The sequence below is a fragment of the Neoarius graeffei genome, chromosome 3, assembly GCF_027579695.1.
Source record: "Neoarius graeffei isolate fNeoGra1 chromosome 3, fNeoGra1.pri, whole genome shotgun sequence".
Classification (NCBI taxonomy): domain Eukaryota; kingdom Metazoa; phylum Chordata; class Actinopteri; order Siluriformes; family Ariidae; genus Neoarius; species Neoarius graeffei.
The window spans coordinates 74038919-74156132 of record NC_083571.1 but is presented as its reverse complement, the minus strand read 5'-3'; the positions used below and the strand labels follow the sequence as shown (position 1 = coordinate 74156132).

The 117214-nt window shown below is 43.2% G+C and overlaps 2 protein-coding genes across 2 annotated transcripts; both read left to right on the top strand.

The window, feature by feature from the left end:
* The first annotated feature begins 5848 nt into the window (after positions 1 to 5848).
* On the top strand, positions 5849 to 69963 carry gucy1b1 (guanylate cyclase 1 soluble subunit beta 1). Its single transcript, XM_060917291.1, has 13 exons — positions 5849 to 5940; positions 6265 to 6338; positions 8359 to 8459; positions 15153 to 15271; positions 15701 to 15898; positions 41710 to 41940; positions 42220 to 42336; positions 42479 to 42612; positions 42726 to 42923; positions 62165 to 62402; positions 64762 to 64902; positions 68219 to 68373; positions 69632 to 69963. The coding sequence occupies exons 1-13, from the start codon at positions 5938 to 5940 to the stop codon at positions 69750 to 69752; spliced, it is 1830 nt and encodes a 609-aa protein (XP_060773274.1). The 5' UTR covers positions 5849 to 5937; the 3' UTR covers positions 69753 to 69963.
* Positions 69964 to 107067: 37104 nt separating this feature from the next.
* On the top strand, positions 107068 to 112185 carry fabp2 (fatty acid binding protein 2, intestinal). Its single transcript, XM_060916017.1, has 4 exons — positions 107068 to 107248; positions 109783 to 109955; positions 111707 to 111814; positions 111972 to 112185. Exons 1-4 carry the CDS (start codon positions 107095 to 107097, stop codon positions 112020 to 112022), a joined length of 486 nt encoding a protein of 161 aa, XP_060772000.1. The 5' UTR covers positions 107068 to 107094; the 3' UTR covers positions 112023 to 112185.
* Positions 112186 to 117214: the final 5029 nt, after the last annotated feature.

Below are 117214 nucleotides of genomic sequence, written 5' to 3'. Positions count from 1 at the left end.
AACTGTTCAGTTTTCTGCCAGTTTAAATGAAATCTGCAGTTTGAACAGTTTTCATAAAGGTCACAGTTTATTTTAATGGCTTTATAAATAAAACTCATAACCTCTTAGTGCTTTAAATGCAACAGTGCAAACAGAAATGTTGTAAAGGAGTGCATAAACTACAGGAAAAAGTTAGACTCCATCTGTACCGCTTTAAACCCCAAGAGAATTCTGTCCCACGAAGTTAAAGAGTTAATAGAGTTAGTGAGGGTGGCACAGTGGTGTAGTGGTTAGCACTGTCGCCTCACAGCAAGAAGGCTCTGGGTTTGAGCCCAGTGGCCAACGGGGGCCTTTCTGTGTTTTCTTCATGGTGTCTGCGTGGGTTTCCTCCGGGTGCTCCGGTTTCCCCCACAGTCCAAAGACATGCAGGTTAGGTTAACTGGTGGCTCTAAATTGACCGTAGGTGTGAATGGTTGTCTGTGTCTATGTGCCAGCCCTATGATGACCTGGCGACTTGTCCAGGGTGTACCCCACCTCTCGCCCGTAGTCAGCTGCGATAGGCTCCAGCTTGCCCACGACCCTGCACAGGATAAGCAGCTACAGATAATGGATGGATGGAGTTGGTGATCGTTGCTTTAAACAAATCAGTGATTTGTTTATTGGTTTTATTTTAAAGAAAGGTGAAGCTTCTTTTTTCTAACCACAGTAAAAAAATAAAAATAAAATAAAGTTCACGGCACAGTGTTTGTAAACGTTATTTCAGAGTTTATTTTAAAACAGTGATCAGTAAGAGTCATTGGACAGTTCTGGTGTCAGTCCAGTGAAAGTGGGTGGGGCTTGGTCATGTTTAGTGATGTAACAGAAGCACAGATTGAGATTGAGTCGAATGATTTGGAGAAACTTCTGGAATAAAGGGTGGAGGATGTGTAATGTGTCTCCTGCAGTAGAACATCTGTGTGTAAAACTGATTCTGTCTGAATCAGAGGCTAAAAAACTAATAATAATAATAATAATAATAATAATAGTTGTTATTTTTATTATTGTGATTTTTTATTGTAATAGAGCTGTATTAAAAATAATAAAAATATTAACACCTCAGTATGTTTTTCTTTTTATGGGATTATTTTAAATACATTTGTTAGTTATTGTATCATCATCATATATTACTGAAGTTTTGTGTTTCTAATTTCATGCTTATCAAAGTGTTCTTTCTATCTATCTATCTATCTATCTATCTATCTATCTATCTATCTATCTATCTATCTATCTATCTATCTATCTATCTATCTATCTGTCTGTCTGTCTGTCTGTCTGTCTGTCTTACTTTTTAAAAATATGTAAACAACTAAATACAGCATTTTAGTGAATAAAAGTAGAGAGAGGGACTACTGGCTCACAGTAATCACTCTGTAGATTATTCTACACATCTGTAAAGCAGCTGTTCACAGTCATTATTCATGTCTGAGAAAGCATCAACATTCTGAGAAAATATATAAAAATATTGATCTGTGAGATGACAATGACATTGTGAGAGCTGTGAAGAAAAACCCAGAAGCAACAGTTTGAAGAAATCCACCATTAGAGGAAAACTTTGAGAGCAGAAATTTGTAGGCCATAAAGACACAAACGTCTCCTCAGCAGAAAGAAACAGAAGAGCAGATTTTACTTCACAAAGAAATAAGAGGAAGGTTTTTGACTGGACAAGTCAATCGACTTTCACCCAACGGTGCAGTGTTTCACCTTCTGAAGAGGAGACTGAAGGGAGGACACCCCCCCCCAAACTAACACTGACTAAAAGAAGCTGTGCTACATGACTGGAAAAGCACCACAGAAGAAGAATGGAACAGTGTGGTGAAGTCAGAGGATCACCAGCGTCATGCAGTAACTGCAAAGAAAATAGATGCAACCAAATATTATAACATGCTATTTATTTGAAGGCTATTGGTTCCGATACTTTTGCTCACCTAAAAATTGGGTGGTTGGCCATCAAAGGTGTCGTTTTCTAAATTGTTTGACACGTTGAGATGTAAATATCAGGACATAAAACTGAAATTCTGATCTAATGTCTCATTCATCTTTTGATCTCAACCCCAAATTTCTTCAGTGTATCAAAAATCAGTAGAGCTGGTCTTGTGTTCCAGTGTGTCAGGAGAGAACTGACTCTATTACACTCTTTTATGCTGTATTATATTCTAGCATACTCTATTATATTCAATTATATTCTAGTATACTCTACTATCCTCTATTATACTCTATTATCCTGCTGACTGTAAAACTTTTCACTCCACATTCTTGTCTTTGGTGTAAATGGTTTAATTTTTTTTTTTTTGTGTGTGTACTGACACTGATATTTATGTGAGTTTTAATTTTATATCTCATCTCATCTCTAGCCGCTTTATCCTGTTCTACAGGGTTGCAGGCAAGCTGGAGCCTATCCCAGCCAACCACGGGCGAAAGGCAGGGTACACCCTAGACAAGTCGCCAGGTCATCACAGGGCTGACACATAGACACAGACAACCATTCACACTCACACCTACGGTCAATTTAGAGTTGCCAGTTAACCTAACCTGCATGTCTTTGGATTGTAGGGGAAACCGGAGCACCCGGAGGAAACCCATACGGACACGGGGAGAACATGCAAACTCCGCACAGAAAGGCCTTTGCCAGCCACGAGGCTTGAACCCAGACGTTCTTGCTGTGAGGCAGCAGCGCTAACCACTACACCACTGTGCCGCCCCTTTAATTTTATATCATAAGAATATATGATAACACGACTACTACTGATAATAATAATAATAACAACTAATCAAAACAAGTCTCTTGATTTTGAGATATTTGACCTCACCAGGTTATAATGAAGATTTATAACATTAACAGTCCTAATATAAAGTCAGCTTCTTTGATGCTATAAACTCACCCACCGACGGAAACCCAAGCGCAAAACCGTTCACGACAACCGCAGTCCCAAAGTCAGCAAGTCAACTGCAGTCCTAAAGTCAACAAGTCAACTGCAGTCCTAAAGTCAGCAAGTCAACTGCAGTCTTAAAGTCAACAAGTCAACTGCAGTCCTAAAGTCAGCAAGTCAACTGCAGTCCTAAATTCAGCAAGTCAACTGCAGTCTTAAAGTCAGCAAGTCAACTGCAGTCCTAAATTCAGCAAGTCAACCGCAGTCTTAAAGTCAGCAAGTCAACTGCAGTCCTAAAGTCAGCAAGTCAACTGCAGTCTTAAAGTCAGCAAGTCAACTGCAGTCCTAAAGTCAGCAAGTCAACTGCAGTCTGAAAGTCAGCAAGTCAACTGCAGTCCTAAAGTCAGCAAGTCAACTGCAGTCCTAAAGTCAGCAAGTCAACCGCAGTCTTAAATTCAGCAAGTCAACCGCAGTCCTAAAGTCAGCAAGTCAACAGCAGTCTTAAAGTCAGCAAGTCAACCGCAGTCCTAAAGTCAGCAAGTCAACCGCAGTCCTAAAGTCAGCAAGTCGACCGCAGTCTTAAATTCAGCAAGTCAACCGCAGTCCTAAAGTCAGCAAGTCAACCGCAGTCTTAAGGTCAGCAAGTCAACTGCAGTCCTAAAGTCAGCAAGTCAACCGCAGTCCTAAAGTCAGCAAGTCAACCGCAGTCCTAAATTCAGCAAGTCAACCGCAGTCTTAAAGTCAGCAAGTCAACCGCAGTCCTAAAGTCAGCAAGTCAACCGCAGTCTTAAATTCAGCAAGTCAACCGCAGTCCTAAAGTCAGCAAGTCAACCACAGTCTTAAAGTCAGCAAGTCAACTGCAGTCCTAAAGTCAGCAAGTCAACAGCAGTCTTAAATTCAGCAAGTCAACCGCAGTCCTAAAGTCAGCAAGTCAACCGCAGTCTTAAAGTCAGCAAGTCAACCGCAGTCTTAAAGTCAGCAAGTCAACCGCAGTCTTAAATTCAGCAAGTCAACCGCAGTCCTAAAGTCAGCAAGTCAACCGCAGTCTTAAAGTCAGCAAGTCAACCGCAGTCCTAAAGTCAGCAAGTCAACCGCAGTCCTAAAGTCAGCAAGTCAACTGCAGTCCTAAAGTCAGCAAGTCAACCGCAGTCCTAAAGTCAGCAAGTCAACCGCAGTCCTAAAGTCAGCAAGTCAACTGCAGTCCTAAAGTCAGCAAGTCAACCGCAGTCTTAAAGTCAGCAAGTCAACCGCAGTCCTAAAGTCAGCAAGTCAACCGCAGTCTTAAAGTCAGCAAGTCAACCGCAGTCCTAAAGTCAGCAAGTCAACCGCAGTCTTAAAGTCAGCAGGTCAACCGCAGTCTTAAATTCAGCAGGTCAACCGCAGTCCTAAAGTCAGCAGGTCAACCGCAGTCTTAAAGTCAGCAAGTCAACCGCAGTCCTAAAGTCAGCAAGTCAACCGCAGTCCTAAAGTCAGCAAGTCAACCGCAGTCCTAAAGTCAGCAAGTCAACCGCAGTCTTAAAGTCAGCAAGTCAACCGCAGTCCTAAAGTCAGCAAGTCAACCGCAGTCTTAAATTCAGCAAGTCAACCGCAGTCCTAAAGTCAGCAAGTCAACCGCAGTCCTAAAGTCAGCAAGTCAACTGCAGTCTTAAAGTCAGCAAGTCAACTGCAGTCCTAAAGTCAGCAAGTCAACTGCAGTCTTAAAGTCAGCAAGTCAACCGCAGTCTTAAAGTCAGCAAGTCAACCGCAGTCTTAAAGTCAGCAAGTCAACCGCAGTCCTAAAGTCAGCAAGTCAACCGCAGTCTTAAAGTCAGCAAGTCAACCGCAGTCCTAAAGTCAGCAAGTCAACCGCAGTCTTAAAGTCAGCAGGTCAACCGCAGTCTTAAATTCAGCAGGTCAACCGCAGTCCTAAAGTCAGCAAGTCAACCGCAGTCTGAAAGTCAGCAAGTCAACAGCAGTCTTAAAGTCAGCAGGTCAACCGCAGTCTTAAAGTCAGCAAGTCAACCGCAGTCTTAAAGTCAGCAAGTCAACCGCAGTCCTAAAGTCAGCAAGTCAACCGCAGTCCTAAATTCAGTAAGTCAACCGCAGTCTTAAAGTCAGCAAGTCAACCGCAGTCCTAAAGTCAGCAAGTCAACCGCAGTCTTAAAGTCAGCAAGTCAACCGCAGTCTGAAAGTCAGCAAGTCAACCGCAGTCTTAAAGTCAGCAAGTCAACCGCAGTCTTAAAGTCAGCAGGTCAACCGCAGTCTTAAATTCAGCAGGTCAACTGCAGTCCTAAAGTCAGCAGGTCAACCGCAGTCTTAAAGTCAGCAGGTCAACCGCAGTCCTAAAGTCACCAAGTCAACCGCAGTCCTAAAGTCAGCAAGTCAACCGCAGTCCTAAAGTCAGCAAGTCAACAGCAGTCTTAAATTCAGCAAGTCAACCGCAGTCCTAAAGTCAGCAAGTCAACCGCAGTCTGAAAGTCAGCAAGTCAACAGCAGTCTTAAAGTCAGCAAGTCAACCGCAGTCTTAAAGTCAGCAAGTCAACCGCAGTCCTAAAGTCAGCAAGTCAACCGCAGTCTTAAAGTCAGCAAGTCAACCGCAGTCCTAAAGTCAGCAAGTCAACCGCAGTCTTAAAGTCAGTAAGTCAACCGCAGTCTTAAATTCAGCAAGTCAACCGCAGTCCTAAAGTCAGCAAGTCAACTGCAGTCCCCAGCCACAAAAGCACCACTGTTTTTGTTCTAACAGTAAATAAACTTCACCCTGCTGCACTGTTCAGAATAAAAATTATAAAAATATTATACTCCATAATAAATAAATAAATAAATTATAAACTTATTAAAATAAATAAATTATCTGCAGTTTTGCTTGTCACTGGCCACGCATGCGCACTGAAGTTCCCCAGCGCATCTCTCTGGTCCTTGTACGTCACTGCCGATCCTGAGCGCTGATTGGACGCGGGGCCTGTCACTCAAGTGGCTCTGCTGTGGCTGACGGAGGAGAAGCTGCAGATCTGCGGCTTTAATGATTTTATTCTGCTGCTGCGGAAAACAGAGGAATTAAACCTTCCATCCCATCATGGTGAGTAAAAGCTTCAGGAGCAGCGCAGTCTCTCTGTGTGACTCTGTATTTACTGCATTTCACAGATTTATTTCCAGCTCGTGCTCACATCACACACATAGTGCACATGTAGAACAATAATTAATGAAATACTGTAAAACAATTCTCATGTTTATCAGAATAAATCCTGCTGCTTCTCTTTTTATGCAGGTTTTATTCACATAGTGAGGGTTTAACCTCCACCTCAGGGTTTATAAACTATATTAAATCTAATGCACAGAAGCTTTTCACTCATCTGTGTTCATGCTGATGCTGATGTTGATGTTTTATTTTCCATTATTGCAGTATGGATTTGTGAATCACGCCTTGGAGCTTCTGGTGTTGAGAAATTATGGTCCAGATGTGTGGGAGGACATCAAGTAGGTACAAACAAACAAACAAGTCTGAATCACTCAACTAATATTATGAATTAATATTTCAGATCAAAAGAAATAAGTTTAAATGGTTTTGTTGAAATAAATGTCAAGCCCTAAAGCAGTAAAGTTTCTCTGATTTCTGGTGTAATTTAACAGAATGAGTTTAGATTAGATTGGAAGTAAAAAATGTAAAAGTTCTTATTCTGTGTTTTGTTTTGCTGAATATTTTCCACCATAAAGTATTTCATTATCTTTACCCATGAGTGCTGTAATTATTACAGATTTCTGTCCCATCATCTTCCTTTGTACTGAAATAATATCATCACATCAATAATAATAATAATAATAATAATAATAATAATAGGGCAGCATGGTGGTGTAGTGGTTAGCGTTGTCGCCTCACAGCAAGAAGGTTCTGGGTTCGAGCCCAGTGGCCAACGGAGGCCTTTCTGTGTGGAGTTTGCATGTTCTCCCTGTGTCTGTGTGGGTTTCCTCCAGGTGCTCCGGTTTCCCCCACAGTCCAAAGACATGCAGGTTAGGTTAACTGGTGGCTCTAAATTGACCGTAGGTGTGAATGGTTGTTTGTCTCTGTGCGTCAGCCCTGCAATAACCTGGTGACTTGTCCAGGGTGTACCTTGCCTCTCACCCATAGTCAGCTGGGATAGGTGCCAGCTTGCCTGCGACTCTGTAGAACAGGATAAGTGGCTACAGATAATGGATGGGTGAATAATAATAATAATAATAATAATAATAATGTGTTTCATCTTAACATGTGATTAATAATAAACTAAAAGTCTTTTTCCAAACCTCAAAGTACAAAACTAGAATATTCACATTTTATTTTTAATATTTTATTCTGATTTTTACAGAAAGTTTTTTGTGTTGTTGTTCTGAAAATATGGAGAAGTGCATAGTGGCATTAATCATTCTTATATTTGTTTATATATTTTACAAGTAGATTATTCTAAAGACATTTTTCAATAACTGAAAATGAGCATGAATGTTAACAGTAAAATTATTTCTGTATCATGTTTTAATCTGTCCCTGTGATTTAATAATTAAAACATAAAATTCACTGTTCAGTAAAAACTGATTTTCCCACCACATGAACATCATCAGCTTTTATTCTGGAGAAACCAGATGTTCAGTGTCATGAAGAGTCAAGTTCAACACACACTCACTCTCTCTCTCTCTCTCTCTCTCTCTCTCTCTCCTTGTTCTCTTCCTCCGGTGGGACTTTAAGGTTCTAGATTGAACCTTTTTTTAAGAGTGTATGTGAACTTTATGTCACTTCCTATTTCAGTTGTATTTACTTTACGACCCGTCAGTTCCTCTATAAACAGGGTTCTAAGACTGTGTAAATTTCTCCACTTGGCTCTTTGTGTTTGGAAACTCTCAGTACTCAGCGAGGCTCGGTATTTATCTCCGCCTCGTCTTATCTGGACCATGTGGATGGTTTTCAGTCTGATTAATGAGATCTGTGCTATTTCTGTGCTGAGGAGATTTTTTTTCCTCTCTGCAGCAGCTTTAGTGTGGCACTGTGTGTTTGTGTAAGACATCGTTCATCATTTCACTGTGACTCGGTTCTTATTTTACAGATCAGTACTGAACAGAATTAAACCCCACACGTGAAACATATTAAACACTTCACATCTTATCATTTTTAACACTGATGCAGATTCTAAACTAATATATTTTACAGTGTAGAGTGGGATACTGATGTACAGCAGATCCTCCACTAGTGCACATCTATCCTGTCTTACAGCTGTTTTATTTAAAGTTATTTATTTAGTGATTTATTTAAAGCTCTGCACCTGGAAGTAGTGCTGCTGTTGCTGAAAGTGAAATCTGTCTCAATTAAAACTGACAGTGGGTGAAAATGATATGTGAGTAAACGTTAAAAAGTGGCTACTCTTAAATATACTTAAAGAGTAAATAATTTAAGTGTAATTATAGTTCAGGCCATGTTTGAGCAGTGTGGAGTGTGTAGAGGTTACAGAGTCACACTGATGTTTTGTCTCAGGCGGGAGGCGCAGGTGGATGTAGAAGGACAGTTTCTGGTCAGAATCATCTATGAGGATGCCAAAACTTATGACCTGGTGGCTGCTGCAAGCAAAGTGCTGAGTGAGTAATACTTTATTAAAAAATAACCTGCTAATGGCTTAAAAACAACTCCATAACCATCAAACTCCAAACAGGGAAAGGGTGTAGAACAACGAAAAGAAAATAACTGTATTACAGAAATGTTACATAAGGTTACAGAATGTTCCAGTGTTACAAAAATTTATTTAAAAATACAGAACTTTACAAAAATGTTACATAAATTTACAGAATTGTAATTTAGATGCTTACAGTGGTGCTTGAAAGTTTGTGAACCCTTTAGAATTTTCTATATTTCTGCATAAATATGACCTAAAACATCATCAGATTTTCACACAAGTCCTAAAAGTAGATAAAGAGAACCCAGTTAAACAAATGAGACAAAAATATTATATTTGGTCATTTATTTATTAAGGAAAATGATCCAATATTACATATCTGTGAGTAGCAAAAGTATGTGAACCTTTGCTTTTAGTATCTGGTGTGACCCCCTTGTGCAGCAATAACTGCAACTAAACGTTTCCAGTAACTGTTGATCAGTCCTGCACACCGGCTTGGAGGAATTTTAGCCCAAGGTCCTTCCACAACATTTTGATTGAATTAAGGTCAGGACTTTGACTTGGCCATTCCAAAACATTAACTTTATTCTTCTTTAACCATTCTTTGTTAGAACGACTTGTGTGCTTAGGGTCGTTGTCTTGCTGCATGACCCACCTTCTTTCATGGACAGATGTCCTGACATTTTCCTTTAGAATTCATTGGTATAATTCAGAATTCATTGTTCCATCAGTGATTGCAAGCTGTCCTGGCCCAGATGCAGCAAAACAGGCCCAAACCATGATATTACCACCACCACGTTTCACAGATGGGATAAGGTTCTTATGCTGGAATGTAGTGTTTTCCTTTCTCCAAACATAACACTTCTCATTTAAACCAAAAAGTTCTATTTTGGTCTCATCCATCCACAAAACATTTTTCCAGTAGCCTTCTGGCTTGTCCAGGTGATCTTTAGCAAACTGCAGATGAGCAGCAATGTTCTTTTTGGAGAGCAGTGGCTTTCTCCTTGCAACCCTGCCATGCACACCATTGTTGTTCAGTGTTCTCCTGATGGTGGACTCATGAACATTAACATTAGTCAATATGAGATAGGCCTTCAGTTGCTAAAAAGTTACCCCTGGGGTCCTTTGTGACCTCGCCGACTATTACACGCCTTGCTCTTGGAGTGATCTTTGTTGGTCGACCACGCCTGGGGAGGGTAACAGTCGTCTTGAATTTCCTCCATTTGTACACAGTCTGTATGACTGTGGATTGGTGGAGTCCAAACTCTTTAGAGATGGTTATGTAACCTTTTCCAGCCTGCCACTCACAGATATGTAATATTGGATCATTTTCCTTAATAAATAAATGACCAAATATAATATTTTTGTCTCATTTGTTTAACTGGGTTCTATTTATCTACTTTTAGGACTTGTGTGAAAATCTGATGATGTTTTAAGTCATCTTTATGCAGAAATATAGAAAATTCTTAAGGGTTCACAAACTTTCAAGCACCACTGTATTTACTTTTGCAGTATTATTATTTTACACCATAAAAATCAGTAACATGTGACTGTGTATTAAAAAGAAATACAGAGCTGGGAGAATGGGATAATATTCAGAGAAACTCAAGATTAAAGCCGTAAATTTACGAGTTACATACTGTACATGTAAAAAGTAGTGTTTTTTAAAAATTAAATTATTTTTTGGAAAGGAACCAGATCACTTCACTTCGCAGATTGGATCAGCATCATACCACAGACACCACGACTGAGAGCTACAAGAGATTCAGTCTTTCCTCCTTGATCAGTAATACAGAAGAATAAAGAACCAAGAGATTTTCACTTACATTTCCCACAATGCACTGCAGCTGGGACGCATCTGATTGTTGTCTCAGAGAACATCTGAGTTCATTTCTCGTAAATTCATCACTTTTTTTATCTTAAAAATTTAATGAACTTTTTCTTGGATTATTGCTCCTCCCTTAGCTCTGTGTATATATTTTACTCGCTGTGTCCCAAGCACGCTGCCCAAGTCACCTTTACGAAACAAAATTAAACTAGAAGGCACTCGGTTGAGTTCGGATTCCATCAAGCCACGAATCAATATCAACATCAAATCAGCTGATCTGATGACAACACCAAAGCTGTAAACGCCAAAGCTGTAAACACTGAAGTTGTACATCAAATTCCCTCCAAATCCGTTCACTACTTTTTGAGTTACATTGGGAACAAACAAACAGAGGCGAAAACATAACCTCCTCCAGGACAGTTGGCAGAGGTAGTAAAAAGATTATGAAACTTTATACAGTGTCTTGCAAAAGTATTCATCCCCCTTGGTGTTTGTCCTGTTTTGTCGCATTACAAGCTGGAATTAAAATGGATTTTTGGAGGGTTAGCACCATTTGATTTACACAACATGCCTACCACTTTAAAGGTGCAATTTTTTTTTTTATATTGTGACACAAACAATAATTAAGATGAAAAAACAGAAATCTGGAGTGTGCATCGGTATTCACCCCCTTTTGTATGAAACCCCTAAATAAGAGCTGGTCCAACCAATTCACTTCATAAGTCACATAATGTGTGCAAGCTCCACCTGTGTGCAAGCAAAGTGTCACATGATCTATCACATGACGTCTGTATAAATCAACGTGTTCTGGAAGGACCCTGACTCTGCAACACTACTAAGCAAGCAACATGCGAATCAAGGAGCACTCCAAACAGGTCAAAGTTGTGAAGAAGTATAGATCAGGGTTGGGTTATAAAAAAAATATCCCAAGCTTTGAATATCCCACGGCACACCGTGAAATCCATTATAGCAAAATGGAAAGAATATGGCACCACTACAAACCTGACAAGAGAAGGCCACCCACCAAAACTCACAGACCGGGCAAGGAGGGCATTAATCAGAGATGCAACAAAGACACCAAAGATAACACTGAAAGAGCTGCAAAGATCCAAGAGTGGCCAGAAAAAAAGCCATTACTTGAGAATACATGTTTGAAGTTTGCTCAACAGCATGTGGCAGACTCCCCAAACACACGGAAGAAGATTCTGTGGTCAAATGAGACTAAAATTGAACTTTTTGGCCATCATGGGAAATGCTATGTGTGGCGTAAACCCAACACCCTGAGAACACCATTCCTACAGTGAAGCATGGTGGTGGCAGCATCATGCTGTGGGGCTGTTTTTCATCTGCAGGGACAAGAAAGCTGGTCAGGACTGAAGGAAAGATGGATGGCACTAAATACAGGGCAGTTCTGGAGTTCTGTTTGAGTCAGGCAGAGGTTTAAAGGGATAGTTCGGGATTTTTGACATGAATCTGTATGGCATCCCCATCAATAGTGTCGTGCAAACACACTGACTTACCCCTGACAGCATCCTGTGAGTCCAGTTCTTGTCCAGTTTTGGTCCAGACGAAAGTAGTCCGGCAAGTTTGTTGGGGTCACGAAAGTAAAACGTTTTTCGTCTCAAAACAGTGTGTTCAAAAGAGTGATATATTTGCATCACAAAACCGTTGTCAAATAAAAAGTCAGACCTCGAAATCGCTTGGCACTATTTTCTCTCCCTTCTTATCACTGCGCGCTGCCTCCAGGTGACAGCGAAACGCAGACCCACTAAGCTGGTGGGAGACCAAGGCTGCACTCTATCCACGGCTTACACACGTGATGGCACGGAGGATGTGTATAGTGGCAGCATCTGTCCCCCCAGAGAGGATCTTTTCAAAAGCAGGACAGATTATAACTGAGAGGAGAAATAGAATCAGAATTAACTAGTTAATTGCAGCAATTAAAGGAATAGGTAAGAAAAGGAAGGCGCAAAGACACCGCGCAGCGCCTGAAAACGGGTGTGCAGCACCTGAAAACCCGTTTTCAGGCGCTGCGCACCCGTTTTCAGGCGCTGCGCGGTGTCTTTGCGCCTACAGCGGTGCTTTGCCTGTGCTGTGGCTGAAAATAGTTCCAGATATAAATTGGTCTAGTAAATCCCTTCATGTTAATTTGCATTGATATGTGTACTCGATGTGAATGTACAAGTCATGAGAAATAATTATAAAAAATCTTCCGAAAGAGCCGGCTCCTTATAGTAAGAAGAGCCAAAAGAGCCGAAATTCCCATCACTAGTAAACAATGAATGAAACAGCCATGGCTGTCACCTGGCAGCAGCGCGCAGTGATAAGAAGGGAGAGAAAATAGTGCCAAGCGATTTCGAGGTCTGACTTTTTATTTGACAACGGTTTTGTGATGCAAATATATCACTCTTTTGAACACATACTGTTTTGAGACGAAAAACGTTTTACTTTCGTGACCCCAACAAACTTGCCGGACTACTTTCGTCTGGACCAAAACTGGACAAGAACTGGACTCACAGGATGCTGTCAGGGGTAAGTCAGTGTGTTTGCACGACACTATTGATGGGGATGCCATACAGATTCATGTCAAAAATCCCGAACTATCCCTTTAAGACTGGAACGAAGGTTCACATTCCAGCAGGACAATAACCCTAAACATACTGCTAAAACTACACTGGAGTGGTTTAAAGGGAAACATTTAAATGTTTTGGAATGGCCTAATCAGAGCTCAGACCTCAATCCAGTTGAGAATCTGTGGCATAATTTGAAGATTGCTGTACACCAAAGCAACGCATCTACTGTAACTTGAAAGAGTTGGAGCAGTTTTGCCTTGAGGAATGGGCAAAAATCCCAATGATTAGATGTGCTAAGCTAATAGAGACATAACCCAAGAGACTTGCAGCTGGAATTGCAGCAAAAGGTGGCTCTACAAAGTATTGACTTTCGGGGGGGGGATACCTACAGTGCCTTGAAAAAGTATTCATACCCCTTGAACTTTTTCACATTTTTCCACCTTACAACCACGAACTTAAGTTTTTTATTGAGATTTTATGTGATAGACCAACACAGAGTAGCACATAATTGTGAAGTGAAACGAAAATGATAAATGGTCTTCAAAATTTTAAACAAATAGAAATCTGAAAAATGTGGTGTGCATTAGTATTCAGCCCCCCTGCGTCAATACTTTGTAGAGCCACCTTTTGCTGCAATTACAGCTGCAAGTCTTTTGTGGTATGTCTCTACCAGCTTTGCACATCTAGACACTGAAACTTTTGCCCATTCTTCTTTGCAAAATACCTCAAGCTCAGCCAGATTGGATGGAGAGCGTCTGTGAACAGCAGTTTTCAAGTCTTGCCACAGATGCTCAATGGGATTTAGGTCTGGACTTTGACTGGGCCATTCTAACACATGAATATTCTTTGATCTAAACCATTCCATTGTAGCTCTGGCTGTATGTTTAGGGTCATTGTCTTGCTGGAAGGTGAATCTCCTTCCCAGTCTCAAGTCTTTTGCAGCTTCCAACAGGTTTTCTTCCAGGATTGCCCTGTATTTAGCTCCATCCATCTTCCCATCAACTCTGACCAGCTTCCCTGTCCCTGCTGAAGAAAAGCATCCCCATAGCATGATGCTGCTACCACCATGTTTCACAGTGGGGATGGTGTGTGCAGGGTGATGAGCAGTGTTAGTTTTCCACCACACGTAGCGCTTTGCATTTAGGCCAAAAAGTTCAACTTTGGTCTCATCTGACCAAAACACCTTCTTCCACATGTTTGCTGTGTCCCCTACATGGCTTCTGGCAAACTGCAAACGGGACTTCTTATGCCTATCTTTCAACAATGGCTTTCTTCTTGCCACTCTTCCAAAAAGGCCAGATTTGTGGAGTGTACGACTTTATAGTTGTCCTGTGCACAGATTTTCCCACCTGAGCTGTGGATTTCTGCAGCTCCTCCAGAGTGATCATGGGCCTCTTGGCTGCTTCTCTGACCAGTGCTCTCCTTGCTCGCTCCGTCAGTTTAGGTGGATGGCCATGTCTTGGTAGGTTTGCAGTTGTGCCATACTTTTTCCATTTTTGAATGATGGATTGAACAGTGCTTCTTGAGATGTTCAGAGCTTGGGATATTTTTTTTTATAACCTAACCCTGCTTTAAACTTCTCCAGAACTTTATCCCTGACCTGTCTGGTGAGTTCTTTGGTCTTCATGATGCTGTTTGTTGTTCAGTGTTCTCTAACAAACCACTGAGGCCTTCACAGAACAAGTGTATTTATGCTGAGAGTAAATTACACACAGTAGGACTCTATTAACTAATTCGATGACTTCTGAAGGCAATTGATTGCACGGTGTTGTATTTAGAGGTATCAGAGTACAGGGGGCTGAATACTAATGCACACCACATTTTTCAGATTTTTATTTGTTTAAAATTTTGAAGACCATTTATCATTTTCGTTTCACTTCACAATTATGTGCTACTCTGTGTTGGTCTATCACATAAAATCTCAATAAAAACTTTTAAGTTCGTGATTTTAAGGTGGAAAAATGTGAAAGTTCAAGGGGTATGAATACTTTTTCAAGGCACTGTATGCACACTCCAGATTTGTTTTTTTATTTTAATTATTGTTTGAGTCACAATAAAACAACAATTTGCACCTTTAAAGTTGTAGGCATGTTGTGTAAATCGAATGATGCTTACTCCCCAAAAATTCATTTTAATTCCAGCTTGTAATGCGACAAAACAGGACAAACACAAAGGGGGATGAATACTTTTGCAAGACACTGTAAACATAAGGATTTTCATGTGTAATAATATAAGATGTGTTTTTCATTTCATACAGAAATAAACGCAGGCGACATTCTGCAGATGTTTGGGAAGATGTTCTTTGAGTTCTGTCAGGAATCCGGCTACGATACGATCCTGCGTGTGCTTGGCTCCAACGTTCGGGAATTCCTGCAAGTAAGCAGCAGTTATTTGTTCAGGTTTATAAAGAATTGCGTCGGTGATGTGAGTAAAGTCTGTGGTTTGAGCTGAACTTCTCTGGTTTCATGCAGTTAGGAGTTTTGTGAGTAAATGAAGTTGCTTGAGGTTTTGTACACTGCGAGTTTGTTTTTGCTCACGTTCTGTAAAAAAACTCCAGTTTTGTGACGGACTGCAGAAATGAGCAAGTCCTCCATTTTGTTTTTGTATGAAGCTTTGTCCCTTTGGAGGTCATCATAATGCACACTGTTGGTCAATCAGTGAAGTCCAGGCCATCATTTTTATTCACACTGGATAATATTTGCTCTGTACAAAGCATTGGCACCCCTCAGTGATGGACAGGGTATGAAGGTGGAGTTTATAGATGGGCCAGTACCTTTATAACAGCAGGAATTCCTCTTGTTCCAGAACCTCGATGCTCTCCATGACCATCTTGGAACCATCTATCCCGGCATGCGTGCGCCGTCCTTCCGCTGTACAGACGCTGAGAAGGGAAACAGCCTCATCTTGCACTATTACTCCGAGAGAGAGGGACTGCAGGACATTGTCATCGGCATCATCAAGACCGTTGCCCAGCAGATCCATGGCACTGAGATCGACATGAAGGTTCTGCTCTGTTCTTTTTCCTCTCAGGGTTCCCTCTCCTACACTTTTTATTTTGTTCTCAGCCCAAACTCTCTTTTCACACTGAGGAAGATGAATTTTTTTATTTAACAAATCTTTATTTTAAAGTAAAAATGTCGCTCTGAATTTGCAGAAACACCTGAAACTGATGACTGCACAGAATTCCTGATATCATGAACACGCTTTATTGCAGGATGTATGCTGATTACCCAGAATGCACCACAGTGTTATCAAACAGCGATATCATGACATGAGGAAATATTTTAAACATGGACAACTAATATTATAATATTTAATATTTATCTAACATTTTTTTTAGTTTTGTTTTCCGATGCTTGTACGTTTCAAACTTTAAAAGTTCTTATTCTGTTAGCAGATCATTTTCGCTTCTGTCTCGAAATAAATGCTTAAAATATAAAAATAGAAAAATGAACCTTTAAAATTTAAAATTATCTGTTGATGGAAAGAGATTATTTCAAGCTTAAAATGACTATGTCTAGAAATAGGTTTAATAATTATAGAACCTTACAGTAGGAAATACTTATTGTTGTTTAATACTTCATTTTGATTTTATTTTTTACGATATATATATATATTTTTTTTTAGCCAATACAGTATAGAATTTATTGCATGACGATTACTAAGTTGACCGACATACTGTCAGGGCTGCCAGCTCTCAAAACTGGCATAAAACAAGATGTGAAACAAGCCCTGAACATCCTGCCTTTGGAACAGGAGAGGAATTTCTCATGGTTTTTTTGTTCCTTGGGAAATGAGGGTACTGTGGTGCGCACACATTTCTGATCTACAGCGTGTGCGATATGCCTTTAATCTTCACCTGGTATGAACATTATCCATGCCATAATCCTCTTTTATCTCTCACAGTCGTTTGCTTATTTAAACCATTTCCTGGTGATTTATCCAAAGAAATGTGTGGATCACTGTGTGAATAATTCTGTTTCAGGACATGACGTTTCGCTTTTTGCCATAAACAAGTCATTTTTGATCCAGTTTTCGTCATAATTCACTTGATAATTCACTTTATTGCAAAGACAGTAAAGCATTTACCACTTTATAATTTTGCCATTCCTTCTCACAACACTGAAAACATGTTTAGGGACTGAAGACACCAAGTGATGAAGTGTTTCAAGTGTTATTTCATCCCGTTCTACCTGCAAATAGGTTTTAAAGTGCATATCATGGGTAAATTCAGGAGCAAGATCAATGCAATTCTCCTATTTTATATTAAACCTTGGTCAAATATCTGTCACATTTTGCATTTTGTGCATTTTTTTTTTTACCTTGTGCAATACCAGAAAAATGCAGTTGAAATCAAGCCATTTGAGGCAAATTGGTCCACCTCTGAAAAAACTTGCCATTTGGATTTCCCGGCAAACACTGATTTTCATGACGTCACATGCGGGACGCCTCCCTCTGAATCCTACATCAGCGCTGGTTTGTTTATGAGAAAAACGACCTGGTGGTTTTCTGCAAATTTCTTCAACGTTATCACGTAATTATTAAAATGGTTAACAGATGTATCGTAGGAAGGTGTAGCAACACCAATCTTGATGGGATTAGTACTCATCGTTTCCCACCTTGCATTCAGGTGACAATTCCATATTTCAATGCAAAATCGCTAGCTGCTAAACTTGGTCTACACAGGCTGTGCACTAAAACCGTGCAAGCTCTTGCAGCCTGCTGGCGCTTCCACAGGTGACATCACGAATTTGGCTCCAGACTCCCTTGAGATTTTTCCAGATGCGTTTTTTTTTTTTTCCTGCTGTAGACAGATAGCCTTGTGCAAAATTACCCCTCTGGCTGAGTGTGTAAAGGGACATTCTTTTATATTAAAAAAAAAACGAATTTGGTCCAGGATATACACTTTAAGGTGTGCAACAGTATGGGGTCGTCATTGTCATATTTTTCATTTCAAAATTCTCCACACATCAGGGACAGAAGGGACACACCCTCTTCTTCCACAGCCATACCTTTATAATGTGTGCAGAATGTGGTTTTGTTGTTGTTGAAATCTCTCTGTAAAAGATGTCATCTTGAAGGCAGCATATGTTGCTCCAAAATCTCAGTGTACTTTTCTGCATTAATGCTCCATCACAGAAGTAAAAGTTACCTTTGCCAAGGGCACTGACACAACCCCATACCATGACCCACCCTGGCTTTTGGACTTGTTGCTAGTCTGGATGGTCCTTTTCCTCTTTGGTCTGAAGCACATGGCATCCATCTCTTCCAAAAAATACCTGGAATACTGATTCTTCTGACCACAATACATGTTTCCACTGTGTGATGGTCCATCCCAGATGCCTCCGAGCCCAGAGAAATTGATGGTGTTTCTGGACAGAGTAAACATAAGGCTTCCTTTTTGCACAGTAAAGTTTTATCTGGTGTTTGTGGATATAACGCCGTATTGTAGCTTGACAAAGGTTGCCAAAGTAATCCCAAGCCCATGTGATTATATCAGGTACAGATGAATGATGGTTTTTGATGCAGTGCTGTCTGAGGGCTTGGAGATCACGGGTGTTCAGCTTAGGCTTGAGCCCTTTACACACTGAAATTCCTCCAGATTGCTTGAATCATTTAATGATGTTATGCTCCGTAGAGGGTCAAATATCCAAATCCCTTCCTATCTTTCTTTGAGGAACATTGTTTTTAAACATTTCAATAATTTTCTAACGCATTTGTGGTTAAACTGGCTATTCAGCCTATCTGTACTCCTCAAAGATTTGGCCTTTCCTGGACACTGATTTTCTCCCAAATTATGATTGTCACCTGTTGACATCACCTGTTTCAAATCACATAATTATTTAATTATTTTACCTCATTACTAGCCCTAATCTGCCTGTCACAACTTTCTCTGATTTGGGTTTGTAATAAAAATGATCAATCTGACACAGCTAGTTGTATCGGTGATGGGGGCAGTGGTGTGTGTGTGTGTGTGTGTGTGTGTGTGTGCTGATAATAAATAAGAGGATGAGAAGATTCTCAGATGATGAGATCATTCTCCTGTCACATCATTTATTTTGTAAAGAAAGGAGACGAAACTGATCATGCCACAGACCCCATACTGTTCCCCCTCTCTCTCTCTCACTCACACACACACACACACACACACACACACACACACACACACACACATGCTAGTGTGAAAAGAACAAACAGAATCGACAGAACCTCCAAACCTAACACTCCTCTGGGTGATAAAACATTAGCCACAGTTGTCATGGCGACTGTAGGGAGACAACATGCCAGACTGACGTCAGAGAAAATGGTCTGGATATGAGCAACACACACACTTTATGTACTGCGTGTGTGTGTATGTATATATAATATATCAGGGCTCGAAATTCATATATTTTTTCACCAGCCAGCCGGACTAGTTACCTTCCAAAGTAACTAGCCAAACAGAAAATCAACTCGCCAAAATTTGTTCATGTATGAATTTTACTTCTGTCAAAAATAACACAAAAGAGAGTAGTTACCATTGTTCATGACTAATGTGCATTTATTTCAAGACCCGAGTATTTTGATACTGTTTTTTTTGCACACTTTACAAACTGGCATTTGCTGTTCCACGTCCTCCTCGCGATATCCAGAAAAATGCCGGATGACTTACCCCTTACTAGTTCTTTTAGGACAATTCGTCCGCTTCCATTTTTAATTTGTCGCTGAAATTGACTGAGCTTACACGGTAGCCTATGCAACACCAGCGATTGCACAAACTGAGTCAGCGCTGTAAACCGAAACTAGAAAATCTTCCCGCAAGTTCCTTTCGGCACCGAGATGTTGCCTGGGATTGGTTGGCGAGTGTGTGACGTTATTGTTTTTTTTTACACTGAGGCAGCCTCTCACGTTACTGCCTGAGGGACAGGGAGAAAACCACCGGAAAAGGTTTTAAACAAACACAACAAACACGAAACAAACGCAAGTCGGCAGATGACCATAAAATACTCGATAGTTATGACATAATAATTATATATATCTCACACAGAATTTTCGGAGATACCGTAAAATACCAAATAATAGCCGAGTTCCAATTAACCGCCGAGTTCCCTTTAACGGCCGGGTGTACGCGTGTGTTGTGACAAATAAAGGCCGGTTCCGAATACTCGCCGGGGTCTAAAAAAAAAAAGCGTCCGAACGTTCTATCTAGAATCTTGAGGCCCAGCACTTTTCTGGTTTTCTGGTGTTTAAACGATTTTGCATTGCATAGTTTTCTACCGAAACAATATGAATGAATGAATGAATGAATGAATGAATGCAAAATGAAATTATTTCTATAATACTGTTTACAACATTTTGTTACGTGATAATAAACATGCCATTTCAATGTTATAATCTTGGTCTACCGTAATATTTCTTGAGGAATGCAACTCCGTAACTTTTGACAGATGTCTTAGCCAATTACGTTTGACATGGGTGTGTGGGATATCACTTACGTCATCGAATGAGGAATACCCCTTTGGGGTATTCACCCAACGAAAGCCAGCGTGTGTGGTGACATTGAGGACTGCGGGTTTCCAAGGTTGGACTGCTGCTTCTGTTAAACGACCTAAATTGCCGAATGCATGCGTCAAAGCACACACTGAGTTTTATTAAAGACCTTATACCATTTCACTTGCCCTTACCCATTCGGATCTGGAAGACGCTTTACAAAAAAGGTGAGAGCGTTCTAACATGCATTTCAGTCTGCTCGCGGCCAATCTAATCCAAGGGGCCTTTTCAACAAGTAATCTGTCGTGCAAGTTGGGCAGAAGCACGCGTCAGGCAGGCAACATGTAGGCCTACAAGTCAGTAACCTATTCAACTAACTTTCATCCAAACTTTAAGTTTTCTATGGGGTCGAGCCACCGTACCAACTCACTCGGGGAATAGGCTCATATCGGCCAAATAGGGAGACGTCTTGGAGAGAAATGTGAGAATGCAAGATGACAGTATGTAGCCACTGCAGGTCACTTATTTTTCAGCATAAGAAAAAACCCTTTGGTTTGACACTTCGCACCCTAATTATGTTGCTTCAACGTCGCGCCCTCCATGCAATTTCAGATTGACAGACATCGCGAAGCGCAAAGGGTGGAGGCTGCATGGGTGAGGGTGATAGCAAGTGACCATAACTTTGCAGAGTAATTAAATCACAGTGCTGCGCACAGACAATGGTGTGGTTTCTTGATTATTTTGTAAAGCATGCACTTAACTAGTCATTAACAGGAAAAGATGTGTGATTTATCCTTTATCCACCCTGACTGTGCCATGCGAAGATGCATTCTGCGTCTTCAAAATTCCCCGAAGTCGGCACCGTGCTATCTGTAATCTAACTCTAAAGAAACTGTAAGTTATACTGGTTAAAAGTAGGCCTATCTGAGAATGATTTTTTCCCCGTTTTGAGGTAGATTTTGGGGAAGGTGTTTGTGAAGAAGGAATTAATCGCCTGTTCCAAATAGCCGCCTAGTCTCTAATACGCGCCGGGTCTCTTACGTGATTGAGACAAATAATAGCCCGGGCTATTATTTGGTATTTTACGGTATATCGAGTATATTCGATATATCACACAGCCCTAGTCTGAATCTTCGCTTCATATATATTTTTTATTTTCAACTAGCCAGCCGGGATATATATATATATATATATATATATATATATATATATATATATATATATATATATACACACACACACATAATAAGGCCATTATTAAAAAATGTTCTGTTTCCGGTCCACCGGTCGGGTGAGTGCCGTTTGTGCGGGTGAAATTTTTTTTTTAAGGCCGGGGGAGGGGGGGGGGGGGGGTAAACACAAAACTAGAGACGACAATCTCTATGAGGCTCCGATGCTCTGAGCCTGTGTGTGTGTGAGAGAGAGAGCAGCCCCTCCCCTCTCTGCTCCCTGAGTGGAGCTCGTCGCCTTGGTAACGGTGCTCAGGTTCAGGGAAGGGACACAATATGACAAGCAAAGAGCGCTTTTTCTCAGAGTTCCCTCTCCTCGAACAACGCTGATTTACACAGAAATAAAAGGAGCTATTCACAAAATTCTTGCACATTGAGTGCTACAAGGCTCCCATAAACACATTGATGTAAGTTTTTTGTCCCTAGTGTAAAAAATGTGGCCACTAGAGTGAGTTAAAAACAAGTGACATTTCTGATTTTGCAGTCAGAGCGCAGCCAGGTTTATAATGGGAGTGAATGGGGCAGCGCGCCTGTCCTCTCCTTACTTTCAGGCTTCTCATTCAAAAACTGTAAATCCTATCGCTCCGGTAGACACATTGTGTGAATCAAGACAAGTGTGACTACAACTTTTGAGAAAATTATGTCTGTAGAGTGAAATTTGTGGCTGAAAACACAGTTTAAATGAGAAAGTTAGAGCTACTTTTTCAAGCTCTCTACACTCTAACTTAACGAGCTCCACTGAAGTGTAACGCCATAGACACCCATTATAAAGTCTGAATTTCTCCAGATTTGCTCATGGTGTTTGATCTGTGACTGATCGAAAAGTATACAGCCTAGCAAAAAAGTTGAATGCCAGATCCACACAGGAGAATTTTGTCTACGTTTTAAAGTTTATATGTCTCTAGGTGAAAGCATGCCAGAGCAGCGGATGTTTGAAAAACATTGAAAATGTGCGATTTTTTTCAATTAATTCCATAGAAAATGAATGGGAAATTGTGTGATTTTTCGCGAAAAAAATCGTAGAATGCTGAACAAAGTAATAGCATAGTGAGTCTGATCGAGCCACACGTTTTGATGCATTGTTTGTCTGTGTGTGATGTACGGTGTAGGTTGAATTGGGATTAATTAAATTATAAATTATGTAATAATTGATAATTAAATTAATCAATTTATAAATAAAGATCAGTCTCATAAAATCTTAAATTATTAATCTTAACACTCACCGTGAATGGTTACATTCAAGATTAATGGTAGCTCTGTATTAGATGGGAAACCCAGTTGTATACAAAAGCTAAATTCTGAAGGAAAAAGGAGTTCTAAATAGTTGACCTTGTGAATAAACAACAGGAACAAGTAAAATGCAATTCAATTTTATTAGCTTTTATTTGTCTACTACTCACTAATAATAATAAACTCAAAATACATTCAATGTCAGCAAAGGTAATAACAAGACAAAACAATGGAACAATTACACCTGGACTATAAATTTGAGGGAAAGAGAGAGAGAAAGAGATAGAAGGAAAAAGAAAAGAATCCCTTGTGTGTGCGTGTGTGAGGCTAGGGCAAGCCGATGCGTGTGTGTGTGTGTGTGACCTAGCTTGTCGTTAGCTAAAACAAAGGAATGTTAGCTAAAACAAAGGAATGTTAGCTAAATAGAACAAAGGATTAGCTCTGTGGCTAATGTGTGCTTTGTGTAGGTATCTGTGGGCAGATGCTAATGACTAGCCACTCTGGCAATGCTTAAACAAAATGGCGGTCAGTGCCTAGGTGTCGTATCACAGGTAACTCAATGAGGAAGGTATCAAAATGGCGTCGGAAAAATGGCGCCTGCAGGCCTAGTCGAGAACACAAGCCTACCAGCTAGCGTATCACCCTGAGGTAGCTAGCAATAAGTTGCTAAGGAGAATCTGACCACGCTACAGCTGGATCCAAACACTGCACTTAACAACAATTTCCAACAGACTATCTAGGCAAAGAACTCAACGCGAGAGAGAGAGAGAGAGAGAGAGAGAAAGAGTGTGAGAGAGTGTGTATATGTGTTGGATGGAGAGAACTAGGCCTTGTAGCGGTCTAGCCTCGGAGCTTAAAATAACAAACTTGTCGCTGCGCTGCTAATCAGATAGGGAAGCTAGCAATGGAGTTAAGGAAAGATATCATGCAAGATACCCTGTCTAACAAGTTCAAAGAAAAAAAACAGAACCAAAACAAACAATAAAAACAAACAAACAAACAATAAAAACAAACAAACACCTTCCGTGTCTGAGCGGGTATGCTAAATAGCTCAAAGCTTAAACATGACCCTAACAACCATCTGAATAAGCTACAAATTAAAAATTTGCCCAAGTGCCTACTCAATGCGATGGAAGTTCTTTCTCCGATGTCCGCGCTGAGGGTCGCAGTCCGAGGAGAGGAGGTTAGCGGCGCGTTGCGTCCAACCGCGGCTAACGAAGCAGGGAGATGAAGGCCTAGCTGGCCCACGGTGCTTCAGGAGAAACCTCCGGTGATGCGTCGACGAGAAAAAGGCTGAGAGGAGCGAAGCTGTCCGCAAATGCCTCTTAGCGTGGAAAACTACTTAACTGTAGTTAAACTTTGCAAAGGTTTAGAATCGAAACCACTATATCGCTGAAACTTAGCGGGTCGTTCAAAAGTTCGGCCGAAACTAATTTGAACAGGCTGTTCTCAGACAATAGCGGTTAGTCTCAACACTGTAGCTTGCGTGCCTACAGTCCGTCCGACCACTCCAGTAGTCAGAACATGAGAGAGCGAATCGAGGCGCTCTCGATACAGTTAAAGCAGTTCCACTTCACGTCACATCCGGGTGGAGCGCGCAAGGAAATTGTGGGATCGTTATAGGGGGCGCTGGCGAGTTACCAACATTCCCCCCTTGGCCATAGGCGCTGAAAGGAGTGATACCCTATGGGCACATGGTGTTTAGTCTGCGACCCACGGTCCCTAGTAATCCACAATGAGGTAGTTCCACAATGAGGTAGTTCCACAATGAGGTAGTTCCAAGGGTCCTTTCTGTGAAAAGTCTTTCAGACACAGTTCAACAGTTCAATTCATTTCATACAGTCCATAAGATGCATAGGCACTTGGGCATGAAAGCATAGGCACTTGGACATGAAAACAATTACACTATGGCTACTTAACTACCTTCTACATACAATATTTCACACAGCAAACAAAAATAATCAAAACTCCATAAAGGAAAATGGAAAAGAGGGGTTAGTTAGCGTGTTAGCAAGCCTACTCTTCAAGAAAGTTAGTGGAGGCCTTAGGCCTGATGGAGAATCGGACAATGCCACGATCTAATTTCTCAGGTGCGTAGATCGTTTTGTCCAGTTTGCGGGGTAGTGTCAGTATGTACCTGTGTAGAGTGATGGCTATGAAGACTGTGATAACCCAACCGCTAGCTAGAAATCCCAGCGCAATTCGGCTTATTAAAGATCCTTGATCGGACGAAGGGTTTGCGCGGTTATTCAAGAAAGTGGTAGCGATGCCAGTGGGCTTAAGATCGAATTGCACGGTTTTGGTCCCTTCCAGCAGTAGTTGTGCTTGGAGGGTGGAGTTTATCTCAAGTTCGTGACCTGGGAAGGCATCGGGCATTTCTATCTCGGTCTCATACTGGTCAGCGCTAAGGTGATGGAGGGTGATGTCACCCACGTGAACAGTGGCTCCTAGTGGGACACTTAGGAGAGAGGTTTCGTTAGGGATCTTCATTCTAGTGGCAGTGTTATGTTGATCATATGATACCAGAATCTCAGTTTGGGGAGTGTTGATTAGCCACCGATTACCAGCTCTTTCTACTCTAGTTCCTATTCCTTCATCTTTAATAGACAATTTGCCTGCACACTTCTGCTCGGGGACTTTTGTCAATCCACAGAGACGGTCTGTGGTGTCTCGGATAAAGGGATTGCTGGGGCAGACCCAGTGGATATCTTTGGTAGAGGTGCACATGTCTAAATTAGGGACGAGGTAGATAGAGGGGTTGTCATCGTGATAGGCTATGGTGGAAGGTGTCTGCAAACGTACGTGTACGTCGTTGTTCCAGAAACCTACATTAAGGACAGATTTGATTCTGTATATGTTTTGCCGTTCAATAACGGGGAGATTGAGGATGAAGCCTATTTCTAGGTTTTGAGGGTTCACAAAAATGGGGATAGCACTGCCAAGACTATAAGCCAGATGAATCTGTGATGAGTAAACGTTAGTCGTGGTAGTAGATCGGAGTATGCTGTCAACCATGCTGAGGGGTATCAAATATGGTGGGATTTTACCTCCACTCAGGGTGCTGAGAGAGCTACTTACTTCTCTCATCAGGTCCTGCATTAGGTCTCGGATTACTCGGACGTACTTGACTTCGCTTCTCATGATTGCTGCTAGCCTGTCTACGGCATGTACTGTGTTCTTGATTAATGTAGAATGCATGTTAACGGTTAGTATGGTTCCCTGCAGGGTTTTGCCTAGGCCCTGCAGCTCCTCCTGTTGAGTTAGTAGTCTACCCTGGATTTCTGGCATTTCTTCCTTAAGAATGTTCATTTCTCGTTTGACCGCGGTTAGGCTAACGGTGTTAACGGCAGAGAGGCCCATTGAGAACAGAGAGCCAATGGCGGATGCAGCAGTAAGTAGTCCTCCGAGGAACCGTTTAGGGCGTGTTTTGCCGCTGAGTTCCTCCTCAGTGACTATGAACTTCTGTAACTGTTCGAGCATGTGAACTGTGGTACGCTTGGCGTGTTCGATGTTGGACCCAATCTCGGAGTCAGGCCCGGTTTCGAGGTTTGTTTGTGTGGGCGATCTAAAATGCTTACGGTACACGTCCCAAGGATCGAGGCGGGTGTACACGCGCTGGGTATGGACGCGGCAATTGGTGAGGAGCAGTCCTGGGGCATCTTGGAGAACAATGCCACTCGGCGGACCTGGTTCCACTATGTTACCGGCCAATGTGGTCTGCAGGACTAGGAAGATACCGAGGATCCAGAGAGGGGCCATTCTGCAACATACAGGAGTTTGTTATTCCGATTTGAGTGATAACGAGGGTGGTTACTTATAGATGCACGCTTATGGATTGAGAGGCATGCAACTAAGTTGGGCAGGCTATAACTTATTGTTTGTCCACCCCCCTATGGAGTGTGGACTGCTCAAAAAGCTTTATTTGGTTGCTATGGACCCATCTATACGAAGGCGCCTGGCTGGGCTTCGAAGTTTTGATGCGGTAGGCGACGGGGGACAGTTTACCGACGATTTCGAAAGGGCCGGACCAACGGGGTAAGAATTTTCTGGCTACTCCTACCGGTTTGGTGAAATTGAAGTATAGGACTCTGTCGCCTACTTCGTACTCACGGTGTGTCGCCTTTCTGTCGTAGTAAGCTTTCTGTCCTTTCGCACTCTTTTCGAGGTGTTCCTGGGCCCACGCAAATGTGGCCTGCAAGTGGCGTTGCAAGTCGGTGACGTACTGGTGTGCGGTGTACGCAGTGGCGACGCTTAGGTCCTCTGGTCGGTAGAGGAGGTGTAAGGGAAGAACCATTTCACGGCCAGTCATCATTTCGAACGGGGTGACTCCGGTGGTGCGGTGAGGAGTGGACCGAATGGCCATCAGCACCAGAGGGAGTTTGATGTCCCAATCTTTGCCATGGTGGCTAACATACTTGCGAAGCATGCTCACGATGGTTTGGTTGGCGCGTTCGACCTGACCAGAAGACTGAGGATGATACGCGATATGGAATTTTGCCTCGACTCCGAGCATCTCCCACAACACTCTCATGACCTCTGCGGTGAAATGAGTACCTCGGTCGGAATCAATGGATAGGGGCAAGCCCCAACGGCTGAACACATGGTTCATAAGAAGGAGAGCGGTGGTCTCTGCGGTTTCGTTTGGGGCGGGCAAGCATTCCACCCACTTCGTGAACGCGCAAGTGACGGTCAGGAGGTACTTATTACCTCGAGCTGATTTCGGCACCGGTCCGACCCAGTCTATCTGGAGATTAGACCAGGGGAATGAGATGCCTTTGCTTTGCAGTGGGGCGCGGTTCAACGGTTGGGCTGGTCGGAATTGGCAGCAAATCAAGCACCCTTTAACATACTCGGTAACGTCCTGAATCATGAAGGGCCAATAGACAATCTGTTGGAGTGTCTGGTAGGTCGCCTGAGCGTTCCTATGGCCCCCGCACGGGCTGTCGTGAGCGTACTGCAACATGACCCCCCTATGATCTGTGGGCACGACCCACCGGGGAGGTCCCTGGTTGCGTGGTGTGTACACCAGGAGTCCTTTCTCGAGTTTTAAGCCGTTTTTGAGATTGTGAAGGTGGTTTAAGTCTCGGGACTGTTGCAACTCTTGTGGGGAAATTGGGGACGCCACGGGGTCCGCAAGGAACTTACGGATTTGGTGGATCACGGGATCCCTTTCCTGCATAGACACCAGGTCGGCGTCCTGGGGCAGTCGGCCGAGTTGCACGGTTCCTGCTTGGGGTACTGCGTCAGTTTGACCTGCTCTAGCCTGTCGGCGAGTAATCGCGGTTACGTTATGGCGTGGCGTCTCGGGAAGCCATGACGGCTGGAATTCCCAAAGGGGGCCGTCCACGGCTCCCGCTTTGGCGAGGCCATCTGCCTCATCGTTACCGACTTTGTCAGGTCCTGGGACTTGAGAATGTCCCTTCACCTTCTTCCAATAGACGCACATTCCCTGTTCGGTTACGAGTCGATCGCATGCTAGGAAGAGTTCGGAGTGTTTCACTTCCTTGCCCCTTGCGTTTTTCATGTCCCGCACCTTCCACGAGGGAAAGTGTGAGACGAAGCTATGCCTGGCATAATTTGAATCAGAGCAGAGGACTAACCGCTTGATGTTCTCACGGGCAGCTTGTTGCAGGACGATGAGCACGGCTGCTACCTCCGCATATTGGCTAGTCTTAGCCCCGAGTCGATGTTGGTATTTCCCTTGTATAGGGCCGTTCGCCCATACGATACCGACACCGGCTTGGACTTTGCGTTCATGATGGAATGAGCATCCATCTATGTAAGCGGTGGGGAGGTCTTTGCAGACGTTCTCGTCATAGTAGTGGTGGTCGGAGGGGAGAGCAGGTACGGTTGTTAGTTCGGTTTGATCCGGACTATTCTCGCAGTCGCAATGCTGGCATTCCGCCAGGCCTCGGCCAAGCGCCATCTTGTGGTTCTGGGCGTACTTCACCTCGACGTCGTAGCCCTGTAGTGCCATCATCCAAGCTGCGATGCGACTGTTCGAAACTCTTCCCTCTCTCAGCCTCTGGCTGTTCAAGAACGAGACCGGTTGATGATTGGTCTCTATCACTGCCTTCTGGCCACCAATGTAACTGCGAAAGTGTTCAACGGCCCAGACCGTGGCCAGCAGGGCTTTTTCGCAGTCTGAAAATTTAAACTCCACAGCACTGAGGGGCCGACTGGCGTATGCTACGACACGGCGATCTTTGTCATGCTGCTGTGACAGTGCAGCGCTCAGGCAGTGGGTGGAGAAACTAGCCTCCAAGAAGAACGGTTTGTCTTTGTTGGGATACGCGAGGCAGGGAGCGGAGCAGAGCTTCTGCTTCATGCTCTTGAACGCGAGTTCTTGAGGGTCACTCCACTGGAAGGGTTTATCCTTCCGGAGGAGCTCGGTGAGCGGTCGTGCTATGTCCGCGTAGTCCTCAATGAACTGTCGGGAGTAGTTGCAGACCCCTAAGAAGCTCCTGAGTTCGGGTACGTTGGATGGGGCTTTGATGTCTTGGATAGCCCGCACCCTCCCTGACTGGGGTTCAATGCCATCTGGCCCGACGCACAGTCCAACGTATTCAACTTTGGTGCGACACCACTGCCCTTTGGTGACAGAGAGCTTCGCTCCTGCTCTGGACAGCTGAGACAGAACATGGCGTATCTCTTCGAGGTGTGCATCAAAAGTCTGTGACCTAATGAGGATGTCATCGACATAGATCAAGTTGCCACGAGCTGCGGCATCGCTCATTGCCTTATGCAAGAAGATGTTGAATTCAGCGGGGGAGTTCGCGTAGCCGAACGGACATCGGTTGAAAGTTAGCTGGCGGTTCCCAAAGGAAAAGGCCAGCTTGTGCTGGTCAGCTGGATCCACGCGCATGGTCCAGAATCCACTCGCCACGTCGGCGGTGGAGAAGAACTTTGCACCCTTCACCTTGGCAAGTTCTTGATCCAGATGGATCATGGGCCATCTTGACAAGGGCACTTGCTTGTTCAGCTGCCTATAGTCAATGGTGAGACGCCACTTGCCGTTCGGTTTCAGCACTGGCCATAAGGGGGAGTTGTAAGTCGAGTTACACTCACGAATGATCTGCTTTTCCAGCAGAGTGTCCAGTGTTTCTTGTATTGAGTCGTATGCGGCTAACGGGATTTTGTATTGCCGCACGAACGTCGGTGGAGCGTTCGGATCTGTTGGGATTCGGACGGTGTGGATGTCCGTGACTCCGCAGTCATTAGAATCTCGCGCCCAGATCGCCTTGAAGTCGTAGAACAGTTCACGGAGCTGTCGTCTCTGGGTGTCCGTGGTCAGGCTGTCAGCTTTCACCAGCTGTTGTTGAACTTCTCGTTCGAAGCCTGGGTACGGTTCACCTAGAGCTGAATCGACGACCTCAGTTGCAGGGGTGTCGTTGCTCGATTGCGTGGCAAGAGCGTACACCAGCATGTGTTTCGGGGTGTCAGTTTTGGTCATGACTATGCGCTCGTCGCAAAGCATGTCGTGAGGTTCGACGCGGATCATGTGGAAAGGAAGAGTGATCCAGGGAGGTTCCACTGGATCGGAATGAGTGTCCGGCGTTGGCAGCTCACCAATGACTGGAATGGTGAGTTCAAAGTCATGGAATGCCTGGTCTATCAGAAGGCCTAAAGGCCGACGGGCGGGGATCGTGATGGCGTCCCGCGTGGAGTTTTGAACCAGGAGGTAAGCGGAACGATGACTCACTTCAAGCAGCGGAGTCCCACACACGGCTAAATCGAGCTCCATGAAGAATCTGAGAGGCTGGAAGAACGCCTGGGGGCTACGAAACTGTTGGTCTTTCATGATGACCAGCTTAAGAGGGGAACCAGCAGTCCTAGCGGGAATGACAATGTCAAATTCGCTAGTGACATGGCAGGCTTGGGGAATCGTTTGTCCTGACCGCATTTGTTCCGGGTCAGCTTGGAACGGGTGCTTAGCAGCGTCGGCTTGGGTCCAGATGACCCGGTTGACTAGGTCCAGTTGGGCTCCCAGTCTGACCAAGATGTCTGCCCCAATGACCAGTGGGTCAGGAAGTCCGGGGACGACACTCAAGAAATGAAGGAATTCTCTCTGACCGATGGCGAGCGACACGGCGCAGACGCCCGTGGCTTTGATGGGGCTCTGGGGTTGTTCGGCTGACAGTAGCCGGTGGCTCTTCTGCACAAAGACAGCGGAAGGAGTGCTCTGACGCACTATGTCGAACCACGTTTGGCTGATGGCTGACTTCTCTGACCAAAGCGCTAACCTGACGGCAGGTGCCGTGACGCCGTTGACAGCAATGTTGCCAGATATCCAGGGGTAGTACCTGGTTGGGGCAGATTCGCCAAGAAAGCAAAGGAAAGACGGGTGGCCATCAAGCGCGTTGCGGTTGAGAGGAGTGTCGGTTGAGTTTGGTGCGTCTTGACTCGGCTCAGGGTGGAGCGGAGTGGTCTCGAGGTTCTCGGGGACCTGCCCTGACTCAGCTATCGGTGGAGTAGCCTCCACGCTAACTTCATCGCAACAGGCTCGATCGTGACGACGAGGATCTGGGGTCTGTGGGGACGCGACCTGGGCCCACAGTTGCCCACGACGACAGTCAATGAGGGGCGCTAGCCTATCTAGTAGGTCTTGGCCAATGAGGAACGGTTCTACCCCAACAGAGCAGATGTAAGTGGGGTGAGTGATGGACATGCCCTGGAAGGTGAGTTCTAACCATGCAATGGTTGTTACTGGGGCTTGATTCTGGGTGAAGCTAACCAAGTTGACGTCACAACGTTCGGTTCTGATGGGTCTACCTTGCGCGCGCCGCGCATCAGAAACCTCTGCGAAGACTTTGGAACACATCAGGGTGATTTCTGACCCGGTATCTAAGAGAGCTTGGAGGGAAACGTTGCCTTCTACCACAACTGGGGTATAGATACGCTTGGCGTTGCCTTTCCTAACCAAATCTCCAAGAAACTGCGTCAGGGGTGCATCCTGCGGGTCAGGCTTCACTAACGGAGGGGGTGGTTTCAACTCATCGCTGCCTATTGGGCAGGGGTCCTTTCCCCACCCCACGAGGTAGACACGCGGTGGTGGTGGGGATGGGTCCCGGCCTAGTCATGCTGACGGTTCGTCCCTGTCCTTGCTCGGCTTACCCTTCCTGTTCTTATTGCTCAGCAGTTGTTTAACTCGTGCTAATTCGGTCCTCAGTTCTGCCATCCCAAGCGGCTCTTGGTTGGCTTGTTTAATCCGTGCTAATTCAGCCCTCAGTTCTGCCATCCCAAGTGGCTCTTGGTTGGCTTGTTTAGCGGTAGCTAGCTTAGGGCTCCGCTCCCTTCGAGAGGAGTTGCGATGGGGCCTTGACTGTCCGCTATTCTGAGATTTAGGGCCGTGACTGCCAGGTTTGCGGTTACCTTGTCCTTTGGCGTTGGAGCCCTGTTCCCCCTTGGCTCCAGCTTGTCGAACTTTCCAGTTACCTTTGGGTTGACTCGACGTCTGGTGGCCGGGGTTTGGGTTCGCCCAAGGGGGCCCGCGGTTTGGGGCTTCACCCCCTTCTAGGCCTAAGGACTGATCTTCCTGCTCATATAGGCTGAGGACTCTGGGATCGTCCTCGTGGCGGTCTGTGGGTCGGACGAACGTCTCCCACGTTAGTTGTGCGGTGCGACGCATTTCTCTCATAGTATGGGGGCGCTGGCGACACGCGAGTGTTACTTGGTTACGGATGCACGGGTGAAGGTTATGGAGGAAGAGAGACTTGAAGTTGCGATCTTCCTCTAGCCCGGGCTCGCTTCTGCCCTGAAAGTACGCTGCACGGAGCCGACGGTAGTACTCGCGAGGGTGTTCGCTTCGTTTCTGTCTGATCAGAATGGCACCCATCGTCGCAGCAGTCTCGTCCTCGTACAACGAGTATTCCTCTTTCAAGTACTTGCGTATCTTCTTGTAGTTGTCGAGGACTGACTGCGGTAAGGTCTCAACGAATGCTCGTACGCCACTACCTAAAGTTTTCCAGACTAGTCTGGCCTTTTCATGCGACGTAGCCTCTGGCAGGTCCAGGAGGCTACGCTCGATTTCCCGGAAATAATCATTAACGCTTCGGTGTCTATGATTTTCCGGCTCAAAACGCTCTATGTCTTTCGCAAGGACGTCGATTTGGCGGATCCTAGTTTTGCGTTCTGCGACGAGGCGTTTTGATTTTGACCCGTAGGGGTCCTCGCTGTCTTCGCTATTTGAGCTGCTCTCATATCGCCTATGTCTGCGTTTCGGCTTGGAGGCGGCCTCTCCGTCAGAGGAGTCTGAGGGTACGTAGCGCGGCGTTTTCTGCGGGCTAGAGGCTGCAGCGATATTGAAGCGCGAGGGGGTGTAGTGGGGAGTAAAGTAAAAACTCCCAGCGCCACGAGGTGGCGATCGCGCGACTTTCACGCGAGTTGAGCTTGAGTGCGGTGTCTGATCTACCGTTCTAAGCTCAGGTTCTTCCTCCTCCAGAGCGGAACTCTGTTCTTGGGAGGGTTTGGCCGATCCCTCATCTGAGCGACGTGCTTGCGTCACTTCTTCTCTGAGGTATTCTATTTCGCGCTTTAGTTCATCTTGTGTGGCTCTCAGGCCCACGAGGCTACTCTCCGCGCTTTCTGCTCTCCTTTGAGCTTCGGCCAGTTGTCGTTTTAGTGTTCTTTTCTCTTGTTCGAGGGTCATACACACATGTTCCATTTCCTTATAGTAGATCATGAACAATTTGGGTAGCCCTTCTGGGAGAGTCATAGTACGCTCCTTAAGTTCCCTAACGGCTATGTGTATTTCATCAAAGCGAGCCTTTTGGTCCAGATCACAGAAGTAATTTCTCCTATCCTCCGGGACTTGGCCTAAATCACCTACAACGTCGAAGAGAGAGAGGAGGGGCCCTTCTGACTCCCTTGATGGGGAACGCGACATTTTGTTCGAAATGTATTAATTAACTTAAAGGAAATTAATACTAGGTGTTGATTAGGTTAGAATTTAATTTAATCCAAGTTGCTAAATAATTGATGTGGTTTCTTAGCTACTTTGTTTTCACTAATGTTTCACTTGTATTAATTAGCTTAATTAATAATTAGTTAATAATAATGATTATTAATAATATTACTTAAGTACTTGGATTAGATATTACTCTAAGGTACTAATCAATTAAACCAGTTTATCAGCTAACTGTGGTTGGCAGCTGAATTTCAGTTCTGTGATTAACACACTTAATGATTCACCATTAAAGTCATCTGTGTTATACCTTGGCAGTTGATTTTGGGTATACAGCAGTTTACAAGTTATTGTTGAGAAATTCACAAGGTCATTAAACTATGCCTCACACGGGGCACCACTTTAATGTAGGTTGAATTGGGATTAATTAAATTATAAATTATGTAATAATTGATAATTAAATTAATCAATTTATAAATAAAGATCAGTCTCATAAAATCTTAAATTATTAATCTTAACACTCACCGTGAATGGTTACATTCAAGATTAATGGTAGCTCTGTATTAGATGGGAAACCCAGTTGTATACAAAAGCTAAATTCTGAAGGAAAAAGGAGTTCTAAATAGTTGACCTTGTGAATAAACAACAGGAACAAGTAAAATGCAATTCAATTTTATTAGCTTTTATTTGTCTACTACTCACTAATAATAATAAACTCAAAATACATTCAATGTCAGCAAAGGTAATAACAAGACAAAACAATGGAACAATTACACCTGGACTATAAATTTGAGGGAAAGAGAGAGAGAAAGAGATAGAAGGAAAAAGAAAAGAATCCCTTGTGTGTGCGTGTGTGAGGCTAGGGCAAGCCGATGCGTGTGTGTGTGTGTGTGACCTAGCTTGTCGTTAGCTAAAACAAAGGAATGTTAGCTAAAACAAAGGAATGTTAGCTAAATAGAACAAAGGATTAGCTCTGTGGCTAATGTGTGCTTTGTGTAGGTATCTGTGGGCAGATGCTAATGACTAGCCACTCTGGCAATGCTTAAACAAAATGGCGGTCAGTGCCTAGGTGTCGTATCACAGGTAACTCAATGAGGAAGGTATCAAAATGGCGTCGGAAAAATGGCGCCTGCAGGCCTAGTCGAGAACACAAGCCTACCAGCTAGCGTATCACCCTGAGGTAGCTAGCAATAAGTTGCTAAGGAGAATCTGACCACGCTACAGCTGGATCCAAACACTGCACTTAACAACAATTTCCAACAGACTATCTAGGCAAAGAACTCAACGCGAGAGAGAGAGAGAGAGAGAGAGAGAAAGAGTGTGAGAGAGTGTGTATATGTGTTGGATGGAGAGAACTAGGCCTTGTAGCGGTCTAGCCTCGGAGCTTAAAATAACAAACTTGTCGCTGCGCTGCTAATCAGATAGGGAAGCTAGCAATGGAGTTAAGGAAAGATATCATGCAAGATACCCTGTCTAACAAGTTCAAAGAAAAAAAACAGAACCAAAACAAACAATAAAAACAAACAAACAAACAATAAAAACAAACAAACACCTTCCGTGTCTGAGCGGGTATGCTAAATAGCTCAAAGCTTAAACATGACCCTAACAACCATCTGAATAAGCTACAAATTAAAAATTTGCCCAAGTGCCTACTCAATGCGATGGAAGTTCTTTCTCCGATGTCCGCGCTGAGGGTCGCAGTCCGAGGAGAGGAGGTTAGCGGCGCGTTGCGTCCAACCGCGGCTAACGAAGCAGGGAGATGAAGGCCTAGCTGGCCCACGGTGCTTCAGGAGAAACCTCCGGTGATGCGTCGACGAGAAAAAGGCTGAGAGGAGCGAAGCTGTCCGCAAATGCCTCTTAGCGTGGAAAACTACTTAACTGTAGTTAAACTTTGCAAAGGTTTAGAATCGAAACCACTATATCGCTGAAACTTAGCGGGTCGTTCAAAAGTTCGGCCGAAACTAATTTGAACAGGCTGTTCTCAGACAATAGCGGTTAGTCTCAACACTGTAGCTTGCGTGCCTACAGTCCGTCCGACCACTCCAGTAGTCAGAACATGAGAGAGCGAATCGAGGCGCTCTCGATACAGTTAAAGCAGTTCCACTTCACGTCACATCCGGGTGGAGCGCGCAAGGAAATTGTGGGATCGTTATAGGGGGCGCTGGCGAGTTACCAACAACGGTTATTGGGTTATTAGAAATCGAAATTTGTACAGAAGATGAAAAACGGAAGAACAAGAGTTTGCTGTGCTTTGCTCCCTATATGGGAGTCAATAGTTTGCAATGCATAGCACTGCATCACTAATAATAAACTCCTGTGCACGCAGTTCCCAGGATTAAATGTATTTTCCACAGACCATTTATTTATTCACTTTACTCAAATACAAAGTAAAATGGCAGTAAATCTTCTTTCTTTTCTTGCGTATTGCATCATGAGGCGTTCCTGGCTTGTAAATCTCTTATTTTCGGTACATGACACATTCACGCAACTGAGCATGCTATGAATTAACAACGACAACGGTCTGCAGTGGGGCTACACAAACACTCAGCGAACATGTCTCCATTTGTGTATGAAAATACACTCCAACGATTCAGTTTGGTTTCATTTACAACCAACGGTGTCTTTTGATGCCAGCACGTAATTGAACGAGAGAAGACTGGTTTACCGGAGACAAAATAAGCGTCATCTCTGCTTCTGTTCCCTCCGATGTCGCCTCCGACGGCCCCGACACACTACTGCCTCCACCGAGTGCGTGCGCACACCGCATGTCGGGGCCGCAGATGAGTTACTCTCCCTTGATCAACGAAGTCGGCGGGGAATTTGTGGTTATTATCGGTACAAACAGCACGAATCACAACTTAAATGAGTGCGGTTCAGTTTGACATTATTGTCAGTCCGTTAGATAAACATTTAATTTTATTAAAATCAAAAATTAATACTTAGAGCCTGTGGGCTACAAAAATAATAGTCATTAAAGTAGCCGGCTGGACTTAATTGTGTAGTCGGCTGTATGGCTGGCAGCCGGCACTTGTGGAAAGCCCTGTCGAATCAGCTCTGCGCATGCGCCATGCGGCACAAAAAAATGGCAGCCACCATGAAGGAAGGAGATCCGGAGTTTTCAAACATTTGCTTAAGTGTGAAATCGCAAAATGGTATTCTAGCGAACAACAAAATAGTAAAGATTCAGAAAAACAAATAATTCAGTGATCATTTTAATAGTGTAATTTCATCTGAACTAGGCCTAACGGTCGATTTAGAACTACAAAAAGTCCGTGTTTCGGACATTTTAAGTACCTTTGTAAAAGTTTTGCAAATGTTGCATTCAGCATTTAAAATGCTAACTTAAAGTTTTTGTACAAGTTTCAGTTGATTAAACTGTCATTTTATTAAATGTGTCTGCTTTCGTAATAAGTACTGAAAGAAAAAGCAAACACAGCATTGCGATTTCGTATCCATCCATTAAAAAAAAATGAAATAAAATAAATCCCTCCCTCCCTACTGAAAATTTTTTTGCTCACCCGGTGGACAGGAAACGGATTTTTTTTTAAGGATGGCCTAATGTATATATTATTATGCCCCTCCTAGAACTGCCACCTTATTGTGGTGGAGGGGTTTGTGTGCTTGAATGATCCTAGGAGCTATGTTGTCGGGGGCATTATGCCCCTGTTAGGGTTTCCCAAGGCAGACAGGTCCTAGGTGACAGGCCAGACCAAGAGCAGTTCACCAAAAAACCCCTATGGAGAAAAAATCCAGGACCGTGACGTCGCCCGGTAGGACGCAGCCGGGGCCCCACCCTGGAGCCAGGCCCGGGGTTGGGGCTCGTATGCGAGCGCTTGGTGGTCGGGCCTTTGCCCATGGGGCCCGGCCGGGCTCAGCCCGAAGAGGCGACGTGGGCCCGACCTCCTGTGGGTTCACCACCCACAGAGGTAGCAGTAGGGGTTTGGTGCAGTGTGGATTGGGTGGCAGTCGAAGGCAGGGGCCTCGACGACCTGACCCCCGGACACAGCGGCTGGCTGTTGGGACATGGAATGTCACTTCGCTGGGGGGGAAGGAGCCTGAGCTTGTGCGGGAGGTTGAGAGGTACCGGCTAGAGATAGTCGGGCTCACCTCCACGCACAGCTTGGGCTCTGGAACCCAGCTCCTCGAGAGGGGCTGGACTTTCCACTTCTCTGGAGTCGCCCATGGGGAGCGGCGGCGGGCTGGTGTGGGCTTCCTTATAGCTCCCCAGCTCAGCCGCCATGTGTTGGAGTTTACCCCAGTGAACGAGAGGGTCGCCTCTCTGCGCCTTCGGATTGGGGAGAGGGCTCTTGCTGTTGTTTGTGCCTACGGGCCAAATAGCAGTATAGAGTATCCGGCCTTCTTGGAGTCCCTGGGAGAGGTACTGAGGGGTGCTCAGACTGGGGACTCCATTGTGCTACTGGGGGACTTCAATGCTCACGTGGGCGATGACAGTGACACCTGGAGGGGCGTGGTTGGGAGGAACGGCCTCCCCGATCTGAACCCGAGTGGTGTTTTGTTATTGGACTTCTGTGCTAGTCACAGTTTGTCCATAACGAACACCATGTTCGAGCATAGGGGTGTCCATAAGTGCACGTGGCACCAGGACACCTTAGGTCGGAGGTCGATGATCGACTTTGTAGTCGTGTCATCTGATCTCCGACCCTATGTCTTGGACACTCGGGTGAAGAGAGGGGCTGAGTTGTCAACTGATCACCACCTGGTGGTGAGTTGGATCCGCTGGCGGAGGAGGAAGCTGGACAGACCTGGCAGGCCCAAACGTATGGTGAGGGTCTGCTGGGAACGTCTGGCCGAGCACTCTGTTGGGGAGGTCTTTAACTCCCACCTCCGGGAGAGCTTTTCCCAGCTTCCGAGGGAGGCGGGGGACATTGAGTCTGAGTGGACCATGTTCTCTACCTCCATTGTGGACGCAGCTGTTCGGAGCTGTGGCCGCAAGGTCTCCGGTGCCTGTCGTGGCGGCAATCCCCGAACCCGGTGGTGGACACCGGAAGTAAGGGATGCCGTCAAGCTGAAGAAGGAGTCCTATCGGGCCATGTTGACCTCCGGGACTCCTGAGGCAGCCGACGGGTATCGGCAGGCCAGGCGTGCTGCAGCTCGGGCAGTTGCGGAGGCAAAAACTCGGAACTGGGAGGAGTTCGGGGAGGCCATGGAGAAGGACTATCGGTCGGCCTCGAAGAAATTCTGGCAAACCGTCCGGCGCCTCAGGGGGGGGAAGCAGTACTCTGCCAACACTGTTTACAGTGCGGGTGGGGAGCTGTTGACCTCGACTGGGGACATTGTCGGGCGGTGGAAGGAATACTTTGAGGATCTCCTCAATCCCACCGTCATGTCTTCCACTGAGGAGACTGAGGCTGATGACTCAGAGGTGGACTCGTCCATTACCCAAGCCGAAGTCACTGAGGTGGTTTGCAAGCTCCTCGGTGGCAAGGCACCGGGGGTGGATGAGATCCGCCCTGAGTATCTCAAGTCTCTGGATGTTGTGGGGCTGTCTTGGTTGACACGCCTCTGCAACATCGCGTGGCGGTCGGGGACAGTGCCTCTGGAGTGGCAGACTGGGGTGGTGGTCCCTCTTTTTAAGAAAGGGGACCGGAGAGTGTGCTCCAATTATAGGGGAATCACACTTCTCAGCCTCCCAGGGAAAGTTTACTCCAGGGTACTGGAGAGGAGAATTCGACCGATAGTCGAACCTCGGATCCAGGAGGAACAATGCGGTTTTCGTCCTGGTCGCGGAACACTGGACCAGCTCTATACCCTTCATAGGGTGCTCGAGGGTTCATGGGAGTTTGCCCAACCAGTCCACATGTGCTTTGTGGATCTGGAGAAGGCATTCGACCGTGTCCCCCGTGGTATTCTGTGGGGGGTGCTTCGGGAGTATGGGGTTCGGGGCTCTTTGCTAAGGGCTGTCCGGTCCCTGTACGAACGGAGCAGGAGTCTGGTTCGCATTGCCGGCAGTAAGTCAGACCTGTTCCCAGTGCATGTTGGACTCCGTCAGGGCTGCCCTTTGTCACCGGTTCTGTTCATAATTTTTATGGACAGAATTTCTAGGCGCAGCCAGGGGCCGGAAGGAATCCTGTTTGGGAACCACAGGATTTCATCTCTGCTTTTTGCGGATGATGTTGTCCTGTTGGCTTCTTCAAACCAGGACCTTCAGCATGCACTGGGGCGGTTTGCAGTCGAGTGTGAAGCGGCTGGGATGAGAATCAGCACCTCCAAGTCCGAGGCCATGGTTCTCGACCGGAAAAGGGTGGCTTGCCCTCTCCAGGTTGGTGGAGAAGTCCTGCCTCAAGTGGAGGAGTTTAAGTATCTCGGGATCTTGTTCACGAGTGAGGGAAGGATGGAGCGTGAGATCGACAGGCGGATCGGTGCAGCCTCCGCAGTGATGCGGTCGCTTTACCGGTCCGTCGTGGTGAAGAAGGAGCTGAGCCAAAAGGCGAAGCTCTCAATTTACCGGTCGATCTACGTTCCGCCTCTCACCTATGGTCATGAGCTTTGGGTAATGACAGAAAGAACAAGATCGCGGATACAAGCGGCTGAAATGAGTTTCCTTCGCAGGGTGGCTGGGCGCTCCCTTAGAGATAGGGTGAGAAGCACAGTCACTCGGGAGGAGCTCGGAGTAGAGCCGCTGCTCCTCCACATCGAGAGGAACCAGCTGAGGTGGCTCGGGCATCTTTTTCGGATGCCTCCTGGACGCCTCCCTGGGGAGGTGTTCCAGGCATGTCCCCCCGGGAGGAGGCCCCGGGGAAGACCCAGGACACGCTGGAGGGACTATGTCTCTCGGCTGGCCTGGGAACGCCTCGGTGTTCTTCCCGAGGAGCTGGCCGAGGTGTCTGGGGAAAGGGAAGTTTGGGCTTCCATGCTTAGACTGCTGCCTCCGCGACCCGGTCCTGGATAAGCGGAAGAAGACGAGACGAGACGAGATATATATATATATATATATATATATATATTGACCTGAACCCCAGTGAAAACCTGTGAGGTAAGCTAAAGAGGAGAGTGTACAAGAGAGGGTCTCGGACCCTGGATGATCTGGAGAGAGTGTGTAAAGAGGAATGGTCTCCAATGCCCTGCTGTGTATTTCCAATCTTATAAAATGTTCTAGGAAAGACTCAGCACTGTTTTACTGGCAAAGGGGGTTGGACAGGGTAAGAATAATAGTGATGTGTTTTTGTTGAACAAAATTATTTCTTGATGAGGGATTTGTTTTTCTCTGAATAAACTTATTTCAGTTAAAGGTTGGATTTTTCTCATTTTTTTCAGCATGAGATGAAGCGACTTCACCAAAAGGTGGATTTTTCTAACTCTTTTTACTGATCTTTACAAGAGGGGCCAATAATTGTGGCCACTCTGTGTGTGTGTGTGTGTGTGTGTGTGTGTGTGTGTGTGTGTGTGTGTGTGTGTGTGAGAGAGAGAGACGCTGAACTGTAACAGCAGACGGAATAAAGCTGCTGCCAGAGAATCACAGGATCAGTAAAACACAAACTTAAATCATCTGTTCTCATCTGAGTCATTGCACCAACACTAATGAACTAATTAACTCATTAACTAATCCCATTAACTTTACTGGTGACTCACAGATTCATAATTCTAAAACTGGAGCTAAACCAGCTGAGATTTTCTCTCTTTAGATTAGATTAGATTAGATTAGATTAGATTAGATTAGATTAGATTAGATTAGATTACCCTGATCTTTGTACCGTAGAGTGTGTTGGGGTTGGATGAGTAAAATACTTGTAATCTTTTTAAATGTTTGGGTGGATTTTGGTCCTTTTTAGTGTCTTATTATTATTATTATTATTATTATTATTATTGAATTTCTCACATTGGTTCATGATGTAAAATATGATATTATTTTTCAACGAAACTTATCACACATTAAAATTGATGTAAATTATTTAAATGAATTTAAAGACTCTGATTATTAATGGTTTGTTCATGATGTGAAGGCTTTGTGGTTGCCCTGGTAGGTGATCCAGCCGAAGAGTGAGGAGTGTGACCACATCAAGTTCCTGATTGAGGAGAAGGACTCGGAGGAGGAGGCGTTTTATGAAGATCTGGACGGTTTTGAGGAAAACGGCACTCAGGAGACACGCATCAGTCCGTACACCTTCTGCAAGGCTTTCCCTTTCCACCTGATGTTCGATAAAGACCTCATCCTCACACAGTGTGGAAACGCCATCTTCAGAGTGCTGCCGCAGGTCAGGAGAGTGCTCAGAAGTGTTGGCACCCTTCAAGAGAATGGACAACCTTTAGTGTATAAACCATTTACCTTTAGTTCCACAGAACGCCGTTCTCATAAGAACTTTCTCCAAAAAGAGCATTTTTCTAAAACACACGTGTGTGCAAAATTACATTAGCTCATATTTTGAAGATGTGATACAACATTCCCTGTATAGTTATGATTTAGAGCTCACATGCTGCACATGATTTATTTTTTATTTATTATTTATGAAAGTGTGTGTGTGTGTGTGTGACAGCTCCAGCCAGGTGTGTGTAGTTTGCCCTCTGTGTTCTCTCTGGTGCGGCCGCACATTGACTTCAGTTTCCACGGCATCCTGTCACACATCAACACCGTGTTTGTGCTCCGGAGTAAGGTGGGTGTGGTTTAGACAGTGGAAGGGTGTGGCTCATACACCTGCGGAGGGCATGTACATTAAGTCAATACTGTATCCTAATAAGATGTGTGTAGTGTCAGTTAATTATTACACTTTGTGTGTGTGTGCGCGCGCGCTATAGGAGGGTCTGCTGAATGTGGAGAGTGCTGAGTGTGAGGACGAGCTGACAGGAACAGAGATTAGCTGCCTCAGGCTGAAAGGCCAGATGATTTCCCTCCCTGAGACGGAGAACATCCTGTTCCTCTGCTCCCCGAGGTTCCGCCTCATATTTATACTCATTATTCACGCTGTACTTAATGACCTTCATGATTAAGTAATAAACAGAATGTGAGAGTTAACTGAAGTGTGTTTTTATCCCGTCACGTCAGTGTGATGAACCTGGATGATCTGACTCGGAGAGGTCTGTACCTGAGCGACATCCCGCTCCATGATGCCACACGGGACCTGGTGCTGTTAGGAGAACAGTTCCGTGAGGAGTACAAACTCACGCAGGAGCTGGAGATCCTCACCGATCGCCTGCAGCACACACTCCGAGCACTGGAGGACGAGAAGAAGAAGACAGACAGGTAGGTCCTCAGGTTCCTTTGAGATTCTATAGACACAATCAGTAATCTGAAATTGAGCTTCTTGAAACTTTAAAAGAGGAGACATTTAGGAAGATAAAGATAAGATGTAATTATAAATGCTTTTTACATTTTACAGAAATATTTAAGTTCAAGTAAGTTGTATTTCTACAGCACTTTCAGCAGCAGACGTTATCACAGTGCAGCTTTACAGAAATCCAGATTTAGATCCAGAATGAACAATGTGAAGAAAACCTCCCTTAGACGACATGAGGAGGAAAACTTGAAAGGAATCAGATTCAAGAGGGAACCCATCCTCATCTGGGCAGCACCCAATGATAAATCAGTAGAGTGGGCAGGTGTAGAAGAGTAAAGTCACATAATACTGAGAGTTTACAGGAAGTTCAGTACGAGCTGATTGTGAATCCTGAGCTGAACACAGAGCAGTTTTATGATTACAGCAGCAGCTCTGAGATACAGAGCGACAGAATCCAGGTCAGAGTTGACCTGGATTCTGTCCAGAAACACTGAGAAAGGCAAATGAAGGTTCCTCTCTGTACACTACACACACACTCATTGTTCAGACCTCCACTGAATCAGGAGATCTTCTCCTTCAGAATGTGACAAATGGAGACCAGTGCAAAACAGCGAGACCTGCTGAAACACTGGACAGTGCTATGTCATGCTCACGTTTATATTCATGTGAACATCTGTGTGTTTATTGAGTCGTTTTCCTTCTAGAATAACTTGAGTTACACATTTGGATAATTTCTGATAAAATTAACACATTATGAACAGCTACACATTATTTACTGAACAACACAAACAACATGGCCGTCTTTCTTTTGTGTTTTGAAAATGAGCTTCTGGTTTTACTCTCTGCAGGAAAGCAGTTTGCATCAACGTGTGTGTGTGTGTGTGTGTGTGTGTGAGTGAGAGAGAGAGATACATGTTCAGATAGTAAACAGTGGTAGGTATGTAGAGGTTTAATTTTAAAAACGTCCGTAACCCAGCAGCGGTTTAAGGCGAGACTTTAAAGCTGTGGAATGAAAAGAGACGCTGAATGTTTGAAGAAGAAAAAGAGCAATTTTATTTATCTCACATACACTTGAGCGCAATGAAATTCCTCTCTGCATTTAATCCATATGAAGCAGTGAACACACACATGTGCACACACACAAGTGAGCAATGAGCACACCCTCATACCCAGAGCAGTGGGCAGCTATGCTACAGTGCCTGGGGAGCAGTTGGGTGTTAGGTGCCTTGCTCAAGGGCACCTCAGCCCAAGGCCACCCCATGCTAACCTAACTTTAAACTGTGGGGGAAACCAGAGCACCCAGAGGAAACCCACACAGACACGGGGGAGAACATGCAAACTCCACACAGAAAGGCCCCTGTCGGCCGCTGGGCTCGAACTCCGAGCCTTCTTGCTGTGAGGCAACAGTGCTAACCACCACACCACCATCCTTGATCACCTCAAAATGGAACCCAGCCACAGGAGCCATGTTTCCATTAACCTGCTTAATGTTTAATCTGAAATTATGAACTAAAAAATTAGTAATGGAAACACACAAGTTTAAAAAAAACCTCTCAAATATCACAAAAAAAGTTTTTACGCTCGCATGAGGTGGTTTTTCAGATGAGTCGATAAAACAATATTTTACAAAAGTGAAATGGAAACATTTGCTTGTTTAAGTCACACGACATGAAGAGCCAATGGAAATGCAACCTTTCTGAAAAGTGAGAGCACTCTGTAGGAGACATCATGAGAGGAGAACTGTGATTCTTTAATCACATCACAGTCTATTTTAATAACCAGAATTATCTGAGATTCACAACTCTGTTTTATGGAAAATTTTAAAATATCACTTTTATTTTGCACAAAACTGCAGTGAAACCCGGCGACTGAAACATCAATATTATTTCTTTAAAAACAGCCTGAAGTATTAAAGACATTAGAAATTTGTTCTGAGGGATTTGAGCTCTCAACCTTCTGATCACACTGATTTACAGCAAATACAAACACAACTATATCAAACTAATTTGCACCAAATTCATTGTTTCATTCCTCAAAGCTGTTTTATTGATCTCACTAAATATTCTTCTTTATAATCATCTGTTGTGAACAGCATCGACATATAATCATCTGATCACAGAAATAAAATACAAATAATAACAGTAATGACAGGGCGGCACGATGGTATAGTGGTTAGTGCTGTCGCCTCACAGCAAGAAGGTCCGGGTTCGAGCCCCGTGGCCGGTGAGGGCCTTTCTGTGCGGAGTTTGCATGCTCTCCCTGTGTCCGCATGGGTTTCCTCCGGGTGCTCCGGTTTCCCCCACAGTCCAAAGACATGCAGGCTAGGTTAACTGGTGACTCTAAATTGACTGTGAGTGGTTGTCTGTGTCTATGTGTCAGCCCTGTGATGACCTGGCGACTTGTCCAGGGTGTACCCTGCCTTTTGCCCGTAGTCAGCTGGGATAGGCTCCAGCTTGCCTGCGACCCTGTAGAAGAGGATAAAGCGGCTAGAGATGATGAGATGAGAACAGTAATGACCGGAATCTTGTTTGGTTCTGATCCGAATTATCAGCAGTCCTGTTGTTTCCTGCTCCAGGGTGAGGACGTCTGCAGTCCTGCTGAAGAGAAAATGATATGAATGTTTTTCTGTGGCTGGGTTTAGACGATGATGCACTGCTACTCAGTGATAGTGTTTTAATGATGCTGTGACAGAACCGGGTTCCTTATCACCACCAGCAGGTTTTCTGGACTGATGTTCAGATGGTGTCCTGCTGCAGTCTGTGAGCTGCTCATTGAGAGAATCTTAGTCTCTGAAAACACAAACAGAACAGTGAGAGTGAGATGTTTTACTGAAATTAATTAAAATTTTTCCACAAAATTAAATGTATTTAATTCTGTTAAATGTCACTTTAGTGGTGAAAAAACAAAAACTAATTCTGGTTATTAAATTACTGAAGGTTTAAAGAAAATTCATTATAAAATATTTAAAAGCAGCTTCCGAAATGAAATGATGGTTATGTATGTAACCGTGGTTTTATGAATTTTGGATGACTACCAGAGGTGGTGCTTTAAGCACCTGGATGTCCATCACGTGTACATGCAGGTATCTCTTTCAACAAAGTCACCTGTGACCTGGGTGACGTATTCCCCCTGCCCTGGCAGTAAAGACATGTTCACCCAGGAAGTGTCCTCTTGGCAATCTTCTTGCAAGTATTCCGAGTGACCGCTAAGCTCTGGTGGTCATCTGAAATTCATAGAACTGCAGTTACATATTAACCATTGTCCTATTTCATTTCTACTGACCACCAGAGGTGGTCCTTTAAGCATCTGGATGACTAATACCAACAAGGTCATGAGGAAGACCTACTTGCCCCTTTAAGAGAGCTGTGAAGGAGCTCGGCAAAGGAGCTGTTGCCACTGGGTTGTGAGAGACCACGTTAACCGTATAGAATCTTGCAAATGTGCCCATGATGTAGCTGCGCAGGTATCTGAAAAAGGAACCCCTCGTCGGGCTGTTCATGACACAGACACACTCCTCATTGAGTGATCCCTCACATGAGGGGTTGGGAGACCACTGCCCCTATAGGCATTGACAATAGCATCTACAATCCATTTCGACAGCTGCTGTTTGGACAAGGCATGACCTTGTCTATGCCCTGTATGACAGACAAACAATGAATCTGACTGACGGAAGTTAGCAGTGGCTTGAATATAAATCTTTAATGCTCACACTGGGCACACTAAGTATGCACTCTGCCCCTCCCTGCTCATCCTCTTGAGTTGGGGGCTCAAAAGCTGCCAGACTGAGGGGCTGGCTTGTGTAAGAAAATGAAAGGGTCTTTGGGAGGAAGGAAGGGTTAGGCCATAAAGTTACCCCTGTGTCACCAGGATTCAAATGTAGGCACTCTTGGCTCACTGATAAAGTGTGCAACTCACCTACTCATCTGGCCAAAGCCATGGCTAAGAGAAAGGCTGTCTTCATAAACAAATACCTCAATTCAAACCTCTCTAAAGGTTCAAATAGGGGTTGGCACAGTGCCTTTAATACAAAGAGCAAGTCCGAAGTGGGTACTGGGTTTCTCCGAGGTGGTCTTAACCTTTGTGCACCCTTAAGAAAGCATGTCACAAGAGTATGGGACCCAACAATCATTCCATCTACCCTGTTGTGCATGGCTGAGATGGCAGTTATATAAACCTTGATGGTGGAGGTTGCAAGGCCTTCATCAAGGTGGGACTGGAGAAAACTGAGAATTACTGGAATAGAATAGTGTGTCAGTTCCTGATCATGTGTGTGGCACCACTTAAGAAAAAAGCTTTCATCTGTTAGCGTAGAGCGCATTGGTGGAAGGTGCCCTGTTGATGGGTCTCACAACTGCTGGATTACAGGAGTTAATCCTTCAAAGGCCAGACCTAGAGTTGCAGCCAAGCTGGGTTTGGATGCCAAATTTGACCCTCCAGCTGTGAGAGGAGGTCCCGTCATACAGGGAGGCACCAGGGCTCCCTGTCCAGTAACCTGTGTGATATTGGGAACCACACTCTCCTGGGCCATCTGGGGGCTATTGGTAGCACCTTGTGATTCCCATTGAGGATCCTGTCTAGAGTGGGCAGTCTTAATGGTAGTGAAGGGAAAGTGTACAATAGCAAATCTGGCCACACATGAGCCAGCGCATCTTGGCCCAAGGGGCTTGTTGATTCCCCCAGACAATACCAGAGTGTTGTTGCCTGCGAGGCAAAAAGATCCACCTCTGCCTTGCCATATCTGTGCCAAATCTCTTGTGCCACTTCAGAATGCAACTTCCACTCCCCAGGATGGGAGCATTGCTGGGATAGGAGATCTGCTGCCCTATTCTGAGTGCCTGGTAAGTGTATTGCCCTCAGGCTCAATAGGTGAGTATCATCATCATAGGTATCCCTCATTAAGGGTAAGATTGTCCATTAGAGAAAAAAAGCTTCATTTGTGCACCCGTAGGTGACTGATCAGTCCGATGCGAGAGCCACAGCTTTTGCCACAAGAAGCCCATGTGTGGATGGTAACTGACAGCTGACCAGTAGCCCCGTCACGCTCCTTGCGGCGTTGGTGTTTATCATCTGCCTTGTGACGACGCTCTTGCTCAAATAGCGCCGCGCCATCCTGAATTGTTGTTCTCCATTCAGCCCTGTCACGAGCTAAGTCTTCCCAGCCAGCTAGGCCAATATTGCAGGCTTTTAGATTTGCCTTGATGTTATCCTTGTAATGTTTCCTCTGTCCACTCTGTGATCTATGTCCTTGGCCCAGCTCCCCATATAGGACTTGCTTTGGAAGGCATGAGTCCTCTAGCCTGATGACATGCCCAGTCCAACGGAGTTGATTTTTGATAACCATAGCTTCAATGCTTGTGCAGTCAGCTTCCTCGAGAATACTGTTTGACGATCCTGCCAACTCACGCCAAGAATGCGGCGGAGACCCCGCTGATGGTACTTTTCAAGGCATTTGAGGTGACGCCTGTAAGTTGTCCAGGATTCTGAACCATACAGGAGGGAAAGTAGCACGACAGCCTTGTACACCAACATTTTTGTATCAGTCCTTATCCCTTTCTTCTCAAACACTCTCTCACGCAGCCTGCCAAAGGCACAGCTTGCAGCCTTGAGACGATGTAAGATCTCAGCATCAATATCAGCCTTTGTGGAGAGAATACTGCCTAGGTAAGGGAAGCTCTGGACATTCTTCAGCAAAGTCCCACTAATCTTAAGAGAAGGGGATATGGGTTGCTGACCAGGAGCTGACTGGTAGAGGACTTCCGTTTTCTTGATGTTTACGGATAGGCCAAGACTTTCGTACCCATATGCAAATGCATCTAAAATGGCCTGTTGCTGACTCTCTGAGGTGGTGCAGACACAGTTATCGTCAGCATACTGAAGCTCGATCAGGGAAATAGTAGTGGTCTTGGTTCTTGCCTTCAGTCTTCGGAGGTTAAACAGCCCCCCATCCATTCTATAGACGACCACTACCCCATCGGGTAGTCTGTCTTGTATCAAGTGAAAGAAAGCCGATATGAAAATAGAGAAGAGGGTAGGTGCAATAACGCAGCCTTGTTTTACACCAGTCCGCACCTCAAAGGCTTTGCTGTCACCTGAGCTGGCAATAACTCTGGCGGATATGCCGTCATGAAGAAGTCTCAGGATGGAGATAAACTTTACAGGACATCCATATTTAGCCAGTAGTCGCCACAGTGCTTCTCGACTGAGTCAAAAGCCTTTGTAAGATCTATAAAGGCCATGTAAAGCAGTTGATGCTGCTCTCGACATTTCTCTTGTAACTGCTGGGCAGTGAATACCATGTCGGTTGTCCCTCTGTTAGCTTGGAAGCCACACTGAGATTCTGGTAGGAAGCTCTCGGCATATGGGTGAAGACGATTGGCAAGGATTAGAGCAATGATCTTGCCAGTAACAGCAAGAAGGGAGATACCACGATAGCTCCCACACTCTGATTTGTCCCCTTTTTTGAAAATCCTCACTATGTCTGCATCCTGCAGGTCTGATGCTATTTCCTCCATCTGCCAGATGATGGAAATAAGTTTGTGAACACATCTGACCAGATCTTCACCTCCGTGCTTGAAGATCTCTGCTGGTATTCCGTCAACACCAGAGGCTTTGCCACATTTCAATTGACTGACCGCCGATTTTGTTTCCCTGAGGCTCGGTTCTATCCCCAGCAGCTCATTGATCGGTAATTGTGGGATCTTATTTAGCAAGGATTCATCAACGAAAGAGTCTTGGTTCAGGAGATCTTGGAAATGTTCTTTCCATCGCTGGTTAATGCTTTCTGTATCCTTTAAGAGATTACCATCTTTTGTCTTTTATGGGCGTTTCACCTCATGCACCAGGTCCAAAGATAGTTTTGGTGGCTCTAAAAAAGCCACAACTATCTCCTTTGTCCGCAAGATCTTGAAGCTGCTTGGCCTTTGCAGCCCACCACTGGTCTTTCATGCGGTGTATCTGCCTTTGGACCTCTGCGCGTAAGTTGTGATAAGCAATCCTTTTAGCTTTGTTAGTTGGATCCCTCTGCCAGGCACAGAAAGATTTCCTCTTTCCAGATATCAGTTCCGAAATCACATGATCGTTTTTGTCGAACCAGTCTTGATGTTTCCGAGTGCTGTAGCCTATTGTGCTTTCGCTACACAACAGAATGCCTGCTTTCAAGTCTTCCCAGTACTCCTTAACGTTACTGCCATGGATGGATGGAAGAGACCGGTGGAGGGCACACTGCAGTTGTTCGTGCATCTCGGGGTCTTTCAATCTTTCGACATCCAGTCTTCTCTTTGGTTGTTTTGCTGCATGTCGCCTCTTGTAATGAAGCTTAAGAGCAAAGATGGAGCAGACAAGCCGGTGGTTGGTCCAGCAATCGTCTGCACTAGTGATTGCTTTTGTTATAAGGATATCTTTCAGGTCACGGGCACGGACTATGATATAATCAATCAAGTGCCAGTGCTTTGATCTTGGGTGTTGCCAGGTGGATTTGAATTTGTTTCTCTGGCAGAAAATGGTGTTGGTAATTGCAGGCTGGTGTTCTGCGCACAATGTGAGCAGTAGAACACCATTTGAGTTGCTCTTTCCGATCCCTTCCTTGCCAATTATTCCTTGCCAGAGATTATCATCACTACCAACTCTTGCGTTGAAGTCACCAAGGATGATGACTTTTATTGGCTTTGTGAATGTTTGCTATGATGGTATCAAGTGTTGAGTAGAAGGTTTCCTTTGCTTCCTCTTCAGCATCAAGTGTTGGTATGTATGCGCAGATAACAGTGGCATACTGATTTTTGTCAAGAGAAAGGCGTATCTTCATGATACGCTCATTTATACCATGAGGAAGAGATGTGAGACATTTAGCCAATTCACTTTTAATCGCAAAGCCAACACCATGAATTTGTGGCTGGCCTTCAGGTCTGCCTTGCCAGTAGAAGGTGTATCCACCCCCGCATTCAGTCAGCTGTCTGGCTCCAGCTCGTCGGGTTTCTTTTAGAGCAGCAATATCAATTTGGAAACGCTTCAACTCGCGGGAGACTAGGGCGGTTCTTCTTTCAGGATGATTGGTGTATCCAGGGTTATCCAGGAGCATATGCACATTCCAAGTAGCAAAATTCAGTTTACAGGATTTTTGACCGCTAGGATGGTGATCTTGCTGGATGCGGTATTCCAGCCAAGAGTAGGTGGAACAGGCTATTTTTGGGGCACCTTTTCTAGCCCCCCCCCCCCCCCCCCCCCCGTTACGGGGTGAGCAGAGTGGATCCTAAAAAGGGCTGCTCAGTCGCAGAGAAACGCTGCCGGGACACTCTTCTGTTCCAATTCCAAGAGTGAGATGACTGAATCATAGCTCTGCCACCTACCATGTTGGTTTGAAACTAGGGACTTCCAGATCTCACTATCCTGTCCCCGTCGCCTCTTGCTGATCGCCGAAGGACTTTGTGGAAGAGTTTTTCTTGATTGACGCCTTGTGCATGAAATCTTTTAACATGGGAGTACTGGTGCACAACAGTAAGCACACGGTGCTTGTGCAGGGCATGGTCTGAATCCAATGGCAGGGAAGTACCCCGATGACTGGGGATCCAGGTGCTGCAGCGCATTAACCACCAGCGTGGTGGGATTTTTTTTATCAGGGTTCTCTCCTCATCTGTTGATTTATCCTCGAGGTTTTCTCCTGAAGCCTTTCCTGGACAGGGTATAGCCGCAAGGCAGCGGAGGTTTGGAATCAGGGTTTTCCTTCCCCTAAGTGGACTGCCAGTTAAGGCTAACGAGCTCCACCTGCCCAGGGAGTATACCGTCCCTTACTCGGTCCCTGGTATAACTTTTTGTCTAAGACAGGTGCACCACGAGAAGGTAGTTACCCAGGAGTTATGTGACCAGAGCCATGGGGAATAGTCACCCTTAGCACCCATAAGTGAGTATGGGCCCACAGTAATAGCTGTTGCACTATCCTTAAGTACTGTTTGGACCTGGTGCTCCCCTGGTGGTTTATATGGTAGGCCACAGATGTGTTGTCTGTCCTTATAAGGACATGTTTCCCTACCAGCACTGGGAGGAAATGTTTGAGGGCAAACAGAACAGCCTGTAGCTCCAACACATTTGTGTGTTGTTCCTGCTGCTGAGGACTCCACTGGCCGTTCTGCATTGCCACACTGTTCACCACCCTGCTAGGGAGGTGTCCGAGGTGTCCGTGGCCACAACCTCTCTGCAAGAAGGAATGGACCCTAAAGGAACACCCTGGGTGAGATATGTTTTTCTTCTCCATGGGTGCAGGCATCTTAGGCAGCTGGCAGTGACTCTGTCCAGCTTGCATCTGTGTTGATTGGGGTGCAGACAATGATTGTTCAGCCAGGTATGGAGAGGCCTCAATGACAGAAGGCCTAAAGGGATCACAGATGAGTCTGCTGTGAGCATGCCTAGCAGTCTGAGAAATGATCTGAAGGCCAGGGCTCTGCCTCTCTTGAAGCAACTGATGAGCTGGAGGATGTTGTGACTCTGCTGTGCAGAGGGGGTGGCAGTCATCAGCTGTGAGTCCAACTGGATGCCAAGAAACACTGTGAGCTGACTGGGTATAAGGGAGCTCTTTTTGTGATATATTATCAGCCCTAGCTTGATGATATGTGAGATCAGTGAACTTGATTCCCTCAAAGCATCTACCTTTGACTGGGAACAAATCAGCTAGTCATCCAAGTAGGGGAAAATGCGCATCCCTCTGGCCTGTAGTGGGGACAGTGCTGCTGCTACACACCTTATAAAGACTCTTGGTGCTCGTGAGATTCCAAATGGGAGCACACACAACTGGTAAACCCTGCCCTCAAAGGCAAAACAGAGGAACTGCCTGTGCTGAGGTATGATGGGAATGTGAAAGGTCATCTTTCAGGTCAGTGGTTGTAAACCAGTTGTTCTGCCTGATGCTCTGCAGCACATCCACTGTCCTTAACATATGGACTTAGAAAACCTTGAGGTACTTGTTTTGGGATAATAAAATAAATGGAATAAAATCCACTGTTCTGTGAACAACCATCTAATGGCTCAATGGCACCCTTCTCCAGGAGAGTCAAGACTTCCTGGCGTAGGGCCAGAGCCTTGTTCGAGTCCTTGACAATGGTCGTTTTGACCCCATGGAATCTCGGCAGTCAACGTCTGAATTGATTGTTGTAACCCTGTGGCAGGGTTGACATAACCCAGGGGTCTGTCATAAGCGCTTCCCAGCACCTGAGCTGCTGCTTGGTGATGCACCTGACCACGGGAGAGATACAGTCATTGTCTGCCCCCTCACCCCCTCCTAGAGGAGCGATGGCCAGAAGACTGGCCACACTGTACCAAGCGAGGAAGCTGGGTGTAGGTTGACCAGCAAAACCTGTCTGAGCGTTGTGCCCTTGGCTGTGTTATCGGCTGTGGTATTGTCAGCCATATTTATTGCCACAGAGGACTTCTGCCTGGAGGGGGGTGTCATGGCACAGACTGGCAAACTGCTGTCTAGCCTGTGTAACCTCCAGACCTTGCTGGGCAGCAGGTCCAAACAGCTGTCCTGGAATGACAGGAAGAGAGTAGAGGGCTTTCTTGCAGGGTTCCTTAAGTGGAGACTGGGCCAGCTATACCTGATGCCGATGAAGGGTTAGTGAAGATGTTAGCCCACCCAACTCTCTAGTCATAGGCACATGTCTGCAAAGAGGAATCACTCAGGCTCTGGGCAGAAGGGTCAACCTCAGAGGTCTGCAATGTCTGGGATAGGGCAAATGTAAGGTGTGACATAGAATTCCCAATGCATCCAATATGAGCTGCTGTGTCATAGCTCCTTACAATCAGATCATCTGTCAAACGGCATTGTGGTCGGGGACAGTGCGCATCAGGCCTAAGTGCTTCATCAGGCAACAGCATCAGAACAGTGACAGCTGGCTGTATATTGGGCATGTGGAGTAGGCCATGATCCGCTGCATCCTGTATGCTAGCCAGTGCTCTGCAGTTACTGTGGAGATGAGAGAAGCGTCTGGGGTCAGCCCAGCATCTCTGCAGCTGACTGATGTCTGGCTAGTCTTGGAGCCCCTCAGTCAACTGTGGTTCGTCTCCTAGGAGTCGGGATGAGAGAAGTGAGAGCTCTCCTCTACCCCCTTCTCAGTCTCCCTACCACTGAGAACTAGGCTCTCTGAAGCCCTAATGGAGAGGACATCTTACTTCTGGATCTCAAAGGCTGGTGACAGTGCCGGAGGCAGTGCCTCAGAAGGAGACTCTTATGTGGCTGTAGCGGGTACGCAAGAAGGCTGCGCAGTAGGTTGTTGCAGATTAAGTAGGAGGGTCTTAATCTCTGCAAACTCTGAGGCCAAAGTATCAACCTTTTGGGCCAGGGGATCTACTTTCCTGTGTTTGCCCCTAGTGGGGGCCTCCCATGACTCAGATCTGCAGTGCTTATGTGCACTTAGAGACCCAGCACTGTTTGTCTATGCAGAGGGCAATTGAGAGCTTATTTTGCTCTCTAGTTGGGCTAGTCTGGCCAACCATATTGATAGACTCATGCTACTGCAATTTATGCACTCCAGTTCTGTCAGTCCTTGCCTTAAGTGTTCAACCCCAAAGCAAGAGGGACATTGAGCATGGCTAGCATCTGACACAAGAAGAGCTTGGCAATCAATGCACATCATAAACATCAACTACTGCTTCCACTAGACCTAGGTTGATGCAGTAGTTTAATTACGGAGGCTTTCTCTGAGGTAGCTACAGTATGTAAGTGAAATACTGTGCAGCAAGTGTATTTGGTGCAGTTAGGGGCAAACAACCTCCTTGCACTTAATTAATAATAAATGAACACAGACTAATTATGTAATTAGACTTCCCTACAAACAACATGCGTGGTGTGGTGAAGATAACGCCCATCCACCGGGTCCCCAGGTGGCAGATAGGGGAACGGCCTCCATGAGGTTAGCAGTGAATATGGAAATAAGCTGTCCCGGACCAAATTCCTGGGTTGCCCTTTGGCAAGGCATAGCACCCAGCCACCACTCATGCTAGGGATACAGTGAAGCTTTTCTTTCGCGAAACCTACACATGTCGTATACTGAACCTAGCCAGTGCCCCATGGTAGTACTTAGGGTGGTGATAAACATACCTATCATCCAGCCAACTGCTGCAGCATGCCGAAACTGCTAACAAGTCTCAATCAACTTTCCTGCCAGTTAGACCACAGTCAAGTCATGCCGAGAGAGTGGTTCTGGTAACGCAAAAGCCAGTCTCACTTAAAAACAAACTTGCATGCAGTTTATGGATATGGACATCGATATTATTTCTCATACCGGATCGAACATCGCCTGGGTCAAAAAGGTTTGCGCTGGTACATCCACTTTCCAGTGTCCAGCGAAAAGTAAGCTAGGAAGATGATCGCAGAATGGAATGTCAGGACACTTCTTGACAGCTCCAAAAGACCAGAACGACAAACAGCATTAGTTGCCAAAAAGTTAAAGAGCTACAACATCGACATAGCAGCACTAAGCGAAACAAGACTGGCCAGTCACGGCAGCCTTGTAGATCACGGATACGCATTTTTCTGGAGCGGAAGAAACTAAAACGTGAATCGGGAGTCGGCTTTGCAATGAGAAATGAAATTGCCTTGAAACTTGAGCAAGATCCAGTACTGATAGGTACCGATAAATGACAGACTCACGATAATGAGACTCCCTCTACAGAAAAATACCTTTGTAACCATCATCAGTGCATACGGCCCTACAATGACAAACCCTGAGGAGACAAAGGAGGAATTTTACAAGCTTAGAGAGACCATGACACACGTCCCAAAGAATGATAAACTGATCCTAGTAGATGACTTCAATGCCAGGGTCGGAAAAGACACTGAAAACTGGCCCGGAGTTCTTGGGCAACACAGAATAGGAAAGTACAATTCAAATGGCGAACTGCTATTAACCTTTTGCTCAGAACATTCCTTAGTTATTTACAACAGTCTTTAAGCACAAACCCCACCATAAAGTTACATGGATGCATCCATGATCAAAGTATTGGCACCTCCTAGATTACACAATCACAAAGCAAAAGGACTGCTCAGATATCCTCGATGCAAGAGTGATGAGGGGTGCTGACTGCTCAACTGACCATAACACAATAAGATCAAAGTTTGCCTTCTCCTTGAAAAAACAGCGCTCAAAAACTGGGGCCAGATCACCGACCAAACTCAACGTTCAAAAGCTGAAAGACAAGGCTTTTCAGGTGAGCTTCGCAGAACATATGGACAAGACAATGGACAAACTGAGTACCCTGGACACAAGTGTAGAAGGTGAATGGGAGTCACTTAAGACTGCTGTACTTGATACAGCCAAAGAACACCTCGGGAGACCAGAAAGGAAAAACCAAGACTGGTTTGACGATGATGACGAGGAGCTAAATAAACTGATCACAGAATGAAACACGGTGAAGATGAAATACCTACAAGTAAGTACAAGAAGGAACAGAGCTGGACTTGTCGAAACTCGAAGGAAGCTTCAAAAGCATACGAGAAAGCTTAAATTGCGGTGGTGGGAAAAGAAAGCTGAAGGACTACAACTAGCTGCTAACAAGAACGACATGAAGGCCTTTTACGTCGGCCTAAGAGAGGTGTACGGACCACGAAAGAAGAGTACGACACAGCTGTTGGACGTAGATGGGGAAACTATCTTAGATGACAAAAAGCAAATACTCAACAAATTTGCCCAACACTTCAGCCAGCTACTAAACATACCGAGTGACATAGACCATCAAGCACTTAACAGCATTACTCAGAGACCAAAGATACTTGAACTTGATGAGAAACCGAGCTTTGACGAAATGCTGAAAGCCATCGACGCAACAAAAGAAAATAAGGCCCCAGGCGTCTGTGGGATATTTACCGAAATATGGAAGTACGGCGGAACAAAGTTGAAAAAGAAACTTTACAAACTCGTTCTGAAAATCTGGGAAAATGAGGAAATCCCGCAAGACTGGAAGAATGCAAATATCGTCCCTATCTTCAAGAAAGGTAGCAGAAAGGACTGTGGAAACTATCGTGGAATATCGCTTCTGTCCAGGGCCGTAACTACCATTGAGGACACCGAGGTCATGTCCTCAGCATTTTTTTCCCACGGTATTTTTTTTTCACTCAGAAATGTGAAATTAATATATGATGAAAATCGTTCTGACTTTGATCGGTGGAAAATTCTAAATTCAGCCCTGTTCTCATTTGTTTGTCTAAAAATAAAGTCCACATAATCATTTTTAAACGAAGCTGAAATATCCGACATTGGAAACATTTCATATTAGGCAGCCTCGCGATAGTCAGCTAAGCACCACGGGATATACAAGAGTTGAGAAGTGTTCTCATCAAGGTCCGACTCCGCAGCCAGTCAGTTTGTCAATTAGTCGTGGAATCTGAAAATTGACATAAGATGAAGTCTACTACACTAAAACAAACCAAACTCAGCTTTGGAAAGTCAACAAGTGAGAGAAAAAGAAAGAGGGAAGAAGGTGAGTTAATTTTCCCAGTCACTGACAGTTATGTGCCGGAATGCTTATGATCATTAACAGTGCAATTTTAATTAGCATTTCAAGCAACAACAGTCAAAGCCACTTAGCTAGATAGGATTTTCGTTTTCCAGGCGGCACAAACTCTTTTATTCTGTCTCTCTCGTCTTGATTTGATTTGGTGCGTTTCAGATCAGAAAAGGCTGGACAGTCGTGACCTGTTGTTTATGAAGTTATTGGGTACTGACGAGACTTGAGCTATTTTGCTAACTTACCAGACTATAGGCTAACATGAACCCAAGACACTATTCTTTTGATCATTGGTTGCATTTTCGAACGGAAATGAAAACGGGTAGCAAACTTATGTTCACATTTTATTTACAACATGATGTACCACCTCTGACTGCTTTCTGTCAATCATGAACAGCCCAGCCGCGTTCACAGCTCCTCCTCCAATCACCAATAATAATAATAATAGTAGTAATAATGATGATAATAATAGATAATAATAATAATGTTTTAAAATCAAATAGAGGACACTGGAGAGGCTGAGGATCAGCGAGTTGAAGAGAGAGAGCCAGGAGAGGAAGAGAAGGGAAGAGCAGAGCCAGTAGAGGAAGAACAGGGAAGAACAGAGCCAGTAGAGGAAGAAAAGGGAAGAACTGAGTCATGAGAGGAAGAGATAACAGAATCAGGAGATAAAGATAGGGAAATAACAGGTGAAGATCAAGAAACTCCAAGTACAAGTTTGTCCATCCATGATCCGGCAAGCTATAAAAACAAAAGTTCCTACACAGATGAGGAGAAAAAGAACATTCTTCAGGGTAGATGGAGTAGGGACCAGTATAAATACCCCCAGCGTCAATTTGGGAAAAGGCTTCTGAGATGTAGTGCTGAGTGGGAAAAAAAAACACCCCGGCTATGGTACTCTCCATCTGAGGATGCTGCATATGGTTGTGATCGTGCAGTTTTGAAATTGTTAAAATAAACATGTTCACCTACATGTTCATCTCCTTGTTGGGCTTGTGATTTTGATTCGTTTCCAAAATGTATGAAAAGTCACCATATTAGGACGTTTTTTTTTTTGGCAAATAAGATATATCGCAATGTTTGACCTCAGTATTTGAAAAATCCTGGTTACGGCCCTGCTTCTGTCAATCGCCAGTAAAATTATGGCCCGGATACTACTCAACAGGTTAGATGCTTTGCTCGCCCCCAGCATACTACCAGAGACACAGTGCGGCTTCTGTAGTGGTAGAAGTACCATAGACATGATATTCAGCCTTCGCCAAGTACAAGAGAAATGCACGGAACAAAACATGCCAGTGTATGCTGTCTTCATCGACTTCACAAAGGCTTTTGACACCGTCTCCAGGGAAGCGCTTTGGACCGTCCTTCAGAAATACGGATGCACGGACAAAATCATCAATCTGCTAAAATCCTTCCACGACGGAATGCAGGCGCAAGTTGTACAGGAAAGAAACGCATCCGAAAAGTTCGACGTGACAAACGGGGTTAAACAGGGCTGCGTCCTAGTGCCCTTGCTTTTCTCATTGTACCTGGCGGCCATGCTCGAGGTAGCCTTTGATGGCGTCCAGGAAGGGATCTACATCCAGACAAGGCAAAATGTAGGCCTGTTCAAGGTATCCCAGTTCAAAGCACAAACCCTTACTACTAAAAACCTAATGAGAGAAATGCTCTTCGCTGATGACAGTGCAATCGTGACTCACAGCTCTGAGGGCATGCAATACCTGATTGACAAATTTGCCAGAGCTGCCATACAATTCAGTTTGAAGATCAACATTAAAAAGACAGAGTGCCTCTATCAGCCAGTGAAATTGATCAATCCACCACCTGAACCTGACACCATCACCGTCAACAACAAACTGCTTGCTTCATGTTCAGATTTCAAATACCTGGGAAGCACCGTCTCGAGCAACAACAAAATCGATAAAGAGATCCTAAATAGGATGGGGAACGCCAGCGCTGTTTTTGCAAAACTGCAGAATCGTTTATGGAACAACAAACGCGTCTCTATTAAAGCGAAATGCAAAGTGTACAGGGCCATTGTATCTCATCTCATCTCATCATCTCTAGCCGATTTATCCTGTTCTACAGGGTCACAGGCAAGCTGGAGCCTATCCCAGCTGACTACGGGCGAAAGGCGGGGTACACCCTGGACAAGTCGCCAGGTCATCACAGGGCTGACACACAGACAACCATTCACACTCACATTCACACCTACGATCAATTTAGAGTCACCAGTTAACCTAACCTGCATGTCTTTGGACTGTGGGGGAAACCGGAGCACCCGGAGGAAACCCACGCGGACATGGGGAGAACATGCTAACTCTGCACAGAAAGGCCCTCGCCGGCCACGGGGCTCGAACCCGGACCTTCTTGCTGTGAGGCGACAGCGCTAACACCACCGTGCCGCCCAGGGCCATTGTATTATCAACCTTACTCTACGGAGCAGAAACCTGGACCATCTATTGCCACCAAGTCAAAAAACTTCATGCCTTCATGATGTGACACCTGAGGGCAATCATGGGAGTCACATGGAAGGACAAGATCACCAATGTTGACATCCTAAATCGAGCAGGTCTACCGCCCATGGCAGATATCCTTATCGAAAAAGGACTGAGGTGGCTAGGCTATGTTCACAGGATGGGTAATGAGAGGCTACCAAGACAGTTGTTGTATTCCCAGCTTTGTGAGGGAACGAGAAATCGTGGTCGACCGAAACTGAGGTTCAAGGATGCTATGAAAAGGAACATGAAATGGCGAAACATTGACAGTCGCTCATGGCAGCAGGTAGCCGAAAACAAGCCGGTCTGGAGAAAGAACATCAAGCCACCGTAAACAGTCCTTGTCGAAACCGACCGACTGCAAATGATGACAAACAACACGTCAGTTCTACAATATAAACAAAAATTGCGGGGAATAACCCTCACTTAAATGTAGTTTCTTAATTAATCCAGGCAACTAGCCAGTCTTTGATAACAATTTATCATAAAAGTGGATAGTTACCATCCAACTCTCAAACAAAGGCCTGTTATGCTTACACAGTTTGCATTTTGTAACAGAGAGCTACAAGGGGAGATCCCAGCCCGATACTCAAATTAATTGCATTTGAGATCAGCGTTAAGGCGAGAGACACCACCTGATCATGAACTTAGTTATTCCTCATAGACTGCCAAATCAGAGTGAGTCCACCCATATACGGCTTAAATAAAAAAAAAATTACTTACCTGTTGTCGTATAACACCGTCCATGGCTTCGTAAAAGCCTACGGAACACACGTAACAGTAAATAAAAGGCTAATTGTAGTCTGTGGAGGGCAAACATTTGCAGCTGCAACTTGTTTTGAGTTACAAGACTTTCAGCGATGCCTATACACTCCTGAAACCTACTTACCAACGTGAGAAGATAGCAAGAGGTAATTTCCTGGGTGACCGTGCCTTTAGTGCCAGGGGAGGGGGCATACATCACCCAGGTCACAGGTGACTTTGTTGATACAAACATTCGACCTGCACGTACACATGATGAATGTCCAGGTGCTTAAAGCACCACCTCTAGTGGTCAGTAGAAATGAAATAGAACTGTCTCATACTTGTATTGAAAAATGCAATTTTATCAGAATATTTAATCTTTTTAGTGAATCTGAGCAACCTGCAGGATTCTCACAAATATTTGGAAAAGTCTGGAATTTACAGACACTAAGTTGTGAAGATATTTCTGATCGACTGAAAACTCTCAGCTTGTAAATATGTTGTTTCTGGGATTTTTCTTCTTTTCATCTCTTCATATTTCATGTTTTCTTTTTTCTCAGTTAATAAAGTTCATGATCTCATTTTATCAGTGAGACTAAGTGTAAAACTCAACCGAGAAATTCTCTTTTTTACTTGCTTGTTATTCACTTCATTCTTCTCTTGCCCTTCTTTCACTCAGATCCTATTTTTATGTGTTTGTATTTTACCTTGAGCCTGAAGGAGGATGTGTGGCTCTGTTTCTGTGATATTTATCACATAACAAAAAGGGGAAAAAAAGGCAGAGGATTGAAACTGAGGCTTGTTTCTCACCCAGAGCAGCTGATTTATATTCAGGAGAAGTGGATTGTTGAAATGTGCCTCGACTGCACTGCAGAACCAACTCATTATGTAATGCATTTTGGACATTTCAGACTAACAAGCTGACCTGCGACGGTTTCCATAGCAACCGGTCCCCCATTTTTTATCATAAAGCACCGATGTACATGACAGTGTGTAAGCACGACGCAGGTCTCACATCATGAAACACACACAATGAATTTGTGTACAAAGGATCACTTCAGGCTGCGTTTCCTCACTGTTACACAGTGGAATTCAGCAGAAGGCTCGAGGTTATTTTTGGAATGAACTCAATTTTTATCAGCTAATGTTCATGAAGCAGATGTGAAGAAAAGCCTAAACTAAGAACAAACAACAATGGCCAACAGGATAATTAAGCTAATGAGCTCTCATCATGGAGACTAATTAATTTCCATTGTTCACCTCCTGTAAACCTGAACGAGTTCACATCGCTGCTTTACTGTATGTCCTTATTAGGAAACATCACGAAAAGCTAGAACTGAGTGCACGAATTAAACATCTAAATCATTATTATGATGGCCACAAGAGACACCAGTGGAAGATGAAATTAAGACAGTTTCTCGATTTTATTGATCTTCAGATCACTTCAAGCGGCTTTTTGAGTCGTGTCTGTGTTTCAGGTTGCTTTACTCGGTTCTTCCGCCGTCAGTGGCGAATGAATTGAGACACAAGCGTCCGGTTCCAGCTAAACGCTACGACAACGTCACCATCCTGTTCAGCGGCATCGTGGGATTCAACACCTTCTGCAGCAAACACGCCTCGGCAGAGGGAGCCATCAAAATTGTTAACCTTCTCAATGACATCTACACCAAGTTCGACATTCTGACCGACTCGCGCAAGAATCCGTACGTCTACAAGGTGAGTGATGACGTTCAGGTTTACATCCAGTTTTAATACGAGCATTTCAACATCCACGGCAAATTTATCAACATTTACTAGAAATATTTTAAATATTACCACAGGTTTCTCAAAGTTTACAACAAATTTATGAAACTTAAATAGAAATTTATGAAAATTTTATGCAAATTTTTGAAAGTTTACTCTGAATTTATCAAAGATAAAACCCCTGAAATGTCACTTAAGTGTTCAAAACCTTTACTGTGAAATTGATCTCAGGTGCTTCCTGTTTCCATTCATGAGCCTTAAACTCTTCTACATGTGCTTAAAGTTCATCTGTAGTAAATTCAGTTGCTGGGATGCAACTTAGAAAGCTGCATCTCTGTGGATTTAAAGGTCCACAACAGACTCAATGCAGGTCTGAGCCAAAGACAAGCCATGAGGTCAAAGGAAGTGTATGTACACCTTTCAGACAGATTTATGGAAGGAAACTGAACAATTTTGACAAAATTGAAGGTCCTAAAAAGCAAAATGGCTTCTTTCAGTCTTAAATGGAATAAGTTCAGAAGCTCAGACACTCAAACTGAGTAAATGGCAGAGACGTGCTTTAGTCCAGGAGGAGAACAAGAACCTGAAGGTCACACCGATGGAACTCCAAAACTCCAAGTGGAGATGGAAAATCTGCAAGTCTAAGGCTTTTATGATGGTAAGATGGAAGCTGAAGCTGTTCCCTCAGAAAAATACACAACAACTCACTTGGAGTTTTGGTGAAAAGGAGTTTAAAAGGTTCTCCATCCAGAAGAAACATGATTCTATCATTTACTGGAACTGAGATTGAACTCTTAGACTTGAATGCTGAAAGATGCATTTGAAGAAAACCAGGCAACCCTAGGATTAGGGTGAACCCTAGCCCTCACCCTAACCCCAGAGATGTGTTGGAGGAAAAGCTGCTCGAACGTAGGCCCTGAAATTGTTTAACTTTCTCACACAACAGTGATGGAGTTTGTTTGTATGACTTTGTTTAGAAGGAAACAAAATGAGCATCTAGTCGTCTTGATTTTATTTATAGCACAGATTTTTATCTGGTTTGAGAAATGTGTTCATCTGCATTGTTATTAAAATAAAGTGGAGAGTGAACTTGTACACTTGATGCAGAATTGTTGATTGAGGGTAATGGTGAGGTCACTGCAGGTCTCAGTGTAACAGAGCAAAGAAGAAGAACAAAAGTTTGATAAAGAGCTTCATTAACAAAAGGAGCTTTAAATAAACCAAACAAGTCAGACATTTTCTGTCAAATGAGACAGAACGAGCCTTTAGCAGACATTTTATCTCAAAACAGTCATATTTAAAATATGCACAAACAACTTCTTTCCCGTTTCTCAGACTGTGTTCTGTTGAAAAGCTCATGTAGCCATCCACAGCAGCGAGGGCAAGCATAGCGTCTGTTTGTACAGAAAGATGGCCTCCTGATTTATGTGCCAACCTTTCAGACAGGAATGCACTTTAAACTAACCGACCTAAACAGGAGGTACGATTTCGAGGCTGGCTCACCAAAAAAAGTAATATTTACTTTAGACCCTGTGCATCTCGGTGGTCTGGTGGGTTTACGGTCTCTCTGACAGACTTGGTCACAAAAAAGACATGTGTGTTTAAAGTGTATGTCTGGAGGGTGTGGGGTTGTTTTAGTTCAAGCTGAAGATGAGTAGCACTGAAACATCATGACGTGTTGGCCTTTATTCCTGCCAAGGCAAATTTTACTGCCAATGTTCTACATGTCCAGCCGGTCAGAGAGCTGTGTGTTAAAATACAGTACGGCATTCCACACACACGACTGTACGAAGTGTAAATATGGCGAGGAGTTTATGTTAAAAGGAAAATACAAAACGGAGAATTGTAAACAAGCAAAATAAAACAAAGTCCAGTTTCAGCAGAAGGACAAATGTGGGGTTATGGTCAATTCAGAAACAAAATCAACATTAATTAATGTGCTTTTATATAAAAACTAAATATTTATAATGCAAAACTGTGTGTGTGTTTTTGTGAAGTTTGAGTCTGTAATGAGATCCATGCACAGTTTCACACCTTTCACAGATTGTGAGTGACCTGAACCTTAATCTTCCATATTCTTAACATTGTGTTTTTTATAATGTCATTAAATAACTGCATTACAGCAGCAATGAAGATAACGTGATGAGCTTCAGCAGAATTACAGCTTCAGTGTTTAACAGCTGGATCTAGAGGGGTTTTTTTTCCCCTCATTGTAATGATTTTGTTGTATAATTTACTTATACATTTTCATTTCTACTTTTTCTCATGTGAAAAAAGCAGGATTTTAATTCCAGTTGTCTATTCAGATTAGATGAAATATTTATTTATGCAGGTGGAGACAGTTGGTGATAAGTACATGACGGTGAGCGGACTTCCAGAACCCTGCACTCATCACGCCAAGTCCATCTGTCACCTGGCACTGGACATGATGGAGATCGCAGGACAGGTGAAGGTGGACGAGGAACCTGTGCAGGTAGCAGCTCCATATCCAGGACGACAGATGGAGATGTTTGAATGGTGTAAATGGATTACATTTCTGGGGGGAAAAAAAACATCTTCACAATCTCTGAAGATTATTTTTTAAGGTTTTATTCTTCTTAAAGCAGCAACTCATAAGTTGTAGTGTTGTAGAATATAAAATAGAATATATCTGGAAAAGAACTGGTGGTTTTTATGAGGTCCTGTGAAGGTTACAATGATAAATGATTTTTATGAAATCCCCCCAGAACACAGATCCTTTAAAGGAACATTTGCCTATTCTGAATCTCCAGTGTGCAGAATTTCAACACCAGTATTTTACAGCTGGATAACATTTTGATCTTGATACAGCAGCAAAATATATAACTGTATGTAACTAAAAATTGGGCTGCATGAGGCAAAAACATATCTGAACAAGATCATGGCACGTAATTCAGATAGACAGACACACCGTTCTAGAAACATCTTTCTAGGTCATGTTGGAAGTCAGTGTAGCTTTGATTTATGAAAATATCTGGGTGATATCAAAGAACAGCGGCACGGTGGTGTAGTGGTTAGCGCTGTTGCCTCACAGCAAGAAGGTCCTGGGTTTGAGCCCCGTGGCTGGCGAGGGCCTTTCTGTGCGGAGTTTGCATGTTCTCCCTGTGTCCGCGTGGGTTTCCTCCGGGTGCTCCGGTTTCCCCCCCAGTCCAAAGACATGCAGGTTAGGTTAACTGGTGACTCTAAATTGATCGTAGGTGTGAATGTGAGTGTGAATGGTTGTCTGTGTGTCAGCCCTGTGATGACCTGGCGACTTGTCCAGGGTGTACCCCGCTTTTCACCCGTAGTCAGCTAGGATAGGCTCCAGCTTGCCTGCGACCCTGTAGAACAGGATAAAGCGGCTAGAGATGAGATATCAAAGAACAGGTGAGCTGTTTGTCCTGTATACCTGTGGTTTTCTCTCTCTCCCTTTGTCTTTCTCTCTCTTGCTTTCTCTCTCTCTCTCTCTCTCTCTCAAATTCTCCACCTCTCCAGCTGATGCTTGATTGATTGATTGATTGATTGATTGATTAACTAAATGTATTTCTTACAGGGACCATGTACAAATTGCATTAATCACAAAAATGGAAAAGATGCTTTGTACTAGATTTAGCTATGACTCTATTTCCATCTGTAGTCCCTGGGCAAGTGATGAACAATGAGATACAATTGAAATCTGACATCACACACATACAAAGGGACAAATATAGGATAGCATAAATATGAAAATGTTCTATACCTGTGTGCAGAATTATATAAAGACAGAAAGCAGGTTATTGTAATGAGGTTAATGCTGACGGGGTGAGGGTTAACTCTGAGCGCTCAACTTCCATTTTTTCACATCATGGAGCTAAAATGACAAATGGAGCCAACACTCACTCCGTTTATGTTACCATTGCTAGCACAACATAACCAAATATCTCCATTATTCAGGTCCAACATGAGCCAAACATCACGGAACTCAGTAACTTCAGCAGCAATGGCTTTCACACACAGTTACAGCTGGTTTAGAGCAAAACTAACAGAGACCTGCTGTTAAACACTTTTTCTTGTTCAGAATTAATAATTCATTGAGATAATGAGCAAGAGAGGGTTTTAAAGATGAGTTTTGAGAGAGAGAGAGAGAGAGAGAGAGCAGTGTTGCAGCAGCAAATTCACATAAAGCACAAAACAGACATTGAGGTGGGTTAAAAAATATTTACAAATATATATCGATATGAACTACTCTATGACTAAATAAACAAGAGTCATCAGGAGATAACATATCCCCCGGCCCCCATATGAAACCCCACTCCAAATTTTCCTAAGTTGAATTGGTTGCCATGGAAATACAGAAAAAAATTAAAATCACAGAAATCCCAAAATATTAAAAGGCACAACTCCTCTAGTCACTTAATATAACTGTCAGGTTTCGTGAAAAAAATTCTTAATGGTTTCTGAGTTATGCTCCGGAAACTAAAATGTCTACAGACGGACAGACAGAGCGATAGCTATATCCCCCCGCATTATATCCCAGGGGGATAAAAAGATAATAATAATCGAATAAAACTGTGCAAATTAAATGTAGAATGTGACAATCCTCATCCAAAAATATCCTGGATTTGTGGGAAATTAAAGGAAAATTGTATTATGAAACTTTGTGCAACTGTCTCCTTCACATTGTTGTAAATAACAAAAACAAAATTAGAATAAATAAATAAAAGGCAGGTAACCGTTCCTCAGTGTTGAATGAAACGGGCCGTTTATTAGCCAGCGGTTGGCGTGAACACACACTTTCTCTCATGTGAACTGAGTCTCATCAGAACTCATCCCATATTTCATTTAAAAGCTAGACGGCCTTTCAATTTCATAAAGCCAGTGAAATTTAGTTCCCTCTGAAATTTGGTCATTGTGATATATGTTTATTTCTGTAACATCTTAAAAATAAGTAAATAAATAAATAACCAATCAACCCCAACCATTCTGTGGCGGGGAAGTTATTTAATTTGAGAGGATTCCCGAGCAAATAATGTGCATGAAATCGCTCGCTTCACGCAGTCAAGCAGACAGAGGAAGTCTAGTGTGCACATGAGCAGGTTTTCCTTTCGGTGTCTTCTTCTTTTGGGTTTTACAGTAGCTGGCATCCACAGTGTCGCATTACTGCCATCTACAGGTTTACCTTTGACCGTGCACTGACAGTTACATCATTCTGTCGCTAAACGAACAGCTGATCACACCAAGGTGCTCGCTGACCGCTGATATTTATTAGTTTGGTCCTGCGTTTTCTTTCCTTCGCAACATAACGTCTTTCCTTCTTGCTTTCCGTTACTGTAGTCAGTCTTTCACGTTTTATTCACACACTCACATCCTCCATTTTTCTCTCCTGTTTCAAATTTGTATCCCACAATGCCTTGTGTGAACAGGGAAAGCCAAGTAAATGATGCATGACGTAGTATCTTGAATTGGGTCATGGTGAAGCAGGAAAAAATAGCAGAGAATTTAGGGCCATGTGGCCCTAAATTAATTAATTGTTCTATTAAAAAAAAAACAACTAATAAAATTAGAAGTCTGTAATTCAAATTCGGTAGCATTCGGTCCAATAAACAAAAATAATTGGCTATCAGGGAAAATTCTTTTTATGGCCTAAACCTGAAAAATCTGAAAGTCAGTCTACCTTTAAACCAACAGTAAATTGATTCTGAATGAACACTGATGCAGTTTCATCTCCAAAGTAGGAAGTGAGAGTGAGCCTTTCTGGGGTCCCTCACTGTTAGCTTTACATTTCATGGTGTTAATTTTTTGTTTTCCTTTAGATCACCATCGGCATCCATACTGGAGAGGTCGTGACGGGGGTCATAGGTCAGAGGATGCCTCGCTACTGTCTGTTCGGCAACACAGTGAACCTGACGAGCCGCACGGAGACCACAGGAGAGAAGGGGAAGATAAACGTGTCCGAGTACACATACAGGTGAGCAGCTGTGGAAGCTTCACAATTGTTCCTCAGATTTTAGAGAAAGGAAGCCAGAAGAAAGGGTCTGAGTGTGAACTCCAGACCTCAATCTGTACATCTCTCAATACGAGACCGTGTTATCATGAAAAAACTCAGAAAAGATCCAGTCACAATCTGACATCTTGATTTTTATCTTTACTCATTTATTCTGCAGTTGGCTTTTTGTGTAATGTTGTAAAGGCATGGCATTGTGACTTTTATAAAATTGTGAAATGTGGTGAGAGAAGTTTTAGATCAGTAAGTTGATTTAAAAATCCACATTTTTTTTTAAATATTGAATTCTCTCCAGAGTTTTGGTGTGTTTTGAAAAATAACAAATTGCTGTGACGTGAAGAAGCAGAACTTGAACAGTTTCTTTAAAAGATTTTATAATGCAGGGATGAAGATGTTTATTTTACTCCAAGTGAAACAAAGTAAAATAAAGTTTTGTGAATTAATGTGTCTCTGTAATTTATTATTATCTTGCTGTTAATTGAGGTAAAGAAAAGCTGTGTATGATTTTGCAATTAATATTAAAATTATAAATCAGGACCTGGCGACTTGTCCAGGGTGTACCCCGCTTTTCGCCCGTAGTCAGCTGGGATAGGCTCCAGCTTGCCTGTGACCCTGTAGAACAGGATAAAGCGGCTAGAGATAATGAGATGAATGAGATTATAAATCAGACGACATGGTCTGGGTCCAGGGGTGAACACAGGATGTCTGAGGTGCGGGGCGATAAAATAAAATTTAGATGTTATTTAGATGCCTGTAGCGCCACCTAGAGGACTCATCTCTTCACACACAGGAGCAGCTTCCTGTAGAGAAACCTGCAGGGGATTTTTATCTCTAAATAGAAACCAGACATGAGGGTTGAAGTTGAGTCAGTTTATTTGTATTTTACTTTTAACAACAGACACTGCTGCAAAGCAGCTTTACAGAAAAATAAAGACATTAAACATATAAATGAATAAATCTACCCCTAATGAGCAAACTTGAGGTGATGGTGGTGAGGAAAAACACTCTCAAATGACATGAAGAAACCTTGAGAGGAACCAGACTCGAAAGGGAACCCATCCTCATCTGGGTGATCACAGATAGCATAATTATAAATAACTCACTTCTATAACTACAGTTTCTGTTCCTCAGACTGTGTCGATGCAGATGTGTTGAATTTGTAGTTCGTTGTTGTTTTTTAAAATTCTTTTATTTATTGCTTGTTTTGTTGTTTCCCTGTCAGATGTTTGCAGTCAGTGGAAAATGCTGATGCTCAGTTCCACCTTGAGTACAGGGGCCCCGTGAGCATGAAGGGCAAAAAAGAGCCGATGAAGGTGTGGTTTCTGTCGCGGAAAACGTTGTAGATCAACGCAGATCAACATTTAAACAAGTATTCTCATTAGTCTTTAATTTACAGTCAGACTGAAATCTGAGCATTTTGTGTTGTATTTGATCCAGAACATTAGGCCTACTGTACCTCTGTTTAACACAAGCCTTTACTCAGCAGCTGTTTGGGCTCTTTAGCAGATTATTACCAATTTACATTTTTTTAATGTAAAGGTCCAACGCTAACGATAAAGCAACATAATTTTCTCCATAGTTATATCTGTTTAACTAAATTATTTCTACTGTAAATGTTTTATAAGTTAAAACGTGTAGTACATCACTGATTTATTATTCATTTCTTCAGTTCATTTCAGATGTAGAGCAGGAAGAAGCACAAATCAGACCGCAGGTCAACTTTAAACTTCATCTTTTCTGTACTTTTACATTTATATTAAATATATAGAACACTACACAGCGTATAGTAGAGAGTCTGTGCGTATAGGCAGCCTTCATATAATACTTTCGCCCATCTGCATTTCTGTTTATCGTGTAATAAAACAACATGCACAGTGTTTTGTGTGTGAAGTCTGATCGCGCTGCTGACGCTCTGTTTATAATGAAATCATGAAATGTTTTGTCTGTATAATATTGAATATTTAACAATCTGTTTTGTATGCATCGTGGTATACATTTCTGTGTGTATATGTGTGTATGTATGTATGTGTGTGTGTGATATATAAAAATAAAATGTGCGTTATATATTTGTACCTCATGTACTATGGCAGATTTTGGGAAAATTATAGTAAGGAGTAAAAAAATCTCTCAAATCTAAATCCCAAAATAGTCAGTACAGCACCAGACAGATCGTTTACCACCCACATGTACTGGCATTTAAACCGAAAAAAAAAAAAAAACTAGATAAATATATTCAGCAGAAGAAGCAGCCTTTATTTGTCACATGCACACTTAAGCACAGTGAAATTCGTCCTCTGCATTTAACCCATCTGAAGCAGTGAACACATGCATACACACACACAAGTGAGCAATGAGCACACACACGTACCCAGAGCAGTGGGCAGCTATGCTACAGTGCCCAGGGAGCAGTTGGGGGTTATATCCAGTCCCATTTCTAAATAAAAACTGCTATTAATTTCTACACACTTATAAACTCATTGCACGACAGCGATTGAAAGTGTTAAACCAGCACACGGCCTCCACCTGGAGTTCCACGTCACATTCTCAGTGTTTGGGTTTCACCTTTTCCTCACACAGAAGATTTGAGGTCCTGATTTATTAAAAGTTTGTTTCTGGAGAAACATTTTTCATGTGAATAAAATAAAGTCCCGTTCATTTTGGGGCATTTCTGTTTCAGAGAACTGAATACTGAGCAGAGTCGATCCAAATAGAATAATTTATTACTTGCAATGTTATTGACTAAACCCCTCACTAATCCCACTGCAATTGACTGCATGTTATTGGGTATGAGGGCCAGATGTGCTCATCAGACTGCACTCATTCTCTGGAGGAAGTGGGTCTCATTCTGCAGAATGACACAGCAACATGCGATGTGCACTTCTCTTCCTCCTCCATATTTTAGTGAGGATCATGCAGCAGAAGTGGAACTTCACTTAACATCAGCAGGTGAGCATGACATTTCCAGATGTTTCTTCACTCAGTCGAACATCTTACTGACGTTCCTCCTAAACCACTGAACTTGCTTTGAACTCCGTGATTTCCACGGTTCATTAAGGAGCAGAGGATATTTATTGCTCACATCACTGTATTAGGAATAATTCAAAGAAATCATAACAATACAGTACCAGTCAAAAGTTTGCACACCCCTGCTCATTCACAGGTCTTTCTGTATTGTGACTATTCTCTACATTGTCAAACAATATTGAGGACATCAAAACTATGAAATAACATTTGGAACATATGTGGAATTATGTGGTAAACAAAAATCTGTGTGTGTGTGTGTAAAAAAAAATATATATATATATATATATATATATATATAAACTGAATATGAAGATTTGCAAATCATGGAAACCCTATATTTCATTGAAAATAGTACAAAGACAACATATCAAACATTGAAACTGAGACACATTATTGTTTTTTGAAAAATATATACTCATTTTGAATTTGATATCAGCAACACGTTTCAAAAATTTTAGGACAGGGGCGTGTTTACCACTGTATTGCATCACCTCTACTTTTATCAACACTGTAAACATTTGGAAACTGAGGAGACCTATTGCTGTAGTTTTGAAAGAGAAATGTCATCCCATTCTTGCCTGATTATAAAATTTCAGTTGCTCAATCGTTCGGGGTCTCCTTTGTCGTATTTTCCACTTCATAATGCACCAAATGTTTTAAATAGGAGACAGGTCTGGACTGCAGGCAGGCCAGTTTAGCACCTGGACTCTTACACTACGGAGCCATGCAGTTTTAATATGTGCAGAAAGTGGTTTGACATTGTCTTGCTGAAAGAAAGAAGGCCTTCCCTGAAAAAGATTTTGTCTGGATGGCAGCATATTGCTCTGAAATATGTAGATATCATTCAGCATTAATGACGCCTTCCCAGATGTACAAGCTACTCATATCGCATGCACTAATGCACCCTCATACCATCGCAGATGCTGGCTTTTGAACTGTGCACTGATAATAAGCCAGATGGTCCCTCTCCTCTTTAGCCTGGAGGATGTGGTGTCCATGATTTCTCAAAAGAATTTCTACTTTTGATTCATCAGACCTCGGGACAATTTTCCACTTTGCCTCAGACCATCTTAAAAGAACTCGGGCCCAGAGAAGGTGGCAGTGTTTCTGGATATTGTTTATATCTGGTTTTAACTTGCATTTGTGGATGCAGTAATGGACTGTTTTCACAGACAATGGTTTTCTGAAGTGTTCCTGAGCCCATACAGTGATTTTCACTACAGACACGTGTCTGCTTTTAATGCAGTGTCGCCTGAGGGTCTGAAGATCACAGGCATCCAATGTCAGTTTTCAGCCTTGTTTCTTGCATACAGAGATTTCTCCAGATTCTCTGAATCTTTTAATGATATTATGGACCATAGATGATGTGATCCCCAAATTCTTTTGCAATTTTACATTGAGGAACATTATTCTTAAATTGTTACCCTGTTTGTCTTTCATAAAGCGTTGAACCCATCCCCATCTTTACTTCTGAGAGACTCCACCTCTCTGGGATACTTTTTTATTTTTTTATATCCAGTCATGTTACTGACCGGGCGGCACGGTGGTGTAGTGGTTAGCGCTGTCGCCTCACAGCAAGAAGGTCCTGGGTTCGAGCCCCGGGGCCGGCGAGGGCCTTTCTGTGTGGAGTTTGCATGTTCTCCCCGTGTCCGCGTGGGTTTCCTCCGGGTGCTCCGGTTTCCCCCACAGTCCAAAGACATGCAGGTTAGGTTAACCGGTGACTCTAAATTGACCGTAGGTGTGAATGTGAGTATGAATGGTTGTCTGTCTGTGTCTATGTGTCAGCCCTGTGATGACCTGGCGACTTGTCCAGGGTGTACCCCGCCTTTCACCCGTAGTCAGCTGGGATAGGCTCCAGCTTGCCTGCGACCCTGTAGAAGGATAAAGCGGCTAGAGATAATGAGATGAGATGTTACTGACCTGTTGCCAATTAATCAAATTAGGTTTTTTTTAAGCATTACACAACTTTTTCAGTCTTTTGTTGCCCATGTCCCAACTTTTCTGAAACGTGTTGCTGACATCAAATTCAAAATGAGCATATATTTTTCAAAAAACAATAAAATTTCTCAGTTTCAACATTTGATATGTTGTCTTTGTACTATTTTCAATTAAATATACGGTAGGGCTTCCATGATTTGCAAATCTTTGCATTCTGTTTTTATTTGTTTTACACCGTGTCCCAACCTTTTTGGAATTGGGGTTTTAAAGAGGGTGGTAGTGTAGTGTAGTGGTTAGCGCTGTCACCTCACAGCAAGAAGGTCCGGGTTCGAGCCCCGTGGCCGGCGAGGGCCTTTCTGTGCGGAGTTTGCATGTTCTCCCCGTGTCCACGTGGGTTTCCTCCGGGTGCTCCGGTTTCCCCCACAGTCCATAGACATGCAGGTTAGGTTAACTGGTGACTCTAAATTGACCATAGGTGTGAATGTGAGTGTGAATGATTGTCTGTGTCTATGTGTTAGCCCTGTGATGACCTGGCGACTTGTCCAGGGTGTACCCTGCCTTTCGCCCGTAGTCAGTTGGGATAGGCTCCAGCTTGCCTGTGACCCTGTAGAAGGATAAAGTGGCTAGAGATAATGAGATGAGATATATAAAGACTTATCTTTTCCATGAACATTTCCTCTCTTATGCTTAGTCTTCTTTTTCCCCTCCTGTAAAGCAACTTTGGGACTGTGAAAGGCACAATAGAAATTTAACAATGATGATCCATCCATCCATTATCCATAACCGCTTATCCTGTGCAGGGTCGCGGGCAAGCTGGAGCCTATCCCAGCTGACTCTAAATTGACCATAGGTGTGAATGTGAGTGTGAATGGTTGTCTGTGTCTATGTGTTAGCCCTGTGATGACCTGGCGACTTGTCCAGGGTGTACCCTGCCTTTCGCCCGTAGTCAGTTGGGATAGGCTCCAGCTTGCCTGTGACCCTGTAGAAGGATAAAGTGGCTAGAGATAATGAGATGAGATATATAAAGACTTATCTTTTCCATGAACATTTCCTCTCTTATGCTTAGTCTTCTTTTTCCCCTCCTGTAAAGCAACTTTGGGACTGTGAAAGGCACAATAGAAATTTAACAATGATGATCCATCCATCCATTATCCATAACCGCTTATCCTGTGTAGGGTCGCGGGCAAGCTGGAGCCTATCCCAGCTGACTCTAAATTGACCATAGGTGTGAATGTGAGTGTGAATGATTGTCTGTGTCTATGTGTCAGCCCTGTGATGACCTGGCGACTTGTCCAGGGTGTACCCTGCCTTTCGCCCGTAGTCAGTTGGGACAGGCTCCAGCTTGCCTGTGACCCTGTAGAAGGATAAAGTGGCTATGGGCGAGAGGTGGAGTACACCCTGGACAAGTCACTAGATCATCAAAGGGCTGACAGAGACAAACAACCGTTCAAGTCAACTTTATTATCAATAATGCCATATGTGCAGGACATACAGAGAATTGAAATTACGTTTCCCTTTTATCCGCGGTGCAAACAGTAATAAACATGAAATATAAAATATAGGTAAAAGATATAAAGTTTTTTAAAAAAGGTGTATATATACACACACAAGCTAAAGCTATCTAAGAAAAGACAGTGGCAATCCAGAAAGTATAAATATGGCAAATGTGGCAGTGTGAACAGAATTAACGGTATAAATTTAAATGTGACGAATGACAATATAAACAGAATGAACAATGTAAACGGAAACAGCAGTCTGATAGTATAGTAGGGCAATATAGCACGATATAAACAGAATTATCAGTATAAATAAATATGGCAGTATGAGCAGAATTTACAGTGTAAGTATAAATATGGCAGATATGACAGTATAAACAGTATAGCAGTGAAGTCTGTCAAAGATAAAATATGTATAAAGTGTAAACAGTGTTGTAAACAGTTTTTATATAGTGTAATTAACTAAAAAAATAACATGTAAACAGTATTGTAAACAGTTTTTACATAATGCAATTGAATTTCATTAAAGTTCGTTAAAGTGGCTGGTGACATTTGGTTTGTGTATTAAGGGAAGGGGGTACTGGCTTGGGAGGGAGTTCAGCATCCTGACGGCTTGGTGGATGAAGCTGTCTCTCAGTCTGCTAGTTCTCGCCTGGAGGCTTCTCATTCTCCTCCCAGAAGGCAGGAGGCTGAAGAAGTGGTGGTTGGGATGGGTGGAGTCGCCCGTAATGCTGAGTGCTCTGCAGGCCAGGCGTGTGTTGTAAATATCCTGAAGGGAGAAGGGGACACCGATGATCATCTCAGCTGCTCTCACTATGCGCTTCAGGGTCTTCCGGCAGGATGTAGTACAGTCGCCGTACCACACAGTGATGCAGCTGGTCAGGATGCTCTTGGTGGTTCCATGGTAAAAGGTGTGCATGATGGGGACTGGTGCTCTAGCTCTTTTCAGTCTGCGGAGGAAGTAGAGGCGCTGCTGAGCTTTCCTGGCCAGCGATGTGGTGTTGCTGCTCCAGGAGAGATCCTCGGTGAGGTACACACCCAGGAACTTGGTGCTGCTCACTTTCTCCACAGCGGCACTGTTGATGGTCAATGGAGGATGCTGGGTGGAGGCTCTCCGGAAGTCGACAACCATCTCTTTCGTCTTCTCCACCCAGCTCACCCACACTCACATTCACACCTACGGTCAATTTAGAGCCACCAATTAACCTAACCTCCATGTCTTTGGACTGTGGGGAAACCGGAGGAAACCCATGCAGACACAGGGAGAACATGCAAACTCCACACAGAAAGGCCCCTGTCAGCCACTGTGCTCGAACCCAGAACCTTCTTGCTGTGAGGCAACAGTGCTAACCACTACACCACCATGATGATGATGATTATTGACATTTTAGATTCTTTAAAGTTATCAGCATTTACCTTGATGAGGCTTTGCATATTATTTTAACCAGCTTCATGAGGTAGTCACTTGGAATGCTTTTTAATTAACAGCTGTGCCTCATCAAAAGTTAATTAGTGGATGAGTTTCTTGCCTTCTTAATGTGTTTGAGATCAAACAGTAAATAATAAAAATACAGTAAATAGCTATTTTACAACTGTAGTAATCCATATGTCAAGAACTGAACAACTGAGTAAAGAGAAACAACATCCATCATTACTTTAAGACATGAAGTGACTTTAATTAATAAAAATAAAGAAAAAACACTGAATTAGAAGACCAAAGTTTTGACTGGTTCTGTTTACAAGGATCTATTCTTCTTGTGTTTTAGCATTATAGATATTCTGATATATCCGTATCTGAGACATCCTATTGTTCACACACACAAAACTAAAATAACAACTAATGTTAAAAAGGCTCCCTGGAGATGTTGCATGGAACCATTCGGATTAATTTACCATACTGGTTGTGTTCAAAATGGTATAATACATACACCGATCAGCCATAACACACCAACTGTATGTAATCCACTGGGTTCGTCAACAACATTAATATTATTGGTGTGTTAAAGACCCAGATGATTCTGAACAAATCTGTAACTCAGGTCTCTCTGATCGCTGTACATTTTGTAGACACTTGATACTGTGTGAGAAACAGAGATGCATTCAATACAAAAATAAAACAAAAAAAAAATGCACCATTCTGTATAATATTGAGTGACTTAAAATGGATCAGAAATGGTATGATTTTCAGTAGTTAACCAGTTATAAAGATCATAAATATCACATGCCACCAGGTTTGGAGCACAAATGCAGAGAGATGTTAGTTGCAACAAAAGATGTTTATTAGATAATAAACACAGGAAACTAAGGCCACAAGGGGAAAAAACACCAACAGAAAGAAACTAAAGTACACCATCAGTGATGAGTTAATAATTTCAACAAAATAGACTTCCTGTTAAAACTATAATGGATTTCCTAATTACACAGTGGCACATTTTGACCAAAAAAGAGACAGTTTCAGATGTCAGTTGTTTATAATCATAAAGTCCCGTGGATCTGTTTACAAGCAGATTTTGACTGTATATGGCAGACCTGCTCAGGTGACTGTAGATGCATCTCAAAACCTCAATCTCAGGATTAGCCGTTTAAAAAGCTGGAAACCTTGGAATTTCTTCGAATTTTATCTCAATGCTAAAATGACACGCACCCCATCTCAAATTATGAACTATATTCTCACACTGCATGGCTCTTATACAATACCGTAGACTATAGGGGATAGATTAGGGATAAAATTAGCTCATGTTTTAAGTCGTTCAAATTCTGTAACGCTGCTTTGCGACAATGTTTATTGTTAAAAGTGCTATACAAATAAACTTGACTATCAAAGTGTCCCATATACGTTTTTTCGTACGTATATTGGGGAGTGCCTGTTAGAGAGCACACTTGTCCTGGGCCATCAGCATGGTGAGGTAGGGTGGCCAGTTCCTTTCCTCGCCACCTTAACTTCCCCAGTGTTTCCACCAGGTCCCCATTCACTGCTGGGTGGACAGGAGGCGAGCCCCAGATCACCGTCCGAGACAAGGCTCGAACCAGGGACCGGTCACGCGCTCTAACCACTTGGCCACCTCACCATCAGACTTGACTATAGAGTATGCTTTGTAGGAGAGTAATGTCTCACATCTAACACATACTTTGTACTGTGTGATACCTGAACACCATCCACAGAAACAAAATTGAACAAAGATTTATTGCAGGAGAATTATTTAATTTAATCTTGTGAAATACCAGTCCATCTGGTGTCTCTCTCCAATGTCATGGTGATGTTCCTGTGACCACTGAGCTTCTGCTTAATCTGAAGAATAAAACATGAGGAACATTATTAATTAAATAATATTGGCTGGCTTTGAGAGGTCTATCAGATATATTACATTCAGCTAGCGTCGTGGCTCAGGTGGATAAGGCGCCATACCATAAATCCAGGGACCCAGGTTCGAGTCCGACCTGAGGTCATTTCCTGATCCTGTGTCTCTCTCCTGCTCATTTCCTGTCTCTACACTGTCCTATCTGGTGAAAAAAATCTTAAAAAAAAAGTGTCAGCTAGCAGGAAAGTTTGGAATTGGCAAAATGCAGGTAATCTATGCACCGAGGTGTGAAGTGAGCTTTAGTAGATTGATTTAAATAGAAAAAGTTCAAGTTGTTAAAAGTGTCATAAGGCCACACCAATTTAATTAGTTGGTTCTCGGATTTTTTCAGGAAAAATATGAAGCGGGCGAAATAAAATTTAAAAAATCCTCTGATGGTAAAATTAGCGGTGGAAATAAACCAAACAATACAGGCAAACCAGTAAACAGAATTTCAACATACCTGTCAAAGATTTTACGCTTCTGTTCGCTGAATATCCTAACAATCACAAACACAGGCTTTGTAGGATTCCCCTCCACAGGCATGTTTCTTCCACAAGTAGTCTTTATCTAAAGTGAAAGGGGCGATTTGATTGGTTTTCGGCGTCACGTGACCTTTTCTGTTGGCGGGAGTTTGATTTCTATTTTTTTTTTTCATTTTGCATTTTTTTCAAGCGGCGATTCCGAGAACCAACTAATTAAATTGGTGTGGCCTAATTATGAAAGAGTATTCAGAACGAGATTTCAATTTCTTGTTTCAATGACTTGTGTAAGTTTGCTGTATGGTTTACATTTAAAAATGGTATGGTTTTAATTATGATTAATTCTATTACAATTGTAGTCGTAAACCACAGAGAGCCAATCTCCTGTGTGGAGATCACTCAGCCCCACTGCTGACATTAAGCCCTCAGGTGCTCTGGATGGCTCCTTCTCCATTGCTTCTACCAACATCGCAAGAGGACTCTGAACAGCCCCATGTTCATCTGCATGCTGAGTGTGGTGGTGTGCAACTGGATTAAAACAGCGGCAGATTTGTGGCTCATTACAAAAGCATGAAATATGCCTACAGTAGATCATATTGCCCTGAGCTACAACTTGATGAACCTTTCTTGTTCCCGGGATGGATCGTAGGGACTGGGGGAGAACAGCATCATAAGTCAGGAAATCATCATTGCTGACATAGTGTAGGTGGACTCCACTTAGCTTGCTGGACACAAGCTGATGAAATGTATACATGTGTGTACTTGACTTACTTTCCTTATAATAGGCAGATTGAAATCAGCATAATAATAATTATACCATATTCGACAAATATGATTGTTCAAATAATACAAAAGCTCTTCGTTATTTAAGCACCTTAAATGGAAAACATAACGTGTATTGTATTGTAACTTACTTATTTCTCACATAATGAACACACACACACACACGCACGCACGTGCGCGCACACACACAGTATATACAGACTGAATTCAGTATTACAAAAGAAATAATTATCTTCTGTGTATTTCATATTGAATGAATGTATGTTATTAAAATATAAAATAATAAAACTACAATGTCAATGTATAAAATTTAATTAAATGGGTAAATAATACATTCAAGTCCCATTTGTCAACACCATAAGTTAAGTGGTCAACTCCATAAGACAAATTTTCTTATGGAGTTGACGTCTGATGGAGTCTTACGGAGTTGACGAAATCTTCAACTTTTCATCATAACGTGTTTTCTTTGCAGGAGCCATCTTGTTTTTCACCAGCTTCTTATGGCCTCCAAAATAAAGTTAGATTAAACTTTTATTTCTGAATAAAATCACATAAACCTTGAATTTTATCGACCATGGTGTTGACACTCTATGGTTGTGACATAGGTGGTTTTGTAAAAGAAGATAATTTAAGACAAATATGTGAAATATTAACTTACCAGAGCAGAGCCCTCATGGCATGTCCACCACACAGGGAGCAGAAAAGGGGTCCTTAGAATGTGAGTTGGCCACTATAATGCCTGATTTTTTGCGTTTTTAGAAAAATCTTATGGTGTTGACAGAAAGTCCGGACACGATTTCAATCCCGTAAAAAGTACATAAATATATTTTTTAAATGGTTGGTTCCTACGCAGGTTGAATATTCATTTAAAATACATGATCACAGTAGCAATTTTGTTTGTTTTAATGTACTTTAAACAATTATTTAAGTATTGTGAAGTCACGAAACGTGCTTTCGGACATGGGTATTTTTAGGTTCAGGCAGCACAATAGGCTATTTAAAATACAATATATGTGTAAAAAAACATTAATTAACATTTTGTAGTATATATATATGTTGTTGTTTTATTGTTTAATCAAGTTATTTGACATTTTCTAAACACATTTTAATCATTACAATGAGTTTTATCTCCCGGACAGGTTTTGTCCCTCATCTCAAGAATCCCTGAGTTATATTGTTTTTTACATGTTGTATTACATGTACATTTGTACTTGCTAGACACACAAACCACACACATGCTATACTTTTGTTTAAATTTAGCTTGTTGATTTAATCATTTATCAATGAAATACAATAAACTAGTTCATAAATTTTTTACATGTAATACAACAGTATTAAGAACATCATGCATGCACGTTGCTATGCAACAGCTCAGCAACTGTCAGTATATCTTGCCAACTCAATATTAAGACCACCTCAATATTAAGACCACTTCGACCTGGTCCCAATGGTGGTCTTAATATCGAGGTTTCACTGTAGTCCAAAAATGAGACTTTGACTCACCTTCATACCCGAAGAAAGGTTTTAGCTGTGAGCATGGCAAATCATAACTTACACCATTAGAAAACACGACACAGTTTTTTGCTCCAGTGACATTATTAGGTTCTCCAGGTGTCCAGGTAATGCTGGTGAAGTTTGTCTTATCTGACCATTTCCAGGAGTCTCTGAACAGACCAAACCAAGTTTCCCCAGACACCTTTGCCAGTATAATCGAGTTTTCACGCACCACTGTGGAACATTTGTGGCATATTACAGTGCACTGGAATTCAGCGTGCAGATAGACAGACATTTTTTATAGTTTCTCCTAAGGCAATCTTGTCTTCTGACAAAATGGCAAAGCAAAATAAACAAACAAACAAACAAACAAAAAACGTGTTCCTTACCATCAAAGCAGATAAAGGGAAGTGCTACTGAGCACACGTAATCAAACCACCCATTCAGATCTATCGCGCCACAATATTCTCATGAGTTCTCATTGTTAGGACTAGGTGAACTCCAAATTCTCAAACTTTCAAGTGGCTCATCTCCCAATGACCAGCGCCAGCTGTTGACATCATCATAAAGTCCAATCCAAATGCTGCAGAGTTTTGAGACTATGCTATATTTTGAAGTTGGTCCACCTCATATTGGTTTTTGATTGTAGCCAGATCAGTGTTTTTGTAAGTCGCTTTGGATAAAAGCGTCTGCTAAATGAATTAAAAAAAAAAATCAGTGTAAAAGGTCCTGCAGTAAGCCTGAGCATCACTCATCGTTTTCTTCTCTTGTCTGTAGAAACTTTCATGTCTGTAATGAAATTTCATGTCTACAGAAATGTCTGTAGAAACTTTCATTAAACTGGAAATAAGTGGTAGTCAGGCAGAGGTCAAGCAGGTTGCAAATCTGGTCCGTGGTGAGGTTCGTTCTATCCAGTAAGGTGTTGTCTTGAAGTAGTTGTTTTCTAACAGATTCGATGTTACAGATAATGAAAGTTTCTACAGACAGAAGCATGGATGCACCATGGGCTCACTGGTGTCCCCTATTGTGGCCAATCTTTACATGGAGGAAGTGGAACATAAAGCTTTGACCACTTTTTCAGGAGTTGCTCCCAGCCACTGGTTCAGATATGTGGATGACACCTGGGTTAAAATCAAAACCCATGAAGTGGAAGCCTTCTCTAAGGACATCAATGCAGTGGATATCAACATCAATTTCACTCGGGAGGACGTCAGTGGGAATAATCTAGCCTTCTTGGATTGTGATGTACACATTAGACAAGACAGAAGCCTTAGCATCGAGGTCCACCGGAAACCCACACACACAGACCAGTACCTACTCTTCGACTCTCACCACCCACTGGAACACAAATTGGGGGTCATTAGGACCTTGCAACACAGGGCTCAGAACACCCCTACAACGGTAGAGGGAAAAGAGAAGGAGCAGAATCACATCAAGAAAGCACTTCAGAACTGCAGGTATCCCAACTGGGCCTTCTTCAAGAGCAGAAAAAGGAACATAACGGACAAGGAGGATAACAGGAACAAACACAAGAACATTGTCATTCCCTACATTTCTGGTCTATCTGAGAAACTCAGGAGGATCTTCTACAAACACAACATTCCGGTACATTTCAGACCCAGTAACACCCTGAAGCAGAAACTGGTCCACCCTAAGGACAGAATAGCCAGACACAAACAGGACAACGTAGTGTATGCAATTCAGTGCAGTGAGGAATGCACGGACTCGTATATTGGGGAAACAAAACAACCGCTTCACAGGCATATGGCTCAACATAGGTGAGCCAGTTCCTCAGGCCAGGACTCTGCTGTCTACCTTCATCTTAACAACAAAGGACACTCATTTCAGGATTGCAACATACGCATTTTAGCCAGAGAGGATCGTTGGTATGAGTGAGGAGTTAAAGAAGCCATTTTTGTCAACCTGGAACGGCCATCACTGAACAGAGGTGGGGGCCTAAGACATCATTTATCAGCCACCTACAATGCAGTCCTTGGCACACTTCCCAGACAACTGAATGCACACCAAAACCCAGCTGTTTTCAGTGACTCACAGGAGGACAGAGAGAATCAGCATTCCATTGGTCACCTTAACGGGCAATCCAATGATCACCCTAACGACTCTCGAGGCCATTCACATCCAGCTCCCAGTGACCCACACCAACAGGATGACTCAACAACACCTTAGATGAGCTTTTCATCCATGAGAGGATAAATACCTGATACTCCCTACGAGTCAGACAGAACTGAAGAAGCCTTTCGGATGAGAGGTGAAACATCTTCAAGAATCATCAAGCAAGTCCAGTTGCTCTCTTTTACCACCCACAGTTACTATGACCTGGATGACTGAGAATCTTCACAGACATAATTAGTAGTAGTAGTATTTTGCATGTAAATGTTAACTTGAGGGGTGGCACAATGGTGTAGTGGTTAGCACTGTTGCCTCACAGCAAGAAGGTCCTGGGTTCGAGCCCAGCAGCTGACAAAGGCCTTTCTGTGTGGAGTTTGCATGTTCTCTGTGTGGGTTTCCTTCGGGTGCTCCAATTTCCCCCACAGTCCAAAGACATGCAGGTTAGGCTAATTGGTGGCTCTAAATTGACCATGAGTGTGAACAGTTGTTTGTCTCTATGTGTCAGCCCTGCAATGGCCTTGTCCAGGGTGTACCCTGCCTCTCGCCCATAGTCAGCTGGGATAGGCTTCAGCTTGCCTGCGACCCTGCACAGGATAAGTGGCTACAGATAATGGATGGGTGTTAATTTGGTGTAAAAAAAATATTTAGACCTTGATGCTATAAGTAACCCATTTCATACAGCTGGACTTCCAGTCCATGTGTCTCCTTTTGCATTGGCATTATCGTGCTTGCAAAGCAAACAACTTCTTCTTATTCTTCTTCCAGGATCAAGAACTTAATTACTGTTTAACGTATAAACTTCGTTCAAAATTTTTTGCCTTGGTCTTGTAACTATGATGGTGGTGATGATGTTTCGTTCTGATATTCCACCCACATCCCTTTTTAAATACAGATCTATCTGTCCATTTTTCCCCATAGTATGAACGGGAAATTTTTCAACTGCTCCCGTATAGTCAAACATGTTCTGGTCAATACTACAAACTATCCTACCTCTTTTCATATCTCTATCACTCCTGCTTTCTGTTTTTTCATACCTCGCTTTTCTTCCCATTGCCTTCAGTCTATCTATCTATCTATCTATCTATCTATCTATCTATCTATCTATCTATCTATCTATCTATCTATTGCCGCTTTTCCACTACAAATGCGGCTGAGTCGGGCTGAGCCGTGCCGTGCTGAGTCGGGCTGAGCGGGGCTGTTGGAGTTGCATTTCGACTACAACCGCACTGAACCGTGCTGGCTGGAAGTGGGTGGACACACTGGGTGGAGTTAGCGAAAGTGGGTGGACGTCACGTGATGTCGTTAAGCAGCGCAAACAGTGACATCAGTGAGCTTTTAAGCGGTAGTCTCACAACCCGAATAGTAAACAATAAACATGGAGGACATGGAGTCGTTAGTGTTGCTGGTCTTGGTGCTGTGGCTTGTTGTCACCGACAACGCCAACAGATACTGGCAAGAGCGTATAGATGAGGCGAGGAGGCGCATAAGGCTTCAGAAATTCTCGTAATTCGTAATTCTTCTCCTTCTGGGTTTGCGGTGTTTACAGATCCCAGCGCGCTCGCGAGGCGTGTGTGGGCATGTGAGGACACTCCTCCTCACCAATCAGTGCACAGGGGAGTGTCTGCTCACGCCCCCAGCCTCAGTCGGCTCGCTTTGGCTCACTTCAGCCCCACTCCAAAACGGTGCGAGTTTTAGGGGCTAAGCAGGGCTGAAGCGAGCTGAGTCGTGCTGTTTTTTGGTAGTCGAAACGCGAGCCGTGTCAGGCTGAAGTGAGCTGAAGTGAGCTGAAAAAGGGTAGTGGAAAAGGGCCATACCTATCTACAGTGCCTTGAAAAAGTATTCATACCCCTTGAACTTTTTCACATTTTTCCACCTTACAACCACGAACTTAAAAGTTTTTTTTATTGAAATTTTATGTGATAGACCAACACAGAGTAGCACATAATTGTGAAGTGAAACAAAAATGATAAATGGTCTTCAAAATTTTAAACAAATAAAAATCTGAAAAATGTGGTGTGCATTAGTATTCAGCCCCCTGTACTCTGATACCTCTAAATACAATCCAGTGCAATCAATTGCCTTCAGAAGTCATCTAATTAATTAATAGAGTCCTACTGTGTGTAATTTACTCTCAACGTAAATACACTTGTTCTCTGAAGGCCTCAGTGGATTGTTAGAGAACACTGAACAACAAACAGCATCATGAAGACCAAAGAACTCACCAGACAGGTCAGGGATAAAGTTCTGGAGAAGCTGCTTAGGTTATAAAAAAAAATCCCAAGCTCTGAACATCTCAAGAAGCACTGTTCAATCCATCATTCAAAAATGGAAAAAGTATGGCACAACTGCAAACCTACCAAGACATGGCCATCCACCTAAACTGACAGAGCGAGCAAGGAGAGCACTGGTCAGAGAAGCAGCCAAGAGGCCCATGATCACTCTGGAGGAGCTGCAGAAATCCACAGCTCAGGTGAGAGAATCTGTGCACAGGACAACTATAAGTCATACACTCCACAAATCTGGCCTTTTTGGAAGAGTGGCAAGAAGAAAGCCATTGTTGAAAGACAGGCATAAGAAGTCCCATTTGCAGTTTGCCAGAAGCCATGTAGGGGACACAGCAAACATGTGGAAGAAGGTGCTTTGGTCAGATGAGACCAAAGTTTAACTTTTTGGCCTAAATGCAAAGCGCTACGTGTGGCGGAAAATTAACACTGCTCATCACCCTACACACACCATCCCTACTGTGAAACATGGTGGTGGAAGCATCATGCTATGGGGATGCTTTTCTTCAGCAGGGACAGGGCAGCTGGTCAGAGTTGATGGGAAGATGGATGAAGCTAAATACAGGGCAATCCTGGAAGAAAACCTGTTGGAGGCTGCAAAAGACTTGAGACCGGGAAGGAGAGTCACCTTCCAGCAAGACAATGACCCTAAACATACAGCCAGAGCTACAATGGAATGGTTTAGATCAAAGAATATTCATGTGTTAGAATGGCCCAGTCAAAGTCCAGACCTAAATCCCATTGAGCATCTGTGGCAAGACTTGAAAATTGCTGTTCACAGACGCTCTCCATCCAATCTGGCTGAGCTTGAGCTATTTTGCAAAGAAGAATGGGCAAAAATTTCAGTGTCTAGATGTGCAAAGCTGGTAGAGACATGCCACAAAAGACTTGCAGCTGTAATTGCAGCAAAAGGTGGCTCTACAAAGTATTGACGCAGGGGGGCTGAATACTAATGCACATCACATTTTTCAGATTTTTATTTGTTTAAAATTTTGAAGACCATTTATCATTTTCGTTTCACTTCACAATTATGTGCTACTCTGTGTTGGTCTATCACATAAAATCTCAATAAAAAACTTTTAAGTTTGTGGTTGTAAGGTGGAAAAATGTGAAAAGGTTCAAGGGGTATGAATACTTTTTCAAGGCACTGTATCTATCTTATTTTTTGCTTTGAAAGCACAAGTAATTCCTTCAGGAAAATCAAATCTAGTTTTCATTGTTATTTTTAAATCACAACTCACACTGAACTGCTTCAGATACAACTCTAAACCTGTTAACTATTATGACCAGTAGTTACTAATAATCCATCCATCGTCCATAACCGCTTATCCTGTGCAGGGTCACAGGCAAGCTGGAGCCTATCCCAGCTGACTATGGGTGAGAAACGGGGTACACCCTGGACATCTCCACATCCCAGAGCACATCATAGCCTCCAGACTGGCCAGTGTTTATCTTCAGGCTGATGGGGAACAGACAACAGGTTCAAGGGTTCATCAGATACAGTAGTACAGTACTTATTTATGTACAAAAAAATGCAGTTTGCCTTTTGGACAGTAAAAAATGTAAGACTATGTATAATGTAAATTAATGACTATATAAAACCTGCTATTAAACTAAACAAATAGGATCAGCCATCACATTAAAATGACATTGTTTGTCTTACCTTACTGTGCAAGGCGCTACATTAGGATATGAGAATTACACATGGCCCATCTGTGTTTCTATGCATCATTGCTAGTGATGGACAGCCAACGACAGTGGCACCTGTCAAGGGGTGGGATATATTACGCAGCAAGAGAACAGTCAGTTCTTGAAGTTGATGTGTTGGAAGCAGGAAAAATGGGCAAGCATAAGGATCTGAGTGACTTTGACAAGGGCCAAATTGTGATGGCTAGATTACTGGGTTTGAGCATCTCCAAAATGGCACATCTTGTGGGGTGTTACCAGTATGTAGTGGTTAGTACCTACCAAAAGTGATCCAAGGAAGGATAACCGGTGAACCAGCAACAAGGTCATGGGTGTTGCAGGCTCATTGATTCACACAGGGCGTAAAGGTGACACTGATCCCAGAAATGCCTGGCTTTCCCACCACACCTGCAGAGCTGCCCAGGCTTTTTTCCCGGTTCTGGTGAGCACCACCTGTGGAGAGAGAGTGGGAGTTAGTGGCAGCATTGACACAGAGGCACAAGGGGGTGAGGGAAACATTTCTGCATCTAGACCAACTCCTCCAGCAATACCACATAGTGGCACTACACCCAGATTGCCGCTCCTTCCAGTAGCTGAATGACAAACTGCTCCAGTACCATTCGGTCAGTGATCTCATTGGATCTTACTTTTCTGTCAGCAGCCACTGTCAGCAGGCATCTCAGTGTATGTTCTGCACCCCTATTAGTGCCCCTAATAATAACACATAACAGCCACCTGATGTACCACACTGTGATACCTCAGATCACTGACCAAAAAAAAAAACCCAAAACCCAAAACAATAATGTTAGTCCTGCAGTCGTATTATTTTCTTTTCTTTTTCTAAATTCCACTCCATCTGGTTACTCTCTCATTGTGATATTCCTATGATCCTTCACTTTCTGCTCAATCTGAAGAAAGGAACATGACTTTCATTACTTTTCATGACATTTCATCAAATTGCTGTTCTGTAATGACAAAGAGCCCTGACATTACATTACTGTTCATTACATCCAGCTTTTCTGACATGGCTGCCTTTACTGTATTCACATTCCATTATTTAAAGAAACATATTTTTCATGTCCAACCCCAAGACACTGTCCAGTTCTCCAGTTGCCCATGGTCATGGTGGTGAAGTTGGATTGTTCTGATCCTTTCCAGGAGTCTCTGTAGACACTAAACCAAGTTACTGTAGTGATAATTATTAAATGGCAAATTAAAAAGTGACCCCAATGTAAGTGCATGTTGAAAGCATCTGAAATTTAGAGGAAGAAAACACAAAGTTTTTTTTTTTTTTTTTTGGGGGGGGGGGGGGGGGGCAGTACCTTTCAGAGAGATTATTCACACTGATCTGGCTCTTTGTACTGTGTCAAACAGCTTATCTGATCCACCTGACCTTATTACTCACCTACTTTACCTAAAGATTAATAAAAGCACATGGAAATGGCATCAGTTTACATTCAGACAGAGGAGGAGTTAGTAAACACAAACAGGCTATAGTGCTCATTAGTTTGTCTGTAGGATAGAGAGTGAATCTGATTCTGTCCAGTGTTTACAATTAGACACTGGGCTCTTCACACTTTATAACACTTTATGAGGCAGTTTGTTCCTTTACTTAAGGAACTGATCAGTGGTCCATCTGAACAAGCTTCTTGGTTTAATTTTTATAAAATGATAATAAAATAATTCTGCACGCACAGGAACACTGGATCATTTCACACTGAAAAAACTGAAAAAATCCAACCTTTAACTGAAATAAATTTATTCAGAGAAAAACAAAGCCATCATCAAGAAATAATTATTTTCAACAAAAACACCTGTGCCACTATTATTGGTACCCCTGGAAATTATAGTGAACACAATGTACTGTATCTGAAGCATGTTTCCCATTTAAATTGTACATGTTTGAGTTGATTGGAGTGTGTAGGAACTCTCAAGCTGTAATCCATGACTTCCTGATTAATTGGGGAACAAATTTGAGGAGACACAGAGGCCAAATTCCCTTAGTCGTCCATCAACATGGGAAAGATAAGAGGCACACAATCCAAATAAGGGAGAGGAAACTGATTATCAGTCATTTGTCCAATTACTTTTGAGCCTGTGAAAATGGAGGTACAATGTAAAAAATGGCTGTAATTCCTAAACAGTTAATGCAATGTTTTTTGTTAAAACCCTTGAATTAAAACTGAAGGTGTACACCACAATCACACCTCCATGGCTTCATTCTAAATTCACTGTGGCGGTGTACAGAGACATTACCAAAATTGGGTCACTGTTCAAATACTTATGGACCTGACAGTAAATGTGGAAATGACACCTCAAAATCTCTGATCATTCTGGTTCTTTTGGAAACACTGACAAACAAATGTGTCTAGATTCTCATATAAAATCGCTTGGAGGCTTATAAAATACATAGGCTTCTAATAAATTCATTTTTTAAAATAATATAGGACAACAATGCAAAAAAAGAGAAAAATCCAACCTTTAATTCAAGTGCATTTATTCAGTGGGGAAAAAAATCCCACATTAAGAAATAATTCTTTTACATGAAATCATGTGTGCCACAATTATTATACAGGTATATCACAATATACTTTGCACAATTCCCTTTTGCCAACAAGACAGCACTTAATATTCTCCTATAACATTTCATAAGATGGGAGAATACAGAGAGAGGGATATTTGACCATTCCTCTTTGCACAATCTCTCTAAATCATCCAGAGTCCTGGGTCCTCTCCTATGCACTCTCCTCTTCAGCTCACCCCACAGGTTTTCAATTGGGTTGAGGTCTGGGGACTGAGATGACCATGGGAGGAGCTTGAGTTTGTGTCTGGTGAACCATTTTTGTGTAGATTTGGCCACATGTTTAGGGTCATTATCTTGCTGAAAGACCCAGTGACAACCCATCTTCAGCTTTCGGGTAGAGGCCACCAGAGTTTGATTTAAAATGTCCTGGTATTTCAAAGAGTTCATGATGCCATGCACCCTAACAAGGTTCCTGGGGCCTTTGGAAGAGAAACAGGCCCACAGCATCACCGATCCTCCCCCATACTTCACAGTGGGCATGAGGTGCTTTTCCGCATACTCATCTTTTGTGATGTATTAGAGTGTTTGTTGCCAAAAAGCTCTATCTTGGTCTCATCTGACCAAAGAACACGGTCCCGGTTGAAGTCCCAGTACCGCTTAGCGAACTCCAGACGTTTATGTTTATGCTTGTAAGTGAGAAAAGGCTTTTTCCGTGCATGCCTCCCAAACAGCTTGTTGGCATGTAGATAACACCTGATGGTTGTTATGGAGACTTTGTGACCCCAAGATGCTACTCTTTGATGCAATTCTCTAACAGTGAGCTTTGGAGAACTTTTTACTTCTCTTACCATCCTCCTCCCTGTGCGTGGTGGCAAGATAAACTTGCATCCTCATCCAGGCTTGTTTGCCACTGTTCCAGTTGTTTTAAACTTCTTGATGATTCCTCTGACTGTAGATATGGGCAGGTGTAGGCGAGTGGCTATTTTCTTGTAGCCATTGCCTGACTTATGAAGGCCAACACACATCTGCCTTACTTGAATGGTGTGTTCTCTTGTCTTTCCCATGTTGAAGAGTGGATAAAAGAAATAGGCCTCTGTGTCACATCATATTTATACCCCAGGGAAACAGGATGTGATGAATTACTAATTAAAGGTTCCTAGATACTCTGATCAACTTTATAAACTACAGTAGAAATGACAGAAATGCTTCAATTACATTTATTTTCTAGGAATTGTTATGGGTGCCAATAATTGTGGAACAGGTGATTTTATGAAAAATAATTATTTCTTAGTCAGGGATTTTTTTTAAATTCACTTAAGTTAAGGGTTACATTTTTCTACAATTTTCAGTGTGGGATTATGCTTCTGCAATAAAAATTGAATTTATTTTAAGGCTTTTAACACATCTTAACCAGGAGTGCCAACAATTGTGAAGGGTGCTGTGTGTATATATATATATATATACGCACACACACACGTGTGTCACTTTAGACATCATAGTATACTTCAGTGCACCAGCTAATTGTGTGTGTGTGTGTGTGTGTGTGTGTGTGTGTGTGTAATGATACTGTTCCTCTTTGCTTTAGTTCATATCAAGCAATTAAGAAAACTAAGTGGATAATATTTTTTTTTACTGCTCATTGACTCGACGGTCAGCTTTCATTTTCAGAAAAATTATTATTATTTTTTTTTAATCTGAGAAATTTCCTTGATTTGAGAAAAATGCTAACATTTTAGGAGATATGAACTGAATAAGGGGGCGGCATGGTGGTGTAGTGGTTAGCACTGTTGCCTCACAGCAAGAAGGTCCTGGGTTTGAGCCCAGCAGCCGGCGAGGGCCTTTCTGTGTGGAGTTTGCATGTTCTCCCTGTGTCTGTGTGGGTTTCCTCCAGGTGCTCCGGTTTCCCCCACAGTCCAAAGACATGCAGGTTAGGCTAATTGGTGGCTCTAAATTGACCGTAGGCGTGAATGGTTGTTTGTCTCTATATGTCAGCCCTGCGATGACCTGGCGACTTGTCCAGGGTGTACCCCACCTCTCGCACATAGTCAGCTGGGATAGGCTCCAGCTTGCCTGTGACCCTGTAGAACAGCATAAGCGGCTAAAGATAATGGATGGATGAGCTGAATAATAGAGAGCTGAAATTTTATTTAGATTGCCTTTAACTATGTCACAATACAACTATACAGAAATCTGGATATAGGTATAGGTTTAGATTAAAATCCCTCCTAAGTACAGTCTCAAGTTCATGAAGTAACTTGAGAGAAAGAGAGAGAGAGAGAGAGAGAGAGAGAGAGATGATGATGACTGTTAATCGATATAATCTTCACTATCTCACTCAGGCTCTAAATAACATCAGTCATATCAGTGATAACCTTTGTTTCAGCTGATATATGATCAGATTGTGAGATTAGACTATATACCTTCTATTAACAGATTATATCAGAAGGATCATATCATGAGTCCAGTAGTGTTCATGATGCGTCATCATCGGCACAGAGAAACAATATCACAGTGAAACAGGTTCAAGGTCCAAAAGGAACTGTAGCCTCCTTAGAACCCTCTGAAACCTGGCTTTCAGAATGCCGACAGTGGAACAAACTCCATGTCCCAGCATGCTGCTTCTAAAGCCCCGCCCCCCCCATCTCACCTGCAGCTGGTGCACAGATAATTACAGACTTTATATAAAGTGACCACAGACACACCCTGTTCCTGCACCTCACGCGCATGACAACTTTGACTCACGTTTCTTTATCAACTTTATGTTCAGGTGTATAGTCGGTGGAAAATGTCTGGCTTAAATTCTCTAATCTGAACTCGTTATTTAAGTTGATATAATCTCTGCAAGCTTGTGATGCGTGCATGATGAAGGTTTCTGTAGCTATGAAACTTTTCACCCCCAAATGTTTGGAAAAAGCTCATTACCATTAACACTGCGCACATTAGCGACAGCTGGTGGTCAAACATGTGAAGTGCAGAGAGTAAAAGACAATACTGAGTAATACTCATCTCATCTCATTATCTCTAGCCGCTTTATCCTGTTCTACAGGGTCGCAGGCAAGCTGGAGCCTATCCCAGCTGACTACGGGCGAAAGGCAGGGTACACCCTGGACAAGCCGCCAGGTCATCACAGGGCTGACACATAGACACAGACAACCATTCACACTCACACCTACGGTCAATTTAAAGTCACCAGTTAACCTAACCTGCATGTCTTTGGACTGTGGGGGAAACTGGAGCACCCGGAGGAAACCCATGCAGACACGGGGAGAACATGCAAACTCCGCACAGAAAGGCCCTCACCGGCCACGGGGCTCGAACCCAGACCTTCTTGCTGTGAGGCGACAGTGCTAACCACTACACCACCATGCTGCCCCTGAGTAATACTCTACATGGTATATTTGATCCCTGAGGGAAATTTTGTCACAGCAGTCCAACAGCAAATTACGAGGACAGACAATGCACAGAAAACACAGATTTCAGCAGTCATACAGCATTAAACTCATTAAAATTTAATGAGATGAATTGTGAGACTGCATTGGGTTTGGGGTTCTGATCACAAACCTGTCTGTATCACTGCTTCAGAATCTGAATTAAACATTAAAAGCAAGTGGTACAGACAATATATATATACTGTGTAAAGAAAAAACATATTCTGATATGACACTTCTGGAAGAGGTTGACTGATTGACTAACACACACACTATGGTTAAACTCAGCCCTTGTCGATCACCTCTTAGTCATGGGATTAACTGTAAAATGTAAGTCTTTAATTGCACTTGTTGATTTTTGCTTGTGAAATTATTATTAATACAAGTTTCTTATACACAGACAGACTTATTTGCTGATTTCAAAACTATAAAGTTTCTCTTTCACTAATTTACTCAAACCACAACTTTCTTAAAGATCTCTCTAAACGTACAGCAGAGTTTTGTCTCTTTGTCTCCGTGATGTGGTCATGAGCTGAAACAAAGCTTCGGACATCACTCCATTGTGGCAGGATAAATCAATTACCAATGCAGTATTACAGCAAAATAAAGTGTAAAGAGCTTCAGTAGGGCGGCACGGTGGTGTAGTGGTTAGCGCTGTCGCCTCACAGCAAGAAGGTCCGGGTTCGAGCCCCGTGGCCGACGAAGGCCTTTCTGTGCATAGTTTGCATGTTCTTCCCGTGTCCGCATGGGTTTCCTCCGGGTGCTCCGGTTTCCCCCACAGTCCAAAGACATGCAGGTTAGGCTAACTGGTGACTCTAAATTGACCGTAGGTGTGAATGTGAGTGTGAATGGTTGTCTGTGTCTATGTGTCAGCCCTGTGATGACCTGGCGACTTGTCCAGGGTGTACCCCGCCTTTCGCCCGTAGTCAGCTGGGATAGGTTCCAGCTTGCCTGCGACCCTGTAGAAGAGGATAAAGCGGCTAGAGATAATGAGATGAGATGAGCTTCAGTAGCAGGGGCGACTTCATGATAGAGCCCTGCACTCCCGCGGGAGTCCCGCGGGACCCAACGCAAAGCAGTGCGGCACGGGACAAATTTTGAAAGCTCATTGCGGGCGCGAGCGGGAGGGGGAGTGCATAATGCGGGTGCGGGCGGGAGAGGTGATAAGCTGCAGTCCCGCTAACTAAAAACGTGTTTAAAATAAAATTTATAAATTATTAATTTATGTCTATCATATATAATTTGTGCTGGATATTTTATTTGGCATTAATAAAAACATTTTAAGATGCCTAAATTTGTGGATGTGGTCTAATCTCGCGTACGTTTCCGATTCCTTTCTGCTCTTCCGTGTTTGAGATCTCCAATCATGGCAGAAGAGCCGAGCTCCTCTAGTGAAGCTCACAGTGCTTCAGAAGTAAGTGCTGCTTTAAAAAGAGGTACATTTACCGTTAAAAAGTCAAGAGTATTAGTCCTAAGTATTAAAAAGTATTAAAAAGTATTAACTAGCAGGGCCGGTTCTGCCCTAATCTGGACCCGGGTGCAACATTGCGCAACCCCCCCCCCAAAAAAAAAAACACACACACACACACACACACACACACACACACACACACCAGTCTAAATCAGGACAACCATCACATAACTATAACTATAAACATTTTATATCAACTATTTTAACTAAATGGGCTATAATAAATAAGCCTGCAGCCATGGCGGGCTGCCTTAAAAAGTAACCATTCAATGACACAACTGACAGCTTGCGCAGCCACGGCGGGCTGCCTTAAAAAGTAACCATCCCTGTGTCCTCGATTTCTTCTGTTCGTCTACTAAGCCAAGAAGTATATACTCGTTTTGCATTTTCTGCCTCCTTTTTTGTATTTTCGACCCTGCGTTTATTTTCTTTCCTTTTCTGAAAACCCGATTTGTGTCCAGACATTTTGTTCTGCTACCAATGAACTAACTCGTCAGGTCTCGTCTCTCGAGCCCGCGATGATTCCCGTGGGAAGGGCAACAACTGATACATTTTTACAAACAACCAATAAACAGCCAATAGGGAGGTTACAACGTTCAGGCTCTCCTTTGCTCAGAGACACTCAGTAATGCACTTATTCAGGAACAGAGAGAACTCTTTATTTTTTTATTTTATCTTATTTTTTGGGGCCCCTCTCCACACCAGTCCCGGGTGCAAATGCTACCGTTGCTACCCCTCCAGAACCGGCCCTGTTAACTAGTATTAAAAAGGACTGTGTATCGCACAGATTGTTCAATTTAAAGCTAGAAATAGACAGTGTATATAATCTGAGGAGCTGGTTGTGGTTGTGCAGCACTTCATATGAGAGGAGAATGAAATCGCGTTTGGAATCATAACGCCACAGACTCGGAAGTGGGAGTGCAAGTGCGCAAAGCGAGAGCTGTCAATCATGAGCGCATGCAGCGCTCAACTTGGAATGTGTCAGCAGAATGTCAGAGTCTAAACAATAAACTTACAATAAATGAAGGATCGGTCAGTGGAGAGCTCAGCTAAGCTCAGCATGTTTAATTCCCCAAGCCAATGACAAGAACTTTTGTGAGAAATAACGCAAATGTCTGCATCATGCGGGATTTGCGGGCGGGAGTGGGACAAAATATGGCAAGCACGGGCGGGAGCGGGACTGAAAATCATAATTCTTTGCGGGAGCGGGCAGGAGCGGGACTGAAAATTCTGTCCCGCGCAGACCTCTACTTCATGACTCTGAACGATTCTTCAGCACAGCTCGTTGCTGTTGGTGCTTTAGTGATAAACAACTGAAGCATCTTCTGTTTGCAGCTTTTCTCTGACACAGAGGACCGTTCTCAAGACAAAACCTTCCAATAATATACAGCCCCAATCAAGAACACAGATATTTTACACCACTGATGGGGAGCTTTGGGAGTGTGTGAGATTGACTACCGGCATATTTAGTCCAGAACTTTCCATCACAGTGTTCCATGTTTCCACAGCCAGTTTCCACTGCATGTTGAAATATCATGATGTAAATTTTGGCTTTATCTCACACTCCTACTCTGCACTTAATCAGTGAAAATTTCCTTTTATCTGTACACAGCAGGCCTAGTGGGATAAATAATGTTCTTGAGGTACAAAGGTTTATTTCCTTTTTATTGTCAGGTGACCTGCGGTTATCAATAAACCTTTTTTCATTGGTAATCAGTTCTGAATGGGCCACTAAACCCAGGCCATAAAGGAGTGAGTCCAAACACATGAGGGCTGATTAGACTTATCACCTCATCTGCCTGCTTTACTGTGACCTTCAGTGAACAAGAGAGGTCAAACTATAAATATCAGCTAAATTAATACGGAGCAAAGAAAATGTTTTACTGGAGCAGTGAAGGGGAAAAAAACTGTTGCTAAGTGTTTAATAAGGACAGAGCAAAACAACAGAATGACACAGTCAAGCAGATGGTCCAAAATCCAGACAAATCTGCCCAGAAGTAGAGAAAACAACCCCATTTACACCTGCACTGGGTATCTGGATCAGATTCTGATCAGGTTTTAACAACATCTGTTTACAAATGTGTGTCTGATCATCTGCTGAGATTTCTGTATTGTGTATCAGACAACATTCTGAGTTGGTACTCATTTCAAAATGTTCCATGCAAATCATTTTCAATTTAGAAATCACAATTTGCATCAACTTTTAAAATGTCCTTAGTTAAAGGTGTTAGCCATGGAGAATACAATTCCATCCATCCATCCATCCATCCATCCATCCATAATCATCCCGCTTATCCATTGCGGGTTGGGAGGGAAGCTGGAGCCAATCCCAGCTGACTCTGGGTGAGGGGTGGGGTTCACCTGGGCAGGTCACCAATTTATCACAGGGTTACACAGAGAACAACAACCATCACACTCACACCTCTGGGGGATTTAATCTCATCCACATTTTGACTGTGGGAGGAAACCGGAGAACCCAAAGGAAACCCATACAGGCACGAGGAAAACATATTGGTTGTTAGCTTTATCTCACAAACAATATATAGAATTCATGTCATTTCTTGATGTGTCATTGTTTCACTTGAACTAAACTTGTTCTGGAAAGAAAATACTAAAGTTAATGATACTGCCACAAAAGGTGAAAAAAATGTATAGATAATTTAGACAGAAATCAAAGCTTATCTCCATTCCCAGTGTTTACTTGGCTAAGTATCTCACCTTGTTCAAAGGGCGGTGTAATTGGCATGGAAATAGATGGCCTGGTAAACTGAAGCTCTACCAGTGAACACTGTTTGATTTCTTCAGCTAAACTCCTCATGGCACCTCTCCCTTTGTTCAGCTGGAGATGCTCTTTCTCTATCTGCAACCTTTCTTTTTCCAGAACAATAAACCCCTCACTACACCCACAGGTATGTTGTTTTGGTGTGACCTGCTCAGGTGGAGCCTTTTGACTGGGCCCTGCAGAGGAAGAACCAGAAGATGACCCAGGACTGATTCAGAGGGCACAGGGGATGCAGGATGTGGTGGGAGGATGGGAACTCATTTAAGCAGAACATCTACCACTCAGAGAGCCCATCAGGTGCTGCTGGGTTTCATCGCTCCAGAACTCTTTCCTCCTCTGGGGTGAGGACTGGTATACGTCGTTGCCTTGGATCAGTCTCGGCCTGCTTGTTCCTCAGCTCTGCCCCACTCCTTTCTCCTAGACTTTGAGAATCATACCTTTTTTTTTTCCTGATCTCAGTGTCAGATCTTTTAAAGACACTTATGGTCTGTGCAATATTTTCCCATTTTTTTCCCTGTATTTCTTTAATTCTCTTCAGCTTTGGAACACAGTGTGTGTTTGTTTTTCTTCTCCCAACATTTGGGTTGGGCGGCACGGTGGTGTAGTGGTTAGCGCTGTCGCCTCACAGCAAGAAGGTCCTGGGTTCGAACCCCGGGTCCGGCGAGGGCCTTTCTGTGTGGAGTTTGCATGTTCTCCCCGTGTCCGCGTGGGTTTCCTCCGGGTGCTCCGGTTTCCCCCACAGTCCAAAGACATGCAGGTTAGGTTAACTGGTGACTCTAAATTGACCGTAGGTGTGAATGTGAGTGTGAATGGTTGTCTGTGTCTATGTGTCAGCCCTGTGATGACCTGGCGACTTGTCCAGGGTGTACCCCGCCTTTCGCCCGTAGTCAGCTGGGATAGGCTCCAGCTTGCCTGCGACCCTGTAGAAGGATAAAGCGGCTAGAGATAATGAGATGAGATGAACATTTGGGTTCTTCCTTTGAAAAGCTTTTTTGATTATTCCCTCTCTGGAACCCATCCCAGATTAGTTTTGCGGAGACAGCGACCCCTGGTTTCAGATGGCTGTATTGTAGCATGACAAATACACAGCTTTATTATAATTTCCATTGTTTTCTTTAACCTTCATCCTACCAAGTGGGGTCCATCTAGACCCCGCACCTATATGTTTGTTTGCCATTTTAAAAATATGTGACATACTGCCTCACCGTTTTATGAATTTGTCGGAATTTATGTCTTAATTAAAACACTAAAGCACCGGAAGATCAGCTTTTTGCATTGTGAAGGTATAATTAATTTGTTACTGGGGTCCAACCGGACCCCAGAGTAAAGTTTATCTGTCTTTCATTTTATAATTGAATAGCACACTGAAAGTTAACTTCTTTTATTTCTTTTATGTTCCATAATGAAACTACCAAGGCATTCCTTCTTTGGGTCCGTGTGGACCCCACTGCTGCAATAAGCACAGGCTGCAAAACAAAAGCCCTAAATTATTTTACAATTACTTTTTTGTTTTAAATTCTGTAAGAAAAGACCTACAGTAAGTTGTAATCCAGAATGTTTTACAGCTGCATGAGCTGCAAAAATCATGTATATAATGCCAATTTTTTTTTGTGGCGTTATAATTTGCGACATGTATGCTAGTTATTGCAATATTATTGCAATGTTATTGCATTTATAATACATCATTGATATTCAGCCATAGTGGATTTTGTTCTTCAATAAAGTTATGTCTGTTTGCTGCATTGAATTGGTTCTTACTGCATTGATTTCAAGGTATTCCCTCCTGGGGTCCATACGGACCCTGCCTGGTAGTTTGTGTATGTAAAATTGGCTGGTAGGATGAAGGTTAAGTGTGTTCTTTATGCCTTGGGCCCTTTAGTGTATTGCTGTTATTAATACAAGATGTTCTGAACAAAACTTATCTGGTGATTTTGTCTTTATAAGCTTTAATTTTAAAGAAAAGTATTGGGGTCCAAACGGACCCCACATGGTAAGATTAAGGTGTAAAATAGCATGGTAGGATGAGGGTTAAGAATCACTTCAACCTTAATCAATTTAATGTACCACTACTGCAGACATGAATGCGTATCAGTTTATACAACATAATATGCCACTTTGTTGTTGTTTTTTTATGTTGAATTATCCATCTATTATCTGTAACTGCTTATCCTGTGCAGGGTCGCGGGCAAGCTGGAGCCTATCCCAGCTGACTATGGACGAGAGGTGGGGTACACCCTGGACAAGTCGCCAGGTCATCACAGGGCTGACACATATGCCTCTTTTCCACCAAATCAGTTCCAGGGCTGGTTTGGGGCCAGTGCTGGTGCTGGTTCACAACTCATTCAACTTGCAAGCCAGCTGAGAACCAGTTTGCTTTTCCATAGCTCGCGGTGCTAAAGGAAGCCACGTCATTACGTCGCTGTATATGTCAGTTACGTCGCTGTATACGTCAATTACATCGCTACGTTTGCATAAACCTTAGCGCAAATATCAAAGCAAAAACAACACGGAAGAAGCAGCAGCAACAACAACAACAACAATAATAATAATAATGGATGACTTCGCATTTGTACAGCTGCTGCTTCTCGTCGCTTAAAAATGGCGATCTTTTGCGGTCTTGTTATTGTTGCTGGTCTTAACAACTCCGCTCCCCGCTGACGTAAGCGGTTCTTTCCTCTGGCCCAGCAGAGAGTTGGTGCTAGCCTGGAACCGGTTTTTCTGGCCCCAGAGCCAGTTCTTTGTCAGTGGAAACAGAAAACCCGGTTCCAAACTAAGCACTGGCCCCGAACCAGCCCTGGAACTGCTTTGGTGGAAAAGGGGCAGAGACAAACAACCATTCACACCTACAGTCAATTTAGAGCCACCAATTAGCCTAACCTGCATGTCTTTGGACTGTGGGGGAAACCGGAGCACCCAGAGGAAACCCACACAGACACGGGGAGAACATGTAAACTCCACACAGAACATGCAAACTCCACACTCCTGTCGGCCACTGGGCTCGAACCCAGAACCTTCTTGCTGTGTGGCGACAGTGCTAACCACTACACCACTGTGCCACCCTTTTGAATTATCTGTAATTAAATAAATACTGTAATGTTGAGTGTACTGTATATGATCCTCCTTCAACATGTCTTGAGTAATCCCTTTAGCTTGTTAATAATTTACAGTCAAACCCTGATAAACTGAGAGTGACAGACAGAAGCAATAGTAGTAAACATGTAATGAACAATATTATAAATAATATAATGAGCAAAATTAAATTAAAATAAAGACTGCACCTCATTTTAAAATGTAATTCAGTGAAAGACTTTGTGCTCATTTACTTCAGTTAGCAGAGTATGTTTGCTGCTCAACAAACTGTTAATGACTCAATATCAACCAGTACACAATATCTCACCATGAAATACAGACACACCCTTCGTGCTAGAGTAAATGATGACGGTAAATGTTTTGAATCTAATCCAAATGGACGAAATGTATTGATAAGAGCAAAGCAATTTGCTAATCTCTAATTTTAAACCTTACATTTGTAAAGAGTTCCAGTGAAAGACACAATTCTTCATCATTAGTGTCAGAATAGGAGCTCATACAGAACAGGTTAATGACACACAGCACAGGTTTCATTCAGCACCCTGATGCAGTCCACCCTTAAAGATTCTGTCTACAGTGGAACCCTATAACAATCTGAGAGAACATCTCACTGAAACATGATCCAAAGATCCCTTAAGTAACCTTCTCTGAAGTGTTTACTCTTTAAAGCATTAAAATAAATAAAGACAGCTTTTACTCATGGACTCTTGGTTGTGACTTTTGGACCCAACTGTGCATTAATACTATATACAGTGGTGCTTGAAAGTTTGTGGACCCTTTAGAATTTTCTATATTTCTGCATAAATATGACCTAAAACATCATCAGATTTTCACACAATTCCTAAAAATAGATAAAGAGAACCCATTTAAACAAATGAGACAAAAATATTATACCTGGTCATTTATTTATTGAGGAAAATGATCCAATATTACATTTCTGTGAGTGGCAAAAGACATAAATAGAAAGGTACAAGTGATGACAATTAGAAATCAGGGGAGCCACTCCTAGGAAGTGGCTCGGGGTTGGCTGATGGAGTGCATGTGGTAGTGTCAGGTGTGTGAGTGGAATTGTGGGAAGTGGAGTCCAGAGTGTTAGGTGAGCCCAGGAGCGTGACAGTCTCCCCCAAGGAGTCCAAGGAGGCCAAGGGACATGGGCAACCATGACGACCACCACCCACGCTGCCAGGAACACTCCTGAGCAAGCCATCAGAACTGCCACGGTGCTGGACAGAGGGTCATCACCGTGGATGACCCCTGGGACCACTGCTGCACAGACTAACAGGAGGGCTGGACCCATGGTGCCTGGGATGGCCCCTAGGCCGAGGTGCGGGCTTCTCTGGATGATGCTGATGGAATTCCTCCACCAACCCCGGATCCAGGATATCTCATGCGGGAACCCAGCTATGATCCTCGGGCCCATAGCCCTCCCAGTCCACAAGGTACTGCAGAGTCCCTCCTCTCCTTCTGGAGTCCAGCAACCGGTGGGCTGCATACACCAGGGTACCTTCTACGTCCAGAGCGACCATGGCATTAAGGGGGGGTTGGTAATCCAACATGCACTGAAAGGGTCTGAGGCCTGTAGCAGAGCTGATTAATGAGTTTTGGGCTATTTTGGCCAAGGGCAAATAGTCCGACCAATCGGCTGGGTTTTCTTGACAGTATAGTCTCAAAAACTTTCCCAGTTCCTGGTTAACCCTCTCACATTGACCATTAGACTGGGGGTGGTAACCGGAAGTGAGGCTGATGTTAACCCCCAGTTTCTCAAAGAAAGCAGACCAGACATGTGAGGTGAATTGGGGCCCACCGATTGGACATGATATCTTCTGGGATACCAAATAGATGAAACACATGATTAAAAAGGGTTTCAGCTGTCTGAAAGGCAGTGGAACCGTGTAATTCTGTGAGGGGGGCAGGTCAGTGACAAAGTCTACCACTACATGTGACCATGGATGAGAAGGGACAGGCAAGGGCATGATTTTACCGGCAGGGAGGGTTTGGGGTGTTTTACATTTAAAACAGGTGGTGCACAGGAGACAAACCTATGGATATCGGATTACATATTCTCCCACCAATATCTGCCAGATAATAACTGGTGTGTACGTGTCTCACCAGGATGGCCAGACAACAGAGGGGAATGGGCCCAGGTAATTAACTTATCCCTGCATTGAGTGGGTACATATTTACTTCCTACAGGACAGGACTCCGGGACAGGAGTGACAGATAGTTCTCGGTTGATCTCTTCATCTATTTTCCATCTAATGAGGGCAACTAAAATGGATGGGGGTAGTACATTAACTGCCTCCGAGGAGGCTTTGGGACTGGGATATATGTGAGATAGAGTGTCTGCTTTAGTATTATGGGAATCAGGGCAATAAGAAATGGAAAAATTGAACTGGGAAAAGAAGAGGGACCACCGGGTCTGACGAGGGTTGAGCTGTTTAGCTGACCATAAATATTCTAGGTTTTTATGATCTGTTAACATGAGGAAGGGATGCGTCGCTCCCTCTAGCCAATGGCGCCACTCTTCAAAAGCTAATTTCATAGCCAGCAATTCTCTATCCCCGATACTGTAATTACATTCGGCAGGGGTCAGTTTGTGGGAGTAGAAGGTGATGGGATGTAGTTTACAGGGGTCACCTATGCACTGGGACAGCACCGCCCCAGTGCCTACCTCAGAGGCATCCACCTCCACCACGAAAGGCTGAGTGGGATCAAGATGCTTCAGGATGGAGGCAGAGGTGAAGGCTACCTTGAGGGCTTCAAACGCCTCCTGTGCCTGGGGGTTCCACAAGAGTCTCTTGGTCTTTCCCTTCAATAAGGTGGTAAGGGGAGCTGCGAGGCTGCTAAAATTTACAAATGAATTGATGGTAGAAGTTAGCAAACCCAAGAAATCATTGGAGCTCTTTTATGGATGTAAGGATGGGCCAAGTTGTTATGGCTCTCACTTTCTCATCATCCATAACAACACCTTCCAGACTGATGACATAACCTAAGAAGGAGGTAGAAGGGAGATGAAACTCACACTTCTCTCCTTTAAGAAACAACTCATTCTCAAGCAGATGTGTGAGGACGGAACGGACATAATGAATATGGGTTTCAAGATTCGGGGAGTAGATCAAAATATCGTCGATGTATGCAATGACATATTTGCTAAGCATGTCCCGGAGTACAACATTAACGAAAGCCTGAAATACGGACAGGGCATTGTGCAACCCAAAGGGCATCACCAAATACTCATAGTGCCCCCTAGTGGTGAGAAATGCTGTTTTCCATTCGTCACCTTCCTTTATACAGACTAGGTTATAAGCGCTTCTTAAATCAAGTTTCGTAAAGATATGTGCTCCGCGAAGTTGTTCTAGCACCATGGGAACTAAGGGCAATGGGTTGGAATACAGTTTCGTGAATTGGTTTAACCCATGATAGTCAATGCAGGGCCTAAGTCCCCCGTCTTTCTTGCTGACAAAAAAGAACCCTGCAGTGCTGGGGGAAGTAGAAGGACGGATGAAACCCTGTTGTAAGGCCTCCTGAAAATACTCCTCCATAGCTCTCTTCTCTGCCTGAGTAAGTGGGTAAACCCTAGATTTAGGTGGGACCCCACCATCTAATAACTCAATAGAACAGTCATATTCTCTATGAGGGGGATGTTTGGTTGCATTCTTTTTACTAAAAACTTCTAGCAAATCACTGTATTTGGGGAGCACGGAAACTATGACATTGTCATTGGGGCTTTCTATATTGGTAGATGACACCAGAGCTGTGGGAAGCATTAGACAATGATCATAACAGTAACTGGACCACGAGAGTATTTCCTTGTCAGACCAGGATATGATGGGGTTATGTTTTCTGAGCCAAGACAAACCTAAAATAATTGCATACTCACAAGCGTTCAGTACAAAAAAAAAAATCTTTTCAGATTGCAAAGCACTGACAGTCATATTAATGGGTTTTGTGACGCGAGTAACAAGTCCCTCTCCAACCGGGTCCCCATCAACAGCCATCAGTCTCAGTGGTGACTCCAGTGGCTCCACGGGAAGCTGGAGTTGCTCCACCAGCCCAGCATGGATAAAATCCCCCTCAGCTCCGGAATCACTGAGTGCTGAAAACACACAGACAGACGGGGGGCAGTTAACCATCACAGACAGGAGGAAGGACTTGGAGACCAACCCCTTAGTGGGTGCACTCACCACATTAGCTTTCCCAGGGTTGGTGTCAAAGTGCTGCGTTGGCGGATTTGACAGTCACGTAGAAGGTGACCCGCAGCTCTGCAATAAAGACACAGTCCTTTGTGGCGACGTCGATGCTTCTCCTCTGCAGACAAATGGAAGTAGTTACACTGCATGGGCCCAGGGGTTTCTGGCTTCTTAGGAGTCTGGGTCAGTGGTGGACATGAATGGCGAGGAACCAGTGCAGCAGCTGGAGCCATAGGGTATCTATGCAGACCCCTCCCATGTTTCAGTTGGTCCAGGCAAATGGTGAGGGAAATCAGTCTCTCCAGGGAAAGACCGTCATCCTTGCATGCCATCTCCACTAGTATGTCAGGGTTCAAACTGTTCTGAAATGTTACCAGTAACGCTGGCTCATTCCAACCACTCCCAGCCGTAAGAGTGCGAAATTCCAAGGCGTAGTCCGACACTGAGTGATTACCTTGACGTAAATGGGCAAGTAATTCCCCTTGAGAGTGACCCTCATTGGCGTGATTGAAAACAGCTTTGAATTCTTTCATGAAATTGTTGTAAGTGTCAAACTGGACAATGGGCCAAACTGCGGTAGCCTAATCTAAGGCCTTGCCCGTAAGGCGAGAAATCACAAAAGAAATGCAAGCCTTGTCTGCTCTCGGGGGGGAATTCGAAAAATTATAGAACATTGCAACAAAAACCCCCTACACTGATTAGGTGAGCCATCAAATTTATCTGGCTTGCTGACAACAAATTAACAGGTACCTGCCATGCGGGGAGCAGCCTGGTTAGTGACCCTAAGCATGTTGGGGAGGCTGAGTCGTTGGAGTTGGGTTGTGATTTCTTTCATGTTTTCGGCGATCTGTACTAACTATTTTTGCTGCTCACCCTGCTGCTGAGTAAGATTCTGGATGGACTGGGTCACAGAGTCAAAACGCTGGTGATGTTGTCCAAGCATCTGTCCTTGACTGCTGAGTGCCACCTGTAGCTCTGTGTAATCTGCCGTCTGCATGTTGGCACAGTATTCTGTAACGCGGCTGTGACAAACCAGACGCTCGCAGATTAAGAATAAACTCAAGGTTTTAATAGACACAGTGAGAGAAGACAATGTACAATAACCAGACCAGGTCAATACCGGGAAATCCAACAAAGTAATGAGAGCTAGACAAATCAAGGTCATGAAACGGGCAATAGTCCAAGAACCGGAAATCAGGAAAACACAGGCAAGATAAACACAAGGGCTAGGCGAATCGGAGTCGAGAAACAGGCGAAGATCGAGAAACCGGGAAGCAAGAGAAACAAGCAGATAAACACAACGGCTAGGCAAAACGGGAAGAAACCAGAAAGCAAAAAGGGTCATACACGGAAACGCAATCAGAAATATAAATGCTCAGTAGGCTCACGGAAACGTGGAGGCAATACTGTGCAATGATCAAAACAAACAGAGAGGTATAAATACAGACATAAATAGAAAGGTACAAGTGATGACAGTTAGAACTCAGGGGAGCCACTCCTAGGAAGTGGCTTGGGGTTGGCTGATGGAGTGCACATGGTAGTGTCAGGTGTGTGAGTGGGATTGTGGAAAGTGGAGTCCAGAGTGTTAGGTGAGCCCAGGAGCATGACACTCATTTATTTAACTGGGTTCTCTTTATCTACTTTTAGGACTTGTGTGAAAATCTGGTGATGTTTTAGGTCATATTTATGCAGAAATATAGAAAATTCTAAAGGGTTCGCAAACTTTCAAGCACCACTGTACAGTATATGACCAAAAGTATGTGCCCCCCCCGACCATCACACCTGTATGTGTTTCTTCTCCAAACTGTTACCACAATGTCTTAAGCACACAGTTAAACAAAACGTCTCTGTTTGCTAAAACATGACGGTTTCTCTTCACTGGAAGGAAGAGGCCTAAACCTGTTCCAGCGTGACGATGCTCTTGTGCACAAAGTGAGCTCCAAACACAAGACAATAAACTCATGATCAGTAATAATTTCATTAACAATAAGTGCTTCAGATGTAAGAGATCTGATATTTAACAGTCCCAAAGGTGCTGGCTGGACATTCAGTCTGATCTAATTTTATGTTGATGTTTCTAAAACAAACTCTGAGTATTTCTATATTTTTCTTTAGCTCAGGGAACAGACACAGTCTCAATATTGTGGAACGTATGTGTGTGATGGGCAGGGCTGCAGCAACCTTTCACCGCTTGGTTAACTCATGACTTCATGGCATTGTACTTTGTTACCATGTACTACACACACACACACACACACAGTACGTTTACACAACACACTCATCTCACCACACCCTCAACAAAGTAAACAGGTAATGCAACTCCCTCGTTACTGAAACACACTGCTCTGTGCGGTTTTACTATAAAATCACTGTGCACTCCTCTGTTTTTTTTTTAAACACAGTTCCTGAGAGAAAACTGCATCTGCTCACATCATGCACGCTGAGATTCAGTGTGAGCTTTACTCAACCACATCAGCATGTTGATAAAACCTCAGAAAAGGGTGTGTTTTCTCATCTCCATGTGTATATAAAGAGCTGTGTGAGGAAATGACCGTGCCACGCCAGTACACACGCGCATACGCACACACACACACACACACACACACACACACCTGTCGAGGACATTCTGTTATCATGACATTTAACGGAGCATGGAAAGTGGACCGCAATGAGAACTATGAAAAGTTCATGGAGCAGATGGGTGAGAAACACACTCTCATTTATTCAAAAGTGAAGTTCAGTGTCTAAGTAAATTAATATCATATTTCAGGATGGTAATTATAACCATCCACAGTGATGAGAAAGGTGTGAATGGGTGTATTGCTAATGGTAAAGAAAAAACAGGTAGGGGAGAGTGGGGTAAGATGAGCCACTTTTTACATTTTTCATCATAACTACATGTTAAAGCCATTTTTGCTTCCAGTCTACACACCATACCAAATTTCAAAGTGTACTGTTACTATCTGAGCAAAACATAATTGATAAGCTCTTATGGTTAGAGTGATATTACCTCTTGAAAAAAAAAAGTCAAGTGGCTCAACTTACCCCATGCACAGGGTAAGATGAGCCACTGTGTGGGGTAAATTGAGCCAACACAAAACATGTTAGGTTAACAAAGTAAACAACTTTTATTATTAGAAATGCAATCAATGAATCAAGTCAAGTCAATCAAGTGGGGGATAGGGCCGTTGCATAGAGAAGGGGAGATGAAGAGAGGTGATATAACGAGATGGGATAGGGAGGGATAGATAGATGGATAGAGAGAGAGAGATGCATAGATAGATAGAAAGAGGGATGGTTAGAGAGGGAATGAGAGATATACTATATTATAGAAATTACTAAAACAGTAGAACAGTGCCAAAAAATCTTATTTCTTTCAGTAGGTTAAAACATTGCTAAAACATGCAGCAATCATTCCATCAATCATTCAATCATTTCATCATTATTCAATGTTCCAAGCATTCAAATGGCAAGGGAACACCATTTGCCTCTCCCTCCGTGCTGTCCCCCCAACAGTAAAGGGGCGGGGCAATTTTTTCACAATATCCTGTCTTGACAGGACAGCCTTATCTTTCTCTTTGAAGACAAAGGTTGGCTTTCTTGCAGAGCCATGGCATGACCGGCTTCTTTTGAGAAATCTTGCCTCTATTTCGAAGACATCCAATTTGATTATCTGGCCAATGAAGAAATGCACTTTCTTCTTCCCCGTGTATTTTGCCACAACATAATCCCCCACAACTAACAACTGGTCTTCCTCATCTGATGTCATATATATATATATATATATATATATATATATATATATATATATATATATATATATATATATGTGTTGTCATATATGACCAGTAAATGTGAAAACTTAAGTGTCATCCATATTGGGTAAGCTCAGCCACCAATGGGGTAAGTTGAGCCAGTGGCTCAACTTGCCCCACATCTAATGGCTCATCTTACCCCGTGGCCACCATTTTGTAGAAAAATGCTAATAAAGGGGATTAGGCTAATCAAAATTATTTTTATTAGCATTCATATCATAGCTTAGAAAGCCACTAACTTAACCCTAATGTGTCTAAATATTATTCTACTTTTGTCTTCTCTCAATCATCTTCACTGTGGACAAACATGGAATTGACTTAGAAAGCACAAAAACACATTATTATAAATATGTCCCTCACCTAGTTTGACATGTGGTGCTCCTCTCCACAAGTGTAAGTAAATGGTCCCGCCCCCCTTTGAATGTGGTCACATGGTCACATTTGTTTACTGTTTCTTAGAAACAGGGGGTGGCTCATCTTACCCCCTGGCTCATCTTACCCCGCTCTCCCCTACACGGCACATCACTAAAGAGCAACGTGTTTTAAAGGTGCAAAAAAAAAAAAACCAGAGGTTTCAAAATGATTCTATCAATACATAAACCCCTGTTTCTTCACTGTTAGACTGTTAAACAGGTCAGTAAAGCAGAGTCATGGATGTCTCCAGGATCAACATCAACTCAAGATGGATAAATGTCACAGATTTAATCAATTGTTTATGTGCACGATGGATTTCATGCTTCAGAAATAAAAAGGGGACAATTTTCATACATCAAAAATGGATTCATTCATTTATTTCTCTTCAATAATTCAATAAGTTCATCCCAGGAATCTGAGGAAAGAAGTGGGAATACACTCTGGATCGGACACCAGAGCATGACAGAACAGAATGGTTTACTTGTGAGAAAAGAAAAAAGACTTAAAAGGTTAATTAGCAGGGCGGCACGGTGGTGTAGTGGTTAGCACTGTCGCCTCACAGCAAGAAGGTTCTGGATTCAAGCCCAGCAGCCAACAAGGGCCTTTCTGTGCAAAGTTTGCATGTTCTCCCCATGTCTGTGTGGGTTTCCTCCGGGTGCTCCGGTTTCCCCCACAGTCCAAAGACATGCAGGTTAGGCTAACTGGTGGCTCTAAATTGAGCGCAGGTGTGAATGTGAGTGTGAGTGGTTGTTTGTCTCTATGTGTCATCCCTGTGATGATCTGGCGACTTGTCCAGGGTGTACCCCACCTCTCGCCCATTGTCAGCTGGGATAGGCTCCAGCTTGCCTGTGACCCTGTACAGGATAAGTGGCTACAGATAATGGATGGATGGTTAATTAGAGCCCTTTGGCATTACATCACTTTCCGTCTGGAGGAATCAATGTGTTTAAAACAAAACCCTGCAACAAATTGTATAATTTAAAAATCATCATGTGTGTGTGTTCAGGCATTAACCTGGTGAAGAGGAAACTTGCAGTCAATGACAACCTGAAGATCACACTCGAACAGACTGGAGATAAGTTCCATGTGAAGGAGGTCAGCACATTCCGCACCCTGGAGCTCAACTTCACGCTGGGAGTCACGTTCGAGTATGCACTCGCTGATGGAACTGAACTCTCCGTACGTTCCTTCAGAAAACTCTTCTTATTATAGTGACTTTCAGGCATGAGCATGGTTCTGTAGCTTTAATGTTATAAAGGCGTGATAACAGGATGTGGTGATGAAACCCTGTGTCTGTGTAAAACAGGGTAAGGGACATGACTGTGGTGGTAATTTTGGGCTTTCAGTGATTCTCTGAACTAATCTTTTTCTGTGACAGAATGATTAAATGCACATCCTTAACAGAAAAAAACAAGCATTTGGTCCACGTTTTAATTTATTTTGGGTTTTCTGAAATCAACACTGGGTCAAAATTATACATACAGCCACCTGACATGGGGAGAACATGCAAACTCCACACAGAAAGGCCATCGCTGGCCACGGGGCTCGAACCCAGACCTTCTTGCTGTGAGGCGACAGCGCTAACCACTACACCACCGTGCCGCCAGTGTGAAAACTATAAATTTATAATTTGAAAAATAAATAAATACATCAATAAAACAAACTGATCATTTTTAGACTAAAAAACAGAAAGCCAACACAGCTGATCTGATTCAGCCAATGGGCACAGCTTGCATTGAACTTTTGACCTTACTTTCACATCCTGTTAGCCAGAGCACAATTTTTTTGTAACTTAGCATTAGTAAAACATTAGCGATATCATAATGGATCATTTTTTTACTTCATAAACGTCCATGTGTGAAGACTCACTGAACACACACACATTGTTTTCTTATGATTTTTTTCATTCAGAAATTAGAAGAGCACTCAGAGAGCGCAGACCTCTGCCAAGACCAAATGCTGTAACCTTAGCAAAAGTTAAACTAAATTTGTCGAGCTGCCTGTGAAATCATAACCTCCTCAGCGGAGGTACTTAAACTGTATCACTAGCACATTAATGGGAAATGCTAAATTTCAGCGCACCTCACTGGAAAATCACGTGACCCCATAAGCACCAGTGAAAAATCTCTGGTGTCATCACTGGCTGGGGATCACAGTTCACCTTCCAATAACATGTACGAATGTACAATTGTTTGAACTGATGATGCTGGAATCTGCAGGTGTTTAGAAACGGCTCCATGAGACATTCCTGAGTGTGTAAATCTATAATCCTCTTTCTCAGATCTGCACTGAGCTCCTTGGACTTTCCCATTGTTGGTCAATCCAGTGAATGTCAATCAAACCTTTTTTATGTTGTGCACAGAGAAGCTCCCAACTGCAGTCAATCATCATCACTAACAGGAAGTTAAGGGGCATTGGTCTTAGAGAATTAAAGACATTCTGGAACTTCCAGCACCACTGAAATAATAATCTTAGTGGGTATATTTATATTTTTGACCCTGTGTTGATTTCAGAAAAGTCAAAATAAATGAAAACTTGTGCACCAAATTCTTCAGTGTGCTTTTTTTCTGTTAAAGATGTGTTATAATCATTCTGTCACACAATAAGCTCAGTTCAGAGAATCACTGAAAGCTCAATATTGCCTTGACAGTCATGTCCATGTCTGTAAACTTTTGACCTCAATGGTAAACCTAAAAGTCCATACGTTCTTAGGAAAACTGATCTCTCTAGAACTCTTAAGCATGGTTTGATGTAGAAATCAACAACAGAGTTTTTCTGTCAGAGAGGGTTCTGTGTAAAACCGTTTCAGGAAGAATCAAACCTTTTGGAAGTAAAACATCAGTAAGTTTTAATTTGGAGGAAGAGGCAAATTTTTGAACAACATTAATCCTCCAGTTTGACCTCTGACCCTCTGACTTATGACCCCACAGGGCTCCTGGGTGATGGAGGGTGATGTTTTGAAGGGATCCTTCGTCCGGAAAGACAATGGAAAAACTCTGACCACCGTCAGGCAGATTGTGGGCGGTGAGCTCGTACAGGTGAGAATAAATCACAATAAATTATATACATGACAAAACACAGTATTTACTACTATTACTCCTCCTCCTCCAACTAATATTAACAAGGCTTTCAGAATGTATATTTGTAGACGTGTGAATCTTGTATGCAAGTGAAATGATTGGTGTTTACATGCAGAGCTACAACTATGAAGGCGTAGATGCGAAGAGAATTTTCAAGAAGGAATAAATGCAGCATAATTGAATCAGCGAGAGAAAAATCTCACCTTCCATCACATCGTCTCAACCATAACCTGTGCAGCTTTATTCCATGGCTGTTCCCACAGCGTCTCGGTCTTCACTTCCACTGCTTCTGTTAATATTTAAGGAAATAAAGGAAAGTCACTTTTGAATAGTGTTTCTGTTCTCTGATTGATTTTATATTTTACAGTCAAGATTCAGTTTAATGCACAAAACAGAAAAATCCAGAAAAAAACATTTAAAAAATAATTTGCAAAAAAAAAACAAAAAAACTGGGCAAATAAACTTTTTTATTTACACACTGAACATATAAAGATTATTAATAAATTAATTAAAATGTATTATTACAAGATTCTGTAGTATTGCGTGAACAATAATACTGTATTTATGGCATAATATGACAAGAATAAACAACAACAACAATAACTACTACTACAAATAATAATAATAATAATAATTAAAGCTGCTAGCGGCCTTGATGGGCCCTCGCACGTGTGGTTCTGCAACCCAGGACATTCCGCCACCCAACAAAACAGTCACGTCATATATTCATTAAATGTTCAAAGGTGATGTGCGTCTCCTCCTTATCTCTATCTCATGCTGTAATCTTAAGTCATCTTAGCTTTCCTGTGTCTGCAGTGTGTGTGTGTGTGTGTGTGTGTGTGTGTGAGAGAACTCTGCATGCACACACACACACACACACACACACACACACACACACACACAGTAATAGTGACCTTATATGTCTGCAGCAAAATGCACAATGATGGCAGGTCACTATTATTGTGTGTGTGTGTGTGTGTGTGTGTGTATGTGTCTGTTTGTCAGAGGGAGGGAGAGAGAGAGAGAGTGTCTGCTCATAGATGTTGCGTGTGCATGTGAGTGCATAGTTGAGAGAGTCTGTGTGTGTATGCATAAATATGCATATGACTGTGAGTGTGTGTGTGCACAGAATTGTATACGTCACCCATTCTCGTGAGTATTCATGTGTGTGTATATGATTGCAACTCTGGTGTGTGTGTGTGCGTGCGCGTGTGTGTGTATGCTACATGTACTGTATATGAGTGAGAGTGTGTTGGTGGTGCTATGTCAGGCATGTCATAGATCAATCCGTCAAAGCATTGAAAATTTTTGGCACATTTCCTGCTTGGCCAGATGGTGATACTGTGCTAGGCATGTGAATTAGATGTGTCAATATCATCAGAATCACGATATCCAATATTTTGTAAAGTTTCAGATCAATCCATCAATGAATTGAAAATATCAGTTAAGGCATTGCCAATTTCTGGCACATTTCCTGCTTGGCCAGGTGGTGGCACTATAACAGGCAGGCCCATTGGGCGTCAGGTTATCATAATAATCATAATATCTATTGAAGTAAGAAGTGTCCGACCATACAGTCAATGCACTGTGGCTTTCTGACACGTTTCCTGTTTATGTGGTAAGATATTAAAATCATAAGGCCATTTCAACATATTACAAGATATCAAAAATCCCTTCACAATTTAATATCACCGACATCTTGGCATCACGTATAACAAATTTCACATGAATCTCATGAACCGTCTAGGAGGAGCATGTTAACATTCATCATGGGTTAAAACACACATATTCAAAACCCTATTCTTTCCTTGGCCAGTTGGTAGCGCTATACCAGACAGGCATATTGGGCATCTAGATGTCATAATAATCACATTCTCTAATAATCTGAAAGGTTTCAGCCAAATCATTAAATGTATTATGACTTCATGACACATTTCCTGTTTATGTGACGAGTATTAAAATTCATATAATTGCCATTTCAAGATATTACAACATATCAAAAATCCCTTTGCAAATCAACATCAGCAATATCTTGGCATCATGTTTGCCAAGTGTGATATGAATCTGATGAACCGTCTAGGAGGAGTATGTTAAAAATGACCATGTGTCCAAACGCATATAAGCCCAATTACCTCACTTCCTGTTGGGCGTGGCTAATGCAATGTATATACGAAAGTTGTTCATCTTGGGACGAACTACATATGTACCGAATTTGGTATGCATAGCTGAAACTATATGCCAATCCAAGGACTCCATGACATTAGGGTGCGCTATGAAGTTCCTGGGCCATGCCCAGGGCCAAACGTCTGTGGCTGAGAAGCGGTTACAATGACTGATGTGTGTATCAAATTTCATGAGTTTTTGTGCATGGGAAATGCCTCAAAAAAAGCCAAGCGCAACAGAACAACAAAAAAAAAAAAATCCTTCAAAAAACAATAGGGTCTTCACACCGAACGGTGCTCAGGCCCTAATAATAATAATCCTTCGAAAAACAATAGGGTCTTCGCACCGAACGGTGCTCAGGCCCTAATAATAATAATCCTTCGAAAAACAATAGGGTCTTCACACCGAACGGTGCTCAGGCCCTAATAATAATAATCCTTCGAAAAACAATAGGGTCTTCGCACCGAAAGGTGCTTGGGCCCTAACAATAATAATCCTTCGAAAAACAATAGGGTCTTCGCACCGAACAGTGCTCGGGCTCTAATAATAATAACAACGAGTGTATTCGCCAAATATTCTGATTTGAATAAAAGTAAAACAGCTGAGGTGATGTGACATGTTTAAGAAAAGTGCTGATTCTTCGTGTTACAACTGATTCATTCAAACAGTCCTGAGAAATGTGTACAGGTGTGCGCAGGTATGTACAGATGTATGCAGGTGTGTACGGATGTGTGCAGGTGTTTGTACATGATGTTGGCAGGCCATGGGATCTTTGGTGAAACATTACAGGAGTGGAAAGTGAAACAGACACCAAATTTCCAAAGTATGCTTTTAGGGGAAAAAAAGAAAAAATTATGATGGATGGAAAATCTAGAAGTTTTTTCCCCATTAGCCCTTTGATGGAATTTTACAACTCCGATCCTAAAGATCTTATCGAGGAAGAAACCTTGAGAGGAACCAACTCAGAAGGGAAGCTGCATTCATCTGGGTGACATCAGGTAGGTAACTCTGCTAGGGAGGCTACGGGACTTTACAGTGAGCGTGTGTAAGGAATGTTCAGTACGTGCGCATGTAGAATCAGAGAAGGCGAGTGTGTGTACGGGACATCCAGTATGGAGGTCTTTATTTCTAATGATGGTTTCAGTCTTCAATGGCCCTCTCATTATTCTGTCCATCAGCACATCTGCCTTTACTCCTGACTCTGAAACCATTTACACCTTAAACTCACACAGGTTCATTTATAACCCCGATTCCAAAAAAGTTGGGACAAAGTACAAATTGTAAATAAAAACGGAGTGCAATAATTTACAAATCTCAAAAACTGATATTGTATTCACAATAGAACATAGACAAAATGTCGAAAGTGAGACATTTTGAAATTTCATCCCAAATATTGTCTCATTTGAAATTTCATGACAGCAACACATCTCAAAAAAGTTGGGACAGGGGCAATAAGAGGCTGGAAAAGTTAAAGGTACAAAAAAGGAACAGCTGGAGGACCAAATTGCAACTCATTAGGTCAGTTGGCAATAGGTTATTAACATGACTGGGTATAAAAAGAGCATCTTGGAGTAGCAGCAGCTCTCGGAAGTAAAGATGGGAAGAGGATCACCAATCCCCCTAATTCTGCGCTGACAAATAGTGGAGCAATATCAGAAAGGAGTTCGACAGTGTAAAATTGCAAAGAGTTTGAACATATCATCATCTACAGTGCATATCATCATCAAAAGATTCAGAGAATCTGAAAGAATCTCTGTGTGTAAGGGTCAAGGCCGGAAAACCATACTGGGTGCCCGTGATCTTCGGGCCCTTAGACGGCACTGCATCACATACAGGCATGCTTCTGTATTGGAAATCACAAAATGGGCTCAGGAATATTTCCAGAGAACATTATCTGTGAACACAATTCACCGTGCCATCCGCTGTTGCCAGCTAAAACTCTATAGTTCAAAGAAGCTGTATCCAAACATGATCCAGAAGCGCAGACGTCTTCTCTGGGCCAAGGCTCATTTAAAATGGACTATGGCAAAGTGGAAAACTGTTCTGTGGTCATACGAATCAAAATTTGAAGTTCTTTATGGAAATCAGGGACGCCGTGTCGTTCGGACTAAAGAGGAGAAGGACGACCCAAGTTGTTATCAGCGCTCAGTTCAGAAGCCTGCATCTCTGATGGTATGGAGTTGCATTAGTGCGTGTGGCATGGGCAGCTTACACATCTGGAAAGACACCATCAATGCTGAAAGGTATACCCAGGTTCTAGAGCAACACATGCTCCCATCCAGACGACGTCTCTTTCAGGGAAGACCTTGCATTTTCCAACATGACAATGCCAAACCACATACTGCATCAATTACAGCATCATGGCTGCGTAGAAGAAGGGTCCGGGTACTGAACTGGCCAGCTTGCAGTCCAGATCTTTCACCCATAGAAAACATTTGGTGCATCATAAAACGGAAGATACAACAAAAAATACCTAAGACAGTTGAGCAACTAGAATCCTACATTAGACAAGAATGGGTTAACATTCCTATCCCTAAACTTGAGCAACTTGTCTCCTCAGTCCCCAGACGTTTACAGACTGTTGTAAAGAGAAAAGGGGATGTCTCACAGTGGTAAACATGGCCTTGTCCCAACTTTTTTGAGATGTGTTGTCATGAAATTTAAAATCACCTAATTTTTCTCTTTAAATGATACATTTTCTCAGTTTCTCATCTCAGTATCTCTAGCCGCTTTATCCTGTTCTACAGGGTCACAGGCAAGTTGGAGCCTATCCCAGCTGACTACGGGCGAGAGGTGGGGTACACCCTGGACAAGTCGCCAGGTCATCACAGGGCATTTTCTCAGTTTAAACATTTGATACGTCATCTATGTTCTATTCTGAATAAAATATGGAATTTTGAAACTTCCACATCATTGCATTCCGTTTTTATTTACAACTTGTACTTTGTCCCAACTTTTTTGGAATCGGGGTTGCATATCGTTGCAAATCCGTCACGTCTGATGTGTTAATTTTTGTATTTTGAAACACATTAGTGTGTAAATCTGATTTCTCATTTGTCAGAATGAAATTAAAAAAAAACACACAAAGCATACATGTGTTTTAAATCAAGTTTATTAAACAAAGAATAAAAATGAATGCATAGACATTTTTGAAAAATAGATATCGAGGACATGGTTGTCGAGTCGAGTCATTTC

Excerpts from the sequence above, each read along its gene's own strand:
- gucy1b1 (XM_060917291.1), top strand. Across the intron at positions 15,899-41,709 it reads GCACTGAGATCGACATGAAG|GTGATCCAGCCGAAGAGTGA; the intron begins GTTCTGCTCTGT and ends TTGCCCTGGTAG. Across the intron at positions 42,613-42,725 it reads CTGTTCCTCTGCTCCCCGAG|TGTGATGAACCTGGATGATC; the intron begins GTTCCGCCTCAT and ends CCGTCACGTCAG.
- fabp2 (XM_060916017.1), top strand. The coding sequence starts at position 107,095 with ATGACCGTGCCACGCCAGTACACACGCGCATACGCACACACACACACA. Across the intron at positions 107,249-109,782 it reads AAAGTTCATGGAGCAGATGG|GCATTAACCTGGTGAAGAGG; the intron begins GTGAGAAACACA and ends GTGTGTGTTCAG. Across the intron at positions 111,815-111,971 it reads TGGGCGGTGAGCTCGTACAG|AGCTACAACTATGAAGGCGT; the intron begins GTGAGAATAAAT and ends GTTTACATGCAG.